Source organism: Calypte anna, chromosome 3 (genome assembly GCF_003957555.1).
Source record: "Calypte anna isolate BGI_N300 chromosome 3, bCalAnn1_v1.p, whole genome shotgun sequence".
In the NCBI taxonomy this organism is placed as follows: Eukaryota; Metazoa; Chordata; class Aves; order Apodiformes; family Trochilidae; genus Calypte; species Calypte anna.
The window spans coordinates 71,693,910-71,802,552 of NC_044246.1; the positions used below are offsets into that span (position 1 = coordinate 71,693,910).

The following is a 108,643-nucleotide window of genomic DNA, read 5'->3' on the forward strand; positions in this document are numbered from 1 at the left end:
AACCATAGTCACAGAATACTTGAGGTGGGAAGGGACCTCTGGAGGTTGACTAGGGCAAGCCCCCTGCTCAAGCAGGGCCAGCAAGAGCAGGTTACTCAGGACCATGTCTGGTTGGGTTTGAAGTAACTTCAAGGACAGAGATTGGGAACCTGGTGATGAAAGGTAGCGTGTTTTCCTTGATGGATGGTTAGGAAGAAAGCAGGTCCTCTTTGCTATACCTGGATAGGATTTTTGGACAATGACTATGCTCTGTAAAGTTCCAAACAGCTATACATCTCTTATTTTAGCCTAAAATTTTTGCTTTCTCCTTGGCTAGAGAGCCACAACTGGCATAACCATGTCATTCTGTGACCTTCGCTGATGAAGAATATAGATAAATATATTAATGAGTAGTTGTACTACCTTTCCATTTAGGTCTCAATTATAATTGGGATTTTGTTGTGCCAGAGCAAAGGTGAATAAATTGGTGTTGGTGAGCCACTTCAGCAAAACTGCACCAGAGAGAAAGGAGTCTGAGCCACAGCAGCCCCAATGTCTCCTCTCTCTGACGCTGTTAGGTACCCACAGTACTTAGCAGACCAGACAGCTGAAGGTATGTTCAGAAGACCTGTGCTAGTTCATTTTACATGCACAAAAAAAAAAAAAAGAGATGTATGGCCTGAAAACATACAGTTTATCAAAAAACAGAGGAGAAGTGCAAGGCATGCATCCTTTCAAAGCCTTTTAGATTATCTTGGAAGGGTTTGGATCAGCATTAGCATCATGGACTACCTATAAAAAATGCAGAGTTAAGTGTCTCTCTGGAGTAACATAAAAGAAATAAGCCTACAACATCAACTGCAGGGTATCCAGCATTTTGTGCTTCAGTGCTAACACATACCACAATTTTCTGGTACATAAAAGTATGTGAAGGGAATTTTTTTGATAATACCCATTCAAAATTTGGCCAAAATTAAAGTCTGTGTGTTAAATATGGCAGTACCAGAGCAACATGTGATCTTGATCCAAACAGATTTGTGGAGGCTCAGTATTTGTAGCAGTCTTGTTCTTAAGCTGATTCAGAAGATTTGGACCTCTTTTTCCAGGAAAGACATTTTTAACACCATAAGTTAAGATAGAAATTAATTAGAATTAGACAGTCATTTAGGAAACTTTAAATGATGGTCATGTTTATGTCAGCAGTCCTGACGCATGCAACAAAACAAGTCAGTCTAGCTTTTATCTGAACCAACACAGTTTTGCAACAGTTCATAGTAATTCCTATCATAGAAAGATATTATGCAACAAATTATCCTTCTCCTGTTTGGTTTCATTCCAACATGGTGAAAAAGAAGATTATTTGGTATCTAGATGAGAATTTACAGTATTCAATATCCATCAAGTTTGACAGCACACTGTATATGAGATTTATCTTTAAAACCCAGACACATACTGATTTTGGAATCACAATTAGAACCAGACAAATATAGATTCAAAATCTGCAAAGCTGTTACAGAAACTAAATAACAGACAAGTTGAGATAATCCTATTTATTCAAATCACTGATCCTCCCTTTTCCTTCTTTCAAAACAGAAACACTGCTCTAATATAAACTGTTCCAATCTATGGCACAATACATGTGAAAAAACAATCTAAAGCCTATAAGCAAATTATACAAAAGTAGGAATGTACTTTCATCAACTTTATCAGCAAATATTTTCTCTTATCTTTCAATACAAAAAAGATTTGATATTTCCTCCAGAAATATCTTTCAATACAATAAAGGTTTGACATTTTCTCCAGAAATAGTAGATGCAAGCAAACATTTGAGATTCAGGCAATTCACTGTCAGAATATATGAAGAGTGGTTGGGATACCCATGCTTTGGAGCCTGCGATAAAGAAGCAATAAAGGATGGAGGGGCCAAAATCCTGCCTGTGTTCCACATGAAACACACAAGACCCAAACTATGGTCCTGAAATCCCACATTCATTTGACGCCTAGCCCTAGGGGCACCTAAATTCCAGGGCTGCCTCCCTGTTTGTCTTGAAAGTGCCCCAGGTACTTAGGGATTCACCTCTCCACATGCCCAGAACTGCCTCAATCTTCACAGGATGGAGGGTTGAGTGCCTGCTTCCTGCCTAAGTCTTACAGGGAGCTAAAAACTAGGTATTGCTTGACCTAAATCTCTGCTGGGACTCCCTGTGGTTGGCATATTTGGGTCTTGTTTAACACATACAGTAATAGCAGGCTCTGTACAAAATGCTGTAGTGGTTTCCATTTTTTTCAAAGAGTTTAAGGCATGATGTAGAAATACTAATGGAAATGGTAGCCTTAATTCTGAAATAACATATTTGTAAGAGGATGTTCTACTGCACAGTCATATTAGCACTAAGGCTTTCTTTCTGTCCCCACAAGACACCAGACTACACCTGAAAAAAGATAGAGTGTCACTCCATGCTTGGGAAAAAAAGGCACAGATATACTTCCTCAGCAAATTATCAGACATGGTGGGATGTGAGTGATCATTCCTGGTAGTCAAAGACAGCCTGGAGTCAAAAATGGAAAATGCAACTAAATATTATGACCAGGGGAAGCCAAGGCTAGGAACAAGATTAACTCAGGAACATCCCAGATAGAACTGCAGTCACAACAACAGGTAGGAAGCCAGAGAAGCCAAGAGACCCTTAAAACAAATAGCAGGCCAAACCCCATCAAGGTCAGCAAGTCTGTGTCATGGGGAAGGACTTTGGAAAAATAGCAAGCAAGGATCAAATGAGACTAGGTTTAAGGAATCTGAAACTAAGAGCCAGGGATTTCAGCTTCAACCAAGAGGTAAATTTGGAAACCAAGAAGAATTTGTGGCATTGTTTTACGTACCTAGTAGGTGGGGCAAAGCATCAATCAGGCTCAAAGGGCAATCTTCACTTAGTCAATGTTATTGGCGTGCCAGTTGCCATGACTTATCCTGGTCTGTCTGGCAGCCAAATGGTTGGGTTGCCTGGGGGGACCCACAGGTGAGTTCACAGGCACTGGAGCTGGAGTAGATGGAGGCACCTCAGGCTCTGAGGAACATTCTGAAGCAGGGCTGAATTTACCTACCCTCATGCTCTGAATTTCTTCTTACTTGTACACACTGCATGAGTATTTCGGGCAGCACTCCAGCTTTTGGTGTTGGATGCTTATGTTCTCCTTTCAAGGTGTCTCATTCCCGTCGTGGCCCAGTTTGGGATCTTTGGCATTTAACTCCATGTGTGAGCTAGTACCTCTGTTGAAAACACGCAGTGCCCATCTCTTAGGTGCCAGTTATTGATCAGATCAAATGAAAAATGCATGTCAGGGTCAAGATCTCACGTTTATTCTTCTGATAGCCTTGGCTTAATTTGTGGTCTAGTCATTCATTATTAGTTCTGCCAAAATCATTGATAGTATAAGACTTTTATTCCTTTGACTGAGTCAACCACTGCAGATAGGAGTGGCTAGAGTTTGTAATGGGGAATTAGCATATTCAATTATTTGGTTCAATATTAGCATGATTACTTATTCTTATTGTTGCTGTAAAATGCAAACAGTTTATCTGAGCCTTTGAGTCACATATACATTCACGTAGATGGAAGGTGTCACATAGACCCTCCCTTTTATCCATACAGCTCCTGTCATCTGCTCAGAGAAGCATCCTGCAACCCATCCTTGGGCCTCCAAGAGGCTTTTGCACTACAATACTACAACTCAAGAGAAGGAAACGGAATCACAATGTAGCTCATGGGCTTGTATAACTTCACTGCTTACCCATCAAAAGTATCTCACAACATGGCCAAGCTGTAGCCTCTGATCTGTAAAGGCATACAAGGAAGTGCTATCCGCAGCCATTCTATTTATTTTTTTTTTTAATGTAGATGTGAACTACTCCTGTATTAGTTTCTACCTTCACACACTACTCCTATCATGATGGTAGCAGTGAGAGTGCTCTGTTTGATTTTAATGCCAAACTAGGTGCAGCCTGGGAGCCCAGGCAGATAGCCAAGAAGATTTCAGTTATGAAATCCTCAGGAGTTCCCAGTGTTGGATATCACAATTATTCGTGCTCATACAAGTGTGGTAGCAGTTTTCATTCCTTCTCCAATCAGTTCACAGAAAAATACTATCCCAGAGAAAATATTTCTTTCAGCGATTTCCTTCTCTGTTACCTACTAAGTACTTTTCTCATTCTCTTAATGCCAATCAGATGTTAGGTTTTTGGATAACTTCTCCATTGAAGGGCAGTGTTAGTACAAACACAGGATAACATATATATCCCACTTGAGTCTTGCTCTTAGTATCCAGGTATTGCGTTTTTCTGCTCTCCTGTAAAAGACAAATTCTTTCTTTGTACAATTTTTATCTCGTAATTTCTTCAAAGCTTTCCATCATTTGACTTGCCAGTTTATATAAAAAATTACATAAAGATTCTTATCTTGTCTCAGGCTGAATACTAAGATCTGTAACAAGCTACATGTATGCTGTTTTTCATGCCAGCTTCCCTAATGTCAACATTAGTTCACTACAGCATTAGTTTGGTATCAAATTTTTTCAATAAGTAGTGATTTCCTTCCCTGAAACTCTAACAGGGCAAGATAAAATAGCTAAGAGAAAACAGAAATTACTAAAATTAATGCTGTGGATGCTACTCAGAGGGAAGAACATTCCACTTTGTGGCAAATTTTCTTTTTCTTTCTCATCTTATTAGGTCTGTAGACTGATAGAAACTGAGTGGGAGGTGGAAGATGCTGCTTCTCAAGAGGGCAGGGTGCCATCAATTGGCTGCATGGTGCTGCTGCTTTGCTCTCTTGTAGTCAGTCACAATTTAAAGGTATACTAGTAAGACCATAAATCAATGCAATTAAAACCCACTAAGATTAACAGAATAATGAGGCACTGAGAGTATAATACTGGCAAACTGTTAATTTACTGCTTAATGTCAAGATGTGCTTATGTTTTCCTGCGTAAGTATAGCTCAGCTTGAATTTTTTGTGTTTAGAGGTTCATAAGTTATGGTTTTGTTTCTTTTTTTCTTTCCAGTTTTCCACTGATTAGCGTGCATGGTACTGCTACCAATTTTATGGTTGCTCACAAGCTAGGCTATGTCTCTTGTTCTTACTTTGTATCCTGATCTAAATGTTAATTATTCTGTAGGCTGAAACGAATTTGGAAACTTTTGACCTCAGACAACAATTTTTAATTTAAATTTGATTAAACAGCCAGTCCTTTTTATTGTACTTATGTCATCTTTGCATAGAAATCTATCAGCCAGGATGGCTTGATTTAGAATATGATCTTTTTCTCCAAGTTTTTAAAAAGAAAGGCAGAAACTACCACAGAATTTAAAATTAATTATTCATAGAGAATCAAAATTTATTACTTTATCTGCAGCCCTGGGAAACTAAATACATAATTATTGGTAATTTATTATTATTTATACTGACTAACAGGTGAGCTGGAAAATGCACAAGCATGCAGGAAGGCAGGTCTCTGTCTTCATAAACATACAGTCCAACCAAAATGCTCAAGGTTGAAGCATAAGCACAGATGATTAAACTTCTATGGGATATGAGCATCCTGTGACAAATCCAACAGTTACCCAGACTTCTGTAACCTAGTTAGGTGCTAAAGAATCTGCAATTAAATATTAAGCTGACCAGATGTAATTAAAAGCCTAACTGTTCCTATATATCTGCAGATAATACAGGAGCATTACTAGGAGATAGACACTGCTGGCTCACAGTAAGGTTTACCAGTCACTTTTTCCTCCTTTCTCCTGTATATTACAAAGCCCTTTTGCCTGCCAGAGGACCCTGTGACACCCATCAGCTGTCACTGCTCTCTGCATCCCTCTGTCCTCTTCTCAGAGGAAAGAGGAGGTGTTGAAACAACCTGAGGAAACAAACCAGTTATTGGGAGTCCCGGGGAGCAGGAGCTTGAAGTGCTCCTTGTCAACGTTTGCTTTTCCCATGATAATCAGTTGTGATCCCAGAGAATAAGGGTGCAATATTTAAAACAAGCACAGAGAGTGGCTGAGAATGCAGGTCAGTGGATTTCTGCCATCAATAAACAATAATTAGGGGGTTATCTACTTGCTGGTCTACAAAAAAGTAGCTGAGGGAGAATGAGTAAGCTGAAATTTATTCTGTCTTTATAACCAAGCCCTTCCCAATAGCTTAGCAAGCTTACATATTCATGGGTTGAGAGAAAACAGAGCTGTCATAGACAGATATAGTAAGAATAATCCATGTGAGATGAAACAAGCAACCTTAAACATCTTTCATAAGATTCTTCTTATTTAAAATATTTATTGATAAGCTCTGATACGTAGCAGGACAGTAAAGTTGACACAGGGCAGAAAATTGTGGGGTACAGCTAAAATTAGAGAAATTGACAGGGATGGTTGCATCAAGGATGTTCAACACAAATCTCAAAATAGCTGGTACCAGCATCATAAGGATGAAGTAATGGGTAACAGTGGCTGAGGCTCCTTTTTCCAGAGGCCAGAGCACCCACCTGCATGTCAGACCTGCTGTCAGGAAGCTGATTGCTTGTCCTGGGCCCCAGTGTGGGACATCACAGAAGGTCTGATGGATTCTTTATACTACTACTATATATTACTGTCTTTGCAGTATTAATAGCTATTTCTGCTTACAACTGGCCCCAAGTGTTGCTGCCAAAAGAGACCTTCAGCAGATAAAAGATGACTCCTGTGCTCTAAGCTATGGTAAAGGGACCAAGGTGGTGTTCCTTTTTAATCCTACCAATCAAGGAGATGGGGTCAGTAGGAGAAGATGTATCTTGCAGATCAAAGACAGTTTGGATGGTGTCCAAGACAGGGATTTTGGATTTTATGCCCATTGATTATCTTCTGGGAACTAAGACTGGTGGAAAGTGAGGGTACCTACCTGAGAAAGAAAGGCAAGAGCATCTTTGCCAAGGGTCTTGCTAGTCTAATGAGAAAGGCTTTTAAGCAGGTCCGTCAAGGTATGGAGATCAAAGCCTAAAAAGTGAAAATACAATTGAATTTCAGATGCTAAGGGAAGTGAGGAAGGTATGTAGCACACTAAAGACCTGGACTTCAGAATACTGAACTTCAGCTTGGTCAGGTGTCCTGGTTTGGGCCAGGATAAAGATAATTTTCTGAACTTCAGCTTTGTTAAACCATGACACCTGGGAACAGGTAGGCAGGAATTGCTGGGGAGCCAAGAAAGACAAATATCCCAGTAGAGTTGATCTTCAAATAAAATCTCCTTGAAACACAAGAATGGTCCACCATGACTGCACAAAAAAGATGGGCAGATATGACAGGAGGCCACGTTGGCTGAAGTGGGAATTTCTAGCTGAGCTCAAATACAGAAAGGAAGTTGCAGAAAGTGGAAGCAGAGGCAGAGATGGATTACACAGGGATGGCTGTGAGATTTCATGGAATAGATACCATGAAATCTCATAGCATCATCCAGCAATGCAAGAGTCAAATTAGGAAAGCCACACATGGATGGGGTTGAAACCACCATGGAATGTAGAGAGTAATGAGAAGGGATTCTATTGATAAGCAGCTTCAAAAAAAAGGTGAAGGAAAATGTAAGCTCATTGCTAACTCATGCAGTAAAGCTAAGAAGGGTCTAGTGACAAGCTGTGTGGAAAAGGCTGAAATATTGAATGCTTTGGTTTTTACTGGCAAGGCCAGGTCTCTGTGCCTAGTAGCAAACTGTGGGTAATGAGATACTGCCCACTGTACAGGAGGATCAAATTAGGGACAATTTAAGTAATTATGTACATGGGACCACATGAGATGCATCCACAAAGGTTGAGATGGCTGATGTCTTTGTGAAGCTCCTCTTTATCATCTTTTAAAAGCTGTGGCAACTGAGGGAACTCCTCAGTTGCTGGTGACAGGCAAATGTTACCTCAGTATTTTTAGAAGCCAAGCAGGAAGACCTACAGCCTGGTTTGCTCCTGGGAAGATTAAGGGACAAGTCCTCCCCATTTCAGGCACATGAAGGACAGGAGGATGACTAGAGTCAGCCTGCAGAGATTTATCAAGGTCAAACAATCCTTGATCAACTTGATTGCCATTTATGATGAAACAGCTGGCTCTGTGGTTGAAAGGAGAGTTATAGGTGTAGCTTATCTAAAGACTTTCAACACAGTCTTTAATAAGTAGCTAAACTGTGGAGATGTGGGCTGAATGGGTAGACTGCAAGGTGAGTGGAAAACTGGCTGGTCTGCTGGGCTCAGAGAGTAGTGGTTAACTGTGTAAGGTCTAACTGGAACCTGGTTACTAGTGGTGTTCCTCCAGTACCAACACCATGGCCTGTGCCATGTTAAAACTTTAATCACTGACATGGACAACGAGCTGGAAGACAAACTTGTTGGGTTTTTGGATGATACAAACTGAAAGGGAGAAAGTGATTGGTATACTGGAGGGCTGGAATGCCATTCACAGGGATCCCAGCAAATAAGAGGAATGAGCCAGGGGAAAAATCATGGAATCCAATAGAGGCAAATGCAGACTCCAACCCTGCAGTGAGTGCTGAGCATATCCTGGGCTATATCAGACACAGTGAGGTCAGCAGGTCAAAAGCAATGATTGTTGCTCTCCCACTCACCACTGGAGGGGCCACTGGTAATTACACTTCCCATGGAATCAGAAAGGCTTTTGGATTTATTTTTTTTCTTATTTTTCTTTTTTTTTTTTTCACCATCCATCCTTGTATTTTATACATATTGTGTGCTTACTTTTCTTCCTAGGAAATCAGAGCCATTTAACAACTAGCTCATAAACCATCTGTGTAAATACTACAAAGAGAAAAAAACAGAACTCACATCCAATATTGACTTTGCAAATTTAAACTTCCCTAGGTACTTCATTAATGGGGAGACAAAGATGTATTAGAGCTGCAGAACTGGAGTTTCCAAGACTTTATGACTACCAAATGATCAAAATGAATTTGAAATCCCTAAGAAAAGTTCTTCTCCTGGGTAAAACTGCTGAAGATGATCCAGTCATACCACAAGAAATTTGTCTGGAGTGGAGAAACCCTGCATTTTATTACAAATCAGGTATTTGCATTTTAGGAAGCTAAGAAAAACCATGGTCTAAGAAGTCATGGTCAGATGTAACAGACACACATCTTTAGGTTTGCTAAGAATAGAAAATAACTTCTCTGAAGCCAGGGTGAATTGTATGGGTGCTGTACCCAGGCCACACTTAGCACTGTGTTATCCATGAACCCCTATATTTCATCCTTCATTGCAATAATATGTCAGGTTTCATGTTAGTGGTGATCCTTGGTCATAAGCAGCTAAATTTATGTATCAAATATAGACTGAGCCAATCCTGTTGCATACCAAAACAGCACTGACAAAGCCATTAACCTTTGATCCAGTTTTCCAAACAGAAAAAATGGGAATTGCTGAGAATCATCCTACTGCCTTTTGAGAAGCAGGCACTCCTCTTTGATAAGTAACTTGGTATGGTAAATACTACTTTGTTATCATGCAGAGAAGTGAAAATATAGCTGAGTGAACGAGTGGCTGTTGGCACTATTAAGATATTACAAAAGAAAGTTTTTGATTGTAAGAAATCTACATAAATACATATTGGGAAATTTTTAAAAATGGTACTTTCTTCCCTTTTCACTGAGACCAAGATGTCCTAATGGGGCTATGACAAATTAGCAAAAACAAGAAATTTTTTCAAGGTAAACAACAGGCCACAGAATTAGAACTAGGAGTTTATAATGTCCAGTCACTTGTTTTAGCTAGAAAAGATTATTTTGATGGTCTGGAAAATTACTAAGGAATTTCAAATTAGAATGAAAGTAGGAAATCATCAAAGCGAAACAGAGGTAATTTATGTGAGGGAAAACTAGGAAATCTGTTAGCACACTTATTTAAACAAGAAAGAATTTTAAAACAGAGTATTTCTAGAATATTCCAGAATATTCTAGAATATTTCCATAGATATTCGCCTATAATAAAAGGCAAATACTGGTAGATGAATAAGAAAAAAAGGAAAAGAGAACTATAACCAGGCAACTGTGATTTTTTTGCTTTCACAAGCATGTAAATTAAGATTGCATCTGGAAAAAATAAAGTGCCATCAGACGGTACTTTTAATATTTCCTGGCTGGTCTTGGATGAATGAATCAGCTTCTCATGTAATTAATAAAATTAATTATTCACTGTGAGTAACCAACAATGAACTATTTAGCTATATATAAATAGCAGCATTATGAGTTTCATTTGAATCTTACTCACTGTTGCCTTTTAAAAGGTGCACATTAATGATTCTCACAATCTGTTTTTGTTTACCTACTCAAAAGGCAATAGGTAAGAAATGAAACCAAAATATGTTTTGCTTTCTATTGAAAACTGTTTGTGAAATGAAGAGAAAACATTAATAGTGATTGTTGATCAGTTCCTAAAAAGAACAACTCTGAAATAAGTTAAGTTTCATATATCTTTGTGCATTCTGCCATTGATTTAATGGAGTCAGAAGTTTACTCAAAGAGGATTCAGACCTGAATAAAAGGAATTTTCTGGCCACCTGCCAGGGTTCTTTGTTACACATATGAATGATCCTCATTTTGTGCTTATGTAGCTGCCATAAAATAACAGTTCAATGAAAACAGCATTAAATTAATTCCCTGTGATCAAAACAACAAATATGTGTTATCCTGGTTGCAGCAAAATTTATGGGGAAATACTATTTCACATTTTATTTCAGGTAACTTTTCAGCAGCCAAATGTTGGCATTATTTGCCCTCACCAACATGATCTAACTTTGCAGCTCCTCCTGCTTTGAGAAGGGGTGTTAGGCTAGACATCAGTAAAAGACTCCAAAGGTCCCTTCCAACCTAAATTATACAGTGATTCTGCTTACAAATCTTCATCTCCACTGCCATTACACAAAAACACAACTACCCACAAATATGTAAACCATCTGTTCCGTTTTTCTTTATTTTTGTTAAAATTTATGCCTCTCTAATTACAATCTTATTCTTTACAAGCATCTTCACATTCCATATGTACTCCCTAACAGGTGTTTTGATTCGAGTGCCATTAGGCAGTGACTCAATGTGTGCTGTCTGATGATGACATTCAAAATGGGGGAATACCCCTTGAGAATCTTTGGAATTGGAAATATGTCTGTTGAGCTCTTACCCTTCCAATTTAAACTGGTCCATTCTGCCAAGTGATGATGCGACTTCAAGCATTAGATAACAACATGGAAAACAATACACCAAAGGAGATAATTCCTTTTTTATTGTGCTTGTTTGGCATTCCATCCTAGCAATTATTTTTAATGTTTGGGTTTGGATTCATTATTTATAGTTATATGAATAGCAGAGTTAGCACTCATTTCAGGTTTACTTTATTTGTTCAGTGGTTTCACTATACCATCTCATGCATTTACCCACAACCAAGTTCCTCTCCCCAGCAACAGAGCCTGGTTTGCCTAGAGAATTATTGTCTTTATAATCTCACACAGCTTTTATGTTGCATCTTACTGCATCCCAGCCTAGTAATTACATCATCAGTTTGGTAGGTGTTTAAATAGGAAGATACTTGAAAAAGCAAGTTGTCTCGCTTAGAACTTAACTGTGTTTCGTTCTCTATTTAGCACCTTTTGCCTAAATCCAGAAAAAAGCTTGGCTGCTCAATGGTGTTAAATTCTCAGCCTATGGAGTGGAATCTGTACACCCCAGTCAGGTGCCTATGTTCTTCATATTATACAGGAGAAAATAATTCAAAAGTAGGAGCTGAATCTATTGGGTAGTTGTCATTAGTAATCAACAGGATGCTGATTACACAGCTGAGCTGGGCAATGGTGTGCTTCAAGAGCTGTAGCTGTAGAGGTTAACCAAGACATCAGGGGGCAAGCACAGTCTGTGGGGAGAATGGGTCACATCCTCAGTCTATACACACTATCAGAACTACTGCTAGTAGCAGTGCTGACAGACTTCTTCCTGCTCATGAGGAAAAATGAGCAGGAATAGTTGTGCCAGTGGATATTTCTGGGACATTTCCTTTTCAGTACAACCTGGTGTGCTCTTTAGTGATACTGCTACAAGGACTACTAGTCAAACCCTTCAGTGCCACTGAAACAGCCTTTTCCTATAGAAGTACTCTGAGGACTCAGAGGTGGAAAGGGCAAAGAAGAAACATGTGGTTCTCCTTGATTTCCTGTAGGGAAAGGAAAGGCAAAGCTTTCTGCTTTTAGTCTTTCTTGTTACCAGGGCAAATTACTTTATTTTGAATGGTGCTGGCAGGTCACAGCAGCTCCACTCATCAGTGCCTCCTCATCAGACCAATTTCAACACACCTGTACCACCACTAAGTGGGTAGAGAACCCCACAGCAACGACCAGTGCTTGTGTGACAGATCCCCCTTTGTAACTGGGGGATCAGCTCTGCACAGATCTCCATGGAAGCATCCTTCTGCATCCAGAAGTTTCTGCCATCCCAGGGATGAAAGACAGTAATTTCCACACCATTCACACCAGGTGAACAGCTGTGAGCACCCGAGAAGCACTTCTGAATTAACCCCTCCCTTCCCCTCACCTAAGCATTAGTATGGCCTTTGAAAGTGCTGCCCCGATACATGGCACCCAAGGCAAGTATTTAGAGGTATAAGGGAAATGGTCACTTGAGAGCCTAAAGCCCTTGCAGTACAGCATATGCTGTGTGCTGCCTTTTGGGGTAGAGCATACCAAATATGATGTTTAGTCCAATTTAACACCAGTTTACTTGGATTTTTGTTTTAACTAATATGTCACAAAACCCCTTTCCAGACAGGGGAAATTTCACTGTGTACATCCTAAATCACAGAAGTGCCATGGCTGAACTTTTTGCTTACAGGGCATTAAGAAAATAAGTTACTTTTTCTAATCATTACAATAGGGTTTCTCTTCACAATGTTATGTTTTATTGAAAGCAGGTTATCATGACAAACTTATTTAAACTGGGAAGAAAACACAAGTTATTCAGACATCTCTAATCTTTCAGGTGACTGAAAACCGTGCTAAAACTCCCCAAATCATCTGACTGAATCAGCAAAATGCACATTCACAAAAATGCTAGCCTTCGGGTAAAATCCACGAAGTAAAAACCCTGAATTCTTGAATTCCCGAAGACACCTCCAGCAGCAGTGACTACTGCATGACATCTGGTGGCCACAAACCGGCGTAGCTAGAACACCGCCCTTCTAAAGTTGCAGTGTGTGCCACCTACAGCCGGTAAACCTGCATTTTATCAGTTTCCTTTCAAATTTTAACTGCCAAAATACCAGTTGCAATAGTTGTGCTCCAGTTACACGTCTTGCCACAGAAGAATCCAGCTTGGAAAGTTGCTCAGCTGTGCCATGTACTATGTATCTGGCACTGCTGCTCCTTGGAACTGTGATGTTCTCATAGAATCATAGAATTGGCTGGGTTGGAAGGGACCTCAGAGATCATCGAGTCCAACCCTTGAACCACCGTTGCGGTTGCTAGACCATGGCACTGAGTGCCACATCCAGTCTCTTTTGAAATATCTCCAGGGACGGAGAATCCACCACTTCAGTGGTGGTTTCTCTCTCATGTGAAAAGCGCTGTCCTTCGGGCTCAGCTCTTCCCGTTGTAGGACATCTAAAAAGGGACTCGCAGAGTGACTGAATCGCAGGAGGTGTTCTTTAAAACGCAGAGATTAAACTCTATCGTGCACCTGCACCCAGTGGGCCAATAAAATAAATGATCCAGAATGATGTTCCGGCAGGCAAGAAATGTCCCCGGTGGCAGCACATACTCCTCACTCTCCTGTCATCGTGGATTTTATGTATACAATTAATTTTACGCTGTATAAACTCTACTGCATAAAGAATCGGAGGTGATAACTGAGTAAAAGGAAGGAACCGAGAGCTCAAGGGGCTCGGTCGCCGTCAAAGCCCTCAGAAGAGCATTTAAACCTCTGAGCTTTCGGCACCAGGCTCCACCGACTCCTGGGCGCTGGCAGAACCGCGGCCTACCGGCTAAACAACGCCCCTGACGTCTCAGCACCGGGCTCGGGCTCAGCCCCAGCTGCGACCCCGCGACCCCCGCCCACTCCTCCGGCCCTACCGGGGCCAGACCGACTCCGTCCCACCGGCAGCTACCGCTGCCCCGACGACCCTCCCACCACCTCCGCCTCCTTCCCGCCCAGACGCCTCAACGCTACCACGACCCCCGTCCCGCCCCCGGTCTCCGCCTCGCTTCCGGCTTCCGGCGCCGGGCTGGGAGGGGAGGGGAAGGAGACGGCGCCGCCGTTTGACCGACGGGAACCGGGCGGAAGCCGCGCGCCGGACAGCGCGTGCGCCCGGAGGGCGTGGCGGGGGGCGGGGCCGCACCGGGGGCGGGGCCGCGGTTCAGTTCCTGCCTGGCGCGCCGCAGCCCCTTGCGCGGGCAGGTGGCGTGGGTCGTGACCCAGGTAACGGCGGTGTCCCCCTCCACCCACTCCTTTCCCCCCCCTCTCTGTCCCGCTCCCGGTCCTTCCCCTCCCTCCGGCGGGGGTTGCCCGGGCCGGGTCTTCCTCCCGGGGAACGCCGCTCGCCCCGGCGGGCTGGGGCGGAGCCGCTGCGACCCGCCCCCCCCGGCCTTGCCGTTGCCCGGGAAGAGCACGCCGGCGGCCGTCGCTGTAGCGCTCCTCTTGGGTCCGGCCCTGTGCGGCAGAGCGGCGCCGCGCCCTCCGCTGCCGATTCACCTCCGGCGGCTGACCGGGAGACCCTGCCGGGCCTGGCCGGAGAGCTCCCGCGGGCTCCGAGGGCCGCCGTGGCCCCCAGCCTGCTGGCGGGCGTAGGGCCAGCGGGCCGGGCGAGGGGAGGCAGTGTGGGCACCTCCCGGTCTCACCGGGGTGGTGGGCGATGCTGCGGCTCGTCCTGGGCCCTCGGTAACTCCTGGGGCCCCGCCGGGGAGAAGCCTGCTCTCCCCGGTGCTGCTCGTCGGCGGACAGCGGCTCCGCTGGCTGCCCGGGGGTCTGGGGCCCCTCGGCGGCGGTAGAGCTGGGGCCTCGGGGTGATGGGAGCTGCGGGATGGCTCTAAGGCGGCAGTGAGGAAGGTCCCTTGGGCTCCGCAGTTAGGGAATGAGGCAGGCTTCGAAAAAGCTCATTTACTCGTGATCCGCCGTGTGTTTGTAGTGGGGAAAGTGTAAACTCGGCTTTAACTCATCCCGTTTTTTCTACGAACTGATGCACTTAACGTTTTTAGCGTCTCGGTGGCCACGGTGCTCATGCTGGCAGGAGCATAGGTTGCTGGAGAACCTTTAACAAGGTGTATTATGTTTTCAGTCATGCTGAACTTGTTTCTTTTGGGGGTAGGGGGGCTACGGTTCTAGCTGAAGAAACAAGCTGATGTACATGTTCTTCATTATCCATTGGAAGAATGACAGATGACAAAGATGTACTTCGAGACGTGTGGTTTGGACGAATACCAACCTGTTTCACTCTGTATCAGGATGAGATAACTGAAAGGGAAGCCGAACCTTACTATGTGAGTATAACAAAGTTAGTCACACGTAGTCCAATACCATGATAATGATTGTTTCCTTCGTTCTCATCATGTTATAAATAAAATCAACACAACCCTTTTTTCTTATTCCTGGTACCTTTTGAAAGTAAGCTGTATGACCGTGATGTGTGATTCATCTCTCATTCGTTGGGTTCAAAACTTTAAGCTTCTGTCACCAGTGAAAAAACTATCACAAATAACTAAGATCTTTATATATATATATATATATATACGAAAAGATCAACAAGTAGGCAACAGGAGGAGGCTCTAGCCGTACTTCTGGTGAGTTTCATGGTCTTTGTATTTTACTTTACTACAGAAACAGCTTCAGTCAGACTTTTGTGCCATCTTAAACACCAAGATCTGCAGTCACCTGTGTAACACAAACTCATAATAAGTGCTGGCAGTAATATTTCTTCTCATGGGCTTTTTCTGCTAATTTTCATTTCTTTAAGTGCTAGAAGCCATTAGAGACCTACCTCAGATGCAGGAAGAGCAGGTATAATGTCTTACAGCACCTGAACTGGATTGCAGGCAAGGGTGATGGATATATTTGAGTTGCAAACTGGAAGAGACCCTATATAATAATGTGATACTAACTTATAGTGTGCCCAGCAGTGTTCCATCTTTTCAGCACCTGATAGACGTTTCATTGACAGAGAATGTTAGCTGATTGAGTAAAACTTAAATTTAAAATGTAACAAGTATGTAGGAAGAAAATCTTGTACTGAATGTTTATGTTGAGTCTGAAATTCTCAAATTTTGTTGTATTCCATTCTACTTTTTTTTAAAAGATTACTGGTTATAAATATTTTTCTTCTGTGTTCAATAGCATCTGAGTGTCATCAGTTTCTGACTCACATGTGTGTTTACTGGGCTTTTGAAACCTAAAAAGGCATTGATGCTTTTTGTTCAGTGATGATAGTGCTCATCTTTCTATGCTTTAGTTTCACCACTGGTAAAACAGGAGTGCTTTTACATCATGCAGCTGATGTATTGCCAGCTGCATTTGAGTATTATATGTGTCTGTGTAAATGATTAAAATTATATATATATATGCATATATATGTAATATAAGAGTTACATGAAAGGCATGAGTTATAGTGACGTGCAGTTTTGATCTGTTTAACATCAGCATGGAAATCCTGAAACTGCATTTATCTTCATAGTGTGGCCAAATTTATAAGCCAAGGAGATAGTTGTAAGCTGGTAGGTTTTCTTTTATTTACTCTGCTTAAAGTGTGCACAAAAATTCTTATGGCTCAGTTCTCCGTGTCTGCAGAATCTGGTTATTCACAGATCGTAAGTCTAAAATTTATTTTCATCCTTTTTCAGGTTATGTTGGAGCTAATAATATAGCTTTGCTTCTCTAAGGAACCAAGGGTTTATAATAGTAAAAGGTAGTATAACAATTGAGGCTTCAAATCATGGGTTAGTTTCAGGGTGCATTTAGAATGACATTTTTGTTCAGATCTGGAGTGCATTTTTTAAGCAAGTCGTCATCTTTTCACAGGTTTGTATCACACAGCAGTCCTAGAGCCCACTGGCTGAATCATTTTCATGTGAAGCTGAAGCAGAAGATGTGCTTCAGCTACTAATAGGCATTTAGTGTATGGGATCAAGCTAGAGCTAAATTAAAGTGAAAAACATCAGAACCCTCAAAAGTGAAGTAGAAAAGTCTATGTATTAAATGTTCCCAGCTCTTGACACAAACTGTTCAGTTTGGTCATGTCTCCTCTTATCACACTTCAATACTTGTTAATACAGATATAAACTCTGTATTCCAAAATCGCTTTCATAAATGGTAGAGCTGCACTGGGAGAAACAGGTTATGAACATCTGCTTGGCTTTCTACCATGTATTCTGACTACTCTGAGGGAGTTTGTTAGCTTTTTGGTTTTCATAGAGTGGAAGAAACCTTACACAGCTGGTCACTGGAGGGAAAGGCACCCAACTTCACTTAACATTTCAGGAACCCTTCCTTGGTCTTGACATGTAAAAACAATTCATCCTACTGACTTCTTTAGACTTCTCTTGGGTCTTCTTTTAAGTCTTGCCCTTTCTAGTATACAAGATGGATGTGGTTCCTTCTGAGAAAACAAAGCTCATCTCAAAGTGGGGCTTTTCATTCAGGTGTCTTTGTTACACAGCATGGTGAGTGGCAAGCATTATACTTATCTGCCATTGATCAGTGGGCAGCACCTCAGAGGCAACTGCCAAACAACTTAAAAAGAACTGGTTTTCTTTTCTTTTTAATTTTTTATGTGTTATACGCTTTTCTACTAGATGTCTTCTCTCATACACTATTTGAATTGGTAACTGTTGAATCTGCTAAATATGTGGTCAGCCTATTAATAAAAAACTTTTATATGCATATTTGCTGAAGCTGTACCATAAGTCATGTAATTTATGATGTATTTTGCCTTTTAGTGTATTATGTAGTGATTTATTAACCTGGCATTCAGGTTGTAATTGTTATATTACTTGCATTGTGTTTGATTTTCAATAGCATTGTTCTAACCTTTAGCACAAATTATGCTGATACAACATTACTTGCTAAAAAAAAAAATTAAAAGAAAAATGCAATTCAGCAAGTCTGACCTAGTGGAATGAGCTTACCTGAGATTAGTGTGTCCCTCTTATCACTGAATCATGGCCATTCATTCCTAGAAGTATTAATGTAGGGTGACCAAAGGGTTGGCCTTCACAGACTGGTGTTAGGAGTCGGTAGCAGAAGTGTTTGTGGGAGAGGTGTCATTCCATGATGTTGCAAAAAGAAAGGCTTCTCCTCACATGGCTGAACTGTTGGAGAAGCTTCTGAGTGTCTAGAAGGTAAACTGCTGTTTGATTTTGGAGTAAAAATGTTTTGTGTCAACTGGTGTCTTTCATGGAGTACAGACAACTGATGGAAAAGGAATTTTAAAAGGGGTAACAAAATGAAAATGTCTTTATGCTTTTAAATGTCTTTCTTAACAGGTTTGGTATACTTGTAAATCTCAAGCAGTTAAAGCTAGAAAAAGTGATAGAATTAGAAAAAAAAAAGTTCAGTGGGTGCAGCATCTTTGAAAAATAGGCAGTTCCTGTTAACCTTATTAATTGTTGGGTTTTGTACTCCAGGAAGGGTTTTATAACAGCCCAAGTGGGTCTCATATCAGAATATATCAACATTAATTAAACTGCAAATACCACATACGGAATTATTACCAGAAGTATTTGGGTTTGATTGACGTAGCCTGGACTGTATTGTCTCAAGAACAATCAGTGTAGATATGTGGAATTTGGCTCATAAAAGGAAAGATTTGTTGTTATCCAAATTTGGGGTACCAAATGTTTCTCACAAGTATGTGGACATGACTTGTATGAATTTAAAAGATGGTAAGTTTTAAAACCAATGGCTGTGTTTAATTACTTTGCTGAATTAGACTTCTGTGAGAGGGGGTAGAAACAATATGATGATGGGAATGAGATCAGCAGATGGAAAAAGTAAACTAAATGGTGCATAAAAGGTCAAGTGTTAATTGACTTGGTGACTGTGATAGTGGTGACTCTTGGTCTTTTGAAGTTTTATATAATCCTGAAGTTTAGTTGTTCCACAGATGTATGCAGATTAGTAATCTAATGCAGCATTATCTATAAGACAAATCCATTCTCTTTCATAAGAACTTAATCTTGATTTACTTTGCATACTTCTCTGTGAATCTGATATTTATAAATAAATTCTAGTATCTTGGCCAAAATATTACCTAGTTTATTTATCAATGTGTGGTCTAATTGTTGGAGAGATGCTGGAAGACTGTTGCAGCAGGTAGCAAGTTTTCTATCAGGGAAAATATATTCTTACATGGTTTGGGATGGTCTGTACCATAGACATATGCTTAAGACCTTCCTTGCATTATCCATGTACTATAAATATTAAATATAAATATATATATATTATATAAATATAATATTAAATATTAAGATGGCACAACAGTTATGAGGAACACTGGAAAAAATGTTTGACTTTCTCTAAATATGCAGAAATTAATTTATTTCTCTTTATTCTGTAGACCAATCTATTGTATTAATAATTAGGAATAACTTCACAGGATGAGTGCAGTTGATTTGAAATGTCTGCTCCAAAGCTAGATGTTGTTTTGCAGGAAGGTTAAAATCTTTTTTCATTGGGTACTGAAAGGCATTGTTTGGTAAAGCTTCTGGACTGATTTATCTTAAGTAAATGTGTTATGCAGCCATCAGTCAGTACTGACTGATGCAGTCTGTTTAACCACTCCTACTAGAATTTAGAGAGATTTTCTTTTTTTAAAAAAGGAAGGATGTACAAATAAAGATAGCATCGTACTCATATTTTGGATAGTGTTACATGTGGGAAAAAAAGATAATGTAAAATAGCTGTAAGAAGGTGTCTTGATTTAACTAATAAAATATTGACAGCTTTATTTCTGATTTTAGTAGCTGGCCAAAGGTTCAACAGTGGAAGGATCATAGGAGCCTTGGTTAATGTGTTTCATTGGCGTGCCCCTTGTAAAGATGGTAGAAATTGGCAGCTACTGAAAATACCAAATGCACTTGGAAAGGAAACCCTTAAGCAGCAACTTCACTCTTTGACCTGCTTAAAAACAGAATAGCAGAACTTGAATTCTACTCTTCTCCCTCCCACCAAATTGAAGCAATCAATGGCTTTTTTTAAAATTTTTTTTGTTTGTATTAGTGTATTGGATAGTGCTACTCTGCAGCTTCTGGGCTATTTTATAGCCTTTCATTGATCATAAAGAAGTAAACTGTCTAAAAGGCATTTTACCTTAAAAGGCAGGAGGGAAAGAACTCTGCCAGTCTTTTGGTTATGAAAATGCATACTTGTTACAGATATTTATTGATCTAGCAAATTTTGTATGTACTTACTGCATCTGTATTTTTTTCTTTCAGTTGCTTTTGCCAAGAATAAGCTACTTGACACTGGTAACAGACAAAGTGAAGAAACACTTTCAGAAAGTTATGAGACAAGAGGAAGTTAGTGAAATATGGTTTGAATATGAAGGTACACCACTGAAATGGTGAGTTTAACTGTAGATTTTCTTCATTATCATGTAAATAGTTACCAGGTTCAGCATAGTGTCAGTGCTTTTCCTAAAACAGTCACTCATTTCAATGACGGCAAAAGAGGAGTGTAAGAAAAGCATGCTTTTTTGGAAAAAGAGGAGATGGTTTAATATTGGAGATATTTTTAATTATCGTGTATATAATTACTATCTTTATAAGGCAGAGGTTCTGCTGCACCTGTCTTTTTTTCTAGTTTCTGTAATATGAAATGCCTGTATTTCTGGCTCTAGTGTTTCTTGCAGTAGAATCACCACATAACTCTTTTAACTTATTCTACCTTCTTAAAATATGCATAATAACACAGATAGGAAGTGTTATTTCTAGAGCCTAATGCAAGTCGGATAAATACTTAAAGATAAAACGTGCATAACCTGTAATTTTCACTGATGTGGTAATCACTTCCACTGTAAAACAGAAAATCTAATAGTGATACACAGGCTCTTGTTGAATTTAATTAGTTCAGCTTTTTTAAAATAGAATCAAGAGCAATTAGTTCTATTCTGTCATAGGATCTACTGAAAAACAGATCCTTTTTTTCCCTGAGAGGCTGAGGAATCAGACTACTGTTTTTTTGTTTACTTAATTTTCTTTAATAGTGTATATCAGATTTTGTTTCTTTATATTTCTCCCATGAAAAATTTTAAAGAAAACGTTGAGAGCTACAGTGTTTGCTGCACAGATGGTAGAAGCTCTCCAGAAAGTATTTAGTTTTTGGAGTGCTGAAGAGATTTTGTATGTCTGTTTCCTATGGAATAATAGGGAGGAAAACTACTGTTTTAGCAGGATTGTCACAGGATGAGCAAGCCTTTAGACTGGCTAATGTAGTGGATCCCTTCTAGTCTTTTGTTTCTTTGAGACCTTGAAAATATGTAAATAGAAAAGCATAAATTAGCTTTTTCACATTTCCAAAACTGGTTGGAAAAACCATCTTCAGACATGTATTTAACTTCTCTGGAGTGTAACAACTGCTGGTTTCTTTATGTGCCATAGTGACCTTGAATCATGGATACAGTCTAAATCAACAGTGAAGTATCACATTTGTCCCAGTGTGTTCATAATCTTAGATAGTGGCAGAAAAACTTATAAGCTTTCACTGAAGTTGTAAGAAGAAAGTAAAGAAAGGCTTTTTACTTCAAACAAAAATAGATCTGTATTTTTTGTAAGTTTTTACATATCATGATGTTTAAACTAGAAGTAAAAAAATAATTATAGAATATAGGTATAGAGTAAAAATACGAATTATAATTGTAAAATTAAGTGAAGAGTTAGTATACTGAACATTGAAATGAAAATGAATAATGTAATTATGATCTAATTAAGGCTCCGATATTTCCCAAAATCTAAGGATATTCTGTTCAGGATGCTGACATGCTTCCTCAGAGTTTCCAGCTTCTTGTCTACCATCAAGGCACAAACTGCAGGTGTAGAAGGAGTCTGCCTTCTCCTGCTAGAGGCTGCAAGACTCCTGTCTTCCCCATCTTGGGAGTCTCCATTCCCCGCTCCAGTGACTGCTGACTTTCTTTCTCTGCAACTGGGAGTCAAGGCTCTTGTCTCTGTCAGGTCTTGGTGAAGATGCCATTAGTCTCTCATCTTCCTTGGTGCTGTGCAGCCTACTGACCTCCTGTAGCTCCTTGACTTCGTGACATAGCTCCTTCCTTAACACACACAACATCTTGACAAGGACACTGCCTCTGCTTGCCCCATCCCTCAAGGGAAGTCCCGAGCTCTCCTGGCAGCTTGAGGACTGAAGAGCTGCATCCTCTCTTGGGGTCCCTGCCAGAGTGAAGGCCTCTGGTATGCCAGGAATGGTTTCTTCCACAGATGCTGAGGGATTACACCCTCTAGGTTGTTAAAAGTGCTATTTCAGAGCACTTGCACAATGGCCTTCAGAAGAGTTTCTGTTCCTCTTCTGTTGATTGTGCTTCAGCCCTGCTGGTTTCATAGGTCTGCCTCTAGTGCAGCCTGGATGGATTCTTGACCCTTGCTTATCAGAAAGACAAAAGATCAAAGCAGCATTTGACCAAGTGTCGTTATGGTATTGTTTGAAAATAGTAGAATTTGTTTAAAAGGTCTAAGAAAAAGTTACTTCTTACTGAATACTAAAGGAAAAGGTAAGACTATTTTCCAGTGCAGCCAAGATGTCCCTCAGTGAGATATTTATTCATAGAAATGCCTAAACACCAGATTTTTGGCACTTGTTACCCCAAACAGTTCTGGAGTTAGGATTTTGTTTTGTCCTGTATTTAAGAGTTTGTTTGACATGTCCTAGTAATACAGTAAATGATCCTGGTCTGAAAACAACCTACCAACTTATGCTGACACTTTTTTGTCCTGGGTTCAGGAAGAAATTGTTACAAAAGTAGTAAATTTTCCTTGCTGACTATCTGTTGCTTTTGAAAGGATTTTAAGTGCCTAATGTGGTGTTCTCTGTCACTTCTCTCAGATGCTGAACCCCACTTCTGTGTAATAATAAAAGAAGTAATAAGTTGGCAATGGCTGGCAAAAAAGGTGCTGTTACACTTGTATAAATTCAAGGCTAATGATTAATCTAGCTATTTGTGAAAAATGGTGTGGCCTCTTAGGCATTTTCTTTGATATTTTCCCCATTGTTGCCTTTGAGAAAGTTCTGCATGGTCTTCCTGTCCTTGGTTTTCATTCTACTTTTCATTCTAGTTAAGACTGGTTTGATTTCAACCATTATTTGATTTCAGTCCATTATTTTTTCAAACGGTACCTTTCTGGACTGAATGTTCCCCTTGGCTGTTTCTTGGTTTGTGTTTTCTTTTTTGGGGAACAAGTCTTTAGAGGCTCTCTTGGGGTTTTTGAGTTGCTTTTTTTTTTAATCGTCTTATCACTGGAGTCTAGAGAGCATTTGTATATTTCTTCAATGCTTGTTTTTCAAACAGAAGTTCAGAAACAGCGTTGCAGCAGTACCACTGAAAGGAAGATCTTTCATGAGGGAATATTGTCTCATAATGCAAAGTAGATGCTGCACTCTTTAAGAATGGACTTGAGGGCATGTTCAGGTTTTTTTATTTTATTACATGTACAGATTGACTTATTTCTGGTGCTTCCCTTGTTTCTTAACAAGGACAGAATGCAGATTTTCTTGTGAAGGAAGTACAGAGCATAGCTTTACTAGTGTTTCATAGAGTGCTGTTTTTTCCAGACTCTTAAAAAATCTTGAACCATTTCTCAAAAGTAAGTGAAACACAGCATTATGTACAGGCATTACTTTAGGCTTCTATTAGCTTGAGATTAAAGTCTAGTGTGCAAGAACTGGAACTTAAAGCAGGACATGTCTTAGATCTCAGGATTGTTTCACTTTTCTGAACTTTCAGTGGAAGGCTGCACTTCTGAATAGAGAACGATTTCTTTCATGGTCTACTGTCTTCATTAATTTTATGGGTTCTACTAGGGAACAAAACTGCCTATTTGTTTTGTATAAATTGAAAGTAACTGAGTCTGTTTATGGTCATCTGATTATAAAAGTAAATTTGATTTTTATTACTTAGCTTAGTGAGAAAAGAACTTTGAGGGATTCAGCAGAGTTCCATGAAATGTTTGACATTATTGGCAGTTTGTATTAAAAAGTCTTAGTGGATAAACTTGAGCATTCCCAGTGAATCAGTGTGAATCTGGATGTTCTTTAGTTCCTTTGTCAGGAGAACACAGTTCTAGATGTTTTCGTGATACGTCCCCCTCTTCTTCCTTTTCAGAAGCTACAAATGCAATATTTAAGTTAAAGAATTGCAGTACGGTTCTAGTTTTTTATTTTACTATTGTGAAGTGACTTTGTCTTAGCTTCGGTGTTAGCTCACCCATAGAGGGTGCTAATGCACTGTTGTGTGAGAGTTTGGCAGGTCAGGAAGTTGACTTGGCACAGGTGCTTTTTGTGCAGTACTCTCGGTTGTTGCTCTCTGAACTTTAAAAACTTATGTACGTGCTTGTCTCTGCGTCCCGATGCAAGTCCCATTTAGTTCAGTGTAACCACTGACTGTACAGTTAAGAGTGTGCTTATGTCTTTGTAGGATGAAAAGCTAGTAAGGCTTTTAACTTAAGATTTGAAAGGTGAGTGGAGTTTGGTATGCAGTATGCAATTTAAAAAAAAAAAAAAGGTTTATCAAAAAACTTGCCAATGTCTGCTTGTGAGAAAATTGTAGAAACTAGAGTGCCTGTGGAAGTTTTGTGTATGTGATGTGTATTTCTTACATAGCTTGAAGATGTATCTTCTAAGGAATTTAAAGGAGACTGAGCTGTAAGACAGAAGTATTCTGAGGAAGCAGCTTCTTTTGGTAACTCCTTTAATCTAGAATGCCACTGAAATACAAAACTGCAATGAATCTTTTTTCCTTCCCATCCATTCCTCCTAATTCGATAGTAAATGTATAGAGTTCATCTTTAGCCCTTTAACAGATGTGTCATTTTCTCACTTATTCTCCACAATGGCAGGTGGGAGAGGGAAGAGGGCCAAGAGGTTATAAACTCATGGTGTTTAAATATCTGAAAGCATGTATACTCTTTGGTTAGGACCAGCTATTCCTACCATTATCAAGTTTTTTAACAAAAAATTTTGTTTTGAAGGATTTCCCAGAGCATCTCTAGGCCACTTATGCTGTTGCAGAACTAGCAGTGTTTTGTGGGCACAGCTTGGAGACCAGTGGGTTTGGATATTGGATATTGAACTTGTGAATTCCAGACTTGATTCTGCCAGAAACTGTTAAGTCATTTGTACCTTCGTGGGTAGCGTTTACAAATAAACAGAGATGAATGTTAATTTTTGGAGTCAAACAGCTAGGGTTTTTTTTTTTGTTTGTTTGGTTGGTTTTTTCAGTTAAATGAAAGTTTGTTAACTGTTATGTAGAATTAAATTCAACAGCTTCTATGTTCATTTATTATCTCTTAATTTCTAGGCATTATCCAATTGGTTTGCTGTTTGATCTCCATGCGTCAAATACAGCCCTTCCTTGGAGCATCACAGTGCATTTCAAGGTAACATTGACATACACTTTTAGTTAAGAATAAGTTAGCATGAGGTTACATGAAATTTAGAAGCTGGGGAGAGGTTTCATAATTATTTCACAGATAAGTAAATTGTGTGACTTGAAGTGGAGAATGTTCATTCTTCATGAGTCATCTAATGTTTTCTGTAAATCTACAGCTGTTTTCCATGAAGTTGTATGTGCTTTCAAATGACCCTCCCTTGAAAATGAATCTTTTATAATCTGAACATCCATAATTGCTTTTCAAGATAAGTTATGAGACTGTGTCAGTGCAGCTGAGTGCATGTAAGCGAAGAACTATGTTTTAATTCGATCCGCTTGAACTGACTGAAGACTGGGAAGATTGATAAGTGCTCATTCTTTGAGGCACACAAGCGTGGACATGAGATACTGTAGAAATTCTTGAAATCAGGGAAGGCTGTTTTACTTCATATAGGTCCCCTTTAGAGAGCTGAGTGAAATGAGTTTGAGTCTTATGGCAGCTTAGTCACAGGAGAGACATCATTTTGATTACACACTGTAAATCCATTAAGTATGACTTCATAGCACTACTGATCTTTGCTCAGGAGAGTACTCCCAAAAGGTTAGCTTTGGTGCAGGATTCCTTCATACTCTGAAATGAAAGGCAACAGATCAGTGCCTGGCTTATCCTGTCTGGTGCTACTAACAGGACTTTGGTTTCTATGACTGTGGCTTGATTTACAAGACACCAGGTCTGCTGGCAACTCATGAGGAAAGCTTATCTCACAAGGGAAAAGGATTCTAGGGCAAGAGTTAGCAGGGCTCATTGAGAGAGCTTTAAACTAGTTTTGAAGAGGAATGGGGGTGTAACTGGGTTTGCTGGAAAGGTTGCTGGGTGTGATAGTCCAGCACTTCTGGGGCAGCGTGCTAGTATTCTGGAGAACCAGAAGGCGTATCAACCCTCAAGGGTGAAAACTACAGGGACATCTCCCTCTCTGAAATGTATATATGCCAACACTCGCATTGTGAGGAATAACCAGGAAGAACTGGAGATCTGTGTGTGGTTGCAGGGCCGTGATCTCCTTGCAATGACAGACCACAGACAGTGGTGGGATAGCTCGCATGATTGGAACACTGTCATGGATGGCTGTGACCTTAAGAAATAGGCCTAAAGGCAAGGTGGTGGGGTTGGTTGCCAGGTGAGAGAGCACCTGGAATACATTGAGATCTCTCTGGGAGGGTAAGAAGAGTGAGTTGAGTGCTTGTGGTAAGGAGCAAGGGTCAGGACAGTGTGGGAAACACTGTTGTGGGTGTTTATTACAGGCTGCCTGATCCGGCTGGAAAAGTTGATGGGGCCTTCTACAGACAGCTGAGAATAGCCCCATAATCATAAGCCTTGGTTCTTATGGGGGATTTCAGTCACCCTGATACCTGCTGGGAAGGCCGCACAGCCAGACATGCACAGTTTAGGAGGTTCTTCCAGTGTATTGATGACAACTTTTTGACTCGGGTGGTGGAGGAGCCTACACAGAGAGGTGTACTACTGGACAAACAAGGAGGGACTGGTGGAGGACATAAAGGTTGAGGGCAGCCTTGGCAGTAGTGGTTGTGAGAAGCTATGCATTCAGGATCATAGGTAGCATGCACGAAATTCTAACTAGAATTGCAGCCTTGGACTTCGGGATGGCTAACATTGACCTCTTGGAGAAATTGCTTGGAGAAAGCCCATGGGTTAGGGCTCTACAAGGTAAGAGGGCTCAAGAGAAATGGTTGATATTCAAGCACCATTTCCTCCAAGCTTGGGATCAGTATATCCCTAACAGCAATAAATCAATCAAGGGAAACAGGAGACTGATATGGTTGTGCAGCGAGCTTCTGAAGAAGCTCAGGTGGAAAAAGAAAATTTACAGTATGCAGAAAAAGGAACTAATCACTTGGGAACATTACAAGAATGCTGCCAGAGTAAGCAGGGAAAAAATTAGAAAAGCCCAAACCTCCTTGGAATTAAATTGGGCAAGGGACATCAAGGTCAAAAGGAGGGGTTTCTTCAAGAATTTTGGAGGCAAAAGGAAAACTAGAGAAAATGTGGGCCTGCAGATGCCAGGGTGACAGAGGATGCAGAGAAGGCAAAATTAGTGAATGCCACCTTTGCTTCAGTCTTTACTGCTCCGGCCAGGTTACAGGAATCCTAGACTTTGGAGGTAGCAAAGAAAGTCTGGACAAAGGAAGACTTTTCCTTAGTAGAGGAGGATCACGTTCGAGGTGAGTTATGTAAGCTAGATATCCACAAGTCCATGGGTCCTGACAGGATATACCTGTGAGTGTTGAAGGATCTGGCAGAAGTAATTGCTGGACTGCTCTCAATCATCTTTGAAAGGTTCTGGAGAAAAGGCAAGGTGCCTGAGAACTGGAGGAAAGCCAGTGTCATTCCATTCCTCAGAAAGGGCAAGAAGGAAGACCCAGGAAACTACAGGCCAGTCAGGCTTGCCTCCATCCCTGGAAATATGTTAGAACATCTTGTTGGGGGCATAATCTCAAAGCATGTGGAAGAAAAGGTTATCAGAAATAGTCACTGTAGATTCACCAAGGGGAAGTGATGTCTTTGACTAATCTGATAGCCTTCTACAACAGCATGACTGGATGGATAGGTGAGGGAAGGGTAGTGGATATTTTTAAACCTTGACTTCAGTAAGGTTTTTGACACTTTCCCACAGCATCCTCATGGGCAAGCTTGGGAAGTGTGGGTTAGATGAATGGACATTGGGATGGTTTGAAGACTGGCTCAGAGTTAGAGCTCAGAGGGTTGTGATTAGTGGCACAAAGTCTAGTAGGAGGTCAGCAACAAGCAGTGTTCCCCAGGGGTTAATACTGGGTCCAGTCCTGTTCAACATCTTCAATGTTGAATGCTGTTGAATGTTGAATGATGTTGAGTGCACAGGGACAGAGCGTGCACTCAGCAAGTTTGCTGATGACACAAAACTGGGAAGGGGTGGCTGACACACCAGAAGGCTGTGCTGCCATCCAGTGTGACCTGGACCGGCAGGAGAATTGGGCATAGAGAAACCTCATGAAATTCAACAAGAGCAAGGGTCCCTCTATTCTGCCCTGGTGAGGCCCCATCTGGAATACTGCGCCCAATTTGGGGCTCTCCTGTTCATGAGAGACAACTGCGAGATAGAGTCCAGTGCAGAACCACCAAGGTGATAGATGTCTGGAAAATCTACTACATGAGGAAAGGATGAGGGACTTTGGTCTTTTTAGTCTGGAGAAAAGAAGACTGAGGGGGAATCTCGTCACTGCTTATAAGTATCTAAAATGTGTGTGTCAGGAGCATGGGACCAGACTCTTTTCATTGGCATCCAGTTACAGGACAAGGAGCAATGATCACAAGCTGGAACACTGAAGGTTCAGCAGGCACATAAGGAAAAACTTCTTTACTGCAAGGGTAACAGAGCACTGGAAAAAGCTGCCCAGAGAGGTTGTGGAGTCTCCATCTCTGGAGACATTTAAAACCCACCTGGACACCGTTATGTGCAACTTACTCTAGGTGAACCTGCTCTGTCCAGGAGCGTTGGACTAAATGATCTCCAGAGGTCCCTTTCAACCCCTAACCTTCTATGTGAAATGCATTGAGATAGTAATTCCAGTCCTGTTTTGAAGTCAAAATCAGAACTAGAAATCATGGTATTTAACTTCAAAAATTTTAATTTCTTCACTGTAAAAGAAAGCATGCAATAGGAAAACTGATCCAAGTGAGAATGCTGGGTTAGTGGGTTTGGCTTTAATGTGTGAGATTTGAGATGAAGTGAAAAACATACTGGAAAGTAGTTGTATTGAACGTTTCACTCAAGCAGTTCTGCTCATGAAGGTATTTTTAAAAAGGTCTTGCTAACAGGAGCGGTCAGGTTGTTTTTGGAAGTGTACAGTGAAGTTGTACATTCTTACGATATATTTTTCCACATGTTGAAACTTTTAAAATGACTGACTGAATTTGAGATGGGGATGTTTTTGAAACCATTGAAATTGCTACCCTTCTGATGTATGTCAGAGAGAGCTGAGATGAAGGAACTTCCAGAGTGTTTTGAAGAAACCGCAGGGCATGTAGTTTCATAAATCATTATTTATTTGTTACATGTTCTGAGAGTTCTGGGAGATTTAACAGTGGCAGTATTTGGATATTGCCATCCCAAAGAGCCCTCCTGAGAAATGAGTTGCAGCACCACAGTGCTTTTCAATCTCATGTAATAATGTGAACTGACTTTAATGTCCTTATAATGCTACTTTCCAAAAGATCGGCTGATTTAAGTTTGTCTCAAAGGTGTAGGTTAAAGATCTGTGGGAACAATTTACTGCTAAGGCAGGATTATTTTAAAAGCTGATACAATTTAGTTTTTTAAAATAATTTACCTTGGAGTAAACACCATCTTAATCTGTCTTCCTGTTTTTCATTGAATCTGAAAGTTTATTTAAATAAACCTCTCTTTCAATCTTTGAAGTCAAAACATAAATGTATCAAGTGTGTCAAAATATTCAAGACATTTTCATGTGTTACAGTTTCTTACAGCTCAATAGTTTAGATGTGGAATTCCTGCCTCGATTATCCTTTTAATTTGTATGTAGTTCCTCTTCAAAGAACCATAATTTTTGTTTGGCTTCATTGAGCAGTATTAGCATTTTTCTAGGGTTTAACTTTTTCTGGCATGGCCTTTTCCTTTATTTTACCAAAGCATGCAGTCAACAACAGATATATTCATAACATCTGTAAAGAGTGTCTTTTTAACTTTTCTTCCCTCCATCAATTTTCTTTGCTCAAAGTTAAAAACATGAAAAAAGTTTTATTTCTGATCAGCAGAAGTCTGAAAGTGACAGAAACATGATTGTCCTGTGCAGACCAAATCACACAGAATCACAGAATCACAGAATCCTAGGGGTTGGAAGGGACCTCGAAAGATCATCTAGTCCAACCCCCCCTGCCAGAGCAGGGCCACCTAGAGTACATCACATAGGAACATGTCCAGACGGGTTTTGAATGTCTCCAGTGAAGGAGACTCCACAACCTCCCTGGGCAGCCTGTTCCAGGGCTCTGTCACCCTTACAGTAAAAAAATTTTTTCGAATATTCAACTTGAACCTCCTGTGCTCCAATTTACACCCCTTACCCCTTGTCCTATCACTGGTCACTACTGAGAAGAGCCTAACTCCATCTCCCTGACACTCACCCCTTACATATTTGAAAACATTGATGAGGTCACCCCTCAGTCTCCTTTTCTCCAAACTAAAGAGACCCAGCTCCCTCAGCCTTTCCTCATAAGGGAGATGTTCTACTCCCTTAATCATCTTAGTAGCTCTGCGCTGGACTCTTTCAAGCACTTCCCTGTCCTTCTTGAACTGAGGGGCCCAGAACTGGACACAATACTCCAGGTGCGGCCTCACCAATGCAGAATAGAGGGGGAGGAGAACCTCTCTTGACCTACTAACCACCCCCTTTCTAATGCACCCCAGGATGCCATTGGCCTTCTTGGCCACAAGGGCACATTGCTGGCTCATGGTCATCTTCTTGTCAACCAGGACCCCCAGGTCTCTTTCATCTACACTGCTCCCCTGTTGTTTGCATTGAAGAAATAGTTGACTGATTGTACTTCTAGTACATAATAAAATAATGTGCATCTCTGTCTCTAGTAAAATTGAAATACAGTTGCTGTAAACAAGTGTGGAGAGATGAGCTTGAACAGAGTTCTAAGGTCTGAGAATCATGAGAAGCTGTACTCTGGGAAATTGCTTTTGGTACCCATGTGTGGCTTTATGATAAGGAGTGGAATATCCCTTTCCATTAATCTCATCTCAGTATACTCTGGCATGCGTAGTGCTATTAATGTTCTCAGTGTGGTAACCTGCTCTCCAGGTTTTGGGTAGTATATAAGAGATAGTGAACCCCTGTGGAAATGGTGGCAACAGAGAAAACCTGGTGTGCCAGGGAAAAGGCTCATGTGTGCCCTCTGCTGAAGCCCTTACCAGCTGGTGCCTGCCTCCCCACCCATGACCTGATGTAGAAGAGGAGAGACTGCATCTGATCATGTAAAACATCAGCTGGTTTTCTCAGTTAAAAATCTGGTCAGGGGGAGTGAAAAGGGACCACTTTTCCATGTAGCATATGGATGAATTATGGAACTGTTAGCAGATGTGAAAGCCAGAAATCTAAATGAGTATTTTTCTAAAATCTTTTTTGAAAAAAAAAAGACCACTGATAGTAACTAAACACAAATACATGGATGCTCGCCCTGCCACTCTATGTGTTCCTTATGTTTTTTATTATGCCCTGTTATTAGTGTAATTTTCTCTAAATTTAGCTTAACACAACTAGACAGTCATTGTATAAACAGATGCTTCATGAACTAGAACTGATAGATAAATATGGGTGGAACAGAGTTATGAAACCATACTGTTGAATTTACCTGCAGTGGTTTTGAAATGGTTTTAGGTGAGAGGTCGTTTAGAGCTCTCCTGTCTATAGAGATGATGCCTACTTCTTTATGAACAAATTTATGCTGCAACTGCCTACTAGTATGTAAAATAATACCAGTACTACTTGGGAGCTTTCTAAGAAAACCAGAGTCAACCACTAGTAACTTTTATTTCAGAGATACACAACTTAGAGAGAGTGAAACACCACCAATAAGACTCTTTGAATTAAAACTGCTTATGGGATGTTAAAATTTTCTAGAAATCTCATAACTGTGTTTCAAGGGGTGGCAACCAGCTTGTTTACAGTTGTCTCTGTTCAGGGAACTGGAGAGTTACTTATATTCCATCACTTTTTCCTCAAGTAGAAAGGAGGCAAGTAGAATTAAAAATATAAAACAACCCAAAATAAAACATGGATGAATGTTCTATATATAATTATGTAATGTATTATTCTGTGCTTGAGTTTACAAATCAGTGGGCATGCCATTTTTTCTGCCAGTAGTCTCATGTAGGCAAAACTCAAGTGTTCTCCCACTCTCAAGTTTAGATTCTTCAGCTTCTACTCACAGTGCTATATAGAAAAATATCAGTGTTTCTCTTTTAAGTAAAAGAGTAGACAGCGCTGAGGTTGTAGGATTGTTTTCTGGTCTTCCACAGCATTATGCTTTAGAAGGTGGGAAAATGAATTGTGCCACAACATTTTACTAATCTGGCTAGATGCTTTCCATTAGCTTAATTGCTTTGGCCAGTTTTAAATATCTCCTTCCTACTCTGCAGCCCTCACTGTGCATGTTCACCAGAACACATCCCTAGGGAGTGACATTCCCTGTAATTTGAAATTTACTGGAAGAAAGTTTGCAAGGAGATGCTAAAAGAGATGCTCAAAGACAGTGCCTAGGTTCCTGTGTTACTTGACATTAGATACTTTCCACTGGTTTATCCTTTTTATTTTTGAGGGATGGACGTGTCTCACTTAGAATTCTTACATGGAAAGAACTTTTTTTGACCTTGAAGTATGCTATTTCTGATTGTTCAGTCCTTCTAGATTGGCTACCAAACTTAACTTTTCTTTTTTTTTATTTTTTTCAATTTAGGCAAGTAAGTTAAACTTCTAAAAGTATTTGACAGGGCTATACAGACATCAACTGGTGAGCAGCAATTCCAATAGTGTGTTCCATTCATCATGGACCCAGTTATAATGACACTCAGCTTTGTAGGGAAAGAAGGGAGCAAGGTCAACTCTAGAAGGAAAAATTTCTTTTCTCTGCTCTTTAATGTCTTTTTACTTGGCCATCCTAATATGAGAAACAAGCTTGAGTGCTGTCCTTAGGTTTCTAGTCAGCTCTATATTCATCATCCTAAGTGATAACAGTATTCCATTTGTAAGTTCAGGACCAAACTATGTATGCTTTGGTGAAAAAGATACTAGCAGTCTTCTCTTCCCTTCATACTCATGTTCTTAGAAGATACTCATTCTTTCCACAGTTTCCAGAGTCTGGGTTTGTTGTCATAATGAGGAGTCAGGATGCGAAATTGTATTATTTGATTTTCAGCTTTTTTTCAATAACCACAGAACTGAACATCTTCTTGAAAACATACCGAAACTCCTCATTTCCTTAATTTTGGATATAATACTCTAAATAGATTCACTGATGTATTTAAATGTACTTATTAAGTTGAGGTTGGGTGATGTAGAGTAATTTCTGATTCTGCAAAAAAATGTTCAACTTTTATTTTTCTAGAAATGTTTTTCACTCTAAAACTTTAATTTTCAGCAGAATGTGAGAATGGCTGCTATGTTCTTCCATAAGAAGAATATTCCAGTATAATTCTTTTGCATAAATATAAACCTCATTAAAATTATAGTTTATTCTTCCTTTCCAAGGTGTGTGATTATATTTATTTCTCTTCACCTATCTTTTATCTTTGTAGAATTTTCCAGAAAAGGATCTTCTGCACTGCCATTCTAAGGATGTGATTGAAGCTCATTTTATGGCTTGTATAAAAGAAGCAGATGCTTTAAAGCACAAAAGTCAAGTCATCAACGAGATGCAGAAGAAGGATCATAAGCAACTGTGGATGGGATTACAGAATGGTAAATACAGTGCATCAAGTGTTATCATTAATAATCATCAAGGTCTAGCATGCTAATAAATTCTTCAAATTTTAGTCATGGTACAGAATATAAAATGTTATGCAGAATTTTAGTTTAATGTCAGATTTTTTTTTTAAGCCACCATGTATGCTTATAAATAAAATTAAATTAAATGGGAAAATCTTTGAGTGCCAGAAGACTTGAGGCATGTTTACTTTAGACAGAGGGGTTCCAAATTTGTCTGGGGTGATGTTTATATTTAATGAGTACATGGCTTTTCTAATTTTTAATTGATTAGTGGTACAGTCTTTAATATGAAAGATATTTCTGTAATAATTTTGAAGGTTGAGTGCTTATTAGAAACTCTGTTTTTAAATTTTTCATTCGGTTGTGTGAGAATTAAAAAATTGAGGTATTGTGTTAGTTTGCCATTTGAGTGGTAAGATCTTGAGGGCTGTGGTACATACATGCCAAATTTATCAGGTAAGAAATTGGACTTTATCTGTTTAAATGCAAAGTACGAGTTGAGAGATTCTGTTTTGAGTAAATACTAGCAGTCAAACTGACTAATATATTATTTTTTGTGAATTAGAAGTAAATAAAGAGTTCTAGTCCACTCTAGGCCAGAATGGGTATCAAGACATGTTTCCTTAAAGGTAATGTGGCCTTAAAGGTCAATTTAAAATGCCATTTTAATAATTCTTTGAAATTAGTAATTTAATAATAATTTAATAATTCTTTGAAAAAAGTATTCTGCTGTAATAGTACTTATCTTGAAAGCAATTTAGTTTGAGAATTAAAATGCTGTGCCAGCATAAGTCTTTCTGTTTCAGCTTTATGGCAAAAATAAATTGTCACTTAGTCCCGTTGCTTAAATGTTCCCAGTAGCACACTTCACTTGCTCTTTTTATTAATGTTTATAAGATTAAAACTAGGAGACCTCTAACATGAGTTATGAGTATAATAATAGGAGTGTGACTACAGAGTGAAATAGTACAAATTAAGGTTCCTAACCAGTAATCACAGAACTTCGATACTCTTAACACTTTAGGTAAGAGAACTTATGTGCAGTATTTTCTTTCCTTGTTCATTTTAGGTGCTTTTCTTTTGTTTAATTATTTGTCTAAGAGTATCTTCAGTTACAAGGAAATCAGAGTTTCAGTGTTTTGCTTTATGATGTTAAGTACAGAGGTTGCCTAGCAGGCTGGTTACAAGAAGGTTTCACTGTATTTAATGAGCAATTGCACCTGTGGAATCTGACACCTATATGAGAAGTTTAAACAATCTTTTGAATACTTTCAAATGCTAATTTTAATTTCTCAGCTCTTCATAAAAGAGAAACAAGAAAAGCTTGTGAAACCAAGAAAACTCTTTTTAAGCATGTTTTATCTTTCAGTATGTTTTTATAGGCTTTCATTTGAGATGTAATAATTTTAAACCTCTTTGTGAAACAGAATGAATGACCACAAAAAAGAAAAGAAAGTAGCATTTGTGATAACTGCCTTGTAAGTAATGATGCATCTGCAGCCTTTTTATTTTTCTGTGAAACTTCAAACAATTTTCTTCAGTTCTTAAACATAAGTTTTATTTGTTCAGTAAGTGATAGCAATACTTACAGGATAAATATTAAACTTATTTGGAAAAAAATTTAATCTTGCTTCTTTGGAGAAATGTAACTAGCAATTACAAGTCAAATTTAGTATAAATGTTTCTGTTAAGAGGGAAGTCCTTGAACAGATAGTATGACAAACTTTTCAGTTTTAGGGGAAGAGCTGTAATAGTGAATTTGTGGCAAGATCATGTGCTGCTACCAGCTGGTAAACATTCATAACAACTTTTGCATCCTTCTTCCCACCGTTTCTGGTTTTGTTAATCTGCTACCAAATCAAGAAACTAAACATACTTGTTTACTTTGAATTTGCTTGTTCTTCAGACATCAGTTAGCCATTTTTTCTCCACAAGATATTTCTTAGCTATAATATTTCTTTGGGACAGGTACATCAGTGTTGTGCCAATTTTGACCAGAGTCATGGGTATCTGACTGACATCATCTGAGATCATGAGCATGCTTTGGTTGTTAAACAAATCTCTAATCTCAGCTGGATGTTTGGAACTTAAATTAGACAAATTCCTGAACAAGCCATTAGTTTTTAAATCACAAAAGACTTTTTTCTTCTTCCCTGTATTACTACCAAAATGGTTGTATCTTTCCATGTGCTATCAGAGATTTGGTGAACTGTGAAGATGGACTATATAGTTCTGTTGAGCTTTGGTAATGGGTACACTGGTTGAAAGGTAGTTAAAAAAATATTCATCACCTTTCTGTGCTGGTGGTTAAAAATTTCTGGAATTAGGTTTTCTTACAGTTAATGCCTTCTTATCCTGGAGTTGAGAGAGTGGCATACACCAGACACTGGGATGGAACTTGGGGGGTACAGTGTAGACAGATTCAAATATTTCTGCACAAAGTCAGCCCAGCTCTGTTCCAGTGCTGGGAGGGGGCAGGTTCAGAGAGACTGGACCTGCGGAATGGTTCAGATGCATCAGGGGAGGCCTTCCCGGGGATTTTTATTTTTTTTCTGTATGGTGTTTTTTTTGTTTGTTTGTTTGGGGTTTGGTGCTTTTTTTTCTGGCAATAGATTGTGACCTGTATTTCAGTATTAATTCTGTAGTGCTTACTGACTGTTTACCCAGTGATCCACACGCATAGGTGTGCAGTATTACAATTCTGAACTGTCATCCCACCAAAACTGGAGGAGAGAAGCCCCATGGCTTGAGATAGAAACTGGTTCAATGCAAACACCAACATAAAGTATATGAACACATATTCATCCTAGTCCTTGAGAATAGCAGGGGTAAGAGGAAAGCCAAGAGGGAGAAGCCCCAGGAAAGGGATCCCCCCACTCTCAGCAGCCTCCCCCTTTATAATGAGCATGATGTAAATGGTGTGGGACACCCCTGTTACTCACCTTGGGGCAGCTGCCCTGACTTAATCTTCCAGCTGACTCGGGGCTACCAGTGGCCTGCCCTCCATGGCTGGCCTGGCATCCTGTCCCAGTGAAAACAGGGCCCCATTAAAAGAAAACAGGCCTTTTTGGATCCAATAGATAATCTGAAGAGTGAACCAGTGCTTTGTCGTGCAGTTTTAAAAATGTCCTGTTAACCTGCAAAGTATAAGCAATATGGGTTTTTTTCTTTATCTTCAGAACACTGCTTTTCTATAAAAGCTAATAGATAAATTGCAGCATAAAGGTCATTGTGTTAAGCATACTGATCTCAAACCTCACTGTACAGTATTAGGGGAGGCATCCCCCTTTTTTCCTGAATTGCACCCATAACTTAATTTATTGTGTGGCTTATGAGTGACTATTTTTTTGAACTAGAATTTACAACTAAATATATTTCAGGTTTCTCCTAACTGTTCTTTAGGTGTAAATACTGCTGTTGGAAGTTTTTTATAGGGGATATAGGCAAGCAGAGTTGAATTGATTTTATCCATTTACATGGTAATAGTACTAAAAAGGGAGTGACAGCTCTAGGTAGCCAACCCTGAGGCCCATACCAGTGTATCTGACTATTTTAGTACTTGAGCTATTGTGGTGATTCCATGTCTTCCTTAGCATGCACAGGCCAAGTAAAGCCTACTTGTTTTTCAGTTTAAAATTTTGCAATTTCTGCTGCTTGCCCTTGCTGTTATAGAGTATCTTGTCAGGTATATGCGAATTTGGAGGGTAAGATATAACAGGTATCACAAGCTATCTACACAGTGACTGTAGTGTAATTACAGAGACAGAAGTTGTATCTAATACCTGCTTTCCACTATCTGAAAGGAAGGCTTGTAGAGCAGGTGGAGTCAGCCTCCTCTCAGTCATACCTCTATTGACACTGAAATTGGGCAATTTCTGAAGAAAATGGTTACAAACTGTGGCAGGAAAAATCTGATGGGATACTGCAGTGGGGGTGCGTGTGGAAGTGTTTGAATGGAAACCTGTGGAAATGGTCAAAATTTGAGTAGCCAAGGCCTTCAGCAAACTTACTTAACTTTGGGTAGGCAGCTATTTTTTGAGCAGGAGCTTCTATTCCATACCTTACACCCCCCTCACCCCCTCCAAGGCACTTTTAATCTAAAGTTTGTCTGTGGTTCTGATACATCAGGTGGAGAATCTTTGGTCTCTTCATTAATGGTATGGTTGGTTCTACCCAAGAACTTGGGCATCATTCCTATGGTTCATGTGGTTATTAATAGTGGCTATTATTAATAGCCACTGAGAACAGCAAAAGTTTAGTGTTTTTTGAACTTGATTGGACACATTTTTTATGCACACTGCAGATTAGTACTGCTTGTATAATGCTAGAGACACAACTCTATTCCAAGCATTTTTTTTTTTCATTTATACAACTACATGGCTTTAAGAAGAATCCTCTAATAGTTCAGAGAAAAAAAATCATGCATATGTGCTACCCTGAGGGTTGTTGTATCTATTTGTTCACTTTTTGATTTCTTTTTAGAAAGGTACTGGAAGATAAAACTAATTAGCATATCTTTGTTTAAATTTAAAGAAAAAAATTTCCCTTGTTTTTTGCGTTAATTCTTTCTGTTGTCTGAACTTTCTTCACAGTCTTCTTGAAATATATCCAGTTCGGGAGTCATTCCTCTTAATAGCAGTTGCATGGTTTCCTTGTTATTAAGATATTTCTGTTGATAAGTTTAAAGATTAGGGCAGGTCTTCTTTTCCCCACTGTTCTACAGTGGCAACTCCTTTTTAAGTGGTCATATGCTGTGACCACTGTGTGTCTTACTGCAAGTTCCATGTAATTCCTTATTCTATGATAATTGACCATATTTTTTATGTATGTTGATTTTAAGATATGCTGCGTTGAAATGTGTGTGCAGTGCCCTTTACCCTCTGGGTGATCTGCCCTGGTTACTTTTTGTAGTCAGGTGGGTGGAAGAGATGTATCTAAAATCAAGATCCATGCAAAATTTCAAGCTGCTTGAAGCGTGACAGCACTTGAGATTCAGAGAATGACTGTAAGGTGATAGCACAAATGGAAACAGTTCTGGTTGTCTGAAGAGCATTGCCCCCAGATCTCAGCCTGAGAAAAAGGTGCAGGCTTGAAAATTTCAGCCTGGACTAATCCTTAGTTAGCACTATGTAATATTAGAAGTTTCAGGAGTTACTATCTATTAACAAAAAGCTTAAGCTATGGCTGGGGTTACTAGCAACTTTCTAGTGTAAGAGTAATAAATTTGCATTAATTTCAGTGATTGCTAAAGGATCTCCTTAGAGGAAGAAGTTAGAATTCTCAAAGTGTTTCCTCCTAACGATCTGTTTTAGAGTATTTTAAAAGACACTTTAAAAACATGAACAATTTCAGCTATAGATTTCTGAACATGAAATGCATTATGTGGCATGCTCTGTTTGTTTATTTATATTTGTGGCTTAATTTGTTGCTTAATTTTTGTACCATTTTTATGGATAACATTAAGTCCATGTAATTTTGCCAACTCTTACTAATTCTTTATAGATAAATATGTATTTTTAAAGCTGTTTTTAGATTATCTGCATATCTGTAGTAATGAAAGCTAATAATGTTTCTATGGCATTTGGGCATTAAGTGACTGCATTTCTAATCACTGAGTATTTATAAGTGACTTATCTGATAGATTTTTCAATTGGATCTTCTCCATTATTTGTTAAATTCCTGACCTTTGATGTAAAATAAAGGGAGAAAAGTTTTTATAATTCAGTTTGGGCAAAGTTGTGTAGTAATTATATATACTATCACTTACATACTGTCATTATTCTCCCTTCTGTTCAAATCTTATTGCTCTTAAGTTAAATATTGATGCTCAGATATGAGCTGCCCCTTGCAAGCACTGGTTTCACTAATACAGAAACTCTGTAACACATCCGCCAAACACTTTCTTAAAAACAGATGTCTTGTGAAAAACAAAAGTAATCAGATTTGACTGTTACAGGAGTTTAGGTATCATGTAGACTACATAAGATTTTCACCAGGGAGGGAGATGAGTGTTTAAGGTGCTTTTGCTGATAGGTTCAGAACTCCTCCTTGTTTACCAGCTTGATGAAAACTCAGTTTTGTTTGTCAGTCTGGCCAGCACCTTCTGTCTTTAAGTCCTGTCTAGCCAAAGCACTAATTAGTTCTTATAGCTTGTCACAGCATTAATAGCTTCCTTAAGTCTTTTCTGCATAAACAGGAGGTTCTGACACACAAAAATGGGAGAATGATGAATTATTTTGCTTATATTTTCAAGTGAGGTAATGGTCCTGATGCAACAGAGTTTTTGGAAGGTGTTGGCTTTTTTGTTTGTTTTAAGGTTTGAGTCTTAAGGGTTCTGCAAAAGCAGTTATTTTTGGATTTTGTATTTTGGAGCTTTAGGATTTTGGCATTCAGCCAATGCTCCTGATGCTAATAAAAGCTGTTGCCAGGTAGTACATAGCAGTGTGCAAACAGGATAGTCTTTTCCTACTGCTTGCTTTAAAAATTTGCATTAATTTTCTTCCACCCAACCCAGTTTCCTGTAGTAAAAATATTGTATCCGTGGAAAACTTTTTGGAGGGGAGAAATCTAGGATTGTGATGGTGAATTAGCTTAGATGTCTTCACTGTGTGTACAGCCCTGTCTGGAGATGTGTCTTCAGATGTCTGACTCCATTATGTCTGGCTGATTTACTAGAAAGTTTTTCATTCCCCAGGATATGAGGTGGATTCACAGAACATACTTGATTGCAAAATGCAGGAAGTTTGTCATCCAACTGTTGCATATTTATTGCTGTTGTATTTAGAAACTACAGAAGCAATTATTGATTTAAACATCTTGATAAAACAAGTTTGTTTTGTGCTTTGTCTGAGTGTTCAGACAGTAATCAAAGAAGTATGAAATTGTTAATTTGTCTGCCTTAAATAAGATTACTTACATGATTTCTGTGAGATGAGGAAGCTGGAATGAAGAACAGAAGTAAGTTAACTGTATATTACTGCAGCTTAAATTTTTTGTCCTTCAAAGACTCACCTTTTTGCCTAAAAAGGCACACGGTGAAATATACTTAAGTTCCATCTGTAAGTCTGTTTATTACTTGTTCAAAATTTCTTGTTCTTCTAATCCAAAAGATATGATGGTCATCTCGATAGACTTTTGAAGGCATCAAGCTGTTTATGCAATTTGCCTGGTTACAAGCATTAAATAAGTATATGAAATTAATGTTTGTTTTGGTTTTGTCCAGGTAGGATGTCTCCAAATATGTAGTTTCCTTTAATTAAGAGTCTGTTGAAGCTCACTAGCTTAAGCAGGTCTTGCTTGTTTTGTTTTGTGTGTCACCATAATATGTGTATCAGCAAAGTCTTATCAAGTGAATTTATAATAGAAGTGGTAGTTGGAGTATAAATCGATTAATGCCTAGTGTAGGATGCGTGTCCACACAATCTGTAGTAAAAGCTGTAAGATTTTCTCAACACTGCCTCCCAAGGATTAGGGAAGCATGCTAAATCTTCACCTTCCCACTGTCAGAGTTCCTGAGGAGGATGCAATCCTTTGTGTCAGATGCTGTTAAATGTAAACCTCTGACCCTGTTAGGCTGGGGCTCTCAAATGCAGGCTTGCTTGGGTGCAGTCATCTCCAGTGGGTCCTCAGTGTCACTGCCACTTGCTGATCTTCCCAGACAGTGAGCTATGGGGTAGCACCCTGCTCTGGGGTAGCACCCTGTGTCCAGGAAGCTCCCCATCTCTGGCAGGTATCTGTGTGGTGCTGCTGACTGCAGCTCAGGTAAGTGCTTGTCAAGAGGCACTTGCTGCTAATCAGGAGACACGGGTGTGGAAGTACTTTCTGAGATAAGTATTGGGAAGTGCTCTTACAGAATACTTGGTATGGGATTGTTTATGACTTCTTGGACGTTCCTGCCTTGTGTCATGTTCAGTAAGGGAGAGCAATGTGTTATAAGCACTACAGTATGTATTAACTACATACTAATATGTATTCATCTTCTAGCACACTGACAGGAATCTGTGCTGTATGCTGGAGTGAAACAAATTTCAGGCTTTTAATTTGCTGCATTTGTTTTAAGTGTTACCAGAAGTTTTGGAAGCAGGAAGAGCCTTTGCTCAGTGAAGAGGTTTCTGAATTTTATGTTGCTTCAGGGGGACTCAATTCTGTAACAGTTATACCACCAGGATTCTTTAGACCCAGTTGAACATTGTGTGTTACTTCTGAGGAAACATCTGCTGTGTTTGATGTCTTAGAGAATTAGGGCCTATAAGGAAATTTATCTCTTACACTTCCCCTTCTGAAGCTCCTTCTACAGTAAGGCTAGCAGCAGCTTTATCCATCTTAGCTCTTCAAGTTCCTTTCTATCACTTTTGGTATTGATTGTTTGCTTGATTTGAGTTATTGATTTGCAAGTATAAAAACCTTTACTCCTCTAGACCTATACTGTCCCTAATACATTTTAAGCACAATAAACAATTCAATTCTTGTACTGTGTCAACACAGTGTGCTTCCTCAGGCTACTTGACTGAACCTAGTTACTTGAATAATATCAACTGAAATGTATTTGAAACAAGCTTTTGTTTTCAGGTTGTGTCATAAAATCAACAGTATCTATTCAGATTATATAATAAACTGTTGCAGATTATTTTAAGATTTCCATAACTGAATGTAAACCCCTCAAAGGTTTTCTACTGCTTCTGTTTCTCAGCACTTGGTACCTGTTGTTCTGTGTTTCTATTGAACTGTTAAACAGTGTGGACCAGTAGCAGCAGGGAGTGGAGAAATGGGCTGTTAATTAAGGTAATGAAATCTGTAATTTGTGGCCCAATATTTCTCTAACAGTGGGAGATAAGATATGAATTCAAGTTGCTTTCTCTTTCAGTTCATTAAGCTGCCACATCCCTGTTTCCATAGGAGAATGCAGATGACTTACCTTTGGCTTCAAGCTAAATAGGGAAGAGAAACATGGGGAAAATAATTTCATACAGGTCAAACTTCTGTAAGAAAAGTTTGTATGTTGTTCTAGTTGTCTCATTTACTAGCTGAAAAAGAATATTTGTGGTTATTATTATTAAAAAAATCTAATTCTTCCTTCCACAGATAAATTTGAGCAGTTTTGGGCAATAAATCGAAAACTCATGGAGTATCCTCCAGAAGATAGTGGATTTCGATACATCCCATTTAGAATTTATCAGGTAGGAGACATGAAATAAACACTTCAACAAAACTCCATTGAGATGTCATATAATCTGTTTTCAGAATTCTATGTTCCTTTTTCTAACATTATGTTAGAACTTTATATGCTTGTTTCTGCCGGACCCTTGAGTTCTATCAACTAACAAAGACAAAATTTATTCAAATAGGTAATTGCCATTTGTTATGTTGTATGTTATGCTTGACATTGTTCTAAGGCTGGTATAGATCATGTTTGTGGTTGTCTTTTGTGTTTTAATGAATTATCTTTTTCTAAAAAAATAACTGTTAACTGTGAAGACTGTTTTGGATGCAAAATGCCCTCTGAAAGTCAAACATTTCAGCAGCAACAATTTTCCATCAGCCACAGTGTAGGCTTCTTTTCTTTTTGGCATTATAAGGTGAAAAAAATGGCATAGGTCTTGTATGTACCTTTCTCTTCCAATTCTACACTATACAAGCCAACATTAGCTTTGAATATTGTTCTTTTTTAGTACACAAGTGCTCTGTTTTTCTCAGGAGTTTATTTGAAGACATATTTGTTGGAATCCTTACAATTTTTGAAGTCCCTTTAGTCACAATGAAGTTTCAAATTATGGTTAAAAGCTTATACAGAATTAGTATAGCCTCTTCATAAATTAAACCATTCATCTCTGTTTCATCTTTTTAAATTTTGCACCTGTAGCTCTAAAAAAAAACAAAACAACTTTATTCATTGTACTGAATAGTCCACTAGTACTTTATAATAGCTTTGAGTGACCATACAGATCTATACAGTCTTGCAATGGGACTGAAGTAACTTTTAATGTTAGATATAAGGCATTTACCGTCATAGTGAAACCTTAGATTGAGAACGGAAGTCAATTATTTTGGCAGAGATCATAGCAGGTGGCAAGGCTTGTATAAGTATCAGAAAGTATGTATCAGGAAAAGTAGTTCACTCACAGCATTTTGTTTGGTTGGTGACTTAAGTTGTTTTTTCTCTGATAGGTGGAAGGGGGGTTTAAGTCTTTTCATAGAAGTCATCTAGATAAGTTTGCAACAACAGAGGTTTTGCAGTCTGAATAAGGTACAGACCTTTAAGCCACGAGGGAGGTTTTCTGTGATACCATGTGATTTCATGCTAGTAAAATGTTTTTTAAAAAGAAAAATAATCTAATCCAGTAGTATCTATGCCTTTAGCCAGTAGTGCTTGTCTTGATTCTCATTATCTTTTCAACTGGAAACCCTTCCTTGGTGTAGTTCAAACCCAAAATATCTAACTAAGAATAGAAGACAAAATACAAATAAAGGTGATGCTGAGACAGCCTTTGAGAAGGTTGGTGTATATTATTTTCAGTAATGCTGCTCTTAGTATTCTAAATATTTTCAGAAATGTTCCTCTTTTTTAAAAAAAGTGGATGCATGTGTTCTGGATTTTGAGTTTGGTTGGTACACTGTTTATACTACTCATCACAGAAATTAATGGATTTAAAGGAACTTTCAGAAACTGTAAGCTAGAGTTAGATTATAATTTGGTTTCAAGTAAAGAGTTTGTTCCTTGAGTTCTAACATAATTTTACAGTAGTGACAGACTGACATATGCTGAAGTTACTGAATCAAAAGCCACCTTAAGACATATTTAACTCCCACCCCAATTGCATCTAGTTTCCATTAATGCTGGTAGAAGTCCAGCTTTGTATTCTAATCAGCTGCTTGCATATCCCCCCATAAATACCTGAAAGCCAGTGTAGCTTGTGTTTGTGTAACAGTGGACATTTATTCCCTATATCATTTCATGTAGTGTTTTTGTAGATACTTAAAGATATACAGGTGGATGGCAGGAAATTACTAGGCTTTGCCTTCTGTCTCCCTATCTTCCATTACCCCAAAATTATTAGAAGGAAATTCCGTGAAGGGATCTGCTTAGATTGTGTTTTGGCAGTATGAGGTGGATGAGTTTGCTTTCCTTCAAAGAAATGTAGGAGGTTATTATTTCAACTAAAAAAAGTCAGCAACAATTAAATGTGACTGGGAAAAGTTGCTGCAGAAGTAATGCATATGCAGTAAAGCAGTCTGACATGCCTTACTCTGATATTTCCAAAACTCAAAGACTCTTTCAGCTGTAAAGCTTGTTTTACTATAATACATTTCTAAAGAATAATATGAATCATACCTGGTGTGCTATCCAAAACTGATGGTGTGCAGGGTAGAAGGAGATGGCAAAAAATATGAATATTGTACTTGGGGTAAGTCAGAACTAAACTAACCACAGGTAATTTTTAAAGCACTTGTTCAGCACCTCTTCTTTTAAGTATAATTGCTAAGATTGGACCAGAAGGCTGGCATCTACTATGAAGAAAAAGACTGATTATCACTAAGGATCAACTCATTTGCAGCTTCGAAAGTTAACTAAGAGAGATTGGAGATTTAATTACCACCTGTCATAGTTCCACACAACACAGTTTAGACTTGCACCAGGTGAACCTTTGAATAGGTTGAAACTTCCTCTACTGGAGATGATTTCAAAGTAGGATGGTGTTTTTGTGATACTTTTACCTACTTGCGCACAAAAATTTAGAGTGCCCTACTTCATCATTTCAGAGATACGTGCTGTTGTGTCGTCAGCTGACAGTTGCAAAAAAGCTCTTGTCTGATAGTACTGTTGAATACAGTGGTTTTTTCACTTGTTATTTAATAGCGGGACAGAAAATTATAATAATGTTTTGAGTAAATAACGCATTTATAAGTGTTAGTTTTCTTGTAGTGTACTCGAGCAAGTCTGGCTTGAGGAATTTTTCCTCATGTTTGAGATCAGCTGGTTTTGCACTTTCTAATTGAGCAAACTATATGGCTTATAGATGGCAGGAAGTTTTCGTAAGTCTTTGGCTCCAGGCACTGTGATGGGGCATATTAGTCAGGCTCCAGAGAGGAGTCTCTGCATGCTGATAGAGACTACCCTGATGAACCACTGTCTGCTGTCTTACACTGCAGATGAGAGGACTCTTAAGTCTCAGTTGTTGTACACTTAGTTTGTACTCCTCCCTGAGTTTTGGTATCTTTCTCTCCTTATGTCACGCTCACCCGCTTGGCTCTTGCTCTCTACCTGCCAGTTTTCCTTCTTTCCTCTGGAGTCTGCCATATGAGTATATAGAATTTAAAACTGAAAATAGGATTTAAATTTTGAGCATAAAGTCATAAAAGTATGTGAAAGAAAATACATTAAAACTGTTTGTGACAAGTAATTCCGAGCTTTTCTAGAGTCATTCTTGGTTTAAGACAGACTGGCTGTTGTGTGTTTGCTAGCCCAAAAAGCGATGATCTGAGATGGTGTTTGTTTGCTTGTTCCTTTGTATGGCTACTGGGCCATGCCGTGGTACTGGAATGAGCATTTCATTTGCCTCTGTTTCCTAAGGGTTTTGATTAGGTTATGAATTTTATTGCCTACTTGCATAGAAGACCAAAGCTTTAAACAGAGTTTTTCCTAAGTCCCTTAAGATGTTGTGGTTAAATCCTGCAGTCATAAGTTGTTATGATGATTATCTGCAGAGTAATGTGAGTGAAATTCTCCATATACAATAATATACTGGTTAAATCCAACATTTTGCTCTTTCTGTTAGAGATGTAGTACCAAGATGTCTAAATAGATTTAAATGTCTACCACGACCTAAAAATGGCAAACTCTAAAAACAGCAAAGTGGGACAGGGAAATGAAATATTCTAAGACATTAATATCTGGCTAAGTAAATGAATCAGAAGTCCAAGCATGGCTCTTTCCCAATCATTGTAATATCATTTTATTCAAGTTTCTACATTAATTGGCATAGCTCAAATAATCAATTGGAAAACTCATTATAAGAATGCAAGTCAGCATCACAATTTAGCCCATGTTATGGCAACTACTCAAAAACTGATCATAAAAGATTGTTTGGAAATATACAGGGTCCACCTGTAAAGTTTTCAAGTAATAATGAATCCATACTTTTATGCTAGTAGGTAATTAAAATCTTTGTTTTGGATTAAAAGCCTCCATTGCATTTCAAGGACTGGACTTCAAATCCAGTTTTGGGATTTTTTGTCTTGCAGCACTTTAAAGTCATGTGGATTTCTAACCTCCAAGTTCACTTGAAGAGTTATTGCAGCATCTCCAGTTTTCTTTGGTAAACGGAGTCAACTGAGCTATTTAAGCCCCTTCTCAGGAGGCTTACTTACCATTGCTGAAGTTGGTTTTTTTCAGTTATCTTTTCAAATACTAACTGATACTTTGGTAGTCTTCAAGATCAGCATTTCATAGAATCATAGAATCATAGGGGTTGGAAGGGACCTCGAAAGATCATCTAGTCCAACCCCCCCTGCCAGAGCAGGGCCACCTAGAGTACCTCGCATAGGAACGTGTCCAAGCGGGTTTTGAATGTCTCCAGTGAAGGAGACTCCACGACCCCCCTGGGCAGCCTGTTCCAGGGCTCTGTCACCCTTACAGTAAAAAAATTTTTCCGGATATTCAACTTGAACCTCCTGTGCTCCAATTTACACCCATTACCCCTTGTCCTGTCACTGGTCACCACTGAGAAGAGCCTAACTCCATCTCCTTGACACTCACCCCTTACATATTTGAAAACATTGATGAGGTCACCCCTCAGTCTCCTTTTCTCCAGACTAAAGAGACCCAGCTCCCTCAGCCTTTCCTCATAAGGGAGACCTAGAGGTCAAAAGTGAAGTTTTTTTCAAATCAGCATTTTAAATAAAAAAATACTTAAAACACTGGTGGGATAGAGGTGAATCTAGCTACTACCTGAAACTGCGGATCTGGAAACTTTTATGAAAGAAATTTGAAATGCAGTGACTTTTTAAGGAGAATTTGAAATTAAGTGCTGTCCACCTGAAGAGGGCAACACAACACAGCAAGTTTCAGTGTGTTGTTGGCTAGTGCAATATGCTATTGAATAGGCTTGTGTGTAGGTCTTTTTTAATAAAAAGTTATTTTTAATAAAAAATAACATTTTCATAAATGTCCTGCTGAAAAGAGATAATTTTATTTCTTAAAACGGAGGAAGTTTGATGAGGAAAACAGCACTCTGAGGAATTTTTGAGATCTGATTCATCATCAATTGAGTAATTAAAGCTTCAGCACTGAAGAAACACTAGCACAATTTCATAATTTTTAAAGTACGTTCTCATTCATAAAGCTTTAATTTTAAAGTTCAAAAGCTTTGGTAGGCAAATGTTTTTTTTCTAGTTCCTTTTCATTGGGAAAAAACTACCTATCAAGTATTGCATACAGACAGTATAATGTGTAAGTTGCTATGAATACTTATTTTCTGAACTTGATTGCTTAGTTCTATGCTGAAAATAGTAGATATGTGACAAGCTGTCACCCTGAATTGAAGGTGTGTCACCACCGCTGAGGTTCCCTAATTGGTTAAGCTTTTTCTGGTCTAAGTAAGCTCTAAGTGAAATGGACTAGCTTTAACCAATACTGTTAGATTACTTTTTTACATGATTGGTATTAAGGAATATTTCCTTAATGCTTCCTTGAACACTTCCCTGGCAGTGTTCAAAGCCAGGCTGGACAGGGCTTTCAGCAACCTGCTCTATTGGAAGGTGGTGTTGCCCATGGTTGGGGGGGTTAGAACCAGGTGATCTTTCAGATCCCTTCCAGCCCAAACCATTCTGTGAGTCTGTGAAGGTCTATACAATTCCTCTAGAAAACTTAAGTAACCCATGTGCAAGATCAGCCTTGTGCCTTTAAGAATCTCAGTTCAGGACAGGGGCGAGTTTAAAAGAAAAATTCTGAGATTACTATAAACTATTTGCTGTCAGAGGTGTGACTGAAGTTTACATTTATATACCCAAGTTACCTGTAAAACTGTCAATCTGCCAAGTTTGGAGCTTTTGTAGAAGTTGCACAGCACTCAGGGAAGGGTCTGAGGCTGAGATGGGGCTATGATATCTGTTTGGGTAGCTTCTCTGAGCCATGGTTGAATTGTCACTGAGCTGGATGCAGAGCTCAAGTTTTAAGATAGGTAAGGCCTGTCAATAGGAGCTACATTAGCTTCAATGCAAAGAATAGTGTTGTTTGTATGAAAAATAATTTACTGAAGTTCTGAATACCATTGTCACTAGTTAAAAAAAAAATAGAGGGATATCCTGGATTCTGCATAATGGGGAAAACTGGATAAATCTTGTTTTAAATTCTTTTTTAATCATCTATTTTACCTTAGAGGAACCTAGGTATATTAAAACTAAGAGCATATTGGTAGTTAATAAATTTGTGTTAACAGTTATATAGATTTTTGTTCTTGTTGTTAGCAAAAGATAGATAAATTTACATTTTGAGTTAGAGTGAAATAATGAATGCTTTGGGTGAAGGAAAAAAAAATCCTAATTTGAAAATTCCTTAATCTTACCAAATGTCTTATGCACTCCCTAATCACAAATTGGTAGTTAATATTTTAACATTTTTTTTTAACAAATTTTGAATTAAACTTCAATTTCTCATCTTTTCTCTGAATTGCCTCCTGATAATGAACTTGAATATAGATAAATTTATGTAAAAGTTCATACTGCAAATTTGAATTTAGACCAATTAAAACCATTAAAGTTAATATATGTATGCAATTAAAAAAAAATAACTGCACTTCTGACCTCAGCATTGAGTGTTAATTGTTGAGGCTGGGGTGAAGGCAACGAATGAAACAGTAATTCAGTTAAATTAGGCCTGTGTAAAGTCACTGATAGGACTTGTAATTTAAACGCAGAGCTCAATATATTGCTGCCTTTCTTTTGATCATTAAAGTTGATCATTTTACTTTTCTGTTTCATTTGGTTTAGTCAACACAAACTGATCTGCCACTTTCACTACATACTTTGTTATGTGGTTGGGCTTTTTATTTTGTAGAAGAGGGATTTTTGCTATCTGAAACTTGTAAACCCGAGCTGTATTCCTCGGATGTAATAGCACACACGGAACAGAACAAAACAAAAAAGAAAGGAACAGACAAAACCCAGCTGGTGAACATATTTGCATTCAGAAAAAGGGAAGAAGCAGATACGGATTTTTTTTCTTCAGAATGTAACCTTTGAGGGTTATTTCTGTGGCTATGTAGGATATGTAGTGCTTACTGCTTAGGAGTTAACCTAGAGCAAAGCCTAGCCTGTGATGATGCAAAAAGTTAACTCTGCATAGATGAAAGTCATAGCAGTACCTGCTTTGATTTGTCAGCATCAGTATGCCATCTTACTTTTCCCTTACTTAGCTATTTAAAAATATAATAGGTAAATAAGCAGGTTAACTTTGGCAGAGAGTTGAGGATTAGAAAATACATAAAGTAACAAGACTTCTGTTTACACTTTCCAGAAAACTGAAAGCAAGTTGTGCAAGGGACGGGTAATTGTGGAAAGGAACAAGCCTATGAGGAAGTAGGATATGGCACTGTATTATAGGAATTATGAGTTACCAGTAATAAATGTATGAACTTCTGCTATCCTTGATTATAGGAGCTTTTTCTAGTTAATCATTGTAAAAAAACTGAGAAGAATAATTTGGTTTAAGGCTTTTAAGTAGATTGAAAGTTTTGTGTGAAGTATCGTACTATTAATTGCTCTTAAGCAAATAATGTAATGTTTGCTTTTGGGGATGTAAACCCTTTTCTAAAGTTGTTTGCTTCATAGGTAGTCAGTACTCAGTTCTCAGTTGCTTTTGTTGTGAGCCTTTTCTCTGCGTATGCACATAGGACACTGCAGCTGTGAAAATCACTGTTGATTTGTTGTCATTGATGCTTTACAAATACCTTGATATTTTACCAATTGCAAATATGAATCCTTTTCTAGGAAGGAATCTAAATACTTCAAGGCCAGGCTTATACAGTGGATGTCTTTGTCTTCTCAGTGCACCACAAAGTTGTCTCTTGGAACTGTCCTCTATTTAGTGTCTGGTATTACTGGCCTTACCACTGTTGCCTGCTATCAGTTCTCTGTGTTATCACTCTCTTGAGTGTTGACTTTCTTCTCCTTCCAGGATCTGTCCAATTTACCTGAGGTTAAGTTATGCAAACTCAGTTGTTCAGAGACTTTAGGGCTATTTTCGATACACTAGAAAATTTAACAGCTCATTTGAAAGACCAGGCTACAGTCAGACTGTGTGTGAGCTATGCTTGGTGAGTAGTTTGACACAATGGTGGTTAGGAATGAATGGTACTTCTGCAACCTTTAGTGTGGAACTTCTGGCAATATACACTCTTGCTAAAAATTACCCACAAGGTATAGCAGGATGTTTGCTTTGGATAATGTTTGTTCCAGGTTGTCCTAAAAAACTTTGATTTTTGTTGTATTCTGTCTCTTGATTTCAGTGCCCAGAACTCCCATCTGTTCTTTTTAAACCATTCTTGTATAGCACCTGGATCATCACCACCTTTCAAACTTTAATTCACTATTCCTTTCAAGACAAACACTGGTTAGCTTTCATAGTATTACTGATGTAAACTTTCTCTGTCAAATGTTGTAGCACACATGGCACCCAATAAAATGCCTATTTGGAGAAGCAGTCTGAGTTTTTAGATTGTTGTGAAAGAAAATTGCTGGCTCTAGGTAAGGTGTCTGCACTATATTTTGGATTACAGCTTGTAGCTCTTTAGTTCTGGAGGGTTTTAGCCCTTTCTGGCAAAGATCACTTCTTTGGATATATCTGTTATACCCTCATATGAAGAGTTTTTCAGGGTGTCCTGGTTTGGGCCAAGATAAAGGTGATTTTCTGTCTTGTACTTTTGCTTTCAGCTAAGCCTCTTCTAAGTAGCTGGGCCACAGATTTTTTTCTAATTTTTCCTGTTTATCATTACTGTTTCATTAAAGTTGTGTAGCTTAGTTTCCAACCTGTAAGTCTCTCTCCCTTATTCTCTCTCCTTCCTTTATCTGGGAGGAGAGTGGGATTAATAGAGAGCATCTGTTATTTGATTTAATTTGATTTGATTTAATTCTTTCAAAAAGAAATCTACAAACTTGACCTTTCTCTGAAAGCCTCTGTTGGTTTTCACACTGGAATTGTTTCAAAGTTAACCTGTGGGCATAAAAAGTGAGAGAATGGATCTTCTTCCATCTCGTTGTGTTACAGAACATTAAGAGCTAATAGAGAATATTTGGAGGGAAGAGAGATTTTAAAAAGCCAGTTGAAATGGTTTAATAACTGAGTTATAGTTTCTATCTTTTTTTACCTGGTCTGTGGGCTCTTGGCATTGAATTTGATATGTGGAAGTAAAATAATCACTTAAGGACACAGGTAGATAATACTTTTTGGTGCAGGAATTTGGGTAACTTAAGAATTAGTAAAGCAATATGAATGTGGGCTAATTATTTAGTTAAGTTTCTGTTTCTCTAGAAGTCATCTTTGCTATTACCACACCACCTATAAATTGAATTTAATAAATACACCTTGGAACAAATCTATGAATAATACAGTGATTTTAAGGACTGTACAGCACAGAAAAAATACTGGACTAATAAGAAAGTGATTCAGGGGTATTTGAGAGACATTTATTCAACTAGCATTATGCTGTGAGGTTTTTTCTTTTTACTCAGTCAATATATTAATGTGATATTTTCTCTTTGCATTGGAACTCAGTTGTCTGAGGTCATCAGATGCAATGCATTTATTTCATGGTTGGCTTTATTACAGTCATTTTGCTAAAACACAATGTTACGCTGTGTATAATTTAACAAAGATGTATGGTAGCTAAAATTATTTTCCTCCTTTGGCAATGTTTGTGGTTATAATTTCAGAGTCCGTGGGAAGTGTCCCTCATTTTAGCCATCTGTTTGTGTCAGAATTTTTACTTAAATGATCTTTTATTTTTCTTCTAGCAGGTAACTAGCTTTGAGTTGCTTTAATAGATGTATTTTGGGATGTAAGATTTCTTTATCTTACACTGAGATTTTTATAAACTGAAGTCAATAAGTTGTCTTTGGATCATAGTATATGGAAGTACAATGGTCCTGACTGATGTAGTAACCATTGTGGAGAGTTTTTTGCCATCATACAAGAACTGAGGTGGAAAGAAACATACCACATCCTTATTTATTTTTTCCAAATGCATAATGAAGATGTAAGAATCAATTTGTTGTTTTAAATATCTTGTATCGGAGAGGAATCTGTTTTCCTTCAGCTTCTCAAACTGCTCTGAGTAGTAGCAGCTTGTTAAAAAAAGGCTTCCTTCATTTGTTTTGACATGAGTAAATAACCTTTCATAGAATTCTCTGAAAAGTGGACACAATTTATGTTTATTTGTAATTAACAAACATGGGTTATTTTACATAATTTATATTCAGCTCTGTAGGTTTGCAGCTAACTTACTGGAATGTAGTGTTTGTGCATATTATATATACTACAGTAGTGGAAATGACATTACATCAGTGGTGTGTTTTGGCACTTGAGTAATGCATTTCAAGTTATGCTGTAACCTGAATCTCTAGGCTTAGAGAGTGTATGTGTCTTAGCACACTTTGGCAATAATGTTTGAAGGTTTTCCTGACTGAAGCATAAATGGATTGCTTATAAAACAACTTATGAAGAAGTAGGAGTATAATAATTTTTTGAAGTATTTTTTGAAGTAAAATACTCCAGCTGACACACAAATCTTCCAGAGTGTAGTTGGAAGCATAAATTGGAAGGTATGCTGGGAAATAGCAGTGACTGCATAGAGAAATATTTTAAGATTAAAAACACAAGTTAAAGATAAGACTGGACTGTAGGAGAAAACAAACCAATTTAATGGTAATGCAGTCTCCTGTGTTTTTAAATTTGAGATTACAAATGGATGTGAAGGGGAGGTGTAGTTTTAACATAGCAGATTTATGCTTAGAGTAGTATTTCCTTCAGTGTTTGCCTAGCTTTTCTTGTAAGCTTTTATGAATTTAATGATGAAATAGGAATCACCTAGAACAATCAGTTAAGCCGTACCAATATTTTTATCTACATGATCTTTATGCTGTTGTGGATTTCATTGGGATGTGCGTATCACACTAGATTCTTCTGTCATCCTAGCATAAGCTTAAGATGTATTGGTAGATGGAACATAAATTAATAATTGGAAATATTAAATGGGTTATATGAACAAGAAATAAGCAGGAAAGACCAAAGAAGGACTGCTGAAAGTATTGGTCATTTCTGTATAGATAAATGTTTTGCAGCTTTTAGTTTAACGTATAAAACTATTAGTTTAACGTATAAAATCTATTAGTTACTCTGGCCATTGCAAAAGCAAATTATTGATTTTTAGTTTTGCTTTTGTTTAAACAAATTGCATTATTGGGGATATGGAGCATAGAACAGCAGCACTGAGTGGTGCTGGGAAGTATTAGAGGTCTATGTAGAGACAGTAGCTTTTATAAAGCATGTTATTATCTGTTATGGTCACCAGCTTGATCAGCCTCCAGGCATTGCAGTAATGCAGAATGAGTTGAACTAAGTCTGCTTTTGGATTTTTTTTACCATATGGTCACCTCTTTTCTAGATGATGATAGTCAACATTTACCTTGCTATATAAATCTTCTTCTTACATCAAGGATGGTATTTGCTGCATAGGCTCCCTTGCTGGCTCCCTTGCTGACTTGTTTTGGCCATCTAATGTTAGCTTTCCACATGTATAAAAGCTCTCTCTGATGTGATATTTTTATTAATTGGTGATTCTTTTTTTTGAAGCCAGTCAAATATTTCTGTTGGCCTGTGAAATGAGCTTAAGAGCCAAGTAGCCCTTCGTAATCAAAGTCAAAATATGCAGCAGTTGAAGCAACTATAGGTAACGTTACTAAAATTGTCAAACTTAAGATGAGAAGTAGGGCTCATTCAGGAGGGGCCACCTTAGGTTAGGTCCTCAGTACTTTTTCATTAAGTACCCAGAAGTAGTTCTTCCCCATTCTGACATAAATTCTTTCTTATTTGAGTTTGTTGTTGATTTTCAGTCTTAGCTGCCACTTCCATTTAATCTTTTTGTCTGATAACCTGCATGTCTAGTTCCCAGTGAGCTGCTTATGCCTTTTCCATGATGAAGTGCTCAGAGATTCTGGTCTAACTTTAAACAAAAAGAAGCCAAAGATACACACTGCATTTCAATGCTAGAATGGGTCCTTGCAGTATCTTGCTTTCAGACAGACATTGCATTGTGATGTTTCTGTGAATACATCAATTTGTCATCTTTTCAATTACTGACTTTTTTAATATGCATTGAGATTTTTAATTGAAATAATTTCTAAAAAGCAGAAGACATCACAGACAATACATGGCAAATAGTCTTTAGAATAAATATTTAATAAAATGTGTATATAATTAATTGTGGTAAACTTGTGGTTGATTTTCCTGTACTTTCCTTTTTATATGAAATAACTTAAATCATTATGCAAACTCATAATACTTATAAAGCTTCTTGAGTGGGTTGATTCAGTTTAAATAAAATGATACACTACAAAATCTTTCATAATTTAAATTTAAGTGGTTCATTACAAACCAGCCCAGACTATGAACTTGACAACTTACTGAAAATATGATGGAATCTATAGGGAAGTCTCAAGTTTTAAAGTTTTAGGCTGCCAGCTTATGCACAAATGGGAATTGTAAGGAATTCTTTGTGGGTTTGATATGTATGCTAACTTTTTATTTGTTTAAATATTGTTAGAGTAGCAGCAGAGTGTTTAGGCAGAAAATCTAAATCCCTTCCTCTAAATAGAAATAGTCTGTAATTTTTACAGATTAAAACCCAGCAATTCATGAGTTATGTTTTTCATTTTAAGATATATCCTGTGTAAAATATCTGACTAATTAAATTGCAGATTTCTTGCACTGTTTAATGTTCTGTTGATTCTGAAAAGGACCAGGCAAGCTGAATGACTACTTTATTTTTGTCAGGATGATAGGGAAGAAAACGAGTTACAATTGCTAGCACAGGATGTAATATATACCATGTCTCTGATCCTGTGAGGCTTTATTCTGCCTTAAAGGGCTTCTTAAAACTTTCCCTCACCTATTACCATAACATCAATGCCAGTACACCTGAATTGGAAATTTTAATCTATTTCTTTTCTCACTGTAGTGTAGTTTTGTTTTTGCTGTCACTACCCTATCACTGTTACTTCTTTAAAAAGTGTAAAGCCTTCATTTGTTCTGTAAAGCACAGGATTAGTGGTGCTATGCAGTAGTATAGAAAAATGAGACATTTCAGTTGCAATAAAGAAGTCCAACTTCCTAGAAAGTAAGTTAACTTAGAATCAAATATTTGCATTTATAAACATTTGATTATTTGGTAACTAAATTTGGGCATGATCAGTGCAAAATGCACTGCATGTTTAGGGCCAGGTGATTGTCTTAAGATGCTCCTATGTCTGAAGGCAATTTAGTTGTGGATCTGTCATCAGCAGTTACTGACTGACTCCCTCCTGTTGTACCCTGCAGATGCATCCAGCATCTTTTAACAGTTCACAGCTACATTTGGGCTAGAGTGTAAAATAAAATAATTTCAAAAGCACTATAGTCTACTGAAGCTTTAAAATTTTAGTAAGAAAAAAACATAGATACTGTGCAACTGCATGCTTTAGGCCCGATGTAGATTATTTAAAATCATTGTTACTTAACAGTTAGGCAGTGATGTCTTTGTGGGTTAGTTTACAGATAGTTCTGTTTTGCATGGCTGGTTAAGCAAATACTCTCTACAAAACACTACATTATGTAAGCACTTAGACTGGGTATCCCTTAATGTGTGTTGTAAATGCTGGAGTAGAAAGCTGTGTTCAAGCTGGGTTTCTTTTGCTAGCTATGACATTTTTTTAAGGGGTGACAATATGATTTTTCTAAAATGATTGATGCTGCTTTAGGACTCAGGTACTTTGAAAAGCTATCCTATAAACATTCTAGATTGTAGGATGGGCCTTTTATTATGACTCTTAATGCATAAGCATCTGTTGATGGGAGGAGAGAAGTCTAAGCATATTGGGGTAATGCTCTGCCCATGGAATTATACTGGTGAATCACAGTCCTTGTAGAAACAACATGAAGTTACTTTTATCATTTTAACACTGAAGACCAGTGATTTTTATTTATATTACCACATTTATATTGTTCAACACCTAAAATGGAATTAATTTTCTATGATGTTTGATGAGAGCAGCTGAGGATATTGCTTTGCGGTAGTTAGCAACTGTGTAGAAGACTTCAGCAAATACATCTTTGGTTTTGATATAATATGGCATTAATTTATGATAACTAGGAAATAAATTGACTGCAATGTATTAATAAATAATGAGAAGCTGCAGTGTCCACTTGTGAAATTCTTGTCTTTAAATTCTGTTAATGATTACCAACTTTACCTGCATCCTTCTGGTGTTTATTTCCATTTCTGCTATTCCAGACATTGAGCACCTGAGAGCTGTGATGAGACCTGTGTGAATTAATGACTATATAAAAAAAAAAAACAAAAAACCAAACAGCTCAATGTAATAGAAAATCGTTAGGGCTATAACTGTTTCAGACTGGAGTTGTTTGGGGTTTTTTCTTCATTTTCGTTTTTTTCCTCAGTGTTTTGGAGGTACACTTCTTCAATATAATGTGCCAGAGTTCACTTCTCAAATGTGGATCTGTCTGAGATGTATCCTGCTGGCTGTTTGCCTCCCATAATTTTTCAAATGTTCAGACATTTCATTAGCACTGTTTGTATCCACATTCTGCTACCCTGAGAACACAGAATTGACTACAGCAGCTAGTCAGCTCTTTCTGATCAGTCTTCATAAGAAAAACTGGAAAAAGGCTTTTTTGGAGACAGTTGGCAAGAATTAACAAATAGCTGTTTGTCAGCAGTTCTCCATTGCACTACCCTAGAATACCTACAAGGTTTTGTACACACACACACACACAAAAAGCTTTATTTTATTTTATTATTTTAATGCTTGTGGCTTTTCATGTAGGTAAGTTGCAGAGACCACATTGAAACTTGCTGGCAGAATTGATTTTTAGTTTTCAAGTTTTTTACTATGCTTCCTATTTATTTTTTTTTCCAAAAACCTCCCCCAGGAGTTAAAAGACTTTTAGATGTTGTGTTCATGTTGAGTTGTTTCTGTTTTTTAATTTCTGAGTGGGAGGAAACTAAATTTGGAAGGAGTAGTGGCCGCCATTGCTTTTTTCCAATTAAGATAGGATGTGATGAAAGTGTATATTTAATGGAGCCTGGTCACATGGGGCCCACAGCAGCAGCCTTCTGGAGTTACCTGCTAGCAGAAATTTGTCAGCAACGATTTAGAGTTTGGTTAAAATCTGGGGGTTGGTTGGACATGATATTTTTTACTTGTTTTCTGGCTCAGGTACCATTTTGGGAGGAGAGGTCAAGTTGTCATGATTTTCCCATCCCCTCAGTATCAGATGCTTTCTTGCCCTGTAGTTGCTTATACAGATACTCAAAGAATGGGATTACTTCACAAAACCACAGTTTCTAAATAAGTGCATCTGTAGATCCTATAATCTACTTTGATGCTTGTGCAGCCCTTGCAGCTTTATTGCCTATGTTGTGGACAGTGACTGGCAGTGGTTACTGCCAGTTAATTTAGTTTTTTTTAATGCAAAAAGAAAAATCATGGTAATGTGGAAGATCTAACAGAACCTGTAGTTTAGATAATTCTGAATTCCTGTGTGTATCTGCAGAAGTGGGGCGTGTATGTTCTTTACGTCTCGTAATTATGCAGACTCTAGGTAGTCTGTGAAAGGAATTTATTTATTTGTTTTTAAATTGTGCTCTGCTTATAATAGCTGAAATAGTTTGCATTTTTCAACACAAAATGTACTGGAAGAAATTCACATGGCTTGATGGTACTCATTTGCCATTGAAAGTGCTCAGTGTGTTTCTGAAAGGAGGAAGATAGATTATTGCAGAAGGTTTTGGACATTAGCTTTGACTTGGCAAAACATACAGATGTATGTTGTGCTCATTGCTTGCTTTACTTAAATTAAGAATATACTGAAATGCCTTTTTTTTTAGCAGATTTTTTAAAAATTAAAAACTTAATGGTTTAATATCCATGACTCTGCTGATAAATTATCTTCACAGTTTTCTGGAGTGTGAGCAAACAAAAACTCCCTGCTTTTCATGATATGAATGGAATGCAAGGAGAGGAAAAAAAGAAATACCAGCTGTTGTTTCTGCTGCAATCTCTTGTTCTGTTCCATCTTCTGTGTGTTATACTACATATTTGCATGGTCCTTAAATTGTTGTTTTTGCTAATCTTGTTATTAAAACAGGCAACAACAGAGAGGCCCTTTATACAGAAGCTATTTCGACCAATTGCTTCAGGAGGCCAGTTGCATACTTTGGGAGATCTGCTAAAAGATGTGTGTCCCAGTGCTGTCACCTCTGAAGGTAGAACTTTTATCCAATAAAATAATTTTGTTGTTTGTTTATTGTTTGGGGGTTTTGTGGGAATTTTGGCAGAAGAAAAATCTGGTTTTATCACCAGAGTTTGATTTCCCTTCTTCCTCGTCCTCTAGTGCGTTCATTATACATCACCTGCAGTGTTTGGAGAGGATAAGATCGAGTCCTTAGGCATTCCTGAAAAAATAATCTCTGGATCTTTTATGTTAAAATCCATATATTCCTCTGCAATCACACTTAGAAAATTCACATTCTTAGAAAATAATGTAAATTGTTTTGTTATATTTTAAACAAGCATTCTTAAAGCAATGTCAACAGAATTTTTAAATTACCTGAATGTTATATTGTATACACTTTTCATATGTAGAAGTACAAAATGATAGAAATTTAAAGTATTTTCATAACTTTTGTCCCTCATAAGGCCCAGCCTTTTAAAATGTTCCAGAAAATAAAGTGATTGTTAAGTAGTAGTCTGTGACAAGATACATTGGTATCTTGTAGTTCATGTAGCATTTTATCATTTCATGCAATAGCATTTGTTGATTGGCACTTTATCAGAAAAGTAAGCTTTTTTGGATATTATTTTACTGTCAGAGATTGCAACTATTGAAACATTTATGTACTGTCTAGGCTGGTTAAACGTAGAAGTTACGTATTCTGCAAACTAAGATCAAGATTATTTAGGTGTTTTTTTCCATCTTGTTATTGCTGTATCTTACCAGTATCTATAAATGGGTAGTGGGTTTTTTTGTTTGTTTGTTTTTTAATTCAATAAATTGCTGCTTGCTTTGATAGTCTAGATAGTCTTTGCTTTGATTGTCTGATAGTCTAGAGATGATCTTGGCACAGAATTGACTGGTCTACTATCAGCACCTTTTGACAGTAAAGCACTGAATTTGAAATCAGTGTAAATATCTAAGATGTACACAGAACTTGTGTAATTCAAAATCAAACAGTTGTCATGGATTTCATGAAGTATGATCTTAGAAATCAACTGGAATCTCAAAGTATTTTTTAACCCTGCTTAATACTTGTTAACATATGGAAACTATTTCTAAAAATAACAATAGGAATATGAAGGATTATTAATTTTGACTTGGAAGACAGTCAAGAGCACAAATTAAATGAAAAAAAAGAAGAAAGCATTTATGTAGAAGTTATTCCAGGTTATAATGGAGGGTAATTTTAATGTGAATTTGCTAAAGCTACAGATGGAAGGTGTGTTAGTTACTGTCTCTAATAAAGCTGTGAATGTAATGTAATGTTATCCGAGTACCAGTGGCTTTGTGTTTCCCATTAGTACCTCATCTTTTCAGATGTTGACTCATGAGCCAACCTTTAATAGCAGAATAGAAACATCCTATGCTAATTGCTTGCTTCATTCTTGTTAAACATTAAAACAAGCTCCTATGCCATTTACACAACAGAGGCAAAAAGTGGTGATCATTTGAAAGAAGGAAACAAACAAAAAAATACTAGCCTTACACTTAAAAAGAGTGAATTGAAATTTGGAGGGTTTCCTTATACTGGAATATGCCTGTCTGTTCCTGTACAAATCTACTTAAATTTGGCCTAGCTTTGATTCTTAAGATCCTACTGAGCACCTCGCAAAGTTAAATGACTTTCACACAGGTCTGAGCTGTCTAGGGTTCAGCAGAATTTCTTCTGTAATGCAGCTCTGTATTGTTGTGTTGTTCAGTTGTTCCCTCGTATTCTGAGTGTTCTCCACTTCTGGTAGGTAACAGGAGGCAAGCTGTCTGAGCTAGATGCAAAAAATAATGTGAACCCTTCAGGAGATACAGGGGTAGATTGATACACAGAACCAGCTGAGGGGGAGGCAAACTGACTGAAGAAGTAATTTGGAAGAAAAGAATAGATCTGGGAGTCATTAAACGTGATGGGAAGAGGGCCTATGAACAGTGTGGCAGGATGAAAGAGATTAGGGCAAAAGCCAAAAATTGACATCATAACTGTGAACACCTGGACAGAGTGATAGAGAAAAGATCGGATTTATGGGAAATGACCTGAAAAAATGGATGCCCGTGACAGCAGTGATTCTTACTGCTGAGGAACATGCACAGGTAAGATCAGTGTTTTTAAAAGGTGTGAAGGGTAGCACTGGTTTGACTTGACTGCTTCAGTTCATCATATTCTGTTCACCAATGATTCAACTTAGCCAGTAAGTTAAATTTGATTATTCTCTTGCTTGGCTTAATCCACTCATAATGAGAACGTACTGCTCCCTTTTCCAGCAAGTGGGCTACACTTCTGAGATTACAGAACCTCAGCACATCTGTGCTTCTGAAGTCTCCATGAAACCCACTCAGTCAACTCTCTGATTTTCTCTCTGATGCTGGATCATGGAAAATTTAACAAAGTTCCTCTGTCAATAGATGGTCCCATCAGTTCCAAATGCAGAAGAGATTGTAGAGCTGAGTGTTTCTGTCCATTTTATGGGCATATGAGGATTTAATTTGCAGCGTTTTGTTGAAACCTGGGAAACTATGTGTAAAAATTTTTCTTCTAAAATAGTTGTATTCATTTGAAATTGAATCCTTGAAATATAGGGGGTATTACAATTGTAGACTGTCTGTACAATCTTAATTTGCATACATATGCATACTGAGCATTTATTATGCAGCTTATAAACACTCTGTATCTTGCATCTCCCTTTGTTTTCTGTGTGACTTTTGTCTTCTGCACAGGCTGGGAATGTTTTTATGTCAGGGCTCTGTAGTGAAAAATCATTGTTCCTGATTGTTGAAATGATGGATGGGGGAACGAATGTACTTGAGGAAGTATTGCAATTTAGGCAGCTGAATGCTGCCTTTGGGAATTAAATTTAGTTTTTTTTTCTCCTTAGAGAGTTAGTTCATATGGGATAATAGGAAAGCTAAGTATTACAAACCCACACATTTTTTACTGAAGAACACCAGAAAAATCCAGTGATCAGCTTGAGCATTCTCCTTGTGCTTGGAATCAGTGAGAGCTCTGGGGCTTTGAGTGTGCAAACACCAGACCCTCTGAAGTCAAATTCTAGGCCTCATTACTCTTCTTCACTCCCACCTTCCAAGAAAGTTTATACTTCTGTGTCTTACTTTAGTGTGTGATCTGTAAGATCGTGATAATACAGTCTCTTTCTGCAGGAAAATCCTGTTATGAGTTTCTGAAGGAAAAATAGCTTGTGGTCAAAACCATTTGAATTTCATTATATTGAAAATTGTCCTCTTTGGATCTGTTTTGGTAACTCCTAGTTTTTGTTCTTGTAAACCCCTATGTTTTGTCTTAATCTACATTTTCTATTAATTTTTGGTAAAGGTGTTAAAATAATGTTGAAACAAAATAGAATGCCTTATCAAAGACATATTAGAAAATTACGGCAAGCTGTTCTCCACCTCTGGATTGTCAGACTTTATTCAGTGTAGTCAAAGTTTAGATCTACTTAATTTTTCTGAACAAAGGGAAAAAACATCTCATCAAAGGTATGCTTGAGGGCATAGTCGATGTTGTTTTCAAGCTTTTTACTTATGTTTTCAAAGAGTAACAGATATTTTCCAAAATGATTTTTTTAACTTCTCTGTAGTGAATTGGTGCATCGGTGACACAAGGTGCATTTTATTGTCAGTTCAGCAGTCAATATGAACTTCTTCTTTCTCCATCTGTTGAACTTTTTTTTCTTTATTTCCCTTTTCCTCCATGGTTTTCTCTTTCTCAGTGACCTTTCAACTGGAAACTTCGTAGTAAATGTGGAAATCACTTGTCTGTGGTGATATCCATAACAGAGCTTTGTGCCGTGGGAACACAGAATATATAATTTTCAAACTCAGCATTTGTAATAGCCATGTATGTGAACTGTTCCTGCTGCCAGACACTTAGGGACCACCACAAGAAGAGAGAGGGAAGGGTTTCAGGAACCACCCACAGTGTCTATATGCCTTTGCTTTAGGAAACATGGATGTAATTAAGTCGCTCTTTTAACTGTGCTGAGAAAAAATATTTCAATGAAAAAATGTATTCATATTTATGTGGATTGAGGGTATATATTGGTTACCAGCTGTTGAATACACAATGTTGTACTAGCAGCAGAACAGGTTGAATAGTAACATTGAAACACTGGTAGTGAAAAGGGTCTTAGTAAAATATTGTGTCAATATTAGTTTGGGCAGTTACAGGCTGTGGGTAAGTATTTAGATACTGCATTTTATTTAAATTATCTCATGAAACTATTTATTCAAGGCTTTTATTGTTTGTTGAAGTGCTTTAAAAAAGTAAACTTGAGCAATTATTATCCCCACCCGTACTTCCCTCTCTCTCTCCTCAAACTGGTCCTTTATTCAATTATATATGTAATATGCTGCTTAATGAATAATGTACAGTACTCACCTTTCTGGATTGCTAAATAGTTTAATCTCCTAAAACTGTTAATCAGAGGAAAATGGAAGGATAAAGGTTTTTTGTCCTGGGCACTGTTAGACCAAAGCAAGGAGTGCCTATCCTTTAATTTTTCAGATTGCAAGGAGTGTGTTGCCTTGATCATTCCCCTTAAGCACCACAGTGGAGTTATCACAGAGAATCTTAATAGTTTGGAAACCATTTGTCAAAATGCATATCAAGAGACTGAAAAATATTAAATTTATTATGGAATTGATATGTTATTAGTATCAGAAAGTGTGAAGGAAAGCAGTACTTCAAATTAGAACAAGAACCAAGAAGCCAATCTAGTTTTTAAAATTTGTGGCAATTACATTTATCATCCTAACTGTAAAGGACATGTTTTTCCTCTAGAATAAAAAGGAGAATGGGTATGTTTATTAGTAGTATACATCTATTAGGGCAATATAGTATTAAGAGAACATTCAGAGAAGATGCTCTTTTTTCACCTTACAGTCTGGTAGTGCAGAACTGTATAGAACTTTCTTCTGGAAGATATCTTAGAACTGATCTAATATAATTTTTAAACTTTGTTGAACCATCTTACTTTCATGTCAGTGAATCTATAGCTTTTCCTTCCCTCTGCCTTCATCACATTCCTTCAGTACCTCTATTCTAGTCATATGTAACTCTTGCTGTCCCTTGTTACTGTTTTAATACCTGCTTTTGCATCCTTTAAAATTGCTTCTTCTATATTTTTTACTAAGCTCCCCATAATTTGTATAAATGTTCTTACAGTTTTTGAAACCTTAGCTGTTTTCTTAATAGAAATACATCTAGATCTTCAGGGAAGTAGTTAGCCATTGTCCTTTCTGTTTTAGTTCTTTCTACTTGCTTTCTGTCCTATGGTGTTCCATTATCTATGCTTCTACTTCAGTTCCCTTGAGTTTTCCAACACTTTTTTTATAATTGAAAATGAAAATCTAAAATATTTAAATACCATGGGATTATATCTCTCTATCAACATTTCTTTAATTTCCCAGTTTAGGATTCTTGGCTTTTAGATGTCCTCCAAGACAACTCATGTCCTGGTTACTGAGGGAAGTCCAGAATAAAATTGTCCAGTGTCCCCTTTTTCATTCACCATTTTACACCAGTGAAATTTTACAAAGATCCTTCCCAGTCAGCAGTCCAAAGACCTAATTTTACTTCTCATAGTCTGTTCATCACATCGTTTTGAATCTAAGCTCATGACAGATGTCTTTGTTTTATTTAATATGAAACACCCCTTCATGAGGACTACAGGGTTAGAATCAGATTATGCTGATTATTTATGCTACAGCTTGTACTTGTCTGATCTTCTCTCCTATGCTTGTGGATGCCACTTGTGCAGACAAAAGTTGATCCTTTAATTGGACAGTTCTTGTGTGGTAAAGTGGAGTTGTCAGCAGCAGCTCCAGTTGCAGAAAGTGAAGCAGTCTTTCAAATCATTTGAGAGTTAATACACTAAGTCTTCTCAGATAGGGTAAAATGAAGGTTGATATTGCCAGTGGTTTCTTAGACTGCACAGTTTCTATGCAGGTAAGGAAGGTAAGATATTAAAACCACATTGTTACCTGTAAATAGGTCACATAGCTGATACCTGTTCTGCCATTACTTATGGGTATTCTTCCCAAAACTGCTGAATAGCAAAATTAACTATCTGTGCCTAAAGGATATTTTTCCCTACTATCTAATAACCTCTGTCTTACTGAGATTAGGTAGATTAGGCTACCTATTTACAGCAACAATATCATTAATGGCAGGTAAATAAAATTGTTATCTGTTTGTTGCTGCTAGAGAGGTCATGCTGCATTTTGCCATGGTTCCATGCATCTGATGATTGGTGTTCCTGTTGCCAGTGAGAGGGTAAACATTCATAAGGTTCCTGTAAAAGAACATCCTAATACTGTAAATACTTCTTTTAGAAATGGTGATTCCTCTCATTAGGGGGAGGGAGTGAACAGAGTATGATCTTACATAACTGTAGAACAACAACTGCAGGAGGAAACAGTGTTGAGTTCAGCAGAATGCTTTGAAGAGCCAAAGGGGTTAAAATGATAGAAAACAGAGTTGTTCTCGGGGAGGAAAAGGCTTCTTTCCTCTTCCACACCAGAAATTTAAGACATTGTGCATAATGCAAAGATAAAAATTGTATAATACAGAAGGAAACAGTTTTCTCCCACTGCTATCATGTCTAAACAATTCTGGATACAATTTTAATTTGCCAGTGTTGTTGAAGTCTTCATAAAACTTGTTTTGATTTTTGTCTCATGCTTCCTTGAAGACTCAAATGGTAAACATTTGGACATAATGACGCAAACAGTAGGCTATCAGTCAGTCCCAGTATTCACAGCATTGTTGTTCATTCAGAAAAGCTGTGTGAACTGACCTCTTTCTACAGCAGTGTCATTAGTTCTTTGAGAAATAAAACGAGGATCAAAAAGACTTCCAGGATTTTTCTTTTAAGACTTGCTGTACTGAATGATTTTGTGAAATTAGGGATCAGCTGTTTTCAATTAACTCTCAGCTTTTTTCTAATGTATATTGTATGAGAGACTGCATATTAATTGGTTTTGTTCTCCCTCAGTTTTTGAAGCATTGACTTCCAGTAAGTCAAACAGAAAATTGAATTTAGATTAGATTTGCTACGAAGGCTCCTAATTTTGAAGCAAGTGACAAATAGTGCAGTACAATGAGGTGAACGTATGCCGTGTGAATAACTTTGGATTGATGTGGAATGTAACTGGGCTTGCTCTGTCTGAGGTCAGAATTAGCTGGAGCTTGGGAGCTGCAGAGCAAGAAGAGGAGCACCACTATCCCAGGCCTTTCTGCTCTGGTGGTGAGCAAACTTAGGAAGCTTTTGCTCCCCAAGTCTCACCAGTACATTTGTCTGCTCGTGCTCCCTGCAGGTTAGTTTCTCCTCCGTGCTATGGAAGTACAGCATTGAAAGACTTTTCCAGGCCACCTAAATTTAGAAATATGGAAGGTTTATAGGTTTTGTAGTGTGCAAGCTTACTGAAAGGTGATTGAAAGCCCTCCAGGGATATGAATTCTAGTCCATTGTCTTTTCTACTGTGGGAGTCATCTCTCAGGTCAGAACTGAACTTCAGACTTAAGCTATTCCACTCTGCTTGTGTCCTTGAGTCTGTCATGCTGCTGTTTTAGGGGAGGTCATCATGTCCATCTCCTTTCTGGTGTGAGTCATTAGTTGTGCCTATTTTCTTTTCCCAAGCAGGCCATCTGCTTGGATTATCCTTCTGCATCTGCCTTTCATCTGTTTGACTTGCAACTTTTTGGGATATTTTTGTTTTTTTCGTTACACCCACACGCCTACCTGCTCCAGTTGCTTTTTTGGAAAAAGAAACAAACCAAAAAACTGAAATAATTTTTCTGTGGTGAAATTGTGTGCCTTTTGATTTAGTAGTTATTTTTTATCAGAAGTTGTTTTGAGATCATAGAATTAGTTGTCATTACTACAGAATTAATACAGAATTATTTGACGTGCACAGAAAGGTGGAAATAAACTGAGATTTACTAGTGTGGCAGCTGTGCTGTTTATATGGCTTCTTGTTAGCCATCTTAATTCTGAACAAGCTCTTTACCTAGACAGGGAAGGCTTCCTGTGTATGCAGAATGATCTGGCTTGCTTGCTCTCAAAAGAAAGAAAAAACATGGTGAGGACCTGGGGCTGATTGTGATCTTTATGCATGGAATTTCTCAGGAAACAGCAAGCCTAACTCGGTTTTAAGGATTGTTTCAACTTTACCTCAAATCAACTAAACAAAGATTATTCATTTGGTAGCTTGTGAGCTTTCTGCCCCTTTCCTTGTGGTAAATGGGGTGATATTTAACAAGTCCAAATGCCTGGCCCAAGTATAAACTGGGGGAGGAGTGGCTGGAGAGCAGCCCTGCCACAGGGGAACTGGGGGTGCTGAGTGACAGCAAGGCTCAATGGGAGCCAGCAGCGGGCACTGGTAGCCAAAGGGGCAAACTGCATCGAACACGGCATCATCAGCTAGTCAAAAGAGGTGAATATCCTGCTGCATTTGGCATTGGTGTGGCCTCACCTTGAGTGCTGTGTGGGGTTCTGGGCCCTACAATTGAAGAAGGATGTGAAGAAAAGGAGGCTGAGAAGTGTCCTCCTGGCTCTCTCTACAGCTTCCTGAGAAGAAGTGGCGAGGGAGGTCCTTAGCTCTTCTCCTATGTATCCAGTGATAGGACAAGTGGAAATGGTTCAAAACCATGCCATGGGAGGTTCATGCTGGACTTCAGGATGCATTTCTTTACTGAGAGGGTGGTCAGACTTTGGAATGGGCTTCCTAAAAAGGTTCTTGATGCCTCAAGCCTCTTAGTATTTAAGAGGCATTTGAATAATGCCCTTAATAATATCCTTTAGCTTTTGTTGAGCCATGAATTGGTCAGGCAGTTGGACTAGATGATCACTGTAATGGAAACACTCTATTCTATGGAAATACTCTATTCTAGTCTTTCCTCTTCCATCCTGCAACTTTCCTAATATCACAAGAGTAATGTATTTTTGCTTTGTTACTTAGAAGTGGTTTCTGGGCACATACATACATGCACATTCAAAAGGATAGAATGTAGGAAGAGGTACAGCAACAGGGAAATAATCCTGTTTCTTGGATAAGCTTTTAGAAATTTGTTCAGCTTTAGCTAAATTTATTCTGTCGGCCACCCAATAAGTTTTATTAATATCAGACTCCAGACTATTCTCTTTAAATTTGTCAGAAGGCCAATGACATCATTCAGGCACAACAAAGTTTTTAAAGTTTATTATTAACAGTAGTAGTATGAAATGGAGAAAGTAAAATCCTCCACAGAATAAAATAACTTCTTCATAATTTACCTTATTCTGTTTGGAAATCACAAGCCACCACTTCTAAAATTCTCTGAAGAAGAGAAATGAGATTTTTTCATCCTAGAGCAGTCTGCTTCATGGGCTGCAGTAGAGCTCTACTTCCTGGGAGAGTCGGTGTCCTACCCTCAAATCCCTGGTGGAATGTTACGGCTCTGAAAATCTAGGCAGTCAAGAAAAGCTTGTGGAAAAATACTAGAAATTGGGCAAGTTTTATGTTAGTAATCTGCCACGCATATGAGTTTTAGGAAAGCTGGAATCAGAGCCTCTTGACAAAATGTTTTGGTTGTGGTGAATGTTCAGTTTTTAAAGGAATATTTTTTGTGGTTTAGGAGAAAGCCTCAGGTTCTTCGTGCACTGTACAAACATTGCAGTGTGTTCCCACCAAAGTTATCACTTATACAAAAGATGAGTAAAAAGAGACAAAGAGAAAAGAGAAATTAGAGACACAGAGGGGTGATGTGGTTTGCACCTGGTCAGGCTGAGGTCAGTCACAGAGTTAAGAATTGGATTTTTTGAATCCTGATCTAAATCAGCCTGTCTCACCCCCAGGAGATCACAGAGTCACTCAGTATGACTAAGCCATCAAAAACTTCACAGAAAAAATACCACCCAAACATTTCTTTGAGTTTCTCATATATCCTTGCTCACAGAAACAAGCATGTCAGCAACAGTACCCGAAGTATTTAAAGGATATTTTTATGGTTAGTTTCATGAAGAATGTGAGAATGCTCCAAAATTAATTTTTTTTCTAGTAGGGGTCATCACCCTGTTAATGTTCATGTGGTACACAGTCACTGCTGCTTTTAGTGCTGTAGCTGGTGGAAATGTACCTGAAGGAGACTTTGGTGTGTCTACCAAAGCATCCAGGAGACAGCCAGGAACCTCTGAAGGAGACTTTGTGTCTACCAAAGCATTCAGGAGACAGCAGTGAACCTCTGTGAAGATTTGCAACATGAAGTTCTCAACCAAAAGACAGCCGTGCACAACTGGATTTCGACATTGTGGTGTCAGTGGTTTTATTTATACTTGTGAACAAGAGAGGGATAGAATTTGTATTGTGCTGAATGACTATTTGCAGTTTTCTGGCCTAATTTTGGTCTAGACCAATTAATACTCTCCCAGAAAATTTGAGCAGTGTTCATGGATTAGGAGTCCACAGGCTTTTCTCAATAAGCAGTATAGAGGGGGAGGTAATTCAGCTGAATAGGCATGAGCTGTTGTTCTTTGGCACGTGCCCTGAGGTCTAGAGAATGGGTTCAGCTCCACTTTATGAGCTATATCTATGCCTTTAAATTTGGTGTATGTCCTATATCTTAAGGGGAGGGCTGAGTAAAATCGTTCCTTTCTTCTTTGCTTCTTTCTTGCAATCTTGTTCTATTCTTCTGTGATGCACGTAGGTTTAATCTGATTTTTCCCAGAGATAAATATCTTACAGGGCTTAAAAGAAGACCTGTGAAACTAAAAGACATACAAAAATAATCAGGGGAAATGTAGAAGCCTTACTAATATATGTAAAGCATACTAATCCACTAATCAACACTATTTAGTGTATCCTACTCTCGCTGTAAGGATTCAAGAACGCTTGTTGTCTCCTTTTCAAGTGCCTCATTTTAATTACTTCACATTCAGTAGAAAAAATTGTTCTTTCTGTCTGATTTGGTACCTGTACCAATTTGGAGAATATCTGTGAGAAAAAGAGCTAAAATATTTCCTTATGTTAAAACCAAAGTTCTGTGCAGTGGCTTGGCCTGTGCACAGAGGTGCTGTAGTCACTGAAGATTTTCATGCCTCTTGTGCTCCTTTCTCCTGGTGGTATCACCACACCACGCTAAGAGTGGCAAAATGCAGTGGGTGTCTGCACTTTGGGAAACTTCTTTAAGTCCAGTGTCTTAATGCAAACTTATGCACTGGTAGTTTAAGCACAGAAGTTGTGATATATGTCCAGATATATGGACCAGATGCATAAACAGATGGCATTATGTCACTTGTGATGTTGGGGATTGGTATCTGCAGATGGAAGGGTGGTGGGCAAAGCCAGGTCTTGGAAACTAACACAGTGGAATTATCTGTAACTCATTTCAGAGCTATGTACTTCAGTGTTTTGTCCACATAACTACTAATTCCCAGCAATATTGCTAACTAAGTAATGGTACTAGCACAGCAAATTCTGTTTGCAAGTGTTGTATGTGTTACAAATTTCATGGATCTCCTTTTCTTCTGTAAAGTGGATAAAGAACTTGCTGAACCCTAAAATAAATACTCTCTTTAGAGATAAGATTATATCAATTTATTAGTTTTGATGCTAACTCTTGTTATTTTGGAATGGAAAAATTGATATGTTTTGATGAAAATTAATTTCCAATCTTAACTCTGAATAAGCAGATGTTTTGTGGGATGTATTTATTTATTTATTCTTTTTTTAAGCTACTGTTCAGTGTGAAGACCCCATCAGGTATTCTAATACTCCTGTATCCATTCTTTCTTAAATTTTTCAAGTCTGAATTGTTGTGGGGTTTTTTTGGTTTTTGTGGTAGAGAGCTCTAAATAATCTACTAGCAGTTCAAAAGAACATACAGTATGTATACAGAAAAAATATTTTTTTGTGCACAGCCTATTGCCTTCTCTATAAAGAATTTATTTTGCAATGAGTAAGGGCCCGGAAGAAACTAATGTAAGTATTTTAGCAAGGGTTTGTATTTCTCTGATAAACAGCACTCCCCTTCTGTTTGTGATCACAGGATGAAAGCTCTCTAAGCTTGTATATGTACATTTTTACTGCTACATCATGTAGTGCGCTCTTAAGATTGAGATCTCATTCCCCAGGAAGCATTTCTGTCTAAGATTAATTGCCCTTTTAAAATCAGTGTTTGATGTATTCCTTTGGCTATATCCTGACTCACTTTAACCCTCTTTGACCTGACCCCACTGACTATTACCGCCATGGCTGAAGCAGAAATCCTTCAGCTTGATGTATGCAGTACAGACTTGAGCCTGTGGTTTTTCACATCGATGGATTCAATTAGCTGAGCTTTTTTACTGATCAGCTTGGCAGAGGTTGAAGAATTTGTCAGACATGGAACAAAAGTGTCCGTGCTTGGGGGTTAATTGCGTAGCTCATCTCCACGTTCATGTTTAGGTTGCCTGTGATTTTGCTTACTTTATTAAATATATGTATAATATAGTTGGTGGAAGTAGCACTTTTTAAAGGGCAAAACCAGTTTATTTTTCTCCATTTAATCGGGGAAATGTACAAAACGTGAAATCACGAAGCCTTTGATCCAGATACATCACTTATCACTTTTCAGGCAAATGTTTTTAGAATGTAATTGTGTCCAAATGTCCACTTTTGAATTTGATTTATTAAACTGGGCACGTAAACTAACAATTAGCATTATGGATTGATGCAAACAAGTAAACTTGCTGGTCTTTTTTTGTATTTACAATGATTTTTCAGCAACAGTAATCCTTTGTTTTGCCTTGCTAGGAATCATTCCTCATTTGATTAGCTGAAAAGTTCATTGTAAAAGATGGACGGCCATTTGAACTGAAGAATATTTACAGGCATGATGTGAATTATAGTAACTTAAAATGAACTAAAATAGAGGTTGAAAGTTCAAGAATGCCATTAGAAACCCTTAAAAGCGTATGAATGTGCATATACATAGGGAATATATGATATGATTGCATGAAGAATTTGCAATTTAATTGTTTGGCATAACAGTATTTTGAAAACAATGGCGTTATAAATAAGTTCTCACCAACTATTACCCACAAGAGGTCTTTTACAGCAAATTGCTTTGCTTTATACCAATCTCCATGGAGAGAAGTTTTCACCAAATGTTTGGGGTTTTTTTAGTTTTGTTGTTTTTCAAGAGCCAGACCTTCTACATTTAGCTCCCTAGCTAAATCCAGGGAGAGCCTTTATTTCTGAAGGTCAGTTATATTCAGTTCAGAGGGAAAGGAAACCTCAATTCTAATTAAGGGCATGAGTCATGAAGGGGTTAACTTATCACAGGTCAAGATGCCTTCTGTTTAAACAAGCTACACAACTCCTAAAAGAGATTTAGCTTTCTCTCAACAGTGGAAAGCATATCATGGATGGGTTGGGCTCAATTTGTCATGCATTCAAGTGCTTATCTTTTAATGCACACCTTGCCTGTTCCTTCTGTACATTAATGTATTGTGTGCTTGATTGTTACATGGAACAGCAGCATGATTTGCATGAACTTTCTAATTTTGTTTACATGTACACAGCCAAACTTAAAAGTATTGCACAAAATTGTTTTATAAGCTTCAATAGCTAACCCAGATCTTTTATAAAATAGGTTTACTGCTGGTTCAGGGTTGAGTCTAAGGCACTGATAGTCAAAAAGAAAGGATATAAGAATATTTCCTGGGAGTTTTGTTGTTTTTTGGTTTTTTTCCTGTCTGAAACTAGATGTTTGGTGGGAAGCATCTCAGGCTCTGTCAGTGTAAGATCTTCTAAAATGTTTTAACGACTAAAATGTTAGGTGTTTAAGAAAAGTATTTGAGGTTTCTGTCATAAATTACTTTGAGACCTATTACAAAAATCCCATTTAAAATCTTCTATTAAATACAGAAGAATAAATATTATAAAAAGAATCAGAAGTTAAGTAAAGCTGTGGTTTCCATCCTCTGTTTTTCCATTGAGCTGCAGCAACTCCTTTACAGAAGGAAAAATTCCCTTGGTTGTTTTAAATGGCATTACTGTCAGTGTTAACTGTTGTGGCCTGCATGGGGAGTTCTTAAATACAGTCTGCTCAGGCAGCCTGGCCTTTAACTAGTGTTTGAGTCCAAATTCACTTTACCTAAAATTTTTTTTCAATGAAATGGAAACAGGTTTTCTGCTTTGTTTACATGCTTTGTGGATGCCATGAGATTAGAAATGCAACCCAAGTTCTTATAAGCTTCTCCAAAGCATAATGAAATTTTGCTGCTGATGATTAGTTTATTCCACATTTTTTGTTATGTTTCCAAAATGTGACTGTCTAACCTGGGGATAGACTTGGGGTAGAAGATGACAGGAAACACTGAAAGAGGAAAAATTGAATGGAGAAGAAAATGACGAATGGGAATGTTGTCAGGTATTTGATTTTATTTCATTATTTAAAGATAGCTAATACAGATTTTAATGTTCCATATTCATTTACGTTCTTTTTGGGGGCAGAGAAAGCTAGGACTTTGCTGGAATCAAACCTAGGGCACCTAAGTATACTGAGAACTGTGACAAGAGAAACTTTCTTCCTCTCTTTTAAGTCGCAAATGTCTAAACTCAAGTAGGAGATGTTTATGCCATGAGAAGATCACGTAGAGATCAGCCAGCTGGCCTGTGTCAAAGCCATGTAAAGAAATACAGCAGTAATTAAAACTAAATCTGCAAATGCAGACTTCATGACAGCACTGCAGTGGAGGAATACTTGAGACAACTTGCTTGGAATAAGGCTTTTGTAGTCCTGTACTTTGCAAGCAGACTTCATTGAGGTTGGTATAGGCTTTGTTCTATCATAGCATTTTTGGACTAAGAAGCAGTAATTCTTGTGAGGAGCTCTGGTAAAATGACATCAAGGCACTGTAAGGACAAAGATGAGATGTAATATGAATGACAAAACACTCCAGGATGGAGAGACCTATGTTTGGAATTATTTTGCAGAAGAATAGTGGCTTGTTCTGACTGGGGTATTGCCCATGTATTTCTGTGTGCAAGTTTCTCACAAGAAATTGGCATCAGTGGCTTTCCCCAGGACTGGCAGGGTATGTAGGCAGGAAGGAAAAGTCACTCCTGTGTTTGCATGTCACACGTCAGCATTTAAATTTTTGAGGTCAGAGGAACCTGTGGCTGGGCTATTTTAGAATCAGCTGTGCAGAATTTTTTGTCTGTTCTTGCTGTGGGTCAGAGAATACTTTACAACATATCTTCCTGACTGTGATCCAATACATTATCTGTGTTTCTGATCAAACTGATAGTTATTCCAAACTAGGCAAGAGGAAGGGAATACGGATTTTGGTAGTTTCTGTGTAATTAAATTGAGGTGAAAAGTATATGAAGATTGATATGGAAAATGAGTCACTTCTAGCAATGGAACCTACTAATGAGGTGAGCACAGGGTGGTGCTCATCTTGCTTTGCAACAGGGTGGAATTCTCAGAAAATAAAGATAAGCCTGAGTTATAATGGCTGAAATAGGCTAGCGTGAAGCTTCTGAAAATTCCTACTAAGACTTTATTCACAAATTCTCTGTGACCTGAGTCACTTGGATCCTCACAAGTCTATGGGAGCAGACGGATCCACCCCAGGGTGATGAGGGAGCTGGCGGAAATGCTCTCCAAGACACTCTTCATCATTTACCAACAGTCCTGGATCACTGGGGAGGTCCCAGGATTGGAAGTTGGCAAATGTCACACCAATCCACAAAAAGGGATGAAAGGAGGACCCAGGAAGCTCAAGGCCTGTCAGCCTGACCTCAGTATCTGGCAGGGTTATGGAGCAGATCATCCAGGGGCAATCACACAGCACCTACAGGATGGACAGGTGATCAGACCCAGACAGCACGGGGTTAGGAAGGGCAGGTCCTGTCTGACCAACCTGATCTCCTTTTATGATCAGGTGACCCACCTGGTGGATGAGGGGAAGGCTGTGGATGTGGTCTACCTGGACTTCAGCAAAGCCTCTGACACCATCTCCCACAGCATTCTCCTGGAAAAGCTGTCAGCCCACAGCTTGGACAGGAGCACTCTGTGATGGGTTAGGAACCACAGAGAGTAGTGCTGAACGGGGCTGCATCCAGTTGGTGGCCACTCACCAGTGGGGTCCCCCAGGTATCAGTGCTGGGCCCAGTTCTGTTTAATATCTTCATTGATGATTTAGATGAGGGGATTGTGTCCACCTTTAGCAAATTCGCAGATGACACTAAGCTGGGGGGGAGTGTGGATCTGCTGGAAGGCAGGAGGGCTCTGCAGAGGGACCTGGACAGACTGGAGAGTTGGGCTGATTCCAACGGGATGAGGTTCAACACGGCCAAGTGCCGGGTCCTGCACTTTGGCCACAACAACCCCATGGGGAGCTCCAGGCTGGGCACAGAGTGGCTGAGAGCAGCCAGGCAGAAAGGGACCTGGGTGTCTGGATTGACAGGAAGCTGAACATGAGCCAGCAGTGTGCCCAGGTAGCCAAGAAGGCCAATGGCATCCTGGCCTGGATCAGGTACAGTGTGGCCAGCAGGTCCAGGGAAGTGATTCTGCCCCTGTACTCAGCGCTGGTGAGGCCACACCTCGAGTCCTGTGTCCAGTTCTGGGCCCCTCAGTTTAGGAAGGAGATTGAGGTCCTGGAGCAGGTCCAGAGAAGAGCAAGGAGGCTGTGAAGGGATCCAGCACAAGGCCTGTGAGGAAGGACTGAGGAGGCTGGGGGTGTTGAGGCTGGAGAAGAGGAGGCTCAGGGGAGACCTCATCACTCTCTACAACTCCCTGAGAGGAGGTGGGAGCCAGGGGGGTGTCGGTCTCTTCTCCCAAGTAGCTACCAGTAAGACAAGAGGGCATGGACTTAAGCTCTGCCAGGGGAGGTTTAGGCTGGATATTAGGAATAAATTCTTTACAGAGAGGGTGATCAGGCATTGGAATGGGCTGCCCAGGGAAGTAGTGGATTCTCCATCCCTGGAGGTTTTTAAAAAGAGACTCACGTGGCACTCAGTGCCATGGTCTGGTAACCACAGTGGTAGTGGATCAAGGGTTGGACTTGATGATCTCAGAGGTCCTTTCCAACCCAGATAATTCTGTGATTCTATGTCTTTGGTCAGTATGGTTGGTATTTTTCCATGACAGCCATGATTCAAGTTAGGTCATCTCTGGCAACTTTCAGGGTGGGCCTGTGTTCCAAGCAGGAGGGGTCTCGGGTACATTCTGCAGGCAGTAGAGTTCCAGGTACTGTTAAGGAGAGCCCTAAATCACTGTATTTGCATTTGGTCAAGGAACAGAATGTCTGGACTCATTGCTACGGTAGGTAAGGTCAGAAAGTGCCAGGGTCTATCAGCCTACTGCATTTGCTATGGAAAGAAGAATGGTTTAAGGCCCACTGCACTTGCAACTAAAACAAGAATAAAGTTGTCCAATCTTGATCTTGCAACATGGCAACAGGGGGTCTGCACCACCACATTTTCTCCTTGTGCTTTTTTCTATCCTTATCCAATATAGTCCTGCAGCCTTGTATCATGGACAAAGCGTATTGTTTGATCCAAGTTTGGAGCACAGGTTTCTGTTAACCTTTTTTAGGGCAGTAAACCCGATTTTGCTAAGTAGCTCTGCCCTGAATAAGAAGCTATTGTTTCTGTGTTGTCCATTTTAATGACTGCATGCAGGTTCTGGGACTTGCTGTGCAGAGGGCTTGCATACAGGGGTTTCTAATTGAAGCACTTCAGGGACTTTTTTTTCTAGATCCTCAATATCTTGTATTGTCTATCAGTGAAAGAATTTAAGCCAGCTAAATTGCCCTGCCAGGTGATTGCTAGAGGCCACTAAGGAATTTTAAGTGGTGGAAGGTGGTCTAGTCTGATTAGAGAAGCTGATCTTGTGTAGGTGGAAGAGGGACTATGTAGCTTTAGCATTTTGAACATTGTGGTGCTAATCTGAGTGAAAAATAGCTGAAATAAGTACCTTTGCCAGAAGTAACCTCTTGATATTCTGCTCATAGGCACTTGACTCTGTCTCAAAAATAATCTTTCCTTTTCCCTCCATCTTTTATTCTTCCTGTCTGAATAAGAAGACAGTTCAGTAGAAAAATGTATTTAGGTTTTATCAGAGGTATTTGTAACAATCTGAATTCATGCTGAATAATGCTAATTAATTTTTTTTCCTACTATTGAGTGGTTTACTTTGCAAGCAATAATACCCACAGCTGAAACAAACAAACAATAGCGTGATACTGTGACATTACACATCATCTCTGAAGACTACAGATTATTCTCTCTTTTCTTTCTTCCTGTCTCACTGATTCTTGAACACTGAGGGGTTGTAGAGGAAGCAGTGAGAGTATTCTCCTTAAGGAAGGGAGAGTAGACTCAAGCTGTCTTAGGTTGAGGAGAGCTTTGAGCCACTGTCTGAGGGACTGTTGGGATGCAGCAGCCATTATCTTTTGCTTCCTTCCAGCAGATGCCTATCTACAAAAGGAAGTCTTTTGCCAAGACTTTCTTGGGCTGGTTGCCTGATGATACAGAAGCAGACCTCTTCTTAAACCCTTCACTTCTGAGCTGCCTATTTCTCTCAATTTCTTGCACAGAGTTGGAAAACCCTTCTGAATTTACATGGTAATATTTATTAGCCTGGGTCAGGTTCCTACATCAAGTGTGGCAGCCTTTGAGCTAGTGTCTATATTAAATGATCTGAAATGTCTCAAAAATATCTTCATTCCCAACATATAAGCACAGTTATTTTGCTTTCTAGAGATGTTTTACCTAAAGACTATGTGGTCTGTGCTTATCACTTGGCCTCTAGTGACTTGAGGGGGCTGGGGAGCTTACCTTCTTTATTCATAGATTTCCAAAAGGAAAGCAGAAAAAAAATTATCATGTAATTCTGGAACAACCAGTCTGATAGATGACTTAATTGGTTTTGAGGCTTTTTTATTTTCTTTTTTCTTTTTTTTCTTTCCTTTTTTCTTTTTTTTTTTCTTTCCTTTTTTCTTTTTTTTTTCTTTCCTTCTTTCTTTTTTTTCTTTCCTTCTTTCTTTCCTTCTTTCTTTCCTTCTTTCTTTCCTTCTTTCTTTCCTTCTTTCCTTCCTTCTTTCCTTCCTTCTTTCCTTCCTTCTTTCTTTCCTTCTTTCTTTCCTTCTTTCTTTCCTTCTTTCTTTCCTTCTTTCTTTCCTTCTTTCTTTCCTTCTTTCTTTCCTTCTTTCTTTCCTTCTTTCTTTCCTTCTTTCTTTCCTTCTTTCTTTCCTTCTTTCTTTCCTTCTTTCTTCCTTTTTCTTCCCTTTTTCTTCCCTTTTTTCTTTCTTTCCTTTTTTCTTTTATTTTGGGTTTTTTTTGTTTTTTGGGTTGTTTTGTTTTTGTTTTTGTTTTGTTTTTTAGTTTTTTGTGGGGTTTTTTTGTTTTTTGTTTTTTTGTTGTTGTTGTTTTTTTGTAAATGCCAAAGGAGTATTTTTTTGTGCATCACTTCAGAAATGTAAAAATACTCTGATTTTAAGTAAATGATTACTATGTAAACACATTATAAAAACCTTCTATGAAATGTGTTGCTATACCTCTGTTTTCTTGATATTTCTGCTTTTGTCTTCTTTATGAGATTACTTTGCAACAAAATAAAAGAAACTATATGTAGGTCATGTGATAGCTAACATGTAAATCAGTTCTGTCATATATTTCAAAGGAAAAAAAAAAGTCAATGAGATGACTGGAATTTCAAACTTCTTGTTTTGAGGAAACAAAATTACTTGGTTTTTTATTACATTTTTTAATATTGTAAAATTTGTGGTTTTATAGGCCTGGCCCAATAACATAGAATGGCATTATTCTTCTTTATAATTAAGTCATTTTAATCTTAGACCACTCATTTACGTATACGTTGTGTTTAACAACTTGAACACTGTTACAGAGATATTTTGTCAGTCTGAAAAAGCTTTTTGTTGTCATAGGATGTCAGATGGGGGGGGGAAGTAGAGGACAGCACTTGGTATATCAAGATGCATACGGAATAAGATGCAAATAAGAGTACAGACAGTAATGATAGGAAAAATATTATGTAAATCTGTTGTATCTATTGGATACAAATTACGAAGCTGTTGAGAAAACAATAATATTTTCCAGTATTTATTTCAGTCTGTTTGCTGTAGTTAACTTTTTGCCACATCAAGTGGAGGAGCCATCTATAGGAGACTCTGCATGTGATTAAAAACGGGGAAATTGTTGAAAACATGGAAGTTGAGGAAAGTTTGGGTAAATGTGACTTAAGTGAGAGTTTATCTCCCTTAGAGGGACCCTAGAGGGAAGAATGCCAAAGTAAAAACAATGGATTTTGTGAAACAAGGCTGTGGTAAATACAAAAATTGGTAGATAAGATCTCTTCAGTCAAGCCTCAAGGGGAAAAGGAATTAAGGAGAAGTGATGCATTGTCAGAGATAATACTAAAGTACAAACAATGCTAATGCAGAGATTAAGACTTTAATTAAACTGTAAATTCCCCATTGACCTAGGAGACTTTCTCAGTTTATTGTGGAAGAGAAGAAAAGATTTGTATGAGAAAGGGACAAAGTTGGGTAGGGAGCAGGGCATGGGGACATTCAGATTAACTGCATTTCATTTCTTAAGGAATGAAAGGAAGAGGCATCAAGTTGGTAAGTGCACGCACACACATCCAAGAATGTTCAGTCAGAGCCAAATAAAGTGTTTATCATTTATAAACCTTTCCATCAGTAACAAGAAAATGGTACTGAGGTTCTAAAGCTTTTAATCTAATTATTGTGCAAGTTTTTCCTGAGAAGAGTGAGTTATGTGTAGGTGGCTAGCATAGTACTAATGATGAAACAGCATTCTGTCATCTGCCTGTGTATGCAGATTAGTTGTTTCTGAAAATTAAATAATATTGTGAAATGTAAATAAATGTCACCAACTGTGTGGCAATTTCTGGAATACCCTAGATAGATTTTTAATTAGAAAGTTTTCAATAAATGTATTTGGGAGTTACTTTATTATAAAAAACATTTAAATGTTCCCTCACTTCTTAGTGTAAATACTAAGTTTCTGACACTTTTCTTTACCAGCCAGTTTGTTAAGAGTATAATGTTTCAGCCCAGTAAATATCAGCTTTGGTTGGAAATACTAGATTCTATTTTTAAATGACGTGCTGCATCTTCTCACCTGGCTGCAATAAAACCAGAAACCAGCAATTGTTTATGGCTAATTTAGTGAAATATTGTGTGTACTGGGCCAATTAGAGAATCAAGCTTTATATATTTAATTAAGAATTTGCAAAGAATACTATATGCAGATCAAATGCAACTAATGTATGTTTTATTGTTGGCAAGCATAACTGTCTACTTTTGCAGCAATAATTAGTACTACCATCAAGTCACCAGGATATTCCAGGATGATTCTTCATAGTGTAATTTAACCTGTGCTGGCATGGATACTTGGTTATAACACAAACTTCTTCAGGCAGCTGTCAAATCATTTTGGTTACCAAACAAATAAGATTTTATCGGTGTTATAAAACAGGAATTATGCTACAACTGGGCTAGCTGGAAGAGTGAGCCAGAGCTGGTGCCTTCACATTTAAATTCTGCACTCTTCTGTGCCACTCTTGAGGAACAGAGTGGTTTGTTCTGTAATACAGAGACTGAAGAGGGGCATAAAATGTCAGAGGAGGCAGTGATATTTCTGAGTGCTGAATATGGGTTTCACTGTGGTAGGTCCATGTGAGACTGCCAGAGTATAGTAGAAGAAAATGGACTACTTTTTTTTCCCCCTAGCCATTATTTGGGGCATATTTCAGATTCTTTTCTCATTGCAAGGCCCTGAAATAAATTTTCTTTTTTTTTTTTTTATTTTATTTAAGATCATTTAATGACAGTTATGTCAGTTGCTTTAGCTGGTTCCCATCATTTGAATCAAAGGATCAAAGTATTTGCATCCTCTGGGACAAGTATAAATAAAAAGAATTGAAATATTCTTAGAAAATAATCTGGTCATACTGGGAATCATTTGCTAACTTAGCTTTTCCAAGAGATGAAACTAAGTGAGAAAAAGCTGGTGCCGACACAACCTTCTGAGTAAGTCTGAAATATCGCTAGAGACTTAAATAAATTATTCTTAGGAAAACAAAACTACTTCAGAAATATTAGATGTATTATGTGTGGCACATTACGTGCAGTCTGGCTCTTTCAGGAGATCACAGTATTAAGAATATGAGCTTATAAGTATGTTTTAGGAAGCTCAACATCTTAAGCAGGATCTGTATAAAATTCATGTGGCTTCTAGCCAGGTGAAGTGGATATGCCTTGAATGTGTTGACATCAAGCTGTTGATCACTGTAGGAAATAAAACCTGGCAACTACTAAAGAAGAGTGGCACTTTCATTAAGTTTCATTTTAACCCAGTTTTTTCTTGGAATTAATTTTAACTCAAAGTTTCTTTTTTAGACGATAGAAATCTCAGCTTTCTCCATACCAGTATTTCCTGCTTGTCATTCTGTTAAATGTTAAACCCTGTAACACCAATTAAATCTACCGTAAATTAAGTGTAAGTAAATGTTTAATCTTTCTGTGAACTTTGTATGGTTTCTCTAGTGGTTTGTCTTTTTCTTTGAATTAGATGGAGAGCAGAAGACTCAAGTGATGATTCATGGAATTGAGCCAATGCTGGAAACACCCCTACAGTGGCTAAGTGAACATATGAGCTATCCAGATAATTTTCTCCACATCAGTGTCATTCCCCGACCTACTGATTGAAACTCGGCCCTCTTGGTACGAGGATCATTCTCAAAGCTGGAATTATAAGGGCATGTCAACTCCTTGCTTCTGTCAGTCTTGACAGAGGCAGCCTGGCCAGAAAACAACAACAACAACAACAACAACAACAACAACAAGAAACAAAAGCAAGAAGTCCTCACTGCTGCAAGCCAAACAGGAAGAGAGATCCTATCATCAGATAAGGGCGATTGGGCTGATCTTACTTTGCATCACCGCTGCTTTTCTTCACCGCTCTAATTGAATCAGTTGCAATATGAAAGAATTTACAGGACCTCTGCAAGTCTGCTGTTTTCTTGTAAAATATAATGAAGCTGAAACTGTCAGCCGAAGAGCGAATGGAAATATGCCACTTGATTGTATTTCTGATTAACAAATAAACAGGGCTGTTTCCTAAAGCGGTCGTGTTTCAACTTCGAGAGTGGAAACATCGGTTTAATTTTCTAGAAAGTTAGACACTGAGAGATTCAGTTACCAATAGCTTTTTGTAAAAGATCACATTACTGTAAACCCATCTTTCCTTAATGAGAACTTCATGTTTACAGTATGTGTATTGGTATGCAAATGATCTTTTAACTTTGATAACAAGCAGCGAGAGATTTAAAAGTAAACGCGTGAGCATGTTTTGTCATTTAAAAACATGCACAGCTTAATAATTACAAATACTTTTGATTTGTGTTCTGTCACTGAATACTCCAGTATGTTTATTATTCAAACCAGTTTTCATAGACTAGCAGTGATGTAGGGTAATTTGTTTCAGGATTTGTCATGGCATTTCTTTGTGCTCATTTAAATTTTTTTTCTGTAAGAATATTTTCTTAATTTAGTTTTAAAAATTTTACAAAAAAAAAAAAAAAAGTAAACGGATGTTGCAAATTATTGTAGCCCGTTGTTTATTCCCATAGACTAGAAGACAGTTAAATCATAGAATGATGAATAGATGCATTGCTTTTTAATAATTCTGCATTTTGGAAAGCTGAGGCTTTTCCAAGCTAATACTTCCTTACATCTGAGTTGAGTTTTCTACTGTGGTCCCTGAGCAATCAATCTGACATTTGGAAGCTTCTAATCTCATTGCACGGATTTTTCCTTAGTTTAGCAGGCATATTTTTAGGTTATTGGATCTCTTTGGTTTCTAGATGTTTGTTACCATTGCAGCTGCTACTAAGAATCTACCAATTTTTTTTTGTTTTGCTGAATTCATCAAGCTATGTGCAATATTGCTTTGTCTGCAGTTTGTGGCACAAGACTGTGTTTATAGTAGACATATTATCAAGTATGCCAAATATTATCAAGTATAAAGAATGCATGACATTCTTCTTCCAGAAATAGTCACTGCTGAAGTTTCTACTCTAAGTCATAGCTTGCAAGTATCCCTGTCACTCCCAGTGCTATTCCCATTTGTTCCCATGCTCACTTTATGGTAGGAATACCTACCTGTATCTGCAAAAAAAGAAAACTAAAATCAATCAATCAAACAAAAACCTCTTCAAGAAGAAAAGGGAAAGCATCTCATTGGGTGAGAATAAAATTGAGGCTAAAAAAAGCCATAAAGGCACAAAAAGGTGGTAGACAGTGTGTAAGTGTTAAATTAGGAAATAGCACTAAGCAAATGGAAGGGAAAAGGGGGAAAAGGTAATAGTGAAATTAACTTGTACTGTATTTTGCGGGTCATGAAGAATTTTTAAAACAAAACAAACCATCCTGATCTCTGTTTATGCAGAATTGAAATACAATATTCTTACAGTGGGATGATTTGGTTGAGATATTCTAATTTCCAGTTCTGTTTGGAATGTTTCTTACAGCGCCGGATTGGCATTTATAAACTTTCTTAGGCAGACACATCTAAATATTCTGGAGAATTTCAAACTCTTGCCAATGGATAAAGCAAATATTTTGTAGTCTTCATCCTTAAAGAAAAAAGTCTTTTGTAGGGATAATTCTTCCATTAGTCAGGGTAAGAGGCAGTACATTTGAAAACTGTAAAGATTCTGTTTCCTTTGGCTTAAGGTAAGCTGGGGTAAGTCACTGGCTATTTTAATATATTCTGCACCAGCATTTTAAGTACACAGCTCTCTTCTTGTGGCCCATACTTGCTAGTAAATCCAACTTTTAAGGCCTAGCATGGAACAAAGATATAGCTTGGCTTTAAAATATACTCCTAACTATTTAAATTTTATTAAAAAATAAAACAAAGTTTGAGTCTGTCTTTATTTCTAACTAAATAAAGATCTTTGTCATGGAGTGACAAAAACATTTAATTAATAGTAAGTATGAGCTTCTTAAAGAGCTGGTTGGATGATGGATCTAAACAAAAACTCATCATCAAAAAAAGGAAGTGGCGTCTTTGCTTTACCTGGTTTAAATCATGTTTTTGTAGTTTCTTTTACTTGCTGTCTGAATAGCAATAGTAACTGAAGATGCATTGGGGCTTAATTAAATACTTTTCTTCACTTTGAAATGCTGTAACTTCTGGGAAAATAGATTTTGCCTAAACTGGTCAGAATGTAACACAGTGATCACTGAATTAATTTCAGTGCTAAGAAGTGTCAGATACATGGAGCACACTGCTCTGCATTTAGATTCTAATATGAATTTGGTGAGCAAGTAATGTTTAAGTTTATAGTTTAAAAAAGAGCTAAACACAATTTGTTGCTGTCTTCACTGTATTTCATGGATTTTAAAAATGGCTACCTCTGTGTTTGGTGAAGAAAGTGAATTACCTGTGATTTAGAATAGAATCATAGAACTGGCTGGGTTGGAAGGGACCTCAGAGATCATTGAGTCCAACCCTTGAACCACTGTTGCGGTTGCTAGACCATGGCACTGAGTGCCACATCCAGTCTCTTTTTAAATATCTCCAGGGATGGAGAATCCACTACTTCCCTGGGCAGCCCATTCCAATGCCTGATCACTCTCTCCGTAAAGAAATTCTTTCTAATATCCAACCTAAACTTCCCCTGGCACAACTTAAGACCATGCCCTCTTGTCTTGCTGAGAGTTGCCTGGGAAAAGAGACCAACCCCCACCTGGCTACACCCTCCTTTCAGGGAGTTGTAGAGAGTGATGAGGTCTCCCCTGAGCCTCCTCTTCTTTAGGCTGAACAGTCCCAGCTCCCTCAGCCTCTCCTCATAGGATCTGTGCTCGAGTCCCTTCACCAGCCTGGTTGCCCTCCTTTGGACCTGCTCCAGGACCTCGATATCCTTCCTGAACTGGGGGGCCCAGAACTGGACACTGCTTTGATACTGCTGTCTGTCATTGGAACCACCTGACAGCACACAAGGCAATGCCTTTTCATTAGGAGCTAGAAGTTCTTTTAGTTTTAAATGGATTTCTATTGATTCTTTGGGGAAAAAAAAGTAGGAGCATTCTAAATAAAATACCTTGATATTGGTAGAAATGTTGGATGACATTGCCACCATTGTGAAGAATGTGAACTTGACATCTGAAAAACTGGAGAATGGGAAAAGATGTTGAACTGATTATACAGAGTGGGCACAGGGCCTAAGGAGGAGGATTTCTGCTGGAAAATCAGTAGAGCTCATAGAATGGTGTGTTATGCTGCTAAAGAACCTATAACCTAGGAAGAAGAACCCTAGGATCTTCTTAGGTAAAGAAAACTCAGAGGATGGGGGGGTGATTTGTTTGCAGGGGCAGCAATTCTCAAATAGAATGGTGGGTGGGAGGGTTCTGAACACCCCAGTGCAGAAAAGAGAGATTTGTGATGATGCAGGGCCTGTGCTGTTCTAGTGGAAGAAACACAAGCACTTCAGGGAATACGTATTGGTGTGACTGGGAAATCTTGCAAGAATGTGAAGAAATACTAAATATTAAGGACGGATCTGTCAGAGGAACACGCAGTACGAACTAGCCATTAATAAGCATACTGAAAGACAACTACTCAGCTACTTCAAACCAAGTTACTTCTCCAGTGAAAGTTTTGGGAGCTGTGGAAGCAGCCAGTGCAAAGGTTCAGTTATCAAAAGGATGGGAGCTGGTTGCCTGCCATAGCAGTCATTGGGCTAAGTGACTTGGAAAGTCCTTTCAGTTCTGTGTTCCTGTGCGTTTTGCTCTGCCAGCCAGATACCATCATCTGATCTATATTCTTGATCATCACTACTGGTATTATTTATGTCCTGCATAATAATTGCTACCTTTTTTTTTTCTTTTAATTTTCTGAAGATGACAAATGATACCTGAGTGATACCTCCCTGTTTACAGCACTGACAATAGCGGATGTTTTTGTCAGTTTTGATACTTAGGAAGATCTGCACTTGGGTTGTACAAGAGTATTAGCATGCTCTTAGAAGTCTCCTAGGGCAAAAAAATTAGTGTTGACTTTAGAGAATGTCTTAAGCAAATTTCACAGCTTTCCAGTAATATCTACAAATCAAGGGACTGGACAAGAGAAGCATAGATTAATCCCCATCATGGGTACTTTCCAAATTGAACATTTTTACATGTAATGATTTTAAACTCCCTGGAGATGTTAAGTTTGCTTGCAAGCTTAGTGGTAGTTTACACAATGTATATCTTCATATGCTACCATATGTAGATATTAAAGCTGATTATATACTTGTATAAATCTAATATTGATACTGATTATCAAATCATGCCAGAAAGGGAACTGTGTTAGTAATTGTGCAGTCTCTCTTGTTCTGGTGCTGCAAATGGATAAAATGTGGAGATAAAATGTGTCTCTCTGACAAGTACTGCTGCGTTTTCCAACTTCTGCCTTCCAGCAAAACCAAAATTACTCTGTCTTACTTAGAAAATAACAGTATTTTCTTGTCAGGGGCAAAGTGTGTTTCAGGGGAAAATATTTACCCCCCAAAAAAAAATTCTGAGTCAAAATTTATAGCTGAATTAGAGTAATAAGGCTTTTGGAAAGTTACATTAGCCATTGATTTTAGCACTCCTTGTTTATTTGGATAAGAAAGAGATTACTGAAGGTTTTTTTTTTCTTTCCTTAGGATAAGAAAGGTTATGCACAGAGGTACTTAAAATAATCATATAACATACAGAATGGATTTCTGAATTGATAACGAGTAGGTGTCTATTTTGTGTTAAAATTTCTGGTTTTGAGACAGGGATGGTGACATTTAAAAATGTCACGCTGAACTTGAGTAATATCTCTTAAGAGAGGTAAAAAGATGTGAAGTTTCAAATGCTCAGAAGTAGATTTCATATTCCTGTACTTTCAAGTTATACTATCAAATTAGCTTGTGAAAGAAGAGTTTAAAAAGAGAGATGCTTTCTTTCCTTCCTTTGCCTTTCATGTCCCCACGATTCAAGTAATTAAGTTCTTTTAACTATGAAATTAAACACCAGTTGCTCTAAATAGATTAAAGAACACAAAAGAATGCAAAACTTCTTTCAAACAAAGTTTTGCAAACAGGTACATGAAGAGTTTTGTGTGTTGCAGGTAAAATTACTAGCAATTATATGAAGTTTAAAGGTATGGCTTTCTGCGTGGTTGTAATAGTATTTATACGGATAAAAGATATTTTGGGTGGAAAGAGAGGCAGTGAAACAGTGTTAGGGTTGGAGGAACTTTACTGCACTTGAAACTGCCAAAATGCGTCAGATTTTAAAGTAGCGCTTTCCACTGAAGATGTTTAAAGCCTTAATTCTTGCATCATTTCACTAATATAGGTCAACAGACACAGTAAAATGAAGATGCTGTGGGAACAAGTGTAGGTACTAAAACACATATTCTCATTTTAGCATTCACAGTAGTTGTGGGTATTGTACAGTGGAAATGATAAAGCTGATAGGTGATAGAGTTTGCAGCTGCCAGGATTTGGAGGATCACTTGCTAGACTTCATCAAGTGCATTTTGCAAGTTCACATGCATATCTTTAGAGCTGCTACAAGTTGGTCCTCTTTCAAAGAAAACTGGACTGTGGTAGGGGAAAAAAATAACCAGTGGTGTTGTTCACTAAACCTCTCCCTTTGGGGGTTGCACTACAGTGAAAGACATGAGGGGGGAGAACACGCGTGAAAGGTGGGGATGTCTTATCTCACAGATACGTAGTTAATTTATCCTATATTGAGATTTTGTTGCTTAGGGTCAGTAGTGTCCCAACTGCCATAAAAACAAACAAACAAACAAACCCAAAAAACAAAAAATAACCCCCCCCCCAAAAAAACGCAATTCTTTAAGCTAGACAGAAGCACTCATGAATATTTTCATGGCTACAAAACTGAAGATCAGGATGGAAACTGTCTGGCTGAAACTTGCACCTTGCATGTGCTTTTAGCTGTAATTAAAACAATCTGCACTTCAGAGGTATGATTTCCATCGGTCATATGTACACACACCCTCACAGGCTTTTTTCCATGTTTTAAAGTTAGTGAAATATTCCGGTCTCCATTTTAAAGCTTATCCGAGTCTGTACCAGGCAAATGGGAGACAGAGGCCAGGCTGTGGGAGTGGCCCCGAGCCCTGAGGTGTAAGTGTGACCCAGGAAGGCTTGCACAGTTCACTATTTCCACTGTGACAGTTTTATCATACGAGTTCTGTCCTTTACTTGCAAACTCTTCTTTAATTTGCAGCCTCTCCTTATGTAGCCGATCCCTGACCTCAGCTGACTGGAGATGAGGCTGAACCTGCCCCTCAGCCACCAGCGCCTGTCTCTCCCCCTGGGTTTGGTGAGCATGACTGAAACCCCAGTTTCTGGAGTCCTCCTCCAGGACCCTTCTTGCACATCTTCTCCTTCATCATCTGAGGTGTGAGTTGGTGTCTGCTGGCTGTAACCACAAACTGGGTAGCCCTGTAGGAAAACAGTGAGAGACTGCGCGGAGGATGGGAGACGGGAAGCGAGAAATGTTAAAAAACAGTGAAGGTGGGGCCCGAGCAAAAAATACTTGGTGGGGAGTGAAATGACAGAGCTGGATTCTAGATCTCACCCAGGTTTCTCATTCACTCATCATCTTACAGCTCCCACTGAGTGCTTTCCTTTCTGTCCTTTCCGTGAACGTGGTGTACTGGCTCTCATCTGCAAAGCAAATCATCTGACGCCCCTGGTGTCACCATCCCACTGTGGCTGCCTTCTCCTTGGAGCAAGCAGTAAACCAAAGAGGGTGTATTTAACTTTTCTGTGTTGCCGTCTTGCTTAAGAAGGTCTTTATTTAGAAAAATCTGTTCTAGAGCTTCCTCCTTTGCGAGCAGATGCAAGGCCTGGACCTTCTTTAACTGCAAGGAATTGGGAGATCCTGCACAAAATGGAGACACGGTTTGCACAAGTGCCTCTTCTTCCTCTTTAATATGCTGTGTTGTGGAAAACTGAATCGTCAGCATTGCCTTTTAATTCTGGGAGTGGATGGTGGAGTTGTTCAAGGATCTTTTTGTCATGAAAATTACTGTCTCATGGGTTGTGAAGTTTTACTTTTTACTCTTCAAATTAATGTTTCATAGAGAACAGCAGAGTACGTTTTCAACTTGTGTAACAAATACCAAACCCAGTTTTGGTCACAAGTCTTTTCTGTTTCATTTTCCAGTCAGAACAAGATTCCATTGTATTAGGTTTAGTTGTAGCAAAATATGTAGATACTCATAATCTGTATATGCTGTAGAAAGAGGATGTGTCAGTTTTAATCATCATAATTTCTGCACTTTCCACCTTTGATAGGAAGGCACATGAAGGTAGAAGGCAGAAGAATTTCTACCTTTCTGCAGAAAGATGCTTTTGTTAAATAACCCAGGCAGTTTCTCTGCCAGTTTGGAGGATCTGCTCCCTCCTGCAAACAGTCCAAATTTGCTTTATTGTACATAAATTTACACTTGAGTAAATCACTGGAACAATAGCCATAATGGTAATTAAAAAAAAAATCAGCTTGATTTATTGCTCAGATGTCTTTCCCTAAGAAATCATAATATGAGTTTTTAGTTAAATTAGTTATGACCTACTTCTGGCTATGCATTCCATTATTTCAGTGGTAAGAGGGCACAATCCTAATGGGTGAGCTTACAATTTCCTTGAAATATATTGTGTGTTTTTAATTAATATGCCAATAAGAGGAACTATGAGGTCTTTGTTTTATCTCTTAATGAAACTTGAATGTATTCAAGGGTTCTGCTGCAATTGGCTTCCTCAGGGAGGTGCAGCAGGAGTTGTATCCTCTGTGGCCTCCATGAATCATGTTGAACTTGGTGTCCTTTGAGTGTATGGGGTGAAATATTTTAGTTCTTTGAGGCATACCTACTTGCATTCCACCCTTCTTCCTTCCTCAAGCTATTTGCCACAGCTTTTGATAATGCAGTCCTTCATTTTTCTTGTTGTGTGCATTGAATGATGAAGCAGGTGAACTATAGCTCCTGGGCATAAAGATTAATTCTTCAGGTACCATTTCAGGGGGTTCTGAAATTTAGGTCTTTCAAGGTTTTGAGCCACACCTCTAACAGAGACTTGATTTGGAGTAACCATGCAAGCTCCCGGCAAGATAACACAAGGTGTAAATTAAATTCTTTTAAAATTTGCATTCAAGTAAAACAAAGTGTCCACAAAGCCTCATACCTGCCTTTGTTCACAGTTGTTTTGCTGTGTCTGTGTAATCAGCTTTATGTATCCTTCCCAAAAGCAAACCTGACTGTGATGGTGTATTGCATAGGAAGAGACTGATTGCACAATTCCCTTCCCCCTGCCTGCACCCAAGTCAATCCTTGCTTGTGTCACTGCAGACAATTAACAGTTCTTCAAAACCACATGCAGCTCCTATTCAAAAACAGTTTGATAGTATCAGGAGGATTGAGAATTCAAGCAAAAAAAAATTTTTTTAAAGGGAGTTTATTTGTCAGCACTAGATGCTGGAATTACCAGAGGCATTGAGTGTGCAGCATCAGCAAGTAGATCTTCACTGCAAGGAGTTGTCTGGATAGGATAAAAACACATTCTTCATCTTTAGTATAATATATGCTTGAAATGAACTGTAATATATTTAGTTGTTCTGCTTTGGTCCTAATGAGTAGTGAGGCACTATGCTGAAATAGATGTGGATACCATTGATAAAGGAGAAGATCCTTAACACCATAACATATGTGCATGTGTCTCAGCTGCCACATAATCAACAAGGGCATGAGCTTTTCTGAGCTGTCCAGAGATAGGGAACTTTTACCAGCTGTTGTCCCAGGGTAAACAGATTGCTCATCTCTCTCTCTCTCTCTCTCTCTCTCTCTGGCATTGGCTGGGGGCAGAGAACATGGGGATGAATAATTACTTTGGATTTGCTGGATGCTCTGTAGCCACATGTGGGTTTTGACCTGATAGTAATGAATCTGAGTGTTCACCTACCTGAAGCGTTTCTTACGAGTGATTTTATTACTTATATCAAACTGGGATTCCAGGCATTTGAAATAACCTTAGTCATTTCTTTGACTAGCATTGGTGCCAATTATTTGTAGCAGATCAATGGCTGGGGCATTTATTTTGTTTTACTTTGCAATGAGATTGGATTAAATGTGAATGGTGTGGCTGGAAATTTCTTAAGAAATATCTGAGGGTTTTTTGCAATGGCAAATTGGATAAAGATGATATTGGATAAAGAGATATTGATGATGCTTGGGCTGTCTTTCTGCTGTGTGTCTTGGTGGGTTGTTTTTTGCGTGGGGTGCTGAGGTATTCCTCTGCCATTCAGTTCGTGTAGTAAGGGTGTTAAGCTGGAGAAAGAATTTTCTTTGCCAAAATAAGGGCTGACCTAAACCTGAGCCTGGTTCTTTTGAATTCTCTTACTAATACACTCGCTGAGCACAGCTGTGTTGTTTGTTCAGCACAGTCTGCAGCTTTATCTTGATTCATTGCATTAAAAAACCCTACCTCAACAAATCATAGAATCATAGAATTGGCTGGGTTGGAAGGGACCTCAGAGATCATCAAGTCCAACCCTTGAACCACCATTGCAGTTGCTAGACCATGGCACTGAGTGCCACATCCAGTCTCTTTTTAAATATCTCCAGGGATGGAGAATCCACTACTTCCCTGGGCAGCCCATTCCAATGCCTGATCACTCTCTCCGTAAAGAAATTCTTTCTAATATCTAACCTAAACTTCCCCTGGCACAACTTAAGACCATGCCCTCTTGTCTTGTTGAAAGTCATCTGGGAAAAGAGACCAACCCCCACCTGGCTACACCCTCCTTTCAGGGAGTTGTAGAGAGTGATGAGGTCTCCTCTGAGCCGCCTCTTCTTTAGGCTGAACAGTCCCAGCTCTCTCAGCCTCTCCTCATAGGGTCTGTGCTCGAGTCCCTTCACCAGCCTGGTTGCCCTCCTTTGGACCTGCTCCAGGACCTCGATATCCTTCCTGAACTGGGGGGCCCAGAACTGGATACAGGACTCGAGGTGTGGCCTCACCAGCACTGAGTACAGGGTCAGATGAAGAACAGTCTAAAAATTTTTAAAACTAGAGACAGAAACCAAGAGCTAGGAGGAGCTAGCAGCATCTGACATGATGTACCAGAAAGAGAGGGGCTCTGCACTTTTCATTACTTTGCAAACTTCTGGGTACAGCAGAAGAGAAAGGTTTCTCAGTGAGTTCTCTGGTGTTCAGATAGGGAAGATAACCAGGGTTCTTACTGCTGCTTACGTTAATGTCAGTCCCTTCCACTTAGCAAGCATAATGAAGTCTGTCCTTCCTCTGCAGGGAAGTGGAAATTTGGCTTCCAGGAGAGCTGTTACTTCAGTTTTACCAGGAGAAAAAACTGGTAGAAGTTTGGGAATAAAAGATAATATTTAGAAGGTTGCTTATGGCAGAAGGTCCTTCTCAAAGCCAAGTTTAATCCTGCTGTGGAGCAGGCAGAGGTCAGGAGTGCAGTTGCATTGAACCCTCTGCTGATGCATTGAGCAAGACTGGCAGTTAATATCTTGGTGGTGGTTTTGAGCTCAGAAGGGACAGGTGCTATGATGTTTTGCAGTGCTAAGTTTAAAGGGTGTGTGATACTGAATTCAGAATATGGCACATCTTGTTTAGTAAAGGATGCACAGCCCCTAGGGTTTCTTTATGGGAGGACTCTTTCCTAGCGTTGTTCTCCATTAACATGAGAAGTATTGTTTCAATTATCTCCACTGATGCTCCTCTGAAACTGCTCAGTGGGTAATATTCATGAACGTGGTATGGAAATGGTTGCACCAGCAGGTACAGTATCTGTTCATCTTATTTGCTTGCAAATGTTCCAGGCAATCATGTATGACACCTTCCTCCAAATGAGGTAATTCCCACTTGGAGCTCAGGCCTCTAAAGAAGAAAACTTTTATATTGTAACATTAAAGGGAGACACTTTGTTTTAATCACTTGCCAAAACAGATGAAAACAATTATTAATTAATAGGAAACATTGACTTTTAACTTTTCAAGCTCTCCAAAGAAGTGTCTGTGACAACTTGCATCTGGATTTATGGATTATTTGGATACACTGAAACTAGGCATGGGACTGCAAAGGTTGACTGCTTTAAATTCATTTTAAGTGTACACATAGCGCTCTTAAAATTAATATGTTTATAAACCTAAATTGGTTCAGTTGAATGCCTTTTGTTCTCTTTCTGGCTTCATTTGAAGCAACAACAAAAAGCTGTGCTTGTTTGTGTGTTTAACCAAAATGTTAAATGCAATTAATCTACCAAAAGCACACAAATATTTTTTGAATAATAGAGGAGCCCCTTTCACAGTATTTAGCCTTTGGTATTTAGCACTATGGTTTGGAGAGCAGAAGGAAACTTTTTCACATCTCATAAATAAAATTTAAAAAATCTTTTGTTTGGCTTGTTTAATTTGAACCAACACAACGCAGCACACTCAGAGTTTCTTGACTGCTTTGATAAGGCTGAGGTTAGTATGTACAGTTAGGGGGAGGCAGCATTCCTAGTATTTGTGATTCTGGATCTTACTTTCCCTTCTGGAAAATATTTGTCTGGCAAATACAGCTCGCAATAAGTAAGAAAGGGGGGATGGATATTGCAGTCTGAGACAAAGCTCCTCTTTGATCTGACTTGGAGGGCAATTGTGTGGGGATTCATTATGCAGATCTACTGGTTTTGACTCTTTTGTCAAACAAAATAATAGAATTCCTTGGACTGTCAGAAACAGAGAATATCCAAAATATTTCAACAAGATCAGACCACAAGAATTAGTTTATGATCTTAATTGAGAATCTTCAGACATCCCAATTATTTTAACAATGGGAGAGTGGCTGCCTAGCCTGTCTGCTTCTAGCCAGTCCACTTCTCAGTTATTGAGAAATTCATGGGGAGTGCTGTGACAATTTTAGTAACTGCAGATTTTTCATCACTTAAAATCTATTTTCTAGCAAACATGAGAGCTTTGCTTTATGCGTTTGCTACCAGCAGTCTCTTAAAAAAAATTTTAAAAAACAGTGTATAATGTCATCTTTTATTTAAAATTCTGATAGTCCTGCTAAACCAGCAACATCCTCTTTGTCAGGATACTCAATCTCAGTTTGCCCCTGTACTCAGCACTGGTGAGGCCACAGCTTGAGTCCTGTGTCCAGTTCTGGGCCCCTCAGTTCAGGAAGGATATCGAGGTCCTGGAGCAGGTCCAAAGGAGGGCAACCAGGCTGGTGAAGGGACTCGAGCACAGACCCTATGAGGAGAGGCTGAGGGAGCTGGGGCTGTTCAGCCTGGAGAAGAGGAGGCTCAGGGGAGACCTCATCACTCTCTACAACTCCCTGAAAGGAGGGTGTAGCCAGGGGGGGGTTGGTCTCTTTTCTCAGGCAACTCTCAGCAAGACAAGAGGGCACGGTCTTAAGTTGTGCCAGGGGAGGTTTAGGTTGCATATTAGAAAGAATTTCTTTACAGAGACGGTGATCAGACATTGGAATGGGCTGCCCCGGGAAGTAGTGGATTTTCCATCCCTGGAGATATTTAAAAAGAGACTGGATGTGGCACTCAGTGCCATGGTCTGGTAACTGCAGCGGTAGTGGATCAAGGGTTGGACTTGATGATCTCTGAGGTCCCTTCCAACCCAGATGATTCTATGATTAACTGCTGAGGATTTTCTGGTAGCTTTGCTGACTGTCAGTTTGGGTGCATCCAGAGTCTCTGCCTGGGTATAGAGAGCCAGGTACCAGACTTCATCCCTGTCATCTGAAGAAAAGTCATCTGTTTCCCTCTTTAGCATGCTTACTTCTTAGTAGTTTATAATGACTGGGAATCTGCTTAGCTGTCCTTGGTGTTTTGATCAAGCTACAGCATAGCTATCACCACACTATGCAAGATGTGGTGATATGTAGTTCTATATTAATGGTAAAGAAGACAACTGGCACACTCTTCAAAGCTTAAGTTGTGCTTTCAGATAATAGTGCTTTGCTTTTCCTGGAGTTTTTTTGCACAGAGATGAGATTGGTCCTTGTTTTAACAACTAGTCAGGGCTTGAATGGCTACAAAAATTATGCAGACAGCTACTTCCCCTTTTCCTTTTTCTCCCCACTCAGTGCTGTGCTCCTGCTGGAAGGGGATGGTGCAGAACATGTGGATGCAGCAGCTTAAAAGTCAGATGTATAGCAGTGAAGGGCAGTGCTGGTGGATGGATGGAGTGACATCTCTGCTCTTGCTGTTAGTTGTCAATAATCTTCAATATCAGTGACCAGCTAAATACCTGGGGATTTTATGAGCTGAACTATGGCAGGTGCACTACTTGAGTTGATGTTTGTACCTGCTGAAGTCCTATATATTTGCTCTGAAATTAGTTTTTTGTTACAAATGGTGGCTGTTGGCATGATGAACTTCAGAATTCAAAGTCGTTAACTTTCTGCAAGTGGTTAATTGGGTTATTACCAGCTTTTCCTCAAAAGTAGTGGAAAAATTGACTAGTCTAATACTTTACAAATGCAGACTGAAAGGAAAATGTAATTTCAGCAGTAGGTCAGCATTTGATGTACTTCTGTTCTCTTCCATCTGCTGCTTGAGACATTGCTCAATACTAAACATCCACCCTACAAGGCATTACAGGACATTGATCTGCACTTGTGGAATCTCCAGATCAGTGTGACCATTCACAAAAGAAAGCAGTAAGTGGCTTCTGGTTACTAACTGGTGTATTAGATGTCTACTACCAGAATAATTTTCAAGTTTTTAGGTTGTGTGTGGCAGATGGAAATAATTGCTTTCAATATGCTCTGGGGTAATTCTATGTGAACAAGAAAAAGTTCTGCTTCCCTCTCTCACCACCCAGGGTTTAGTTAGAGTGCAGAGAAGATTTGGATTCATTCCTGAGTTTCATTTTGTTTTTTTTTCATCATTTCCACAGAAGCAGTTGAGGGATGAATATCTGCATCCACAGAAGGTGTGAATCTGATCTGTGATGGCTCCTCTTGAGAATGAGTTTGGAGTACTTTTACTTCTAATGCTTGGGTTTTACATCAGCTGTGATGATTTGGGGTTCCAGACCAGTGAGGTTCCTCCTCCAGACCAGTGAGGTTCCTTTAATGCCAGTGCTGGTTTGTGCCTTTGACCAATGTCCCTTCCAAAGGCTGTGCCTCAGTGCCTTAATCCCAGGCACACTTCCCCAGAAACCTGTCCCAGCTCTTGATTTTCCTGAACACAATTCTGGGATTGCAGCATCCTCTGATGCTTCAGTGTATAAGAAGTTATTTGGATTTGGTCTGTTTTCTCTCGAACTGTTCAGATCTGTCAGCTCTGTGAAAATAATGGGATATTAAAATTTACAAATTGAAATATGAGGAAATTATTAGATATGCCAGCTTCAGATTACAGCACATCTTTCTCTGCTGCCCTTTCTCTGATTCTGTATTCTGTTACTGTGGTAGAACAAAATTTGTGTGACCCTCTGTATGCTTATTTGCTTATGTTACCCTTTGAGTATGGGAAACAGGAAAAAGCTGAGACCTAGGTATAGAAATCCAGCATGAAGCAAGCAATTTGTTAATTTTCTGCAGTTGTTCGGAAGGTAAAATGCATTGTGCTACTGTAGGGGAATTCTCACAGTGTTCCTTTAAATCAATAAGCTGTTTTCATTTGGCTGTCTTGCTTATGATATAAAAGTGAATGCAGAGTCTCCTTCCTGGCTTTTGGCTGTATTTGTGGAGTATTTTGCAAATTAAAGGTGGGGGTTTTGCCATCTTTCTATGCAATATTGAATGCTCCAGTTCCACAACAGGGAAATGCCTCCCTGTCCACACAGGCAGAATTCACAGATGCTGAATTTTGCAGGTTTTTTGTGTCTCGCGGAGTATGAACAATAAAACTCTCTCACCAAAACTCTCAAGCAAACTTACCAGTGAAGCAAAGCTGTTCCCCTTGTCCTGAAGAGAACATTGATTCAGGGTAGGGACTTGCAGCAATGAATGAGTGAGAAAGTTTGGTCTAATTTGTCTTTTTCCCTTCCTTAAGATCAGCAGAATACTATTTGCCACGTTATGCTATAGAAATCTTCAGTTGTTATGAATCAGAGCAAAAAGAAGAACCAACACTTCTTCTTTTGTAAAAAAAATAAAGAAAGAAAGAAGAAAATGAACAGAAAAGAATGCAGGAAACTCCTGTTGTGGAATGTTCTCACACTGTGCCAAGAAAACCTTTTTATCAGGTTTTTTCTTTTGAGGTGTCACTTTGCAAGGTTTGTGCCTATTGCATGCTGATGATAATGTGATTCTGCTAAAGCTGGAGGAAATGAGGCTGATGAAAATTTGCTGTGCAAAAACCTGTATAGATGTTGGCTTCAAACAGAGAAATGTCCATAAAATGCGAATGTGGCAGAGATGTTCCCCGGGAATGTTTCAGCTATCAGGAATATGAACTGCACTGTGAGCATTTCCCCTCTGAGGTTTGCATAGCTGGAGATATGTTGATTCAAAACAGAAGGATTTTGATGAGCAGATATTAACTTCAGCCATAGCTGACTAAAGAGGAAAAAAGGTAGGTCACGTTCAAAACAACAGAAACTCAGCAGCTTAATTATAAGCTGCAAAGGGTCCTACTTCTTCAGCCAGCAAATATGGAAAAGTCCTTTGTTAAATGCAATTAAGTACACATGAAACTGCTGTCTTCAAGCCAATGCCAGCTGCTTCTGAAGTCATAACAGGGACTACTGTGAGCTATGCTGCAATTTCTTTTCCTGAAATCGTGTGCTTTAGCCTACAAGTGAAACTTGATTGGGTCAAATGAAAGGGTTTGGATTTGATAAATGAGTTGGTAAATATTTTGTGAACTTTTGTTGCTCTTCTGCCTTTGCAGTCAAGAAATACTAAAAACTTTGGACAAGATGAGTTAGTGAAAGTAGTGTAGCAACACAGATAATGTAACTTTCATGATGGCTCAAGGATGGCTCAGCCTCAATTATACGTGATCAGTAATAAGAGTAAGCTAAAATTATAGCTTGACAGTGCTTAGGAGGGGACTTGGAGGATGTGTGTAATATATTTCCTTCCTTCCAAAACTTGCTGGACTAGCAGCCTGACTGCAGGAAAATCATTGTAACTTAGCTTTTGTTGGCAGTATCAGCAGTGGAATCTAGGACATAAATATATTGCTTTGTACATATCTCAGCCCAGATCTAACACGGGAGTGAATATGGGAAAGTTTGCGCTGTTGTCTCTTCTCCGTTTCTTAAACATGAACAGCTCAGGTCTGGTTGTGCTGAAAAGCAGACATTCACTGAAAAAAAATCACCTTTATTTCATCTCAAATATCTTACTGAATGTAGAGTTGAGCCCAAGTTTTACCCAGTCTAAGGCAGGGACAGTGTCAGACGTCAGGGCTGCACTCAGGCTGCCTCAGAGGAGGCACATGGAGAAACTCACGGTTCAAGGTTTCAGTCTGGGCATGGGAAGGCAGCTCCCATTGCACCCAGCCCCATCTGGGACAAAAGCAATAATCACTGCTCTCTGGACTCACTTCTGGCACAAACATTCCCTTTTCCTTCAACCCAGCTACTGGGAAATATCTGATGCAGCTCATGAGCATTACTTTGTGGTCTGTCTGGGGCAGAATTTCTCATGCTAGGTAGAAGCTACCAACAAGGAGTCCTGTGAGTCTTGGGTTAAATTTTCAAAGAATAGGTTAATCAAGCTGTATACTGGATGCTCTAGTTTCTGGCTTTTGTGAGCTAAGGAAGCACTTGTAGTGACACTTTTTGCCAAATAAATTAGCGTAAGCAGACTCAGGCCAGCCCTGAGTGTGTCACTGGCCTCTTTGGTGGCCCTTGTTGCCCCAGTTGTTAGAAACCAAGGAGCTGCTGTAATCTGAAGAGCCAAATGTCTGAGTTTGTGCCAGCATGCCCATGTTAACAGGGCTTTGCTGAGGTCTTTGAACTCCAAACTTAGATAAGCTGCTCTGGTGGGTCAGGAGCTTGGAAACCTCTGGGCTGAAGTCCAGCCTGTTACAACCCAAGCTCTTTACCTTTTCCGTGGTTAATAGGTGCTTAAACTATTTGGCATGGAGCCAACAAGGTCTTCTAGGCCTGCAGTGGGGCAAGGAGGTTATGTGAAAAGACCCAGTTCTTAATTAATCCAGGGCCTTTGTAACTCTGTAAGAGGCTTGCCTGGAGTCACACTGGTGCAGGGTTACCCTGGTCTTCTGAGTACAAGGTGTGATGGGTGAAGCTCTGCCAGTTCTTCTAAACACTGAACTTCAGTACAGACCAGCATTTTGAATTAATCCATTGAAAGCTGCTAGAAAATTATCTGAGTGGTTATATCTTGAGGGGTAGCAGCCAGAGCAGGTATAACTGGTTGGTATTTCTCTCTTGGGCTGGAGTTCAGCATTGCCCATGCTCTCCGCTCAGGCTGTTTTTTGGATAAAATAGTTGTTCTTGGTGTAGCTTGTGTTTAGGCGAGATGAGAATGAGGGAGAACTTAACCACCAAAATTTAGGCTAATGTTTTTCCTTCTTCCTGCATTTCTGATGGTAGGTACTGGATGTGGGGAAATTGCTTTGCTACACCAGCCTGGAAGTGTGTTAGGGTAGCTTTTACCAAGGTTGCAGGAGATGCTCCTTTCTGCTGATGTGCCTTAGCTTTACAAACCCACGTGGTTGGTTCTGATATGAGTTTGTATGGCAAGTATCTTCCAAAGGTAATCTTTACCTTCTGGTGCTGAAGGATGATGTCACGTGAAAGTCTGATGACCTAATAAGTCTAATATATCACAGAACTTTCTGGTGTAGTAATACCACAGTGGATACCCTTTTTCATCAGTTAGGATGCAGTTTGCTAGCAAAAGGCCTGATTAACACAATATTGTATGGTCAGCTCATCAACAGACCCAAAGCTGTGATCAGCAGCATGGTGCTGGCAGTGCAGATTCCTCTGCTGTTGGTTGTGACTGAAACAGTGACCAAAAAGGGTGATTTTGTGCAAATCCTTGATATACCTGCTTGTTGCTTTAACAATTCACTTTTACAGGGCATTTCAGGTCCATCAGATTTTATCTGCTCAAAGAAATGTCATTTATAAAAATGCAGGCTGGTAACAAGCCTCATACGTGAAGCTTGTTCTGTTCATTCATACACTCTTTGTAAATATCACGTGTTTGTTAGTATGTTGTAAGTTGATTCAAGATGAAAGATCTAAGAAATGGAACTCATGTTGCCTGAGTCTTGCATGGCATATGTTTAATGAATTTTCACTTCACCATCATCCATTAATGTGTATGATAAAAATAAATATAGCAATTGAACAGCACAGTACTAAATACTGTTCTGAAGGCAAACCACACTGGGCAAACTAAACCAACTGCATTTCTTACTAATCTGTGCAATGCATTTCATTTAAAAGGAGAATTTATAGTATTTGAAATATCCTACCACATACTGAAACCTTTAGTGTAAACTGCCACTTTCTGACTATCACATATTGAAATACTTGTGGTGCATAGTGAAATTTATGTTACATAGTGTAAAATATATAGTGAAACCGAACTGATGTATAATGAGACACACATGTGCCTGCAATGTACCAGTTCTATTATTTTCTAACTAACATTATTTTGATGGTCAAGTTTTTCTGGGTCAGAGGAAGACAATGCTGAAGTCCAGGAATGATAATACAAAGGCAAGTGTAGACCAAAACTTGCACAAAAGCCCTATAGAGCTGAGTTACCCTTTGTCCTTTTCTGAGATAAATTCTAAATGCAAAGTCTGCTAATGGTTACAGCATGCCTTTCTTTCTCTGCCAAAGCTTCATTGTGAACATCAACTTCACCCCAGCCAGGGAAATACCACCAGCCACAACTGGAGAGGCCAAGTGCCCAATACTCAGCAGTTTTTACCAGTGCAGGGTTGCCACACCAGACATCCTGATGAAGTGTGTGGGGCCTTACAGGAGCACCCCAGCACAGGTTGAGTCATTCAGAACCATACAGGTCCCATTGGGAAGGGGCAGCTGAGCATCTTGGACCTGATTTCCTTTATCTGCTGGTACTCCAGGTCTCCTGTGAAGGCTCAGGGTGGATGGGCAGCATGGGTGGTGTCTTTGACCTGCAAAACTTCCTTCTATGCTGCTTAAATTTGTTATTTTCTGACTTAAGCCAGGTCCTGACTTGGCAGCCCAGCATCCCTGCTGGGCAGGGCAGGCAAGTGGGCCAGTGGGTGTGCCCCACTGCTGGCTGAGGAGGGCTATGGCAGCCTGTCAGCTGCTGGCCTCCTGGTGACCTGGAGCACTCCTCTGTGGGGTGGTTGTTTCAGCTCACACTTGCTCTCCAACCTCAGCAATAGTTTGGGCTGAGGATGTTGTGTCCTGAGCTGGCTGGCTTGGGAGGTGGTTTCATCACCAACCTGGTGGACTGTGGTCTTGCAGGTTCCACCCAGTGTGAGGCTGTGGAACTTGTCCAGCCTGCCTGTTCCTGCCTGCTCCTTCCCACTGGACTTGGACCATGAAGTGGTCACTTCCAAGAACTGACAAAAAAAGAAGCCCAAATCCAAATGCTGCTCAACCAAAAGAGGGAAAATTGAAAAAAAAAACCAAACCTTTCATCTCCTTGGCTGGTCCTACTCTGATATCCATCAGAGGGCTTTTCCTTTTATGGGTTGTTTTACCTGGTTTTGCACCAGTGCCAGTAGGGCCTTTAATACTTGGAAAGTGGTAAGAGCAACAAAGTTCTCTCTTTATGGTTTGTCCCAGTGGCACACGAGTCAAGTTGTGTTTGTCCCATCTTAGCCACTGGGCTACTGGCCTGTTGCTAAACCAAAACAATCTAGGCCATACTGAAATTGAAAGAAGACCTTCCTAATTCATAGCTGTTGTGCAATCAGTACTCATCAGGGATGGCTGAAGGCACAAGACAAAACACACCCTGCATTTGAAGGTAAGATATATTAACCTTTCCACTTGGAATGCCTAATTGCTCGAATATTGCCAACATTGTTCAAACTGCCAGATATGCTAGGGAACAGGCAGAACTGGAGGGACAACTCTATATAAGGGGTATGACAAATTTATTGGGTAAATTGTATGGGAGTGCTTAACCCTTCTCTCTGTTCTGTCTTTTGTAAGGACAACTGCCAGTCAGAGTTGATCATGACTAATTCATGTGAGGAAATAGCACAGAGAAGTTAAACAGCAACAACCAGTTTAATTTCACTTGTTACCAATAAGGCCTAACTTAAGTTTCAAAAGGAGATGAAAGGTAAGTTTGCCATTTACTCTCTCTGTTTTAAAAGCTGCAAGAGAGCTTGGCTTGGAGAGCTGTGCTCTGCATTATTAATGCCACCTCTGTAGAGCATGAGGAAGAGACAAATGCAATTTAATTCCTAGGTGTACTACCAAGACAAAAGGTCTCCAAAACATTGAACTCGTCTTTTGTTTCTGTTCCTCCCCATCCCTGGCTTTTGAAAATCTCTCTATAGTGGAACTTCTGTTGTCCATGAAGGAGGGCAGAGCACATATGGGCTCTTACATTTGTCAATGCCAAAGCTGACCAAGATGATGTAGAAACAATAAAGAAGAAATCATCTTGAGGGAGAAGAAGAAATAAGCAGGAGACACATCTTAAGTGTCTGAATATCAGCTCCAGCAACCAACATATTAGGCATGAATATTTCACAGGTGGTACAATTACCTGCTACCTCTTTTTTGACCTATCTTCTTATCTCTCCTGAATCAAAGGGTGTGACAACGGTGACAGTGAGTCGATGATGTACGGTGCATTTAGACGACATTGTGGAAGATGAGCTGCTGACAGGGAAACAGAAACCTTTCATAATGCTAGGAGGAAAATTCATGCAGTAATCCCAGAATAATAGATTTTTTTAATCCCTGATTGTTTCCTTGTATGAGACAAACTACTGAGTGTCATCATTCCTTTAAACCCCTCTGCAACTCCACTGAGATGGATCATTTCCTTTCAAAAGGTGCTTGGTCCAGACATTTATTGATTCTTTCATCTCTGTGGCTACATTATTCTTTTATGACACCAGAATAGAGCAAAACCACTACAGCTTTTTCAAAGACAGTATAGAATTATTATCCCTTTGAGCTAACTTTGGTAAGCCAAGCATGTGGCTAAGCTTGCATAAGATCAGGCTTAGATACAGTTCTCTTCATTTAAAATGTTTCTGCATAAACCAGCCTTGATTTAAATGCCCACTGCACGGGTTGTCATAGATGGAAATTGTCCAGAATCAAGCTGCTAAGATGGATCTGCCCTCTGCTGAGCTAGGGGTGTCCCTGTGAAGAGGCTGAAGGCAAATGGCTCTTGCTAGGCAGCTTAGCAATTTTCTCAGCATCCATGGGAAAGCTGGTGATGATCATTTGTCAGTAAAGGGATCACTTTGCTAGTGTGGTACCAGTTATTTTCTTCCCTGTCTGCCTGTATCCTGCCATGGAGATGTCAGCATGCTTAACAAGAGCAGCAGCTCCACACCCCTGGATTTTCAGCTCCAGGCAGAAATATTAGAAGAATAAGATGTGTCAAGGTAAGGAAAACGTTGAAAGAATGAGTATTTGGAATAATATCAACACAGAAAAACACTGAAGGTGACCTTTGGCAGGGTTGTGGTTGTTATAGTTTGTCAAGTCATGGGTGAAATTTCATGCCTCAGAGTAAAGTCAGAGATGAGAAACTCTGGGCCTTTCAATGTGGGAGAGCTGAATCTATCAAAATAGTTTCACTTTGCATCTACAGACTGTGAAAAGATATTCTTCCTTTTTGTGTGTGTGTGTGTGTGTGTGTGTGTCTTAGTGTTTCATCTCCCCGTTGCCCTTAGTTTCATGGGTCCTCTCTCTTAGGAGGCACCAGCTTTTCAAAGGTTTTCAAAGCAAAGACAGATTTTCAACATCTCCCTCTCCCAAGTCACATCTGAGGAAACTGAAGAAGCCACCTAAGCCCATGGTATGTGTGCCAGCAAGGCTGGCAGTGCTGTCAGGGAGCCAAGGAGCCTGGAGATGCTCACTGAGAAGGCAAGAGGATGGGACTGGGCTCAGAGAGGCAGAGGATGAGGAAGGTAACAGGGTTGGAGAGAAAGAGCATGGTGCTTACCACCACCCCACATCACAGGTGACAGGGTGCTCCTGGCAGCAGTGCCACAGCCAGCAGAACTGGTGGTTTGATTCATAAAAAACTACCGGTCCTGCTGTGTTCTACTGATGCCCCTGAGGCCACCATGGAGTGGGATGAATCTTGCTGGGGCACCTGCTTTTTGAAACCCAGGAGCTTTCCCAGGCAGCCTCTTGAAAGAGCACCCAGACAGCAAGCTCCAGGCACTTGGAGGTTGAGAAAAGCCAATGTTAAGGCTATCAGGCCCCCTATGGATATACATTAATGATGTGGTCTTCACAGGAAGTGTGTTACCTTCCCCACAGACTTTGCCATGGGGAACCAAAGGAGACTCTAATCTGTAAGCCCCACACCTTAATGGTGGTCTCTATTGAAAGGGGTGAGGTAAACAAAGGGTCTGTCTTGATCATGAGGTGGATACGGACTGGGGAAACTTATTTTTCACTGGCTGTTACACAAGGAGTTGCACAGAGCATGGAGCAAGTCACTTAACCTGAATTTTCAGGCTGTGAAGTACAGTACATTTGTTTTGGGTGCTTGATTTGAAGGCGTTGAGGATTCCTAGTGACTCCTGGACTTAGGATGAGTTATACTCCAGTCAAACAACACTTTGGCTGGGACAAACTGCCATGGGAAGTCTGGGCACCCAAAGCAAATACTGACTTTCAACTCCTGTATGCAATTTATTCTCTATTTATCATGCATAGGGATACCACCTTCCTCTCCGATGTGGATGCTGAGTGCCACAGGTTAAACCTTCAGTCATCCTCCTTATGGACCCCCAGAATCATCAAGGAGCAAGAGGCCCCAGCTGGACAGCAGAGCAGGATCACAGAGGCCAGAGCTGTGTGGTCAGTGATGGAGATGGGAGGAGATGGAGACCGTCCCTTGCCCTGTCCCACAGGAGATGACCATCTCCTGCCTTGCAGGCTGAGTTGAGGTAGAAGTCCTGTGTGAAAAACAGCTCATGATCCTGCAAGCAGAGGCTGCTCCTGAAGCTCACGTGTGGACAAGCTTAATTAATTCTGGCATTTCATAACTTCTTGGTGCTTTACATTGCAACCTTTCTTGTGTTGTGTTAATGCTGGGCAAGAGGTGTGCATATGCAAGTGAGTGAAAGTAGCATCGGTGTTTTGATTAGAACAAGGTTTCTACTGGATACAGACACATGTCCAACCCAATACCTGTTTGTTTCCAAGCAATGTGAAGTGAAGGCCCACTCAGTCTCAGCACACTTCTGGGGGCCCAGGCTTTTAATAGTGTGTAATATTTCTGGCAACAGATGAGAGCTAATATATTGTGCTTAAATCTGGGATGAGTTGTTGACCAGCTGTGGTCTATGTGCAGAGATATCATATGCTTTTCTTTGGATAATGTCAGTTCCTGCCTGCAGCCCACATGTGGGTCAGAGGCAGTGCTGAAGACCAGCAAAAATAACCCATTTAGTCTCACGAAGCCATCTCTCTCCTGCAGTGCATTTGGTGCAGTTGTCCCCTAATGATTTAAACATTTCAGAAAGTTCTGTCTGAGCAGGCTCCTTTCTCAGCTCCGCACATTGGTCGACACTGGTGGGAGGCTTTTGCCCTGCTGCCTTCACCAGAGAGGTAAATTAGTTAAACAGAAGCACAAATTATTTGCATGAAGCTGATGTGACAAACGCTTTATCTAAACAGTAGAAAAGGAAATGGTTCTCTATAGATTATTAGTTACTGAAAAAGCAGAGGCATCTCTTTTGTTGCCACCCCACCGCTGGTCTGACTGTTGAGTAGATACGGGTCAATATCCCCCCTTCCTCCTTACACCCCCCCCCTCCCTCTTTGCATTTTCACTTAGGCTGAGGTGAGGAGGTTTCACTCTAATTTATGTCATTTTTATATTGCCAAACGACATGCCAGAGCAACCGAACCAGGCGTGATCTGACTCTCTGGTGTGTACTCTCACATGCAATCCCCTCGTGGGAAAATGCTGAGAGAAAATAGAAATTTAAGCTTTGCACCTAGCCACTGTGGTTTTTTGGGTTTTAAATAGTGCTTCGTTTGTGAGCTCCTGGGGGCAGAGAGAGTTTTTGTTGCATTCAGAGTAGTTGTAGCCCATAAGTAAAGTCTTCTAAATACTGCGATGTTGCACATAGTGCTTACAGTCAACCTGTTCTCTCTACAAACAACAAAAACATATGCTGTTACTTATCAGAGGATCTCAAAAAAAGGTAAAAATATTAGTCTTACACCACAGCCTGCACCAGCCTTGTACCTATTCTACAAATGAGTTGGGTGTTGTATGGGAAGGTCAACTGACACAAGTCCAGACCTTGCTACCAGTTAATGAGGGTAGCGAAACCAGAACCCAGCTGCCTTGGCTCCTGGGCTCCTGTCCTTGCTGCAAAACTTTGCTCTGTCCTTGAAATACCTAGATTTAAAAAAAAAAAAAAAAAAATATATATATATATATATATATATCTTTAAATCTCCATTGCTAAGATCAGCTTGAATTTCAATACATCCCCCTTACATTGAATTTTTTTTTTTTTTTTTAATTAGGAATGGCATCAACAGGCATTTCTGGACATGAATGCCCCAAAACTGGGAGAAAGTGAGAACCTGTAGCTGAACTCTGTGGCTGAATTGATCTCTGAATGTGTTTTTGGAGTCAGACCACATGGGTTTGAGGTTTTTCCCTTGTGGCATATGGGCACAGAAGGAGTCAATGGGCAGCAGGCCGGTGGCAAAGGGCTGGGATTTAGGATGTTCACATCTAACAAGAGTCTTAGAGTATCTTGCAGCAGCACGTGCTGCTCCAGGAGAATGGGTTTGATGGTCACAGAGGGCCCTTGTTTTTTAGCCTCTGTAATTTGGACAAGGAGCCGAGATTCTGAAGGAAACCGCAGAACTCTCTGCCTAGCAAAATAAAGATAATCCCTCTCCTAGAAAGCAGAAGAGCACATGCTGTGTTGCCACTGCCCTGGATGAGCCTGGACCACTTGTGGGGAGCAGAGCAGGAGGAGTTGTACCTGCAGCCACTGCTTCACCTTTGTTATCAAGGTTTGCTCCTTTTTGTTATCAAGCAAGGCAAGTGACTGGGCAGCGAACCCCATCATCATTCCTGAGTGTTGTATCTGGGGGGGAAGGAGATAAAAACCTCAAGCAGATCTGAGGGAGGGAGGAAGGAAATCTACATGTCACTCTTAGCTGCTATGTAGGTCATAACTTCATTTGGGAGACACTCAGGTGTTTTACACACAAGGCTCCCAGTGACCTGTGGTGCGTGGCACTAGAGGAAGGTGAGAGGAACCCAGGGTTCCCAGGGGAACTGCGCTGAACTCCTCACAAATGGCTCCAGATTTGGGGAAGGCATCTTGCTGGTGGTTTTGTCAGCAGTTGCTGGGGCCACAGTGGGTCTCTCTCTGCAGGGAATAAGCTCTGCTCATGGGTGATGGACCACAGGTGGCCACACAGGAACCCCAGGCAGGAGGTAGAGGGTTGAAGGATGTGAGGGACTGCTCAGTCAGCCCACCTGGGGACAGCAGGACAGGTAGTGTGGCAGTTACATTGGGTTGTGCCCTAAAAGATGGGTGCTTTTAGGGAACTGATATAAAAAGATGGTATTGGTCATCTGGAAATCAGCTGTGTGGCTGAGAAGAGGGATTACTGTTGAGACCACGAGTCTTTGGAGCCAAACTTAAGAGCTGCTTTCCCAAGGGCCATGGAAATACCTGCCCTGCCCTT

At 39.1% G+C, this 108,643-nt stretch overlaps 1 protein-coding gene across 3 annotated transcripts; it reads left to right on the forward strand.

The window, feature by feature from the left end:
• Positions 1-14,351: 14,351 nt before the first annotated feature.
• Positions 14,352-83,343, forward strand: ATG5 (autophagy related 5). 3 transcript variants are annotated; one of them, XM_030448393.1, is made up of 8 exons: positions 14,352-14,447; positions 15,334-15,505; positions 20,450-20,577; positions 25,537-25,615; positions 33,981-34,143; positions 43,252-43,346; positions 59,585-59,702; positions 82,313-83,343. In XM_030448393.1, the coding sequence occupies exons 2-8, from the start codon at positions 15,398-15,400 to the stop codon at positions 82,447-82,449; spliced, it is 828 nt and encodes a 275-aa protein (XP_030304253.1). In that variant the 5' UTR covers positions 14,352-14,447; positions 15,334-15,397; the 3' UTR covers positions 82,450-83,343. The 3 variants fall into 3 exon arrangements, with proteins under 3 accessions (XP_030304253.1, XP_030304254.1, XP_030304255.1); XM_030448394.1 differs by having other exon boundaries at positions 14,402-14,447; positions 15,397-15,505; positions 82,313-83,337; XM_030448395.1 differs by lacking the exons at positions 14,352-14,447; positions 20,450-20,577 and having other exon boundaries at positions 15,418-15,505; positions 82,313-83,337.
• Positions 83,344-108,643: the final 25,300 nt, after the last annotated feature.

Excerpts from the sequence above, each read along its gene's own strand:
- ATG5 (XM_030448393.1), top strand. The coding sequence starts at position 15,398 with ATGACAGATGACAAAGATGTACTTCGAGACGTGTGGTTTGGACGAATA. Across the intron at positions 15,506-20,449 it reads GGGAAGCCGAACCTTACTAT|TTGCTTTTGCCAAGAATAAG; the intron begins GTGAGTATAACA and ends TTTTTCTTTCAG. Across the intron at positions 25,616-33,980 it reads GCATCACAGTGCATTTCAAG|AATTTTCCAGAAAAGGATCT; the intron begins GTAACATTGACA and ends TTATCTTTGTAG.